Below are 126,917 nucleotides of genomic sequence, written 5' to 3'. Positions count from 1 at the left end.
TATTATGCGCTCTTTCAAGGGGAGTGGGTTGGTAATTTTTTTTTTTTTTTTAAAAAAAATTATTGGAAAAAATTTAAAATTTTGTTAAATTTTTTTTGGATGGGGTGTGGGGGTGGGGTGGTATTTTTTTTGGGATGGGGTGTGGAGGTTGGGGGGTGGTAGGGGTAGGGGGTGTGAGGGTGGCTGGTAGGAGGGTGGGGTGGTAATTTTTTTTTACATTTTTTTGGGATAGGGGGTAGGGGGGGCTGATAGGGGGTGGAGTGAATTGATAAAAAAAAAAACTTTAATTTTTTTTGTTTTTAAAGCTTTTAACAAGATTTCTATTATAATATGGGTAAATATGATTATCCATTGGATAACTCGTTTTTACCCATTTAAATGTGAATTGAGTCGAGTCGAGTAACTTATCCATTTTTATTTAACTCATTTTTTGATCGATTCATATTCGACTCGACTCGCTCATTTGTCAAAGTCCTACTTATTTCAAATTGTTGACTAATAGTCAGAGATGAGATAGAAACCAATAATTCATTAGATTCTGTATTGTGAGCTGTTACCTAGAAGAATTTTGCCTGGCCTGCTGATAACTTTNTTTTATTTTATTTTTACATTTTTTTTTTGGGATACGGGGGTAGGGGGTGGAGTGAAGTGATAAAAGAAACTTTAAATATTTTTTTTGTTTTAAAGCTTTTAACAAGATTTCTATTATAATATGAGTAAATATGAGTATCCATATTATTCATTGGGTAAATCGTTTTTACCCATTTAAAATGTGAGTCGAGTCGAATCGAGTAACTCATTTATATTTAACTCATTTTTTGATCGATACGACTCACTCGTTTTCCACTCCTAGTCACATCCGATAAAGCATTTCATTAGTGGGGGCATAGCAAGTAAGAAAGCTCAAAGCCAACTGTAAGATCTGAAACATTAATCAGGATATATAACCGTTTCATGATGAAAGTTAGCAAGTTGTCGAAAATTGATACCACCTACCAAAGCAACAGCTATGCTAATGAACCTGTCGTGAAATAAACATTTAAAACATTATACAATTCGTAAAGTATGTACTATCTTCGTCCACTTTTAATTGTCATGTTGCGCTTTTCGAAAGTCAATTTGACTAATTTTCAAAGTTGAATTAGATTACATTAATTCAATGTTATAAACAAAAAAAAATACATATTCAAAAATTATACGAATAGTACTATAAATTGCAACTTTTGAAAAAGTACATCGTGAAATTTTAGTCAAAATTCTTATACTTTAACTCTAAAGAAAGAAATTATAATAATTAAAAGTGAACAGAAAAAATAGTAGTTATGATATTATAAAGTTTCGAAAATTAAATTTGTAAGGTTTGGCCTGCAATGTGGGCAAGGGCCAAGGGGACAACACCTTTTCTACCGACATCTTATTCGTACATATGAAATGTTTCATTCATATCAATTACTTTATAATATCTGTATTTTTATAATATAAATGGTTATAGAATGTACATACACATATCTACGTATAGTATAATTATAGATTGTGATATTTAAGTACATATTTATTTTTATGTAATTTGTTGTCTTAGATAGATTACTTTTACATGTACAAATAGTTTTTATTCAGATTTTGAAATAATATTATAAAGAAATTTAGTTACTATCTCTATATTTTACATGATATTAGAGTCAGTTCATTTTTAATTGAGCTCTCGGATCATATTCCAATTAAGCATGAATATGAAGAGGTGTTAAAGTCCCACTATGACTACAAATTGATTGATTATATATTTATATAGTTTTGAATAACCCTCACGTCATGAGTTGGCTTTCAATATTTCATATTTGGTCGGAATGTGGGCAAGGGGACAGCTACCTTTTCCACTGACATCTTCGTGTAAATGAAATAGTATTTCATATCAATTATTACAATATGATATCTCTGTATTTATTATACATGTTTTATTCAAGCGCATTATTTTATTTTAGTACTACTAACTAAAACAGAGGAAAAAGAGTAATTTCCTTAATTATAATTATGTACCTTATGAAAGATTTTGAGAAAAAATATTTCCCAGTGTAAATAAAAAACTACAAATGTTCCTAAAAAAGAAACGGACCTACTTTAAAAATGATTTTTTTAACCCGTCTGGCAATGAGAGTTCTTCACTTTATTTAAAAATCAACATCTCGCTAGAATGTTTTCAAATACAACTTCAATACCCAAAACCTTATTTTAATTTTTTCACTTTTATAAACTTTTTCTTTTCACAAATTTATCATAATATTTTTATTTTTTATAAAATAACACCATTAACATTATATTTCATGTTTTTTTAATAGAAAAGTACATTTAAATTTTAAATATTTATTGCAAAAAGTATAACAAAATACAATTTTAGTAACTTTTAAAAATTCCAAATTTCTTTTTTTGTTTACATGGCCAAAAGTCCACTACTTGCTGATGGAGTGAAGTAGAACATTTTTATAAGAGTAAATTTTAGGTTAAGCAAACACAAAAATTATATTAGCGCTCTGTAGCTACAGTTTTGTTATTTGAGCTCCATGGTAAACATAGTATGTTATGGAGCATCAAATCTGTATAAAAATCGCAGGCAACTTTGATTTGTATAAAATCGTAGGCGTCTGATTTGTATAAATTGCAGAGATTAGTATAAATCGGGGGTCTGTGTCTATGAAAATTGTGTTTGTATATGTATATGTTCTTTGTGTTTGTATATCTGCATAAAATTTAAATTTGTACACAATTGAATCAAATTAAAACAGTTGTATTTGTATATCAAATCTCTCTCTCTCTCGCTTTATACAAACACAAATTATACATTGTATTTTGTATAATTTGTGTTTGTATAAAGCGAGAAAGAGAGAAAGGCAAAAGAGAACTGGACAGGGGAAGATTTGTATTGTATAATTTAAGTGTAAAGGACGAAGAGATATGTATTTGTATTTATATTTGTATATACAGTTTTCTCTCGCTTTATACAAACACAATTTATACATTTGTGTTTGTATAAAGTGAGAGAGGCGAGGGAGAGTGGCGAGCAAGATCAGAGAGAGTGGTGAGCATGACTTCTGGGGAGAGAGGCGAACGGCAAAGTATTTGCTATGGATTAGAATTAAATAAAACTGTAATTATAACATTTAATTTGAATTAATAGTTTACTATTTCATACAATTTTCCCATATTATAACACCATTCGATTGTTTTAGTGGATTTTGTAGACTAACGAAAGGGATTTATTTTATTTTATTAGCTGTTAAATTATAAGTATTATAAAGAGGGGTGTGTCATCCACGTTCAATTCCATTTATTTCTTTATTGAGCTAAAATTTTGATTCTTTAATATATAAATAATAGTGAAATAGACTTGACACAATGACATGTACTAATTAGAGAGCCAAAAGTATAGAGTAATAGAGTACTCTTGTTTCTCCAAGAAGGCTAGTCCACTCAATTTCTTTTTCATAGAAATAGTAGAACTATAGGATAAATCTTATAAATAAAATTGTCTATAGGAGACAGACAGCCAGAAAATTGTGGAAACCTCATGATCACTACAACTTTCTTTTTGGCACAGTAACAAAAGTCCAACAACAAACATCTAACATGAAGAGTTGCTACTATACCTTAAAATGATGTGATATAAGTTTGACATAATAAATAATGCAGAATTTATCCACTAGTTTAGGAGTTAATTATTTATATATATTTTAGTTTGTAATATTATGTGTCTTACCAGATTTTGGTGTCTTCAGATTTGTCTGAGTACATGTATCTCGGATACATGAGTCAAATTTAGATGTAATTTATTGTAAATACATTGTATCCAAGTAGATTCACATGTATCTGAAATACACAGCAAATCTCGCTCACCTCCCTCGCCTCTCTCCCATCTCGCTCACCACTCTCCCATGTATTTGGTATCCCAAATGTATGTGAATCACTCTAAATACATACAAATACATGTATCTAGTGTGATTCACATGTATCTGAGATACGAATCTTGCTCACCTTCCTCTCCCAATCTCACTCACGTCTTTCCCTATTTTTGTGTATCTTATAGCAAAAATATGTGTATCTAAGTGTAAGATACATATGAAACTCTTAATTATAGTGGTAAGATATGTAATATTTTTAAAGTATAGGTAATAATAGTATATATGATAGTGACGTATGTCTAACTATGTTGTTTTTCCATAAATAAATAAACGTGCTCCTATTGATATCTATATCTTTTAAGTTTGGCGTGTACAACTGCACAAGTAGACACTTAAACAAATATAAAATCAAACACGTAAACACACACCTCATATATTACATATAAAAATGATCAATCTGAATATATCTAAACTTGTGGTTGACATGTTGAAGAGGCCAAATCGACAATTCCAAAACTAATCATGGTATAGCGGACATCATGAGGGGCCACTAATATATAGTATGAATTGATGTATCAACCATTATAATAGTGAAGCTAATCAAGTTGTTGTTATGTTGGCAAACAAGCTACTAGATCTGATAAATCTCATATGTATTATGATGGGAAGGATTTGCCAAAACTAGATATTACTCCCTACTAATTAAATAAAGTGCAATTACCTATCATTAGGCTTAGGTATGAAAAAAATAATTCTTAATTAAGTTTAAGACCTTTGCAATCTTGGCCTGTGAGGTTTGTTACGGTGGACTTGCTTCATCTTTTGCCGATGGAATGCAATCGAACTTTGAGGGAAAAAAACTATTTATGACATTTATTAAATGTTTGACTTATTTATGTCATTTTTATTTGAGATAAAGATTCATTTATGTCATTGTTTGTTAACTGAAATGGCATAGATGAGCCAAACTTTTAACAGATGACATAGATGAAACTTTTCTCAAAGTTTGAGCCTTTTTTCCTTTAAAAAAGTGATTTAATTAGTGACGTGGCTGAATCATAATTAACCATATGAAAAAATCATTTGCAAAACTGAAACTATTTTTAGTTAACAAAATAATGCATAGATGAGTCTTTTCGCAATGTTCCTTCAATTTTATCCCTGTGTGCTCCTCTTATTACTCCTCTTGTTGAGTTGCCTTCACTACAGAACTGATATAGATGAGCCAAACTTTTAAACAATGACATAGATAAACATTTTCTCAAAGTTTCGATGACATATTTCAATTTTTTTCCAAAAATGAAAAATAGGACAACGAAGGAAGTAACTTTAAAAGGTCATTCAACTTTAGAAATTTTTTTGTTTAAGTCGTTTAAATTTATTTTTTAATCTAAAATGTTACATTATTTTCTCTAATTTATCCTTATATCAATAAAGTCACTTAACTTTCTCTAATATATCTATAAATTCACTATAGCCAAAAAAAAAAAAGTTGAATAGATAATTAGTAATTACAAAAATTTCACGTCAATTTTGGTTTAGTAACACTACTAATATTTTAAAACCAACACGATGCTTGATCCAATGGGTGATTGGTTGAGACGGGAAGCTTGGGCCCTTGGGAATCCATGTACCACCACGAGAGAACATTTTTTTTTTTGGATAAACTCCGTATCTTTTTTTCGAATCTTTAATTGAGAGGAGTCATATCAATTCCGAGTCATAGTCTCTCAATTAAAAGGAAAGGTACTCCTACTAAGGGATTGGGATGGACACTCTACCACGTCATAGTGGAGTGGATAGCTAGGACTACTATATTGGAGATGGTGTACAACAACAATCCTACATATATTTGATGTCGATTTTATTAATTATAAAAGAAATGATTCAACTAATTCGTTCTTTAGATATATACTTTTATTTAATTACTTTTATAAAAAAAAAATGTCATTTCCAATCAGCATTGTTTTAAACATGTGGAGTACTTTGGGTGACACATTAATGAGTCGAGATGTGACAATGTTAAAGTATGGACATATGAAATTTTAGTTAGACTAGTATACCGCGTTAGTACACTTACTTGGAAAATGATTTGCTACTTTATTTATTACCCTTTATGTGGAAATAATTAAATTTGGGAAATAGACGACCTTTCAACTACCATATAGTCCCCAATTGAAAACCCTTATTGCTAAGTATTCATATTGATTGTGCTTTTTATCTACCAAAAAATTGGCCCTAAATAATAATGCATTTCGATTTACCACGTTTTAAAGAGGTGTAAAAATGATTTTTGTTTTGTCTATTTATTTTTTTCTTTGCTATGAATGGACAGCTTAAATTTTGGAAGGACTAAACAATAAGTTAAAGCAGTAATGGAAGAAAACTTGACTTAAAATATTTATGATTTCAGCCTGAGTTCATATAGTTCCTCCGTTTTCATTTAGTTGTATTTTTGGATACTTGTTAATTTAAAAAATTAAGAGAAAAGTAATTTTTTTAAAAAAAAATTGGTCTTTGTATTAATTATGTTAAAGTTAAGATGCGCGTATAAATAGATAAAAATTAAAAATTAATTAATAGAAGATATATGTTAATCAAATTACTCTTTTAATTGATATTTTCTAAAAAATTGTATGAAATCGTGACAATGAAATGAGAATGGTGGGACTTGGGAGTATGTAATACAGAAATTGGGGGATAACTTCACACGTAATCTGTTTTTGATAACTTTCAAGACTTCACGTACAATTTTGTATTGTTTGAAAGAGATTTGTTGAATTAAGTTGTTATAAATATCTTCTAGTTCTCATTTACTTTTACTTATTCATAATGAATTTGTATTATTTTTTTAAAAAAAGAAAAATAAATAAATTTTATCATGATACTTATATTTATTGATTCATAATTTTTAATGGATTTGAAATAAGTAATTACAATTCTAATTATAATTTTTTTAAAAAAAAAATTGTATACAATCTTGTGCTGACAATGAAATGAGAACTTTGGGGGTAAGTGATACAAAAAAAAGTTTAGTGAATGTGAATGACTCATTTTGCATAGTTTTGAAAGAGATTTGATGAATTTAAGTCTTTATAAGTATTTTCTTCATTCACTTTTACTTGTTTATAATGGACTTTGAATATCTGTTTAGAAAATAAATGAAATGCATAGTTAATCATGGTACTAATATTAATTGATGTATGATTTTTAATAATTTTGAAATAATTAATTATTTCTTCAAATTATTTTTTTTCTTAAAGATTGTACAAAATCTTATCCTAACAATGAAATGAGAACGTGAAAATATGTGATACATAAAAGGATTTAGTGAGTGTGAATAAGTTTACCAATTTTAGCTGAAATCGAACCAATTGGTTGATACCTTCACATAGTGATCTATTTTGGATAACTTTCAAGACTTCACCTATAGTTTTGAAAGAGATTTTATGAATTTTGAAAGGAGTAATTAATGTTTTAAGTAAAATAGAAGAAATAATTATTATATTTATTGATAAAATAAAAATCTATTTTTAATATAGTAGATAAGTAAAAATAAACAAGAAAATAGCATGTGATTAGGTATTAATTGTTTACAAATTATGTGTTTTTATGGTCGATGAGCTGGTCAACAAGCTGAGGATTGATCAGTAAGGCTATATTTTAGCTTGACTCACTTGGTTTTGGTTAGAGTTTGGCTCGGCTCAACTCAACTTGGTTAAAACTCGAGTTTAGTTGAACCAACTCAGTTCAACTCAAGTTGAGCTACTCTAGTCATTTGATCAGTCATTGCATACGTAATATTGTTTCTTTTAAGATTAAATTCTCATATTATTTTGTTTTTTACTACCATCAAGCCTGATCGACTCGACTTTTTTTCTTATCCGTTGATCTCTCACTTCGTTTCATTCTTTTTATGTACTATCGTTTGAATGAAGACATTTGATCAATCTAACTTTCCAAAATAGGCCCCACTGGCTCTTCAACTTTACAAAACATGATTTTTCATATCGTTTCAGTTGTCATGATCGACGAAAAAGAAAGAAATGAATGAATGTTCATTTTGAAAAATGTTTAATAATTCAAAACTAAAATTCATCCATTGAACTTTTTTTTAAAAAAAGAAAAAAAAAATTAGCCATCGGCCATTTTATTAAATAAATTAAACTCTGTTTCTGAATAAATACAGTAATATTTTTTTAATAAATTTTATTTGTTTACTTATTTAATTAATTTAATGTAACTTTAATACACAGCATTAATTAATACTACTTTATGGGTGCAACGGAATAAAATTAACATTTTAATTTTAAGAATTCCAAAATTTTAAAAAGTTTAATACTTTACATTTTTTTTAATTCTTCTTATTTTTTTTTGGCTCGACTGTTCTATTATATGTTCATCATTAAGTTAATCTTGTTTGAACTTGGATTCTTAATTTAAATTTAAACTAACAATGTTTGTAATTCAATTCCATCTGAGTGCAATTAGAAAATTTAAAAATATAAATTAGTAAATTTAATTCGCTTTCAATTTCATCTGAATTCAACTCAACTTGATATTTTAATTCCCTTTTTTAGATCTTGGCTTAAGGTTCGATGCCCAAACCTATAGATCTATCATATTTGGCTAAAATCAATTATTGCAAATCACCGCAATTTTCAATTTTAATAATAATATTATTATAAATTATTAGTCTAATTAGTAGTTTAATTTTCTTTTCTTGCTATTTCAATTGGGAGAGGGCCCATCAAAGTAGATGAATGGAACTACAAAAAGGCATCAAATAGTGGCAAGTTCACGTCGGCCAAACATTATCATAATTAGCGGCGCAACGATTATGTAATTAATGACACCTCTCTCCAAATACCATATATTGCTTTTAAGCGAGCTGGATTCATAATTTAAAGTTTATAAATATAAAAAATACTATTTTTTCTCTATTTCATTTCATGTGATACATTTAATATGTTAATAGTCAAAAAAGTATTTCTTTTATTATATTTTATTCGTAGTTATGATTAACTAATTAAGGATTCATATTGAACATGCTAAATATAAAAATATTTGGAGTGTAAGTTGGGTAACATAATTCAGTATGTGACAGATATGAAAATAAGAATTTATAATAAACCCCCTTATATCACATAAAACAAGGGAATAATATTTTTTGATATCTTATATAGTTTTTATTGATTGACAATGTAAAATAATCTTCACATACAAACCAAACGAATATTTAACTAAAAACACGCCTTTTCCTATAATAATATAAAAAAAAGAGTCAAATAGTTTGATATAACAAACAAAATTTACATTAAATTTAAGTTTTAATTATATTGAAATTAGTGCACATATTATACTATTAAAGTTAATTTCAAACGTGTAAATCAACTCTTTGACACTTTGTCACCCATGCCCATTGTTTAAGTACCCTTCCAATTTTTCCTTGACTAATTACTCTATTATAAATGCAAAGGTTTAATTTATGGCATGATACAATGAATTATCAGCTACTAATGGGAAATTGGGAACTCCATTTTGTTTTTTTTGCAACAACTCTGCCGCTTATCTTTTGTATAGACTATAGTTATACACTTTTATTATTAGTGAAAATTTTAATGGGATTGTGGGCAATATGTTTAATCTTTGATCAAATTAATATAATAATTTATAGGTAGATATACATGCCTACTGCTCCACTAATTAATAACAAAAGAGAGAGCATCAAATTCCCTTTGGTACTTGTAAACCAATGGGATTGAGATCACATCTCATAAAGTGGGATCTCGGAAAGACAAAGTGTATGTAGTTTTTATCATTATCCTTCAGAGGTAGAGAAGATGATCTCAAGAACCCGCGACTCAAACAAATCAAAGATTATATATATACATAGGAAAAATCTTTTTGGCCAGAAAATTTGGCTAGAATGATATTTTATCTATGTTATTTTATCTTTTTAAACATTTTTACCCTTTTAACTTTAGTACCTTTTAACTAAAAAATGGAAAAAATATCAGTTTATTTTAAAATAAAAAAAAAAATTATAGTTTTTTTAATTTTCTAGCCAAATTGTGGCCAAATTTTCTGGCCATTTAGCACTTCCTATAGTAACATGTTTAAGACCACAATATTAAAATAATTTTTGGCATTTATATTACTAGATTCAAATATTGTTTTTTATTTTTTTAAATTTTGTGTCAACTTAAAATATGTCATACAAATTGAAACGATGCATAAACAACATCGGTTACCTCGTGATAAACGATTATGTTGACCGTCTGATTACGTGCTTTTAATTAGTCGTTGCACATTATTATATTTTAGGGGTTTAGAGATATCGCGACCTTACTCGGTGAAGTTAAAATTGAAAATAATATATAATTTCTTAAAAAAGATTCGGTTTGGATATAAAATAGACAGACAATAACAAGTTAATTAATTATGTTTTAGGGAGAATATTTCAGAAATTACAATTAGTTAATTATGTTTGGTCAACTTAAAATGCTTATAATCTATAAAATCATAATTTAAAAGAGTAATCATTTTTTTTTTTTAGCTTTTAGCTAATTTTGATTTATACAAACTTTTATGTTTATCAAATACTTTATCTAGTTCATATTAGGCGAATTGTCCAGACCTTTTTTTATGTTTACCTTTTATTTTAATGAAATTCTTAATTACTTTACATTTTTTAAGAGAATAATTTGAAGAAAAAAAAATAGCAGTGAAAACTAGCATTTGCTTTATATCTTTAAATAATTTTTTAAGGGGTATATGCATGTGACATTTCCCAATAATTTACTTAATATGAATCTGAGAGAGTGTGTACACATAAAAAGCCAAAAATACTTATAAACTAACTTGACCAATTTATAGATTTAGTCACGCACCTCTAATTTCAATTATAATGAAGATACTTATTATGTCAAGTTAAGATTTTTGCTTCAACTTATTATTATTTTTATTTTTACTTTTTTTCTTACAAATATTAATTATTTTATCCCAAAATGTATTTTCAAAATATCAACATGACTTGGTACTAGAGTCTAGAAGCACTTTCATATTTAACAGGTTCTTAAAGTATTCATTTGTTTTATAAACACAAGTTAAGTTACAATTAATATTACGTTATAGAAATCTGACCAAATCATATTAGTTATTCCCTTAGTTACAATGTTACTGTATAAAAGTTTTGACCAAATCACATTAGTTATTTCATATGTTAGACTTTTATTTATCTATTTTGAATTTTACATATTCTTTAATAAATAATATTTTTTTAATTCTAATTTATATGACACTTTTCATTTTTAGAGAGTCAAACAATTTAAGTTTGCCTGGGAAATTGCTCATGAAATCTTCATTCTTTTAAAATTGAAATTTATATATTTTTAAATTACATAAAAATATTATAAGTTACAATAATTGACAATTCAAAATTTACAATCAAACATAAAGTTGTTTGAATCTTGAAATCTGAAATTTGCTTGGGATGGAGAGAGTAATAAATATGAATATTTAATCACAATATTCATATTAATTGATGTATAATTTTACATCTTTATAATTAGTAAAGTGAAAAAAAAAAAACCGAACAAGTAAAACTGAACGGGATGAGGCTCCTCTCCATTACTCATTCTCTCCATTTCCCCAAGTTCCTACTTGAATGAAAGCCATATGTCATAATTAAAAATTAAAGGTTGAGATTTAATTACCTAAATCAAGGTCCTAACCATGATTAGAATAACAAATATTTTCTTTATAATATTTCCTAATTAATGTCAATCTCATAATTCTAGCTAAAAATGATCTCAATTCATAAATATATTTAAAATTTCTCTCTTTTTTAAAAATATTTTATTATTTTTTTTGTTACGAAAAAATCTTTTTCTATTTTGTTCTAAATTTTTTTTTTTTGCAGTTTTGAGTTATTGAAAGAAAAAAAAACTAACATCATCCATTCTTTTTTTTAAAAAAAAAAATTTGTAAATATTCTTTTTAAATTTTAACGTTATAACTTGATTAGTTTTCTAACGATTTTTTCGTAAGGCCTAAGCATTAGATGACTATTTCTCTAATGTTTGATGGAAATGTAAAGAAGAATAGGAAAAAGAATTAAAGAACTCCTACATGACCAAAAAAGAGGACAAGAAAAAAATATTTTTTTTAAAGAAAGAAGAAGAGCTCGCATCAAATGGAAAATAGTGATTTTTTAAAATGACTTCTGAGATAATGTTTAGCTAGAAATATGGATTTGATATTTTTAAAAAGAAAATAAAGAAATTATTTGTTATTTTAATCATGGTTAAGACTTTAATTTAGGTAATTAAATCTCAACCTTTAATTTTTTAATCATGACACATGGCTTTCATCCGAGTAGGAACTTGAGAAAATTGAGAGAATGAGTAATGGAGAGGAGCCTCATCCCCCTTATTCTCATCTCATTAAAAAAAAAAAACGGATAAAATACTGCTACCTCCCAATTTTAATTTATTTTAACAAAATTATGGTTGTTAAACTGACTTTAGATAATAAATAAAAGTACCTATTGTGTTCTTTATAAAATTATGTAAAGTTGACAAGTTTTAATCATGTATAACAATATAATTTTTCGTTGAAAGGGTTCTGATGAATACATATATCATTACTAGCTCATTCTTTAACTACGACTTATATTATTTAAACACTTGTAATAGGATTGACTGTTTCATTTAGACATTTGCCACTTATTCAACCAAACATGTACGGCACCGATGACATGTCAAAATGTCATTTGATAGTAAGTCTATATTTGTTGTATATATATACTTGTAGTGGCTCTAAAAGAAAAAAGGTGAGATTGGATTTGTTCCTTTTTCTATCTTTCTTCCATTAGGAAAAATGTGATTTTGTAAGTGGCATTTTGCTTTATGCTGACAATGCATTGACGCTTTCGTCCTTAGTTGAATCTATTATTTAATTTGTCCATCATATTTTATTAAGTAATTTAAATAAGATTAAGCATATGATTTTAAAGTTATATTGTGTAACATGACATTCTTAGTTGAATCATTAATGTTTGTATGTTGTATGTTATATTGTGTATGGAAAATATGTAGTTCATGTCTCTTGATCCAAAATTTAAACATCTAAGGGTTCAACTTTTCAACATATAAGGTTCTTTGCAATAAACTCGTTCTACTATGTTCAAGAATCTAATACATGTCGAAATTTTATATTTGTATTTATGTTGTGTGTTGAAAATATGGCAATTTTGGTGATCATAGACAATCAGTCCTTGGCACTGTAGGTGTAGACGGTGTCAAGCAACAATTTCACTAGCAACTGAAAATACAGATTTAGGCTCCGGGAACAAGTGACCAAGATAGAGTTTCAGTTCCAGTGAGAGCCTTTACACCCAACAACATAATTCCGCAATTGGGGTCCGAAAGGGAAAGGATGTATGCAGGTCTTACCCATAACTTTGTGGGGTGGAGATGTTGTTTCTGATAGACTCTTGGCTCAAAAAAGAAGTTTTTCAAGTACAAGTGCTCAAGCAATACAATGAATGGTCACAAATCAAACAAAATATGCAAGTCCCTTAATCCAAATACTGTAGAATATTCCTTTCCATTTCTATATATGTTCAACAAGGATTAGTAAGAAGCCAAATAGCCTATCCCCTATATGAAATTTGCATACCTATCAAATCGAAGAAGCGTAAAAGAGAGGAAACTAGGGGGAGGTTAAAACAAATACAACTGCCTAGATATTATTTTACATAGGAACACATAAGGAGCAAGTTTTACATGCCAAAAGTACATTGTTTATCTCCACAACTGCTAAGAAAAATTCTTCAAGAAATCAAATACAAGTTATTCTTGAAGAATAAGCAGTTCACTCGTCGCTCTGACAAATGCACAATCAAGTAAGAAAAAGAAAATACTAACTGCCCATATCCTAAACATGAACGAAACCAACTTGAACATCTATTAATTAATTCATCTACTAACAAAGAAAAAAATTGTTTCGAAAAAGAAACCCGAAAGATACCTCATGTTCTTTCAATTTTCTAGCTATCCACATTTTCTTTTGAAGTCACTGGAACTTGAACTTGAGCCTGAATTGTGTGGTTTTCTTTCTTGCCTATAACATCACCAGAAACTACGTACACATGTCTCTTGAGGCAACTCAACTGCATGATTTGGCTTTTAGGTGGTAGTTACCTTATCTTCTTGTTTTACAACTTTCTGATCTATTTTGCCTGCATCAGCTTCATTTCTTTCAGATACAACAATTTTTTGGAGACTTGATTCGGTTTTTAATTCTTGTTGAAGGCTCGTGTTTGGTTTATCTATATCATTTTTCATGACTTGTTTCATAGCTGAGTCTGTCCCCATATTCTGTGAATGTAGATAAGCTTCATTTCCTTTGGATTCTCTAACATGCACATCACCATCAATTGAATCATGAAGGATGTGTCTGTCATCATTCTCTTTAGGGGTCTTCTTATTAATCAAATCAATGTCTCTAGTTGGTCTTGGTTCAAGAGTTGGTAGTCCCATCTCATGGTCTTTCAAACTTGATACCTTATGAATTGGTATATTTTTCAAACTCTCTGATTCTTCAGTTGCCATCTTAGCATTAGATGGCTTAAGAACAGACTCAGGAGGAACTTCTTGATCTTTTGACATATTTAAGCTTTCCGTGGTCCTTTCTTTCTCCATTGAAACAGGTGCCTCCTGTATATCAAAATTAGATTCACTTAGACTCATTTAAGTTCCAAATAAATGCAAAGACATAGCACAAGTTGAACTATATTGATAACTCTCATTTTTCAACCCTAACTTTGAGAGCAAGGAAAGAATCATAATTTGAATAGTAGGGTTGGATGAATAGTAAGGTTGGGATTCAAAGAATGTGAGATGTATAATCTAGACAACAATATATTTGGTTAAATTGAAAAATGATTTGTTTCCAACAATTCTTTTGGCCTATATTGCATCACTTCAAATCCAACTTAGTGTTTGATTTTTTATCATCATATGCAATTAAACATAATTGGATTAAGTAATTGAGAATTAAAAAAAGATTTATAAATATCAATTTTCAATTATCTCAAATAAAGAAACAATTTTAAAGAGAAAAGCTAAATAAGCAGGTTTATTAAAACTTGATAAAAGCTAAGATCTTTGTATAATTTAGTCCAGATAGATTAAAGAATATGCATGATAACTTTGTTCATCTGTAAAAGGATATGCATGATAACTCTCTTCATCTATAAAAGGATTAAATAATATGCATGATAAAAGCTTTTGCAATTTATAGTATTGAATAGGGAATAATACTAATTACTTACTTTTGTGGGCGATTTTGAATCACTAGATACCTGACTATCTGCTACAAGAACTGGAGGAGCACTTGCACTGCCAAAGACTTCATCATGTTTTGATATCTCCAACTTTGCGACATGAAGCTCATTTTTGTCAGTTATAGCCTCCCTCAGCCTCAATTCTTGGGAATCTGCTGATGAAAATATTTGTGAAATGGACTTCTCAGTGTCTTGATTATTTTCCACAGGTTCCATCTCCGTTTCAGATTCTAGAAGCAGATCTGAAGCAATTGAGGAGGAAGAAGTATTTTTCTTAATGGAAGGAGGACTGGCATCATAAATAGGTTCCAAATGTGAAGTCTCCTCCACTGAACTCCTTGTGATGTTCAAATCTGTCACATTCGGTGAAGGATTCTCAGAGATGGTTTCAACATGACACATCGCTTCCTCTGAACTTAATCTCACTACTACTTTGTCAGGAAAGATCCTTTCACCTACTTCTGATGATGACGAAGAACTTGATTGACTACTACATTTTTGTTCAGAAGTTGCTGACTTTGAACAAATTTTAGATGGATTAAGTTTCATGGAAATGACTGTTTTTTCTTCATGGAACACAATTGGTACCACCACTTCATGATGATTTTCCATATTTACTAGTTTAACATCAGTGTCATCGAGTTCAATATCTCTTTTATCAGATGCACCTAAGACCAAACATTCTACTTCTTCGGAGGATTGGCTTCCATGCCCAATATCCTCGGTAGCATGCTCTATCTTGGATATCAGCTCTGGCTCCTTGAAGATATGTTCATCTGTGAGGTTTTTGTCTTCCAGTTCTTCATTTAGGTTCTTGTCTTCTACATCTTCTTCAGTGAGGTTCTTGTATTCAAGATCTTCAATTGAGCCCTGTGACTCTGTTTCAAGAACAGAACTTACTTTGGAATCACTGAGATCGTTGGGGTGCCTTTGAAATGGTGAATAACTTGTTCCTTCAGCAGCCATCACATCAGGAACAAAATAAGGTCTAAAACGTGTATCCTTCTTGTTCAACCCAAAGATTGAGGGCCCAACATTAAAACTTTCATGCCTCCTAAAAAATGTCTCTTTTGATTGAGATGTGATAATCTCTTGTTCGAAAGTGTCTCCTGTAAGATTGGATTTTTCTTCACTTGGGTCATAAGGAAGATCAAATGGGTTCCGCCTACACCTTGGTAACAAAATAGATGGAGCAGATCCAGGGATAGGAGGGAGTCCAGGGCTATAGTTATCATTAGGAAGATCAAAAGGGTTCTGTCTTGCTGTTGAAATGGGAGGCATGAAATCAGTAGTTACCAAGTCTATTAAACTCTTTTCATCTGTAAAACTCATGTTCTTTCGTGATCTTCTCCTTGCAATAAGACTCTCCAATCGTTGATTCCTTTCTAGCTCGGAGGTTCCCAAGTCCATCAGATTTCTCTGATCCTCCTCCGTCCATGTAATAGCAGACTTTAGACCTTCCGTATCTCGTGTTTCTTCTTCTTCTTCATCATCTGCAACTTCTACTTCTTCCTGGTCTTCAGAAACATCATCATCACTCTCGGAGGACTTGGTAGAACTTTCTGAATGGGCATGAGATACATCATGTGACAAACCGACAAGTTGAGGATTGTCTTCATCTAAAAGTGGATGGAGCTCATCAAGCATTGGCATAATATCAGCTATTGAAGCATCTGGAGAGGAGCTCTCTGCTCCATCAGACCCTGAATATAAGGCCTCCTCCCTATGTTTCCAAGGTGAACCAAGAGGAGAATCAAGATTAACCCTCCTAGAATCAAAGGAATCAACTGATTTGTCATTATCAAACTCAACGCTCTCATCATCAACCTTCGAAGTGGGAGAATACTGGTTCTCCATAAGTTCAGCATCACTAAATTTGTCTTCATTCTTATGCTCATAAAACTCCCTTGCCACTTGCCCAGAAACTCCACCAATTAGAGCAGAATGATCACCAAATCTTTTACCCCTATGAACCTCACTACGCGTTGATTGGTCTACTTTATCCCTTTCTTGATCAGTATATCTCTCGGTGAAGTAACTATTATCACTCTCAACAGGAATAACATCTCGTGTTTCCAAAGGCACTATATGATCAGTTGAGTTTTCTTCCCATTCAAATTCAGGTATATTAGGCTGAGCATAACATAGTAAAGTTCCAAGCAGTGCAGTAGTGAAGACAAGAGTAGGGGAAACAGACACCAAGATTGAAAACACAAAAGGAAATGATTTGTACAGAAATGCCAAGAAACACAACATACCCACAAGGAATGGATGATTCCAAACTGTCCTATAACACACTTTAATAGGAAAGATTACAGCTTTCCTCATTTTAATTCCAATCTTAACAACCCAATACCTAAAATGAAGCAACTTTCTCAGAAATGGGATCTGAATATCTAATTTTTCTTCACTATACCCACCTAGTTCTTTTCAAAAATATATAAACTTTGATCAATTCCCTTTAGATCAAGACAAAGAATAAAAATCCCACCTTGAAAAATCAATTGTAGAATTCCTGCAAACAATATTAAAAGATTTTCATATTGAAATAACAAGAATCGATTAAACAAAGAGAATTAAGAAACGAAAATGTATACCAGGGTGTAAATAGAGATCAATTTCGATAGTCCACAAAAACCCATCAACTTTTTGGAAGATTAATGGGTCTTTGTGTTGGTCATAGAGCTCGCTAATAGGGAAAAAATGGGATTTGATATAATAATCACTCGTTAGATTTGTTTGCCAATAGCAGGACATGAAATACAATATTGTAGTTTATTGGTTGAAATTAAAACTCGAATAAGAAGTGAAAGAGAAAACAATACATTAGCAATAGAGTTGAGAAGAAGAGAATTATTTTGGCAGAAATTGGATAATAGTATGTGAAGAAAAATAAAACCAAGCATATGTTTGCATCAAGAAATCTCCGATCTTTCAGCAACAAGTAAATGGATGCTATAGAAAAATATAAACAAACCAATGGTAGTTAGATTCTTAACTACTATACCATGTTTTTATTATTTTTAAGTTTTACATTACATTAACATAGTCAAATAGATTTCTGCTTGTTCATAAGTTTGTCGCTGACAAGAAAATTAGAAGAGGCGTCGTCATTTGCTGCTCATCTCAACCAAAGTAGCCAACAAGGAAAACATTTCAGCTAGATCACATCAACTATAGTATCAGAACACACGGTAGGCCTCAACAAGAAAAAGGCATGCCTTTGAAATTTGATAATTTCTGCCTAGTTGTCTCAATCTTTAATTTTTTAATAATAAAAACATGACCAAGACATGAAATACATAGGAATCTAAACAATGACCTAGCTGATCCAACAACTAGTTGAATATCTAATACTACATAGACTTCATCTAAAAAAGACTCTTCTTTGAGTGGCATCTCATAGGATTAACCAAATAGACTTACATGGCAATTTTCACACTACCGCCTTCTTGTCTTTAGGTACAACCATACTCCTAAAAAGGTAGTTTCTCTTTCTCAAGGAAAACACTAAAAACAAGTATTTAAAATGTATTTAGGTTTAATTACGTGAGACCAACAAAAACATTATCACATAATTAATTTAAAATGTATATATTCCACATCAGCTTCTAATAATTAGGTAGAAGGGAATTTTTGGACTTAATTTTAACATTTGAGGACATTTTTAATCCAAATAGATAGAATTTGGGAAAAATGAAGAATATTTTTGAACAAAGTTAAAAATATTTTTCGTAAAATAAAGATCGGAACGGTGAATAGTTGCATTAATAATGATCCTTTTTTTCTAATAATGATCCAATTAATATTTATATATATATATATTAGAACGAAGCTAAAAATATACACCTTTTGCTCTGTTTTTTTTTATTTTTTTTCTCTTTTTGTTTTTGGGTCAGTTCTAAACTCTATTCTTTGCAAAATTGTTTTACTTGTACATTAAAAATATTATTATTATTTTTGTTTTTATTTTTTCCTTACAAATATTAATTATTTCACCCCAAAATGCATTTTCAAAATATCAACATGACTTGGTACTAGAGTCTACAAGCACTTTCAGTATTTGGATCATATTTAACAGGTGCTTAAAATATTCATTTGTTTTCTAAGCAAAAGTTAAGTTACAATATTACGTTATAGAAGTCTGACCAAATCATATTAATCGTTCCCTTAATTACAATGTTACGTCATAGAAATTTTGACCAAATCACATGAGTTATTTCATAGGTTCACTTTTATTTATTATTTTGAATTTTACATATTCTTTAATAAATATTATTTTTTTATTCCNTCTCTTTTTGTTTTTGGGTCAGTTCTAAACTCTATTCTTGGCAAACTTGTTTTACTTGTACATTAAAAATATTATTATTATTATTGTTTTTGTTTTTATTTTTTCCTTACAAATATTAATAATTTCACCCCAAAATGCATTTTCAAAATATCAACATGACTTGGTACTAGAGTCTAGAAGCACTTTGAGTATTTGGATCATATTTAACAGGTGCTTAAAATATTCATTTGTTTTCTAAGCAAAAGTTAAGTTACAATATTACGTTATAGAAGTCTGACCAAATCATATTAATCGTTCCCTTAATTACAATGTTACGTCATAGAAATTTTGACCAAATCACATGAGTTATTTCATAGGTTCACTTTTATTTATTATTTTGAATTTTACATATTCTTTAATAAATAATATTTTTTTATTCCAATTTATGTAACACTTTTCATTTTTCGAGAGTCAAACAATTTAAGTTTGATCGAAAATTTGCATATGAAATCTTCAAATTTTTTGATTGGAAATTTGCGCCTAAAATCTTCAAAATTTACAATCAAAGATAGATTTGTTTGAATCTTGAAATCTGAAATCTACTTGGGATGGAGAGAGTAATTAATATAAATATTTTATCACAATATACATATTAATTAATTGATGTATAATTTTACATCTTTATAATTAGTAAAGTGAATGAACAAGTAAAACTGAATGTAGGAAAGAAGTGGGGGTTGTGGGGTGTGGGGTGGGGGAGGCAGTAAGTGAGGACAGAGTCACAAATAGAACAAATCAAGATCATCACGGCGCCATAAGCACTACTTAAACTCTTTGTTTGTGCATATAAATATGTCTCCACATCTTCACAAAATATAAATTAAACTACGTGTCTACACGATAATATAAAATCTCCTTTTTAGCTCCTCTCTCTATATATACATATGGCTTTGAATTCATGAAAATCACGTTCTCAAGGTCACGTCAACTTCGAAAACTCTTTTCATCATTATTATCATCCACAACCAAAGACTTTTAAGCCTCATACAATCACAACCACAACCTATCTCGTAAAGTGCTATAACTATATCTAGCGCTAGTTATAACAGTTAGGAGTACTGAACAAACGAAATAAACATGAGTAATTGCTTGCAAAGCTGGCCGGAGCCAATTGTCCGAGTTCAAGGACTCTCGGAAAGTGGCATTCGAGAAATCCCCGACCGGTACGTGAAACGACCAGCGGATCGTCCATGTTTCAAGGAGACAACAACGTTGTCGTCATCATCACATGTACTTGATAATATTCCGTTAATTAACCTTGAAAACTTGAAGTCATCGGATGAATCCATTCGTGATGAGACAATAGAACTCATTTCCAAGGCTTGTCGCGAATGGGGTTTCTTCCAGGTGGTGAACCACGGCATTAGCCATGAACTCATGGCTAACGCACGTGGTGTTTGGCGGGAGTTCTTTCATCTCCCGCCAGAGGAAAAGCAGAAGTTTGCAAATTCACCGGTTACTTATGAAGGATATGGAAGCAGACTTGGAGTGGAAAAAGGTGGAAAATTGGATTGGAGTGATTATTTCTTCCTTCATTATCTCCCCGAGCCTTTGAGGGATGACAAAAAATGGCCTTCCCTTCCCATTACATGCAGGTAAATCGTAATTCTTTAATTTCAACTTTTTTATATAACATATTTAAGTCTATTTGAGATATATATAGTAATTTTTTTTATTTTTTTTTGTACTCTGTATCATGTTAAAACAGATAAACAAATTACGTAAAAGGGAATGAATATTAATTAAAAACTACTTATATATACGACTTTACATAAAGAAGTAAATGCGTCTGCGCACGTACTTTCTTTAAATAAGATACATATACGACTTTACACATTCTCACATGTTGCGTCGGTGTGTTAATCATTTCCTTTTTCTATTCTCTCTTGGCAAATATTTTAGTTTTAAATTATATATTATAATTCTTCATTTTAAAAAGAATGATTTAATTTTATTTTGTATGGAGTTTAAGAAAATAAAGAAGATTTTTTAATTTTATAATTTTAAATTAAGTTTATGTCAATATATCAAAACATCATTTAACCGCATAATTTTAAACATATCACATGAAAATCTGAAACTAAATTATTGCCATAAAAGAAAATGAATCATTTCTTTTGGAACAAGCTAAAAGGGAAAATATATGTTTCTTTTTAAACGGATGGAGTTAATTTTAAAATATTTATTTATTCAATTCAATTTTAAATTTAATCTTAAGAAAATGAAATACGACAAAACTGAGATTGGATTACTTTTTCAAAGATTTGGCATGCACCACAGGACATGATACTGGATCAAGTTAAAAAAAAATGAGAATTTTACTATGAATCAAGTTAAAAAAAATGAGAATTTTACTATGAATCTCACATTAACTATAATATTTGTGTGAGACTCTTAATAATTGGACATTTTTATCTTCCTCCATTTGTCTACAGAAAGATATATTTACTTCTTTTAAACTCATATCAAGTTAAAATATAATAAATAAATTGAATAAGATGAAGTATTTTGAAATTAGATTGTGAATGAAAAGAAAATTGTACAATCAAAATTTATGGTATAGAAAGTCCTTTAATTAGATTAGCTTTTCGCTCTAAATTTTTTCACGATCCATAAATTTTATTTTCCGCTCAAAATCCATTGTCCTTTTTTATTGAAACAATAATAGTATAAACTTTAGAGAAATTGTTGGACTACTAAGAGTTGTTTTGATTGCCTTTCATAAGTTCGAAATTTTAGTTTATGATTTTTTACCGTATTTCTTTTTATCATTTTAGCTTAAAATTAAATGCTCATAAATATTTATTTTAATTTACTTAAACACTCTAAAAATATTTTAAAACTATTTTAACTTAAAAATACTTAAAATAAAACAATTCAAATAAACTCAAAGACTTAAAACTTTTTACACATGTCCATCAAAATCAGCCCCTCACATAAGCATAAAAACACATGTGAGAATCAAAACAAATTTTCTCACGAAGAATGATATTTCAAGTGTCAACAATGTCTTTTTTTACTACTACAAAATATCTAGCTATCCCTTTGCAAAATGAACAAAAGATCCTTTTTAAGAGGTCACAAATATTTAGAGATTTTTTAAACTTTGATATATAAATTATTACTAAATACACAAGTATGACATTTCTTTTTAAGCTGATTAACAAGAAAATGATATTATATAAATTGAAAAAAGGGGTACTTCACGAAATAAGTTGATTTTGATAGCTTCACCCCAAACAGTCCTTAATGTGGATGCACTAGCCATGTGAAAAAATATATTTACATAATCAAATCACGTAATACTGATGAGTCTGGTCCAATTTATGTTTGGGACCGTGGTCCTGGCCACCTTGGCTAGTTGGTAAATGCAAGTTGCTGTCTTATTAATAGTATCTTTTTAAAAAAGTACGATCCTTCTTAAAAACATGTCAAATGTGAGAATAATTTAATATCGTACATTTTGTTCATCTAACTGACTTTTTTTTTTTTTTTTTCTTTTTGTGGTTTGTGACCTCTTAGGAAAATAATTGCTGAATATGGACAAGAAGCAGTGAAATTATGTCGAAAAATAACAAATATCTTGTCGATTAACCTTGGATTAAATGAAAATTATCTACACACAAAATTTGGTGGAGACAATGAAAGAGGTGCATGTTTAAGGGTTAATTTTTACCCTAAATGTCCCCAGCCTGACCTAACACTTGGACTCTCTTCCCACTCTGATCCTGGTGGCATGACCCTTCTCCTCCCCGATACCGACGTCCCCGGCCTCCAAGTCCGTCGTGGTGATGACTGGATAACGGTTAAGCCGGTTCCTAATGCCTTCATCGTCAATATTGGAGATCAAATTCAGGTCTGTATTCATAACATCTAGTGATCTCATCAATAATAACAATTTTAACTTATGTATTGATAGTGTAATTTTTTTTGTAATGATTGCATGTATTAGGTACTAAGCAATGCAATATACAAGAGCATAGAGCATCGTGTGATCGTTAATTCAGGGAAAGAACGTGTCTCTTTAGCATTTTTCTACAATCCAGGAGGTGACATCCTAATTAAACCTGCAGATGAACTTGTGACGGAGGATCAGCCGGCGTTATATTTACCGACGACGTTCAACGAGTATCGAGCTTTCATTAGAACCAACGGACCTAGAGGAAAATCTCAAGTTGAATCACTAAAATCGCCAAGATAAATGTCCTTTAGCATGACTCTGACACGCACAAAACGAGAAATGATTCAATTATCAAGATAACTAAATTACTTTTTATATGTTACTGTGTATATATGCCAATTGGTATAACATAACACAGTAAATACCCTATGTCCCTATGTGATGTAATAATACAATATGTGCTGTCATATTCCTATGTGTTTTCAAATCTTTTGTCAAATTCACTTTGTTTTGTGAAATCTTGTATTCATCCCTTCAATAGATATATGGTTCATCTAATTAATAAAATATTATGGTATTAATTGTTCATTTTATGATCATCTGTTTGATAATTATTGGATTGGAGTTGGTTCATTTTTTGTTTACCTTTTGCCTAAGTATCACGAAGTTTCTATACTACATTGTTTCCTCAATCCTAGAAAAAAAGTCATTAATTAGGATGAATCAAAAGAAATTTTTTATATGATATGTAGGCAAAGTTGAATGATTGTCTTGGTTACCAAAAAATAAATTGTTTTAGTAATTTCCTGATACTTAAACAAAGTTTAGCGATTTTTTATTACAACAAATAAATTATTGACTTTATGTGATACTTGTGCAGAGTTACATAATTTTTCTGTTACAAAACAGAATAAAAAGTTAACGACTCTAATGTAATAAAATAAAAATTGAGCAATCCTCTCAAAAATTATCCATTAATTGTTCTCCCTTACAACTTCTTTCACCCTTTAAAAGAATCAATATATACGTCAATCAATTTAATTTTGATATCGATATTTTGTTAATTTCTCAATTTGTTAGTAGTAGACTTTAACGAACTCAAGTTATCTAGTTAAACACGTAATTATAATATGACGTTCACTTGAGTCAAATTCATCAGATAAGATTCCATTTTGACATAAACGATAGCATAATAGTTTTTATCCTTAATTTCTTCCAAAATATGTCTACATCGTATTTTAGTTGTTAATTTACGACTCCTAAAAAAGTTAATCAATAGTTGATAGGATAAATTTCTAATGTTGAAAGTGTAGGGACTCTCACTAGGAAATCCACAAGATAACATCTAGAAGTTTGAGTGGAGGTAATGCTTAAAAAAGAATTAAAAAAAAATGGCAAATTTATACCACTAGACAGAATATCTAGCGGCCTTTTATTAAAAGAAAAAAAAATGTTTAAAAAAATCTTTGTTTTCCCTTTTGGAAACTTTTCAAATTTAACTTTTCATATATAGATGTTTAAGTGTTCGTTTGGATTAATTTATTTTTAGGTGTTTTTGACTTTTAAGAATTTAATTTTTTAATTTTGAAGGTGTTTGGAAAGGTTATAAAGTGTTTTTAAGCACCCACTAAAGTCAAAAGTAGGATACCATCTACTTATGACTACTTTTTATAAGCCCATTGAAGCAGACCCTAAGACCACAAAAGTAAAGATATTTTGGTGCATTCTACGTAGAGCTGTCAAAAGGGCCGGCCCAGCCCCACCCCGGCCCAAGCCTCGAGGACCAAGGAATTTGAAGGGCTAGGGCGGGCTGGCCCTTCATTTGGAAGGGCCTAAAAATTCTCAACCCAGCCCAACCCTAGAAGGGCTGAGGGCAGGGGAGGGCAAGCCCTTCTTTTGTCAGTTTTTTCTTTTCAAACTAATAATTCCATAACATCAAGAAAATGAGAAGATTTTCAAATCAAATATGACAAACAATGGTGTTGTTTCAATAACACTCACAAAAAATCTAGTATAATTAGCATGTACTCACATACCAGATACGCGAGCGCGATAAGAGAATGACAAACAAAATGTGAGTGAAGTGAGGGCGCGAGATTGTCTATGTATCCTAGCTAGATACATTCAAATCTACTTGGATATAGTGTATCTAGAATAAATTAACTTAATTTTGAGTCCATATATTCTAAGATACATGTATCTGGACGTACCAAAATCTGGTAAGATTCATAATATTACAACATAGTGTGTATTTAAGTAATTTGATTATATATTAGTGAGATTATTGTAAGTTACCCTTAAATAAAAAGTTTGGCCCATGGGTTGACCCTGGCCCGGCCCCACTCAAGCCTCAAGGGCCAAGGGCTTATATGGGTCGGGATTATAAGCCCTAGTTTTAAATGGGCTTGAAAAATTCTATCCCAACCCTACCTCAATAACGGGTTGGGTTGGGTCAGCCCCATGGGCTAAGCCCGTCTTGATGGCTCTAATCTACGTATCTTTAGTTTAAGATCATAAGATATAGAAATCTTCTTTACTTTCTTAAACGTCGTATCAAGTTAAAGCCATAAAAATAAATTAAAACGGTCACTACTAGAAATAATGATATTTCCAGCATAAATAAGTAGAAAATTTGTGGTATAAACATATTTTTTTTACGATTTTCCATCGAACCAATTCATTAAACAAATACACAATAAAAAATAGATTCTTACTAAAATAGCGGAAAACTTGCTAATTTTTCATATGATGTTAAATTTAGCGAAAAAGTATTAAATTTTTTAGTGGTGAGTGGGAGTTTATAGTAGTAGTTGCAAGTCATATTTGTTAATCTATAGTAGCCAATTTAGGTACTACACCACATTTACTAGAGTTGTCAAGTACAACACATCATAGTACAATTAGATGCAAGTTTTAGTGATAACTAATTACATGTGGTATAGCGAAGGAGACTATTTTTTCCTTAATTAGAAATTTTGAATATAAAAAAATCTTTAGTAGAGAGTGTTTTTCCCTAATGGAGCTCTACACAATGTAAATCTAAAATAACCGAGCTCTGATTCAAATAGCAAACACCGAAGGAAAAGAGAACTAATTACCTAAGGGCATCTCCAACCCTACACTCTATTTTACTCTCCAAATATAGAGTTCTTTATTTTTTCAGACAACCAACTCCAATTCAATTCTCTATTTTACTCTCTAAAAAGAAATCTTTTTCTCTTTCCTCAATATTATATTATTATTTCTATTTCATTCTTATTTTCTTATTTCATAGTATAAATCCTTTATTTCTTTTTTCCAATAATTACTTTATATAATTTTCATGTGATATAAAATTATATTTTTTTATTTAATATAAAATTATATTTTATTCTAAATTTTAAATAACATAAATTGCAAGAAAATATTATATAATATAATATACAAATTAATGGAAAAATTCAAATAAAAGTGAAATACAATTACATAAACACTCAATTTTCAAAATTATTACGTTTCTCCCATAAATTCTCTATTAATGCATTACGGAGTTCAAAATGAGCATTTTTGTCCTTAATTTTTTTTATGTCTAGCTAGAAGTTGTTTAAATCGGAGATTTTCATCTACCACCATTTATGTCATTGGAGTTGGAGCCGCTACGACATCTTGAATTGATGCACTAAGATCACGTTGATCCTCAATTATCCAAAAACGTGACGGTCCTGCAAAAATTGCAAAACGTGATTGTAAAACTCCGAATGCACGTTCAACATCTTTTCGGCATGATTCTTGTTTCATCACGAATTAATTATTATATTATGTATTGTATTTTATCTTGCATTTAAATTATTATGTTATGTATTGTATTGTTATCTTGTATTTTAATTATCATATTATGTGTTGTATTTTTAAATTAAATTTTTCAACTTATCATTTTAATTTTGTGTATTCTTTATAGTGAAAATTAATAATATAATCAAATTATATTATCGACGAAAATTTTAAAAAAATACTATTAATTTGGGATGAAAGTAGTATATATTAAATAATATATTTTTAAAAATATCATATTATATTTAAAAGAAGTATGAATAGTAGATATTTAATTAATGGCATTATATGTAAAATAATATGTTAATTAGAAAGTAATAGAAATAATAATAAAATATTTAAAAAGTAAAATAGAGAGTGTGAATAGTAGTTTTCAAATTTAGAGAACTACTATTCACCTCTCTAAATATGAAGAATAGAGTGTGATCTAGAATTGAGTTGGAGTGCTCATTCTCTATTTTATTCTCTAAATATAGAGAATGGAGAGTAAAATGAAGGTGGGTCGGAGATGGTCTAAGCCAAACAAAGTGGCCTTTGAATTCCACCACACAATATCCTTTATCATGTGTTGCACATTTGGTTTGAATTGTATATATCCTACTCACTAGTGACCACTTACTAGTTACGAGTCAAGGCAAGACTCCGTGATACATTAAAAGGAGTTCTAATTGGATAGTGCATTCCTATGTGCCTTTTAAATTATAATATGACTTTTCTACACCTTTTAAAAATAATTTAATAAATGCATATATAGAAATATATTACATGTGCTTTTGGGATTTTGTTTGGTTAAAAGGTGATCCAATATAATTCAGAACTAAACAAAAAGTGCGGGCGCACAACAACAAATTAAAGTTATGGATATTTATAAGAGTAACTTACAAAAATAACTATATTTATAGAGTTATTGAAGTTCAATATTTATAAGTATGTTATTTATAAAAAATGACTATAATTTATAACTTTTTTTAGCTGTATTTTTTTATATATTTTTATTTTTCTATTTATACACTAGTACAACTTTAATTACAATGAACTAAATAAGGAACATGTATTAATTGTGTAGCATATGAATACTTTGAATTCAAATTGGCATCTCTATTTATAAGACTTAAAGTATTAATATATCAAGGATACAAGTATTTATAAAAACTTAATGTATTAATATATCAAACAAGGTAAAGTATGACAATTAACATATGAACATGACAATTTGAAAAATGAATACATTGTTGTTATTAAAAAAAAATGAATACAATATAGTGTATATATATATGAATACATTGTTGTTAAACAAAAGATGGATACAATGGACAACATAGAAACAAGAAAAATGGAAAATAATAAAATGTGTAGGTATCAAAGTGTGTAAGTATTCGCTTGTATAAAAAAATTGATAAATCCAACAAACGTCAATCTCTTTTTGGTCAAGTTTTTTCTGTAATACTTGAGGTTTGGTGTTAACTCATGTATTTGTTTATAAAAAATATAGGATTAATGTATTCAATTATACTTGTATTGCCTAATCAATCTTTTAAATTGGATAGATTACTTATGTATCCAGATATACTTGTATGCACAAATCACCATTTCAACTTGTGTTAATATTACAATACAAGTATCTATGTATATAAGTATTCTACTATATACAAATTTGACAATCACACAAACCCCAATCTCTTTTTGCTCGTGTTCTTCCTTTACTATTTTTTTTTTGTATAACTATAACCATTGTAATGGAGAAAGCAAAACAATTCTTCAATCGAACCCCTATATATAAAAATAGATGAAAATATAGATGGATACAAATATAATCTTCATAAAAAAAAAGAGAAAAAATCAATTAAAAGATACTTGATGAATTCAAATCACAATCACACAAACCTCAATCTCTTTTTGCTCATGTTCTTCCTTTACTACTTTTTTTTTTTATAACTATAACCATTGCAATGGAGAAAATAAAATAATTCTTCAATTGAACCCCTATAAAAATAGATGAAAATATAGATGGATACCAATATAATCTTCATAAAAAAGAGAAAAAAAATCAATTAAAAGATACTCGATGAATTCAAATCACAAAAATTGCTCCTAGAATCATCAAAAAGATCTTAAATTGGAAGGAATATGGGAGGGAAATATTGAGAATATGTGATATAGGAATATTGATGAAAGAGAAAGTATTAATGAGGATAAAATTGAAAAACTGATCACATAAAATGTGCCTAGACATAATCAATTATCCTTGTGATAATAATTTTTCTATTTAATGTTTAATAACTTTCCTGATTATTTGTATATAATAACTTTGCTATTTATTGTATAGTTATATCCATATAACATAAAAAAAAATAAACTATAGCTATTTATTTTAAATATATATTGATGTTTGCCATAATTCTGTAGATCATATTTTGTATAAATATCATTAAACGATTTAGCAACTATGGGTGTAATGTTATGATTACGTAAAACAAAACCTTTTTTTAATCAAATAATCAACTTATCCAATAGTGCCACACAAATTAGAATAGAGGAAGTACTTGAAAAGGTTGAGGAATCAGTATTAATTAAAATTTTAATTTCAATTGAGTCAACATGTGTATTTTGAAATTTAATATAAACTAAGCTAAAAAAATTTGATAAAGTTAATTGATATATATTGTCATTCGCATGAGATGAAATCTACTATTCTTATAGTAAGGTAGCAGTCAAATAATTAAAACATTTTCATAATTAGTTCAATAAAAGTACTATTAATTAAAATTGGTTAAATACACATGAAGACATCTTAAGTTGCTACATTTTTTATGTAAAAATTAGGCAAATGACATAGTATAGGAAAGAAATTACTTCCTTTCCCTATTCTTTCATTAATTACTAAAAATCCCTTATTTAGTGTTTTCCGGATACAAAATATAGGAGAGTAGATACTTTAATTTATAACGTGCTGATACTTAAATTAGTAAGTTGTTGTTATCAGTTTAATGCGTTAAATAAGGGATTAAAAACTGAAATTATAATTGACTCCCACAATCACGCTTACGTTTCTTCCTTCAACCAATCAATAGTTCATAATCGTCTAACTGATTTTTTTTTAAAATTTCAAATCACGCTTATTTTTTACTTTTTTTAATCCTCTAACGTTCTCCCTGTTCTTCAAAAAAACAATAAAAGTTTTATCTCTCTCAAATTTGGAACGCTATTTTGTGAAGATTCGACATGAATATTTCGATCTTGTTAAGGCATTCTGGATCATGGGAAAGCGATGTTAGATACGAACGATACATAAGTGATGGTATAGTGGTTTGTGAAAATATTTCGTTTGTGAATCTTATTTCAGCAATTACAGCTGAATTGGGTATTGATGAATTCAAAAAAAACATTGAGGTCAGATACGTTGTTGAAGGAAATTCGTCTCCATTGTGTATTCGGAATAGCCAACCTTTTAGAACTGAAATCTTTGTTGTTCGGATTTTCTGAAGAAAACATTAGAGATTATTTAGATGTTAGATACATAATGCAAGATAAAACGATTGATACAAAATAAAAGAAAAAAAATGGCGGAAATTACAATGAAGAAGATGAGAAACCCTAGTTAGAACTCTGAATCTGGTTTAACAGTGATAGGATTCTTTTCAAATTCAAAATTTTTTGAAATTGATAACTGAAATTGTAATGGGAGTGATTGGGGGCGAAATTTATGGAATGGGAAAGATTTGATTTTGCTTCAAACAAATAAAGTATCGATTTAGTTGAATTGGGGGGAAATAAGGGATTTTTGTATTTTAGTAAAATAGTAGGGAAATATTGATAATAGGTAAAGAAGTGTTGTGTATTTAAGTAATTTGTCCTTTTTTTATTTAAATATTTTAAATAGGCCTTTTTCGGAATGAACATATGTAGTAAGTCCAAAGTGTACCAATTAGATATTGTAATAGAAACCTATATATTTTAAATTTTAAATCTCTCTGAATTCAACGTGTTTCAAATGTCTAATAAGACACTTAAAAGAGATCAATGTCAATAGTGTACTACATAGCAACAACACAAATGTTAATACAGAAATTGTACAACATTTTTCATACAATAAAGTTAAGCATTTAAAACCAAACATGAACATGCTTCTTCCTGGCAATCCTAGAGTCCTTTTTAAGTAGAATTCAAAGTTAACCTTATAGAAAAATTGTTTTGTCTCACCAGAAAAGAAATAGGCAAATATATACTACAACCAATGAGGAGTGGTACTCCCTAATAGAAACAATTATTTTTCCATCGTAAAATAATGATAAATTTGTGCTATAAAACATGATTCTCCTTATCATTTCCAGCACTGAACCAACTCACTAGAAAAATGCATGGTGCGAAACAGTTTCTCATTGAAATAGTGGAAAATTTCCTAATTTTATCATACGAAACATTTATTATTATTTTTTAAAAAAAACTGATTAGATCAAAATATCAGTGGAAGTAGCCGGTGAACATTTTTGTGTGGCTGCATTATATATAGTGCAGTAGCAAGTTTTGACATTGTTTTTGGCAATCCTTTCAATTATTGAAAGAAAGGCAATAAGAATTAAGATCACTTTAGTCTTTTGTATGTGTTTTATTAAAAAATAGAAAATGACTGGTTTTAAGAGTCGCCACTTAATTTTTAAAGTAAAATTAAGAAAACTGATTTTTTCAAAAGATTAAAACAGTAAATCTAATGAAATATTTACAGGGGGTTCGGGATTCACATTAACATTTTGGGAAGGATTTGAAAGCACCCAAAATGCTCACTAACATGCGGTTATCCGATAATTAACTATTTGGCTAAATATAGACATGCTTGATTAAGTTGGGAAAATAAACAATTTTGAAACTCAAGAGTAATTTTAGAGAGAAAGGGAAATAGTATAAGGGATGTTATTTAAGTAAAATATTTCAAAGTAACTTAAGTAATAAAATAAGTAAAATCATTTAATCTTTAGAAAATCTCGAAATGACAATCTCTTGGGGAAATCGAATTTGGGAAACCTTAGAATTGACTACAATAAACAATTAAATAAATACGAAACCAATAAAATAAAGAGAGAGAGTGTTTTGGGCCCAAGTCTGATTTTTTATCCACCTGGACCAGTACTTGGGCCTGATTTCTACTTTTTGGGGCCAAGACCCAACACTTGATACCTGTCCTAAACTAACACAATAATAATCATGATAAATGGGCTTTTGGCCCTATAATTATAAAAATACAAAAGTTGAAAATTTAAGGCTCTCTTAGCCCATTTTTAATGCAATATACAGCGTATACGACTGATGTATATCGTGCATATCCAACCTCTTTTTTTCGGCTTCGAGACCTGCATTTTCTGTTTTCCAGCCCTGTACTTCGGTTTTGACTCAAAAAATAAAAGATTGAGCCTCCTTAGCTCAAGATGAAATGCACGGAAAAATTTGAAAGTGTCTAATGGACTCATTCGAGGGTTCACGCCAGAAAACAAAGAGAGAGTAATTAGTAAGTGACTAAAGAAAAATTGATTTAAATATAATTATTGATCAAATTAAACAACGGACATTTGAGCACAAATAGATAACTGTCCATACACATGCACTAAGACTTGAAGAAATCATGTCCTAAAAAGAAGAAATGGAACACACCGATTCAACAGAACAAGGCATGACATTAATGGATAATTTTCATATACTCTTTATAGAACGAAGAATGCTATTGCTTTACCAAACAAACCAATCGTGAATTAAAGGAAATATGGCTCCTAGACTATAACTTAACAGTAACAGTAAGGGATTAGAGGGATACACTTCCTAACAAATTACTTTAAAGAACAAAACATTTGTATCCATGACAATTAATGAAAAGTTGCAGCAAAATATAACAAGACATCGCAATGATTTTAGCACAATTTTACACTAAGACATGCATTATAAAAATTATAAACAAAAAAAATAAATAATTGGACAGCCACATTTTAACCCAAAATAAGCACACTTTTATGTAAAGAAAGTGCTGCTACAGGATAACTTTAATGAAAGAAAATGTACTCATGCTAACTCTATCTTGATGAGGTTGATCAGTTAAACAAGAATGAATTTAGAGTTCAAACAATCGATTCTAATCTTCCTAAAATGTGACTCGATTAACATAAGCTATTAGAGGAGAGGAAAGGCAAGAAAACATCCTAAATTAACAAGCTTACAACAGACATACTGAAACGGAAAATGATGCATCATAAGAAAACCCGCAAGTAGAATAGCAAAGAAATACCAACATTAGATGCAAACCTACAAAACTTTGACTTGGCCAAATCATGGAATTGAATAGGAACATATATATCACATCGAAACATCATTAACATCAACAATAACTAACAGCAAACAACCATGAAGTAAAAAATTTCGAACATCGACAATATCATCTTGAAATGGAAGAAGAGCCGAGAAAAAAATTACAAGGAAGAAAACAATACCTTTTTTCGGGCAGCGAGTTGGGACGAAAACGAGCTAGCAACAGTGAGCTTCCACCATTGAAGTGAGATTCCAACAAACTCCAGTGAAGAATCTTTGATGAAAACTTCGGAAAAAGAATTCTAAAACTTAGAATTTTCGAGACTCTACAGCTATAGATACCCCTTTGAATCTATTCTTATATGTAATATTAACCATCGTTTATTATATGAAGTCCAAAGAAAAACAAGACCCAAACAAAAATGAAATTTTAGCCTCTGTGAGTTATCTCACAGCCTTTCCATGCATTCCCTGTTTTCTTTCCCTCAAACTCTAACCCCAACAATGAAGAGGACGAGAACTTATATAGAGGGGATTTTGGTTCGAGAAAAAGGGGGAAAACCGGGTGAAATTTTGGATGGAATTCTAAATTTAAATTTTCCTCGGGAGATGAGGCTCGAACGGCTGAAAATAGTACCAATTTCTAACAAACTCGAGAGGAGAACCGTTCAATTTCAGAACACATACACTCTAGGAAGGAGATTGTCCACCTAGCACTACTCACGTACAGATGGATAAAGACATAGGAGAGAGACGCGCCGCCATATGTGCGATTGGGGCTGGTTCGCGTACTGCTGCTGCGATTTGCTACTGGCTCACGTGATTCTCGGCTAGAGTTTTTGGGTTTCTTCTGGGTTGTACGCGTGAAGAAGTACGCGTAGGGGTGGGGTCGTATGCACGTTGTACATATTGTTATTGATTTGTATGTTATTTGGTGGGCTGGGTCTTTCTTTGTATTGTTGTTGTATGGTAAAAATGGGTTTGCTGATATTGATTGGAAATTATTGTTGGAATGAGATAGTGGGCTAAAAGTTCTGGGCTGGGAAGGAGTTAGGCTGCTGGAAATTTCAAAGAAATGGCCCAAAAGTGGTCTTGCAAATGAGTTAAGGAGGGGATTGAATTGTAATATAAAAAATCGCCACAAGAATTACAATTATGGCCAATGAAAATTAAGAAGTTAGGCAAATTGAGTTTAGTTTAGAGAATTTGACTAAAATTTATATACGACGAATCAATATTGATTAATAAACGAGCTTTTTAATTTCTACGAAATAAAATAATTAACTTAATTATAAACTAATTGACTCAAAAATATAAGTATTAACTGACTAAACCAATTAACCAACTAATTAAGTAAAATCAAAATCCTTTTGAGACTATTTTCGAATATTTATTAAATATACTAATTATATATATAATTATGTAAAAGACGTATTATTATTTAAAAATTATAAAAGGTGAAAAAGCTATTCAAAATAACTTGAAAAATATTTTGAATTTTATAAAGTCAACTATTTCAAATCGCTGAGAATTGAAGAAACTCGATGATTAATTTTATATTATGGAGGTCCAAAATTGGGTGTCAACAAATGTCCCTCGTTTGACTTGGATTGATGGAAGAAATTCGAGGCAAATGAAATTGACAAATCCAATTTTGACCGACCATATCTTCATCTTTCAAAAAAGAGCTTTTGGCATGAACTTTAGGAATTATGGCTGAATCCCGGTATTGGGTTTCCTACATATCTCAAGATTTATGAGAATTCAGGCCACTTGTAGTTCGATGTACTTGATTTAACGCACGATTCTGAAATAATTACAAAGCTATCCCGATATCAAATTATGAAGAAATCAGAATGCTCGGGAATAAGATTTAAGAGAGAATGTCGGAATACAACCGAGTTTTAAACATTGATCCCACCTACATATCCTTAACCCTTAGGAATCAGGCTGTTTGTGGTTCGACACAATTGGTTGAAAAGGAAATCTCTTATGTTAAGATAACCTTTGGTTCTAGAGGAGTGACAAATCAGTCGAGTACGAAAAAGAGACTTGCAACCTCTTAACCATGAATGTGGAGTTCTTTACATCCATAAGTAAGAACTTACACAGACATAATTTCCAAAGATCTTGGTGCATTGTCACTCAGATTGGAATGATGCTTCTGGTGAAAACCAAAACTTTTCGGATGCAAAACTGAAATCGATGAACCTCAAAAAAACCCGCATGCCTTCTGATAGGGGTGTGACTTGATTGTGGTGGAAGTCGCTCCTCAGCTCGCGTACTAAGAGTTTGACATTCCTCTTTAGACTATATCGCAATTCCCTGCTAAGTAAAAGTTTCACATTGTGCTGCATCCTTTTTGATGTCGTCCTCACCTGTGGTTTGTTTTGAGAATTCATCCTCTTGGATGCTCTCGACAAAGATTGAGACAAAACTCATTAGTATAAAATGTAATTCAAATGGAGAGATGGTGTCTTTTACCATGTGGACACTTAGCTGCTCCCTTCAAATAATTGACATCAACTTTCTTTCAATTCGAAGTTGAGCAAATAAAGCTTATATCTCATATTTGTAATATAATTCTTCAATGTAATATTCTTTTGATATGAAGTAATAAGAAATAGATTGATGTAATATATTGATGGCCCTCTTGATGACCTTTTTTGTAAATGAAAATAATTATGATGATTTTTCATTAGTAAGATGACGATAATCCATTGGTGGGATGATGCTGATCCATTGGTAGGATAATGCTGCTACATTATAGGATGATAATGATGTTAGGATGATGCTGCTATATCGATAGGATGATGATGTTGATGATCCATTGGTAGGATAATGATGCTTCATTGATATGATGATGATGATGATAGAATGATGTTGCTCCATCGATAGGATGATGATGATGTTCCATCGATAGGACGATGATGTTGATGCTCCATTGGTATGATAATGATGTTTCATTGATAGGATGACGCTAATCCATCGGTAGAGTGATGTTGATCCATCGATAAGATGGTGCTACTTCATCGATAGGATGATAATGCTCCATCAATAAAATGATGATTGACAATGATCCATTGATAGGATAATACTGATGAAGATCCATTGATAGGATGATGATAATAAAGATCCGTCGATAGGATGATGATGATGATGATGAAGAAGAAGATCCGTCCGTAGGATAATGTTGATCCATTGGTAGGATAATGTTGATCATTGGTAGTGTTTTACTCTAAAAATATATATAAAAGAAAAATGACTAGTTTTCAAAAAATCGATTAAACTTATAATTTAAGAGAAATCGAATTTTCAAAAGAACAGAGTCGCCACTCAATTTTTTAGTAAAAATCAAGAAAAAACTTAAAGGGTTTTCAATAGACACAAACAGATAAAATCAACTGAAAATGAAAGAGTTCGAGTTCAATGTACATTCCGAGAAGGTGTTAGGCCCTCGAAATGACCGCTAACTTGCGGTTGACCAGCGATTTGACTAATATGACTTTGACTAATTTTTTAGAAGATATTAGCTACGTAAGAAAACTTATTTCTATTACTATTTTTGTTTATTATTTATTTTATCATTCATTTTAAGGGGAAATAACTAAAAGGGAATCATTCTAAAGGGAAGTAACTTATGTGACAAGACGAAACGTAAAAGTAAAGCTAAGTATATAAATATTTTAATTTGAATATAAAAAAAATAGCTATCTTCGGAAATTTAATTAAATTAAACCATAAAATAAACAATGTTAGTCAATCAATACAAAAATAATACTAGAGGGAAAATAAATAATTAGACTTAGGCTTTGGCCCAAACCCAATTAAATTGGCCTTTTGGCCCATTTGCTCTCTTTCAATTTTTCTGATTTGTTCAATTGGGTTTTGACCCATTTTTCACCTCTGCCAAATATGTATACACAAATGTATATGTATATGACTATTTATAAGTTATATATCAACTAAATTTCTTCTTCTGCATCCTGTATATCAATTTCTGCCCTTGGAACGATAAAGTTGACTCGATAAAGAAGAACACAAGTTGGGTTTTATCCCAACTTGAAATGCCAGTGATAGGAAGAGTTCATATGAACTCATTGGAAGTGACACATACAAAAGAAAAATAACATCATATTAGCATAGGACAAGATTATTCTAACACATCTTATTCTAGAAAAAATAAATTAAAAATGAATAGTATTTAGATTTCTAAACTCAATCAACAATCATTTATCAAAAGAAATATTATAGACTAATCAAATAATTCAAATGACTTTGAATTTGCATTTTTACTAGTTACAGTGAGAAGCAGGGACAAGTATATTGCTTTAATGCATACTCACAAATACTACTAACCTTCAAGAGAACAAGTTATACAAATATGTCACTCAAACAAAGAATCCAGAGCTAAAGTATAATCCATACATTTGAAAGTACATATGACATACAAACTATGAACAGATTTTAGCTTCGATCGATTCTCAAGTTTCATATATATATATATCCTTACATTAATATGCAATTAAACTAACTATGAAGAATGTGGACATAATACGAACCAACAAAGGATTTTAAACAATCAACTGCTACCATACTTCTAAACTATCACATATTCTATCAAAAACTCACGGTCAATTAGAAGACATAGACTAACCTACACACAATAAAAGAAACTTAGCGATCATATAAAGAAGTGACAACAACAGGAGAAAATGGTCTCGACATACTTCACAACTCATTAATTGAATACTAACAAGCCTAGGAACTAAAATAAAAATTGATATAGAGATTTTAATGAGATAATAATCAAACGAGAGAAGCAGAGAGACTCAAAAGAAACAAGAACTAGAAATAGGCTAAAGTTGGCGAGAAAACAAAACTCAACATTCCAAGACAAGCTTGACCGTCATCTAGTTAAAAGCTCAAAGCAAACAGTACTGAAACACAAGATCAACTTTAAATAACTTGACGAGAAGACATGTTGACAAAATTTGGGATTTATTCAATCCTACAAATGAGAGAAGAAGAGAACAACACTAAATCAAACGAAATGAAACTAAGGAAGCTACATTAAACCGAGTAAAATGTCAAGTTACAACCTTGAAATCGATTCAAAAATATACTCTAAGATTCATGCTCCTAAATTTAAATTATATTCGAACACTAGCAAACAAAAATCGAAATTTCAATCGAAGCACAGAGAACTCCCAACCTCCATACAACCATCGCCCTCAAACAATCAACTAACCAAAAGAGACTTAAAGAATAGTTGAAGTTATATACCTTTTCGGAGGCAGGAACTGGGACGACGACCTTGAAGCGATTCCACCACCATAAGCGGAGCTTCACCCAATTTCGAAAAGCTCCAAAGGATTCAAACCCTAGTAAAAGAAACTAGAAATTATTTTTTTTTGTTCTAGAGGATGAAATCCTCTTCTTTTGACGAAATTCCCTATGTTTTTAGAGTAGTAAATTAGTGTCCAAAATTGAATCCCCTAAAACAGTAAAAGAGAAGGGTATTTATAAGAGAAAAGAATGGAATCGAAAAACAAGGGGGAAACGAGTGGATTTTTTTTAACCAATTCCCATTCGAAATTCGAATCTTTTCTAGAGGATAAGGTTGAAAGCTGTAATAGTACTGATCCTCAACGGAACTTTGAAGGAAGCCATCCGATTTGGTGCAAAGACGAAATCAAAAGGAGATAGAGACATCTGGAAAGTTCTCAAGTGGCTCTGATGACGCGCGAGCTGGGCTCGCTGGACTCGGGTCACAATTTTGCTGGACTGAGCGATTTTGGACTGGTTGTTGCTCGATTCTTCTGGGCTGTTTTGAGTTTCTGGTTTTCGAAATTCTCTGGTGGCTGTGTTTCATTGAACTGCTGGAGAAGAAGAAGGAGACAACGCACAGGGGTCGTTTGTACGTGTTTTTTGTTGCTGTAATGAGCTGTTGTTGTATGTATTGTTGTATTGTATGGGCTTGGTATGTTGATGGGTCTTTTTGGATAAAAAGTGGGCTGGAAATTGCATTGTTGAAAGAATGGGCTGCTATAAATGCTGAAAATTGGAGAGGGTCGTTGGGAATAAGGAATTGAGCTAAAATTAGAAGAATTGGTTTCCAATTTGGAGTGAAATAAAGGGTTAGGTGAAGTTATCAAATAGCTAAATTGGTAATTGAGAAACAAGGTGTAATGACCCTCCAGGTCATTTTTTTAAATTAAAGAATTATTTCCCTCGTTTAGAGCATTCCTGTAGTGACCCCAAGTCATTTATAACTTGCTGGCACTGACTGTTCGGTCGCTTGGTCGTTCGTTTAGGTTTTAGGCCCGTTTCCCTGTTTTGAAGATTTTTATAACTTGAAAAGTTGACTTTGGTCAACCTTCTTGGAAGACGTGCTAAGATGAAAATTCTGACAGCTAGGTTAGCTTCGGAAGATCGATTTTGGTCTAGAACGACCCTTTGTTCACTTCCCGAGGCTTTAGATGGCAGTTGTGGAATCTGGCTCAAAACGATACTGGGTGTGGGACCCACTTTTCATCGAAGCGATCTCCAAATGGAAATTTCGCCTTCACCGTTGAGTCAAAAATATCATTTTCAATCAGATTCCATATATGGTTTGTATTTTTCCGACTCCGAACGAGTCCGAAACATCGAAATTTAAGTTTGAAGGGTTGTAGAATTTTAACGCACCGGTGACGTGGCAGAGCCACGCCACGCCACGTGGCGGCGGAGGGAAATCTGGAAATTTCCAGATTTTAGGACGAATTTCGTCCATTTTTTTCCCTCAACTTCAACATAAGATTTCTCCTTTATTTTGAGTCCAAATTAGGTGCTTCAAAAGGCTAACTTCAAGAGAATTTCGTGGGGAATCTAGCGGTGATCTCAGAAACGCGAGGGGAGGCTTCGTTTGAGGTAAGGAATCAATTTTAGCCACTGCTAAGGTGATTTTCGGATTGAATTGTTGTTGAATTTTGAAATGTGAGATCTTCATCATCTTAGGTCCATTTTGAGTCATTTTTTAGGCTAACTTGTAGAGTTTTTCGTAAGGATCGTCGTGGTATAATCTGTTTGGATTGAAAGGGTCTCGTTTTTCCAGAAATTGGTGATCAAGGGGCTGCCCATTTTAATTGTTGTGGCTGATTTGCTATGTTTGAGGCATCTGTTTGTGCTAAATTTTGGGGTATTAGTTTAGTAAGGTATTTGAGACGTTTTCACGAATTCGTTTTCGAGATTCCAATTGTGGGCCCCACAATCCCGTTTTAGACCCGATTTTGGGTCCGTCTCCGAAAAATATAATTTTAGTGTCAATATATTCGTAATGACGAGGTGATTAACTTTTTGTTAGTGGGGAAGCATTTGAGACCGTTCGGAGGGGAAAAGATCCGGTACCGTGAGTTGGAGCACGCGTGGTCGGCTTTCAGGTAGGCTATGGCTTTCTCTCGTGAGATTGTGCATGTTTAGGCATTTGTTTATTGATTTGCTTGAGTATGGAGGGGTTCGGGTGTCGAGCATGCTAAATTTCTATAATTCCTGCCTTAGACCTTATTTCGGGAAAGTGTTGGATTATGACAGCATGTCTCTTGATATTATTGAATATCCATATCTTGTGGTGTATATGATAATATTGATTTGAAGTATGTTTGGCCTTAGTCTAGGCTTAGACTAGTGTTGCCATAGACTTGCGAGATTTCGGATGTCGTTGGGCAGTAGAACTTTTTCCGACGTCGTTTCGGACGGTTAGCTCCTTGTAGACTGATATAGCAGACTTGAGTCTGATAGTCGGTAACTCAGCTTATGACCTTGTATCCATAATGCCCTGCTTTTATATCGGCTACAAATACCCGGTTAAAGTCCGTGGTCTAGCTTACTCATTATTGGATACTTCCTCGGCGATTTGGGGTATATGAGGGTCGGACTAAAAGGATTATTTATGGTAATCGGTTTGGTGATATTTCCCGCGACGGATGGTTGGATATTGATTCTTAGCTACAGTACCCGGTTAGAGTCCGTGGTCCAGCTTACTTTTTCCAGGCTTAGCTACAGTACCCGGTTCGAGTCCGTGGTCCAGCTTACCTGTGATCTGGTTTCAGCTACAGTACCCGGTTAGAGTCCGTGGTCCAGCTCATTTATGTCCAGGCTTAGCTACAGTACCCGGTTCGAGTCCGTGGTCCAGCTTACCTGTGATCTGGTTTCAGCTACAGTACCCGGTTAGAGTCCGTGGTCCAGCTCATTTATGTCCAGGCTTAGCTACAGTACCCGGTTCGAGTCCGTGGTCCAGCTTACCTGTGATCTGGTTTCAGCTACAGTACCCGGTTAGAGTCCGTGGTCCAGCTCATTTATGTCCAGGCTTAGCTACAGTACCCGGTTCGAGTCCGTGGTCCAGCTTACCTGTGATCTGGTTTCAGCTACAGTACCCGGTTAGAGTCCGTGGTCCAGCTCATTTATGTCCAGGCTTAGCTACAGTACCCGGTTCGAGTCCGTGGTCCAGCTTACCTGTGATCTGGTTTCAGCTACAGTACCCGGTTAGAGTCCGTGGTCCAGCTCATTTATGTCCAGGCTTAGCTACAGTACCCGGTTCGAGTCCGTGGTCCAGCTTACCTGTGATCTGATTTTGGCTACAGCACCCGGTTCGAGTCCGTGGTCCAGCCCACCCGTGCCCGACCTTTGGCTACAGCACCCGGTTCGAGTCCGTGGTCCAGCCCATATAGGTTGACTCATTAGCTATAGTACCCGGTTCGAGTCCGTGGTCCAGCTTGCACGTGGTGTATTCCCAATTCCTCACTAAAGCTTCAGTTTAGTCTTGATTACTCTCATCTGCAGGTTGAGGTTTTGGAGGTTGGAGAGATTCCGGTTAAAGTCCGGGACGTAATGAGATCTTGGAATATGATTGGGAATGGTTCAGTTACAAGTCCGGAAATTGGTAATATTGTGATAGACCTTCTAGCTCCATTATTTTACTTCAACTGTCAGTCCATCTGCCGGGCTTATGGGGGTCCGTGCAGGTGGTTTCTTTTATTGTGCACGAGCGTACCCGTCGGGTTTATGGGAGCCCGGCGGAGTTAGTTAGATTGCTTGTCTTTGTTGCCTGTACGCTCGTGTACATACCCCCCATTTACTACTCTTTGCACTTGATGTGACCCTTTATTTGCATTTCAGTTTACTTTTGCTTATCTTGCTCAGTCGGCCGATGATGCCTACTGGGTACCTGTTGTTTTGGTACTCATGCTACGCTCTGCATCTATTTTGTGATGCAGGTCCGAGCACTAGTAGCCAGCGTTGATCGAGCTTGGAGTAGACTTATCCGGAGACGGGGGTGAGCACACGGCGTTTTGTACTATTTCAGTCTCCATCTGTATATATAGACTTGTCTTCTTCCTTTCGAGACAGTCCAGTCTCTGTTGTCCAGTTTTGGGACTTGTACTCATTTTGTAGTAGCTCTGTACTAGTGACTTCCAGGTTCTGGGAGGGATCTTTATTTGTATATATGTTTTTGGTTTGCGTCCGCCTGTTTATATTGTTATTTGCCTACTTTTGTTTAATTTCTACCCTCAGACCCATTACTTGTTGTTCCGGGTTACGGGTTGGCTTACCTGCTGGCGGGTTATAGTAGGTGTCATCATGACTTGATAAATCGGGTCGTGACACAAAGGGGGCAAATCATTGTAATTATAGCCAACTTAAATTAATAGTTTAGCCAAATTGAGTTAAGTTGGTGACTCGGCTAAAAGCTAAATAAGACGAATTAATATAAATTAATTAATGAGTTTCTTAATCTTAATGAAATAAATAATCGACTTAAATATAAACTAATTGATTCAAAAATGTAAACTATTATATAACTAAACTAATTAGTAAGATATTTAAACAAAACAAAATCTTTTGAGATGATTTTCAAATATTCATAAAATATAATAAATGTATACAAAATATTATAGACTATATCGATTACACGAAAAATATATATAAAATAAAAATGACTAGTTTTCGAAAAATCGATCAAACTTATGATTTAAAAGAAATCAAATTTCCAAAAGAATAGAGTCACCACTCAATTTTTTATTAAAAATCAAGAAAAAACTTAAAGGGTTTTCAATAGACTCAAACAGATAAAATCAATTGAAAATGAAAGGGTTCGAGTTCAATGTACATTTCGAGAAGGTGTTAGGCCCTCGGAATGACCGCTAACTTGCGATTGACCGTCGATTTGACTAAAATGACTTCGACTAATTTTTTAGAAGATATTAGCTACGTAAGAAAACTTATTTCTATTACTATTTTTATTTATTATTTATTTTATCATTCATTTTAAAGGGAAATAACTAAAAGGGAATCATTCTAAAGGGAAGTAACTTATGTGACAAGACGAAACGTAAAAGTAAAGCTAAGTATATAAATATTTTAATTTGAAAATAAAAAAGAAAAAATAGCTATCTTCGTAAATTTAATTAAATTAAACCATAAAATAAATAATGTTAGTCAATCAATAAAAAAATAATAACAGAGGGAAGACAAATAATTAGACTTAGGCTTTGGCCCAAACCCAATTAAATTGGCCTTTTGGCCATTTGCTCTCCTTCAATTTTTCTGATTTATTCAAGTGAGTTTTGACCCATTTTTCACCTCTACCAAATATGTATACACAAATGTATATGTATATGTATATGGCTATTTATAAGTTGTATATCAACTTAATTTCTTCTTCTGCATCCCGTATATCAACTTCTGCCGTTGGAACGACAAACTTGACTCGATCAAGAAGAACACAAGTTGGGTTTTATCCCGACTCAAAATGCCAGTGATAGGAAGAGTTCACATGAACTCATTCCAAGTGACACACACAAAAGAAAAATAAAATCATATTAACATAGGACAAGATTATTCTAACACATCTTATTCTAAAACAAATAAATTAAAAATGAATAGTATTTAAATTTCTAAACTCAATCGACAATCATTTATCAATAGAAATATTATGGACTAATCAAATAATTCAAATGACTTTGAATTTGCATTTTTACTAGTTACAGTGAGAAGCAGGAACAAGTATGTTGCCTTAATGCATACTCACAAATACTACCTTCAAGAGAACAAGCTATACATATATGTCACTCAAACAAAGAATCCAGAGCTAAAGTATAATCCATACATTATGACATACAAACTATGAACAGATTTTAGCTTCGATCGATTCTCAAGTTTCATAAATATATATTCTTACATTAATATGCAATTAAACTAACTATGAAGAATGTGGACATAATACGAACCAACAAAGGATTTTAAACAATCAACTGCTACCACACCTCTAAACTACCATATATTCTATCAAAAACTCACAGTCAATTAGAAGACATAGACTAACCTACACACAATAAAAGAAACTTAGCGATTATATAAAGAAGCGACAACAATCGGAGAAAATGGTCTCAACATACTTAACAATTCATTAGTTGAATACTAACAAGCCTAGGAACTAAAATAAAAATTGATATAGAGATTTTAATAAGATAATAATCAAACGAGAGAAGCAGAGAGACTCAAAAGAAGCAAGAACTAGAAATAGGCTAAAGTTGGCGAGAAAACAAAACTCAACATTCCAAGACAAGCTTGACCGTCATCTAGTTAAAAGCTCAAAGCAAACAGTACTGAAACACAAGATCAACTTTAAATAACTTGACGAGAAGACATGTTGACAAAATTTGGGATTTATTCAATCCTACAAATGAGAGAAGAAGAGAACAACACTAAATCAAACGAAATGAAACTAAGGAAGCTACATTAAACCGAGTAAAATGTCAAGTTACAACCTTAAAATCGATTCGAAATTATACTCTAAGATTCAAGCTCCTAAATTTAAATTATATTCGAACACTAGCAAACAGAAAACTGAAATTTCAATCGAAACACAGAGAACTCCCAACCTCCATAAAACCATCGCCCTCAAACAATCAACTAACCAAAAGAAACTTAAAGAATAGTTGAAGTTATATACCTTTACCGAGGCAGGAACTGAGACGATGACCTTGAAGCGATTCCACCACCACAAGCGGAGCTTCACCCAATTTCGAAAAGCTCCAAAGGATTCAAACCCGAGTAAAAGAAACTAGAATTTTTTTTTATTCTAGAGGATGAATCCTCGTTCTTTTGATGAAATTCCATTTGTTTTTTAGAGTAGTAAATTAGTGTCCAAAATCAAATCCCCTAAAATAGTAAAAGAGAAGGGTATTTATAAGAGAAAAGATTGGAATAAAAAAAGAAGGGGGAAACGAGTAGATTTTTTTTTACCAATTCTAATTCGAAATTTGAATCTTTTCTAGAGGATAAGGTTGAAAGTTGTAATAGTACTGATCATCAACGTAATTTTGAGGGGAGCCGTCCGATTTTGTGCAAGGACGAAATCAAAAGGAGATGGAGACATCTGGAAATTCTCAAACGGCTCTGATGACGCATGAGCTGGGCTCGGGTCACGATTTTGTTGGACTAAGCGATTTTGGACTGGTTGCTGCTCGATTCTTCTGGGCTGTTTCCAGTTTCTGGGTTTCGAAATTTTCTGGTCGCTGGGTTTCATTGAACTGCTGGAGAAGAAGATGGAAACAACGTATAGGAGTCATTTGTACGCGTTTGTTGTTGTTGTAATGGGTTGTTGGTGTATGTATTGTTGTATTGTATGGGCTTGGTATGTTGATGGGTCTTTTTGGATAAAAAGTGGGCTGGAAATTGCATTGCTGAAAGAATGGGCTGCTATAAATGCTGAAAATTGAAGAGGGTCGTTGGACTAAGGAATTAAGCTAAAATTGGAAGAATTGGTTTCCAATTTGGAGTTAACTAAAGGGTTAGGTGAGGTTATCAAATGGCTAAATTGGTAATTGAGAAACAAGGGGGGCAAATCATTGTAATTATAGCCAACTTAAATTAATAGTTTAGCCAAATTGAGTTAAGTTGGTGACTCGGCTAAAAGCTAAATAAGACGAATTAATATAAATTAATTAATGAGCTTCTTAATCTTAATGAAATAAAATAATCGACTTAAGTATAAACTAATTGATTCAAAAATGTAAACTATGATATAACTAAATTAATTAGTAAGATATTTAAACAAAACAAAATCTTTTGAGATGATTTTCGAATATTTATAAAATATAATAAATGTATACAAAATATTATAGACTATATCGATTAATTTAAAAACTAGAAAAATGACAAAATGACTTGGAAAATATTTTAAATTTTATAAAGTCAATTATTTCAAATAGTTTGGAATTTAAGAAACTCGATAATTAATATATATTGTAGAGGTCCAAAATTGGGTGTCAACAGGTAGGATAATGTCGATGATCCATTGGTAGGATAATGATGATCCATTGGTAGGATAATGTCGATGATCCATTGGTAGGATAATGATAATGAAGATCTGTCGGCAGGATAACTATAAACCATTGGTAGGATAATGATAATGAAGATCCTTCGATAGGATGATGTTGATGAAAATGAAGATCTGTCAGTAGGATGAGGATATTCCATTGATAAAATGACAATGATGTCCCAATCGGTGATGGTATTATCTCATTTGATAATACTCTAGGAATGTCCATCCGGGTGGTAAAGACGATGTCCCTCTGGGTAGTTTACATTACCACGTCTGATATCGACGACATTCATGAATATTCTTCAAACGTTCTTGATGTTGGAAAATGTAATCTGATGTCATTAAAGATGTTTGTACATGTTGAGAATGATGTTTTCGCTTGTTCCTATTTTGAACACTTTATTTCCGTTGTGACTCAGGTTTTGCTGGGAATTTGAACAAGGTGTTATTGTTCGTATTCTGAACTCTTTCTTTTTTTTTTGAAAAACTCTAATTACTTTCCTTCATCCATAGATTTTTTTTAAACAAACTGATTTGTGTTGACTTCTTCAATTGCTTTCTCCTTGTCTTGCTATCTTTAGTTGATCGCTCTAATCTCTTGCTTCTTGATAGACAAGACAAACTATTTTATGCAAAAATCTTTGAAACATATAGATAAAATCTTTAAGAAAAAGGTTTTCAAAAAGCTATAATTGAAAAAGGTCACTGCCAAGTGTCATATCACGTCAAACTTAAATGAACATCCTTGGTTCGAACTTTGGTGTGTCTGATAGCTTGTTCTGGAGAATTTAAAAATCCTTAAAGCTTGGGAAATTTTTGACATGGTTCTCCCGTAATCTACTATAATCGGGAAGTTTTGTAGTTGACTCTGAAATTCAAAGGTGTCGGAGATTGTTGCAATTGACTATGAATTTTAACGATGTCAGAGATCATTTGAAATTAGCTTTAAACTTCTAATATTATCGAAATATTTGAAATTTACTACAAACTTCTAGTGATGCTTGAAGGTATTTTTGAGGCCATCCTAAAAAAATTTTGTCCCTGAGAGATGTCTTGGGGTATCTCGAACTGTTGATATATGACTTGTAGAATTTTGAGACCCTCTAAAAAATTCAGTCCCAGTTGCAACTCGCAATGTTTCTTCAATCTTGACTTGTTGGAGAAAATATCTTCCTCTTTAGAACTTTTGAATCCCTCTCAAAAATTCTATCCCAGTTTCTATTGTAAAAGAAAAATAGAAATCTTATGTGAGATATGACCGAGCCGTCGTGGTGCCTACGTATCCCATTGAGGCAGAAATTAGGTCAAACGTAGTTTTCCTCTCGAGGATTAACAAAAATAGGAAATTAACGAGGAAACGACTGAGGTTGACATAGGCCGCCTACGTATCTCATTCTTGAGAATTCAGGTCGAACGTAGTTCAAGTACAAAAGAAAACATTAAAAAAGGGATAAAGGGGTGATTGAGGCCGACATAGGTCGTCTACGTATCTCATTCTTGAGAATTCAGATCAGACGTAGTTCATTATAAAGGATAAATTCTAAGCATAAACGATTACAAGTAAATAAAGGCTATTACAAAGAAAAGATACAAATTGAGTCTTCAAACATGATATATTTCGACAACATTTAACTAGATTGATGACTTGTGAGACCCAATGTCCATGCTCAAACATCTGATGTCATCAAACAAATATATCGATGTGTTCCCCAAGCAAACTAATGAGTTCTCTTTCTTGCGTTTTTTGTCATATAGGCACCAATTTTGATTTCTCTGATGCGTTTATCATTTTCCTATTTCACTATTCAAATCTTTTCAGAATTCAGCTTATCATGACTTTCGAACTGTCTCAACTCCTCAACTAGGTGTTTGGGTACCATGATCTTCTCATTGTAGTCCTCAAATTCCTCTGCATCTACCCCATTTTGTTCATTCAACTTGTGACATGACATGATATTGACAGATTTTAAAATATTTTCAATGAAATCATAGACATATGTTGTTAGATAAATATAAAGCAGGTAAAGCAAATTTTCGTAATAAGGGAGGTTTTCGTTTGAAATAAGAAAATAAGAACTTCTATCATGACGATAAATTATTTTGCCTTTTCAAAATATCAGGAGGGAGATTAAAACATAGTGAGGCAAAAATTGAGTAAAGGATAGGTCTCGAGCTTCATTCGAAACAACACCAATTTTTTAGAAATAACATATAAAATTATCTATGTCTACCAAGACGAGTGAGGAATCAAGAGCGAAGTAGATGTCCAATTAGGCATTTTCTCTTTTGTCTCGCTGTCTAGTATGACAGGTGTCTCAATCATCTCTTCAAGCACAATATCACATTCTTTGATCAAATTTTTTATTCATTCCCCTACACAAATTTGCATTTAAAAAGATTGATATAAGTGAGGCAATTTTGAAAAAACTTGATCGATCTTCTGCTTGTTCTGACCCTCCTTCGACACTAAAGAAAAAGCTGGATAAGGTGTCATGATCACAGATTTGGATTTCTCTCTTTTGGTTGGAGAGACTACAACTTTCCTAAGCTTTTCAAGGTTGGCTGAGATTATAACTTTCTCCACATTCAAATCCTCTTCGACTTCAACCATATTAATAGTCACCCCTCCATGGTTTGGCATGGGGTTACTATTGACATTAGGAGTGACAGTTTGAATAGTGACAACCTTTTGATCTATCAAGTTTTGAATTTTATGCTTCAAGTTGATACAATCCTTAGTAATATGCCCAGCACCTCTTGAATGGTAAGCACAGTGAAGATCGGGTCCATAAAGCTTGGAGTTGACATTGATATTTTTTGGATCAATTGTCTGTATCAAGCCAAATGATTTCAGTCTCTCAAAAAGTTGTGTTCGGCTCTCAACCAAAGGAGTAAAACTCTAGAAGGTTTCTTCTCAAGATTTGGGCGAGGAGGATAGTAATTATTTCCTGGATCTGAAGGTATTTGACGGTAGTTTGGAGGATTTTGGTGAGTTAATGCTTGTGTTTGGAAATTTGGGTATTATGGAGCTCGGTAGCTAGGAGGGGTGTTTTGGTAGTGCGGGAGTGGAATTTGGTAACTTGATTGAATATTTGAACAATTAACTTATGGAGCTTGGTAATATGGATGGGTATTTTGGTAATTTGAATGTGGAGTTTGGTAAACAAGAGGTTGAATTTGGTAACTCGGTGGTGGAGTTTGGTAATTAGGAGGTAGAACTTGGTAGCTCGGTGGTAGAGTTTGATAACCTGATTGGATATAACAAGCTGGATATGAACTTTGTGGAGCTTGAGGATAACCTTTGTAAGGTGAGGATTTTCTGAAGTGTCTTTTTCCATCGGATGTGCAGAAAATAGAAGACACATCCTCTCTTTTCTTTTTCAACAATCCTGAAGATTCAATTGGGCCGACAACCCGAGAATTATTTTTGGTTTTAAGACCATCTTCGATAGCCTCACCTACCTTGACTATCTCCGCAAATTTTGCTCCAATGAGCAACATTATCCTGTCATAATACTCTGGCTATTGAATGCATATGAACACTTCAACAATCTCTTTCTCAGACATGAGAGGTCAAACTCGGGCAGCCTCTTTCCTCCATCTATACGCATATTCACGATATCTTTCAGTGGATTTTCTCTTAATTCTCTCCAAAGAATAGCGAACAGGAATGATCCCCACATTGTAGGTGAACCCTTCGACAAAATCCTTAGCTAGTGCATTCCAGCTAGACCATTGCTTTATCTCATGAGAGGTAAACCATTCCAACGCTTCTCCACTTAAACTTCGGCTAAAGAGCCGCATTAACAATGCTTCATTCTTGTCAACTCCTACGAGTTGGTCACAGTAGGCTCTCAGGTGCGCCAATGGATTCCCTGTTCCTCCGAAAGTGTCAAATTTTGGCACTAGAAAACCCTTTCGAGAGGTCCAAATTCGGATGGATGCACATATCTTCATAACTCAACCCATCGATTTCAGGAATATAGTGCAACTCCTTTATGGCTTTTATGATCTCTTCTTTCATATTTAGCTTGACTGCCTCTTCCTTTGACCTTCAATCTCTCTCTCTTGTTTCTTATAGTGATCAAGCTCGGAACAGTTGGCATAGGGTTCATTTGGAATTGGAATTTGAAAAGTAGCCTTTTGAGGCAATGGCGGAGCAATGGAAGGATTCTGGGTATTTTGAGTGGCTTGGTAATTTTGGCGGAAAGTTTGGGGGTTGGTATGCTGATTTTGGTGATGGGGGAAGGTTTACGGATTGTTAACATTTTGATTTCGATGAGTGTAATGCCCCTCAAAATGAAATAGGATAATTAGAGCTTCACATGTGTGTTAGTAGTTGATAAACTTGTATAAATGTTTGAAAAAGAGTTTATAGGTCAGTTTAGTTGAGTTTGAAGTCAAACGTCAAAGGGATGACCAAGACGTTCGGAAACTAGTCTTTTATTTGTTGGTGTGTTCCAGTATATTCTTCATGTTTTTATGTGTTGTTTGGAGTATAAAATCAGTGGAGGTGACCCTAGTATCTTAATAAATGTTTTTAGGGTCAAAACGTTCGGGTACGACTCCTCGGGACCACCCTAAGAATTTCCGAGGAGGACCCCAACCCTTGGACAAACAAGCTACCAAGGCAACTTGAAAATGCTCATAGAGGGAGCATGTCCGCGTCGCGGACTAGCTCCACCATAGGCCAAACTTTTTGTCTGCGTCGTGAACTCTTCTGTCTTGAAATTTAATTTCTAGAAACTTGTGGAACATTCCCGCGTCGCGGACTTGTTCCCCGACGAAATCTGCAAAAATAAAACTCAAGTTTGACTTGTTTAAAAGGTCCAACTAAGTAAGGGGTGGTTTGGGTACTTGGGGAATTATTATAAACGGTTATTCTACCTATTTTAGGGTATTTTAAGTTGGTCAAAACCCCAAAACCTAGAATTAGACCTTATTATCCAAATTGAACCTTCCCTCTCAAATAAATGCTCTCTCTAAAACTCCATGGAAGACATTGATGAAGCTTCAAGCTAGGGGATGGGTTCCTACTAATTTCTCCTTCAAATTCCTAAGGAAATTAATCACAAAGGTATGGAAATTTTATCTTTGATTCTCCTTTCAATCAAAGAGTCAAATTAAAGTGATTTCAATGTTTTTCAAACCACTAAAAACCCCAATTTCAATTCTAAGCTTGGGTTCTTGCATGAAAGTATTTCAAATGATGATTTATATTAATATTGATGGTTTTAAGATCAAAAACTCCATGAACCCTTGCATATCTTGAAATCCTAATTTTGGGTCTAAAGTGGGTCTATTGATTATAAGCTAATAATGTGATATTAATGTGTAGATTGTTATGGGCTATTGATTTATGTATTGTTCTATATTGAATTATGAGGAATTGATGGTCAATTGTGTTATATTGAATGTTGGCCTTGAATGGGCAATTGTGATCTAAGGTTTATGATGATGATGAAGTTGTGAATAGATTATTGATTCTAGTATTATATATATATATATATATACATATGTTGTAGATGTTAGAATTGTGAGGTTTGATCCCTTTGAAAGTGGGGAGGTAAACTTTATAAGCATGTTGTGATCATGGCCTTGTAGGCAAAATTGGATGATTGTTGTTTTGAGTAATGTTGATTATGTGAAGGTAATGTGATATGATGTTAATTTGTGTATGGTCTAAGAGTATGAAAGGTGACCTTGTGTAGAGACTTTATGTGTTATGCTTAGTTGTTGTCTTCTTTGAATGGCTAATAATGAAGGTGGGGTTAGGATAGACTATGTTTACCTACTCTCACACCTAGTGAAGAATGAATGAAAAGAATGGAAGAATGTGAGAATGAATGAAAAGAATGGGAGTTAATGCTAATGAATGAAAATTGGGTCTATTGTAAGGATAGTCTCATAAAGCACTCCTTTAAATGAATGGGGTTCCTAGATGAAAGGTTTTCTCATCTTTGAATCCAAGAGCTTCCTTAAATGAATGAATATTGGGCTAGGATAGGTACTCCTTCGTGAGTTGAGATGAGAGTGCTTAGTAGCAATCATTATCCCTAAATGAATGAATAAAATTAATGTCCAACTTTGTGGGGGAGTAATGTCTAGCACCGAGAGGATATGAAGATGGGTGGATACTCCTTCATTAGTTGAGATGTGAGTATTTAGTAGCAACCCTTAAGATGGGTTCTCCTTCGTGAGTAGAGATGAGAGTACTTAGAAGCAATCTTTCTATCCCTTAACTATGTGCCCGCATAGGACTGGCTAGTGGTCTCTACCACGTAAAGGCTAAAAAAATGACCCTACCTTAGGCAAGTGGGGATCCCTCATCCGGTAAGGGTTACTACCGGGATTCCATGTCAAGCTCCATGGTCTATGTCGGTTAAGGCTCTTCCCCTACATTAATGAATGAATGAACTAGGATTTCTTAAGGATGTACTACTTAGGATAAGTGGTAGAATGAGACATCATCTAGACATTGCACAAGTAGAAATTTAAGGGAGATCTTGGTACGTCTTAGTAATGATAATGAATGAATGAGTCTTATTGGGGTAATTAATGAAAGCGTTGGTATTTGAGTATGCTAATGTGAAAGTGAGTCATAATGAATTGAATGTAAGTGCTTATGTTGAATTGAATGTATGTGATGATCTTATGTCATTAGTGAATGAAGTTGTCTAAATGAATTAAGTTGAATCAATGATTTATATTGAGATGTGAATGGAGTTTGTCTTGTGTATCCTTAAGGATCACTTGGGTGTGGTATGGAGCGGTAGTATGGGCTCCCTCACCATGTCTTTACTTAGGTGAGTCTTGGGATGACATTTGATGAGTGTTCTAGTTTTATGAAGTGACTTGTTGACTTATGTGTTTATATGTCTTATGTGATTAATTGGTGAAGGATGACATATGCATGGTAAGTTCACTTTGTGTGACCTTAAGGTGGTGCCTTAGTGTGGGTGATGGTATGGGACGTTGCCCATACATTGCACAAAGGTATTGCTTAAGGGTTACTTAAAGTGGAGGTCCAAGGCAAGAAGGTAAAGGTAAATGGGTTATGTATGTTTATGAGGTATTGTGAAGCATATGACTTTGTATTGTTGGTTGTGACTTGTAAGGTGCATATTACGTTGATGTTCATGAGATTTTATCAAAATGGCATGAAAGCATAACTTCCAAGCAAGTGTCTTTTTTAGCATGTTTTGCATATCCTCATACTTAGTATGTGTGTTGTACTAACCCCTTTCTTCTATTTTACTACAAGTGTAAGTTGTGGTAACTAGGAGGAGATTGTGCTTTGGAGTTGCTTGGATTGCTTCACTTTTCCAAGTCTTTGGTATGTCCTCAAAATTCAAGGACTATGTTTAGAAGTTTCTTAGTCATTGTAATAGACACTTAAGTTTCATTTCATTTGTAAAGGGTTGTGTCCCTTAGTACGTTTTAAGTTCTTGTCTAAGATTGGCTAAAGAGACTTAGTAGTTCCGCTTGCGTATTGATGTTTTCAAATGTTGATAACTCTTGAAGTCTTATGGTTTTATTGAATAAATTTTTTTAATTCTTAGTGATTTTATGATCTATGCAATGAATGAATGCTAAGGCTTGTATAAGACCTCCGAGAGGTTGAATACGCATGTAACGGCTAGGGGGTGCTCTCGGATCGTTACAAAAAGACGGACAAGTTTGGGGGTTGGCATTTTGAGGAGGAAGTGGCGTTTGGTAAGCGATGGAGACCTGATGAGGATTTGGGGCGATTAGGTCGATAATTGGGAGATTTTGAGCAGAGTTATATGGCGGGTTATGAACCTGTTCCACTCTTGATGGAGGAAAGTGGAGTGGAGGTGTTCCATCTCATGGAGGGTTGAAAGCGAAAATTGGATTAAGCAAATATTACATTCTTTGCATTTCGACCCTTATTTCGGCAATCTGTTGCATCAACTGCATAATTAATTTATTTTGGTCAGCGGCGGCGGACTGAGCCACGACAACATCAGTTAGGCTAATCTCGTCATTGTTATCACCCATTACTGCCTTTCCTTTTTGCAAACTTTGATCGGAGAAGGAATCTTTGAGGGCCTTAGATCTTGTGAAATAAGGATGACCAACCAGCTTATCAACACAGATCAGTTATGAGTATCTGACAAAGAAAAATAACTCAAAAGATAAACATGTTAGTCTATGTAGATGATAAATAATACAAAATATCACACATATGACCACAAACACATAAGAGTTGCTCCACTTGAAGATAAACTAGCCCACGTATTTAGAGAAGATGGCTAATAGACAGAAAGTTGTCTATTTAACTTTGGGATTAGTGGCAGAAAGATTGATTTTCGTCAAGCCAAGATTTTTTTTCTTTTTTTTTCCATCTTTCATTAACATACTTTTGATTTTCGATTGAAATGAAATTTGAATCTCATTGCAAGAGTTGAGAAAGATAGAATTTCTCCAAATAGGGACCGAGCCTTGAAAGACTACCTACTATCTCACGAGGGAGAACTCAGGTCTTATGTAATTCGACCAACTCGAATTTCTTTCAATTTGAGACGATGAATCTTTTTCTGATATGAGAGTAAGATTTGAAAAATGAAGTTCGTTTTTTTATTTTCTGGGAAAGTAAAGACTCGAAGAGTATTTAGACGCACTTTTGATAGTGACTTGATATTTATGCTTAGGAGTTCTAAAATCAATTCGAAGAAGAGTGAGTTAGATATCTTCAAACAAAGCAACATATTCACACAAACAGTTATAACACATAAACAAATATTGCGCGTTCTAAACAAATATGTGACTCTTTTGAACCAAGAGTAGGCCTAGTGATTCGAAGGATGTATAACGTCGTTTGAAACATTGCATTGCCTCGAAACTCAAGTTTATACAAATTTTACGAATAAAACTGAAATGGGATACATAATAGGGAAAAGGGATAAAAATGATCAATCACACGCAGGGATACAATCTTAAACTATGCTTCCATGGACGGTCCTTCTTTTTTATTTCTTGTCATCTCCGAATGTCCACGCTTTTGGATAAAATGGTAACTTGATCCTTCTTCGACTCGAACAAATTATTAAACTCCCAACCCCAAGAGACAATGTTTTGTCAAATGACGTATACATCCTTCAAATTTAAACACATAAGCATGATTGTCTTTTATTGACCAATGGGTCAAATCGACACAAGTTGGGCTTTTAATGGGCTCAACACGCCTTGAGTACTGGGTCAACTTAGTTCAAAATACGCTAAATTAGGAATTTAGTTTCGTTCTATGCTAATTGACTAAAAGTGGCTTTTGAAAGTTCAGGTACCCAAGTGGACAACTTAGACTGAAAATCACGACAATATTGGACGCATGATATACCAATAAATTTCCGATCATTCCAAAAAAGGGTTGAGTATAAAAAGTTCAGATGCGATAATGCAGAAACTATCCTTAATATACTATACATACAACAGGAGATGTCATTAATGCAATGACAGTTATATCAATTTAAACACATTTAAACACAGATAAACAATTCAGCAATTAATAACAATTAGTCAAATAAGTCAAATGTTATGATTAGAACTTAATTAAGTCCCCAACAGAATCGTCATTTCTGTTTTATTAGAAAATGAGAAAATGATTGATTTTAAGAGTCGTCACTTAATTTTTAAAGTAAAATTAAGAAAACTAATTTTTTCAAAAAATTAAAACAGTAAATCTAATGAAATATTTACAAGGGGTTCGAGATTCACATTACCATTTTGGGAAGGATTTGAAAGCACCCAAAATACCCGCTAACATACGGTTATCTAATAATTAACTATTTGGCCAAATATAGACATGCTTGATTAAGTTGAGATAATAAACAATTTTGAAACTCGAGTAAATTTAGAGATAAAGGGAAATAGTATAGAGATGTTATTTAAGTAAAATATTTCAAAGTAACTTAAGTAATAAAATAAGTAAAATCATTTAATCTTTAGAAAATCTCTAAAGGACTATCTCTTGGGGAAATCGAATTTGGGAAACCTTAGAATTGACTACAATAAACAATTAAACAAATACGAAATCGATAAAATAAAGAGAGAGAGTTTTGGGCCCAAGACTAACTTTCTGTTCGCCTGGACCAATACTTGGGCCTGATTTTTGCTTTTTAGAGCCATGACCAACACCTGGTACATGTCCTAAACTAACACAATAATAATCATGATAAATGGGATTTTGGCGCAATAATTATAAAAATACAAAAGCTGAAAATTTAAGGCACTTTTAGCCCATTTTTAATGCAATATACAGCGTATACGACTGATGTATATCGTGACCTGCATTTTCTGTTTTCCAGCCTTGTACTTCGATTTTGACTCAAAAAGTAAGAGATTGAGCCTCCTTAGCTCAAGATGAAATGCACGGAAAAATTTGAAAGAGTTTAATGGACTCATTCAAGGGTTCATGCCAGAAAACAAAAAGAGAGTAATTAGTAAGTGACTAAAGGAAAATTGATTTAAATATAATTATTAATCAAATTAAATAGCGGGCATTTGAACACAAATAGATAACTGTCCATACACATGCACTAAGACTTGAAGAAATCATGCCCTAAAAAAAAGAAATGAAACACACCGATTCAATAGAACAAGGCATGACATTAATGGATAATTTTCATATACTCTTTATAGAACAAAGAATGTTATCGCTTTACCACACAAACCAACTGTGAATTAAAGGAAATATGGCTCCTAGACTATAACTTAACAGTAACAGTAAGGGATTAGAGGGATACACTTCCTAACAAATTACTTTAAAGAACAAAACATTTGTATCCATGACAATTAATGAAGAGTTGCAACAAAATATAACAAGACATCGCAATGATTTTAGCACAATTTTACACTAAGACATGCATTATAAAAATTATAAACAAAAAAAAAATGGACAGCCACATTTAAACCCAAAATATGCACACTTTTATGTAAAGAAAATGCTGCTACAAGATAAATTTAATGAAAGAAAATGTACTCATGCTAACTCTATCTTGATGAGGTTCATTAGTTAAACAAGAATGAATTTAGAGTTCAAACAGTCGATTATAATCTTCCTAAAATTAGACTCGATTAACAGAAGCTATTAGAGGAGAGGAGACAAGAAAACATCATAAATTAACAAGCTTACAACAGACATGCTGAAACAGAAAATGATGCATCATGAGAAAACCCGCAAATAGAATAGCAAAGAAACACCAACATTAGATGCAAACCTATAAAACTTTGACTTGGCCAAATCATGGAATCGAATAGGAACATATATATCACATCGAAATATCATTAACATCAACAGTAACTAACAGCAAATAACCATGAAGTAAAAAATTTCAAACATTGACAATATCATCTTGAAATGAAAGAAGAGCAGAGAAAAAAATTACAAGGAAGGAAACAATACCTTTTTTCGAGCAGCGAGTTGGGAAGAAAACAAGCTAGCAACAGTGAGCTTCCACCATTGAAGTGAGATTCCAACAAACTCCGGTGAAGAATCTTTGATGAAAACTTCGGAAAAAGAATTCTAAAACTCAGAATTTTCGAGACTCTACAGCTATAGATACCTCTTTGAATCTATTCTTATATGTAATCTTAACCACCATTTCTTAGATGAAGTCCAAAGGAAAACAATACCCAAACAAAAATAAACTTTTAGCCTCTGTGAGTTATGTCACAGCCTTTCTATGTATTCCCTGTTTTCTTTCCCTCAAACTCTAACCCCAACAATGAAGAAGACAAGAACTTATATAGAGGGGATTTTGGTTCGAGAAAAAAGGGAAAAATCGGGTGAAATTTTGGATGGAATTAGAAATTCAAATTCTCCTCGGGAGATGAGGCCCGAACGACTGGCAATAGTACCAATTTCTAACGGACTCGAGGGTAGAACCGTTCGATTTTGGAATAAGTACGCTCGAGGAAGGAGATTGCTCCACCTAGCACTACTCACGTACGGACGGATAAAGACATAGGAGAGAAACGCGACGCCACACGCTCGATTGGTGCTAGTTCGTGTACTGCTGTTGCGATTTTGCTGCTGGTTCGTTTGATTCTCGGCTGGAGTTTCTGGGTTTCTTCTAAGTGTACGCGTGAAGAAGAACGCGTTGGGGTGGGGTCGTATGTACGTTGTACGTATTGTTATTGATTTGTATGTTATTTGGTGGGCTAGTTCTTTCTTTTGGTATTGTTGTTGTATGGTAAAAATGGGTTTGTTGATATTGATTGGAAATTGTTGTTGGAATGAGATAGTGGGCTGAAAGTTCTGGGCTTGGAAGGAGATGGGCTATTGGAAATTTCAAAGAAATGGCCCAAAAGTGATCTTGCAAATGAGTTAAGGTGGGGCTTAAATTGTAATACAAAAAATGGCCACAAGAATTACAATTCTAGCCAATGGGAATTAAGAAGTTAGCCAAATTGAGTTTAGTTTAGAGAATTTGACTAAAATTTATATAAGACGAATTAATATTGATTAATTAACGAGCTTTTTAATTTCTACGAAATAAAATAATTAACTTAATTATAAACTAATTAACTCAAAAATATAAGTATTAACTGACTAAACCAATTAACCAACTAATTAAGTAAAATTAAAATCTTTTTGAGACTGTTTTCGAATATTTATTAAATATACTAATTATATATATAATTATGTAAAAGTCATATTATTATTTAAAAATTATAAAAGGTGAAAAAACTATTCAAAATAACTTGAAAAATATTTTGAATTTTATAAAGTCAATCATTTCAAATCGCTGGGAATTGAAGAAACTTGATGATTAATTTTATATTGTGGAGGTCCAAAATTAGGTGTCAAAAATATGTAGGAAATTAATCAAAGTGAACTTTATTACTTGTGGATTGTTTGCTTGGCTAAAACAAGTATAAGAACATACCACTAAAACATGAGTAATTTTTATGGCTTAGAGAAAATATGAAGCTACTCAATTTTATCACATTTTTATTTAATACTTCAAGCAATTATGTGTGGCAATATGCCCATATTTGCTACCTAAAATGGTCCTGCTTATAGGAAAGAAATTGTATAGGTTAATTCTTTTTTTCTCACTTTTGTACTTCTTGATTAGCTGCTTTTTGTTGGAGGTTTAGAAATTTGGTCCATGTCCCCATCCATCGGTGAAATCAGAAATTTCGTTAAGGGTGTCCAAGATTTAATATATATATTGACGAAGATGTCCGACTGACCACTCTAAGCTATGTATGGCTACACCACTATCCCCTCCAACATTTTTTTTTACCTTTTTATTTTTTTGAATAAGTAGACATGATCGGGGTCAAGCTTAAAAAATAATATTTGCACTAGTTGTTTTTCACCCTCTTTTATCCTATGGATTTTTATGAGATGTCCATCATATGTGCTTCATGACTCTATGTGTTTGTCTGCTCATGCTATATGAAATCATGATTTGAAATTATGATAGGCAATCAAATTGATATAAAGTTGAAGTTTTGTTTAGATGAGTCCGGAGCCAAAAGGCCAAAAAAAATTGTCAAAAATTCCAAAAGGGCACATCAAATTTTGTTAAAACCAAAAGGGCAAAATCGCTCCTGACGAAGCGATTTCTCTCTGACACAATGACAAACCGATTTTGTAATTTTATTTTTTTTAATTAAAAAAAATATTTTTTTTTAATTAAAAATCGCTGCCACAACAGCAATTTTAAATCAGAAATTTTTTTTTCCTTACACATCGCTGCAGTGCTATTATTTTCATGCCTATTGTTATTAATAATATAAAAATGATAAACAAGACGGACAGTATACTCAATAAAATTGTTGAAGCATGAGGAAAATTGAATTATATATCATAAAAAATAATAAAAGAATATTAATGATATATACACCTAATCTTTGAATTCAAAATTTAATATTCTTTTATTATTATTTATGATATATAATTCAATTTTCCTCATGTTTCAACAATTTTATTGAGTATACTGTTCGTCTTGTTTATCATTTTTATATTATTAATAATTAACAATATGCATGAAAATAATAGCAGTGCAGCGATGTGTAAGGGAAAAAAAAATTTGATTTAAAATCACGATTTTTAATAAAAATGGAATTTTTTTTTTTTTTACAAAATCGCTGCCCTAGCAACGATTTTTAATATAAATTTTTTTTCTTTTTTACAAAATCGTTGCTTTGTGTCAGAGGGAAATCACTTTGTCAGGAGCGATTTTGCCCTTTTGGTTTTAAAAAAAATTGATGTTCCCTTTTAGAATTTTTGACAATTTTTTTTGCCCTTTTGGCTCCGGACTCTTGTTTAGACATACAATTTGAATTTGTTAAATTGTATATTTTTTTGTAATTACCATGAAAACTATCAAAATTTTCTCAATTCTTATAAAATCTTATCAAATGAGCAAATCATAATTGATAAACAAGATATAGAAATATTTATAAACAAGATATAGAATTACTCCCGGTTCATTTTTACACAAATATCCAATTAGATTTAATATTCACTTTTTTCTAGCCAATAAATATATATATATATATATATATATATATATATATAAAAGTTATATACCGATTATACACATGTTATACATATATTATACATCTATCATCTATATTTTGGTTTCAGTATACATATCTATTCAATTTATCATATGTAACCTTCAATTTGTCTATGTATGAATTGATTCTTAAAGCAAAAGGAAGTTAAATTTTAAACAAAATCATTATTTAGAAACAAAAAATGTAAATAGAAGCTTACCTTGCCCCTAATGGTCATTTCTACCCCAACACCTGCCACTAGCTATGCTTTTCCTTCCTTTTGTTTGATATTCATATTAGGAACCAACTAATTCAGATTTGCATAGCATAAGGTCCATTTAAGGGGGACGTGCTCCTTTATATGATTTTTTTTTTTAATCAGAACTCGAACATTAATTCGATACCTTTGATTAAAGATGAAAAAATCTGATCCATCCTACTTTAAGAATGATTTCATTAAAATTTTAGAAACTTTCAGTTTTTAGGAGTCAAAACCAAGTGGGTTGAATTAATTAAGGAAATTTTAGTATATAGTCGTCCAATAAAATAATAGCCAACAAATATATATATATATATATATATATANTCAAGCTATAAGATATTTGACTAACATTTTACGATGTATTTTTTATCATATTATATATGCAAAAAATTGCAATTTATAGCACTTTTCGTATAGTTCTTGAATATCTAATTTTTTGTTTAAAATATCATATTAATGTAATCTAATTTAACTTAAAAAATTAGTCAGATTGACTTTCGAAAAACATAACATAACAATTAAAAGTAGACGGAGGAAGTCCGTAATTAGTGAATATTATTTATATATTTAACTAGCAATTATATTAAGTTGGACTAGCGGCAAAATGTGTTAAAAATACATTATTAAAGGTCAAATATGTTTAATCAAATATTTAAGGGCAAATTACAGAAATCACATACTTTTAAGGCAAAATTACAACTTATCCCTTAAAAGTTTATAATTACAGAAATCCCTCAAACAGATACAATAATATAAGCGTTGATACATTAATCTAATGCGCGAGATACATTAATCGTTAAGTAAGATACATTACATTTTATACGTGATACACTAATCTGATGCGTGAGATACAATAATATAAGTGTTGATACATTAATCGGATGCGCGAGATACACTAATCTGATGCGTGAAAATAAGGGATTTTGGAGATTTGTAAAACTTATAGGGGATAATGGTAATAAGTAAATTAAAAGGTGATATTTCTATAATTTTTCCAATATTTAAAGCTGATAATAATTGTGAACAAAATTTTCGAAGCTCATTATGTAAAGAAGATAAACCCGGTTCATCAATTTATTGGATGTAACCTCAAATTGATTAGGGTTTTTGTTTCAAATTTCAACTAATTTAGAACATATTTGAGGGAGTTGATTTGGAATTATTTTCAGATTTCAAATAAGTAAGAAATGAGTTTTGTAGCAGAATTGGTGTATATATGTGTATACCACGCATGTATATTTGTGTATCTTCCGTGTATCAACATATATAATTCATGTATAATATGTGTGATATACATGGACATAATACAGGAGTCCGATACACTGTGTAAGATCCTCAAATCAAAATCAATCCCAAGTACCATTCACAGTCCATTTTCGTTGTGGGAACGGAATCAAAGAAAGGTAGTGTGCTTCTCTTCTGGACCACATTGACGTTTTTTCAATTCGATTTCAACTACGAATTTTTACTCTAAACTTTTCAAATCACCTTCAATCCTCCTCAAATAAACTTCAGTTCTTCAATATCATTAGTAATTTTTTATTGGCAAGAAAAAAAGATAAATATTTATCTATGACCAAGTGTCTGGAGGTTTTTTTATTTTTCTGATTTGTTCATGTAAATGTCTCATTTTTCAACCATAATTTGAGAAATTCCACAATCAATCCAATCTGATAAAGACGGGCCTAGAACCGGCCCATTCTTTGTACTACAATTATATCTTTTTGGGAAAATTGTATGACATAGCAAATTATTAATTCAAATTAAATGTTATAGCCATAGTTTCTTTTATTTGTAATTCGCAGCAAACATTTCATGTTTTTTGTCATCCCATTTGTATACCGAAATATACAAATGCATGACCCATTTATATACCGAACTATACAAATGCAGGACCCATTTGTATATCGAAATATACAAATAGACCCAAATATATATTTTTTATGTATATGTATACCGAAATATACAAATTAATAGCCATAGCAAACATAAAGTTTGCTATAGAGCGCAATTATACAAACTATAGCTATAACATACAAATATGACTTTTATATTTGATAAACCTAAAGTTTACTCTATCTTTTTTCTTTATATATATATATAATTGAATAGATATTTCCTTCGTTAATAGTTTAACTCACATATGTCCAGTGTTCTTATTGTTCAACACTTGATCTAAATATGTCTTTAATTTAATTATTGGAACCTCAATTTAACCTAATTAGCTCATTAATAAGTAAAAACAAAGGGATCAAATATACCCTTAACTTATGCAAATTTGAGTAGATCCGTCCTTAATTGATATTTAACATTTCTCTAACATCGACAAATTTTACATTTCTTTTCTACTGGTGTTTATGAAACAACTAAAAACAAACACCAATTTTTAAGTCTAAATATAAATAGTATAGCTTAATTTATTATTATTATTTTCTTATATATGAAAATAATTTATTAATGTAACAAACGTTCATATCTTTAACAATGAAAATTATCATTTGTAAATATATATTTTATTTTCTTTAGTTTTTGAATCTTTTTTTACCATCGATTCACATCATACTCACTAATCAGTACTCACTATACTACACTTATATCTTATATAACGACTTTTAATCATGTTAATTATAATAGTAAAAAGCAACAGAACTTGCCTAAAATTTTCCATTATAAAATTCAAATCAATATTTTTTCTGAATAGCAACAATATCTTCTAGAGTCGCTTTTTTGAGCGAAGAAAATAATACTGGCATTAAAAAAATAAGTGGCCGTTCCACTAACATAGAACAATTGTAGTTATGAGGTAATAAAAAGGTACAAGGTATAATCATCTTGGAGTTGTTCAAAACTTTAGAATTCTTTTGGATTAACTAGACACACATACAATTTAGGAGAAGCTCCCTAAATTCGACATATTTTACTGTTATATATTATTATTATTATTATTTTAAAATGTTATATATATTTATTTTTAAATTAAGATTTTCTTATCATATATTGAAGAAGATACACTTAAATACATGTATTTTTTGCTATCAGATATATTAAATAGGGAGAGAGGCAAGCGAGATGAGGAGGGCGGCGAGCGAGATTTGTTATATATCTCAGAAACATGTTAATTATACTAGATACACACTAGATACATGTATCTGTATTTATTTGGTGTGATTCACATTATCTGAGATACCAGATACATAAGAGAGTGACGAGCGAGATGGGAGAGAGGCGAGAGAGATTTATTATGTATTTCATATACATGTGAATTTACTTGGATGCAATGTATCTAGAATAAATTACACATTATTTTGAACACATATATCCCGAAATACATGTACTTGGACGTATCTGAACATATTTGGACACACCAAAATATGATAGGATACATAATATTGCAAATTATAGTGTGTCTAAATATTCAACTCCTAAACTAGATTTACGTAACTTTCCCCAAAATTTATCTAATTCTCTAGAAGGCTTGACAAGATAACTACACAAATCACATTCTTTAGTTGCCCTAATCTTTATCCTCGTCTTTCTTCTTCCTACATTTTCTTCCTCCTTTTTTTTTCTTTTCTTCTTTTTCAAACTTCCATGACTTTATCACCATATATCTATTTTATTTTCCAACGTCTTATTCTTTTGTAAGGTTCATTTCCCACCTTGTAAAAGTGGGAATTAAGCATAAGGAAATGTCTCTATCCTTTTTCTAAATCTAATACATAATAATATAATAATAGTAAAGATGCATGGATACCTCAACTTGATTTTTTCGGCTCAAGAATATGTGAACTTATGTTGTCATGCTACATGCACCATTCAAGTTTATCATATTTATATATACGAGTAGGTACATAGTTATGAACATCAAATAGCATATCATATTAGTCGTTAAATATATATTTTTAGCAATAATTAATAGTGATAATTATATTTTAGCACTATGTTGTTAAAGTCTAGTGACATAAATTTAATGATAATTAACTAATTAATAACAATAAAGACTTTAATATTTTATTTATTAATGTGGATATTTATTATCGCTAAAATAATAAGTGTAATCGATTCATCAAACCGCAAAAAGAAATGAAATAACTCATAGATCACGTGCTAATAAATAAAAATAAAAATATCAAAAAAGTTAAGTAATTACATAAATATTAAAAATATTGCAGGGAGAAATATTGTTATGTATGTCGGTCAAACATTGTCTAAAGGACAAGACGACATCGACGATGATTTCTGCTTTCAAACTGAAATTTGTTTCTGACACTAAAGTTTCTGTCATAATACGTTGTATCATCATGCTGCATGTGAACTCTATTTTGGGCCACTTTTTCTCTTTCTTTTTAGATTGTATTACGTTATGAATTTAAATATAATATTTATTTTGATTATTATTTAAATTTTATTATATTAGAGTATTGTTAAATTTATTATCGGATGATGATGAAAAGTTTTATTTTAGGTATAACTATTATCATGTTATTATTTTTTTAATTTCATCTTTACTTATTATTTAATTATTTTATTTTATTGTTTACTCTGTCGTTTTATATAGGAAAAATTATCTAAATACATAACTATTTTATTATATTTTTTAAAATTCTTTACCATTTGAAAAAAAATAGAAAAATCGCTGCTCTGTCGTATTCTCAGATACATCACTCTTATGTGATGTAAGGGACACAATGTATGTGTCTTGTCAACAAATTAGGTAATGTATTGAGACGTTGAGCGATGTATCAGGACATATGTGTCTTATATCAACAAAGATAATGTATAGGGACGTAATGTATCGGACGTTGATTGATATATTTGAAATCCTTAAATTTTAAAGGATTTTGTAATTTGAAAAAGAGTAGGGATCGATAAGATGTAATTACCTCTTAACACTATGATATTTATGAAAACTATATATATATATATATATATAATGATACATTATGAAATAATATGTAATAACTATAATGAAACATATAAGACAACATAGTAGCTCCTAAATTTAAATTGACTAGCTCATATGTGGACGCCCTAGCAAATATTGGAAGAGGTAACCCATTTATCCACGATTTAACATATTTAATCGATCTAAATATTACTCTAGTGAGAAATCAAATAAAGAAAAGACACTTGAAATGACTTTATAGAAGTGAGAATCTATTTTATATATGATCAAAATTTCTAAACAAAATGCATATACGTAAAATGATAAAATCGTGGTGCCGACATGGAAAAAATACAATAGTTACTCCTCGTTCTTGATAATAATGGGAACGAGGCTTACACTTGCAATCTTAATTTTGAAAATTGGATGGAAACAAAATTTATTCTTTTTTTGCGGAAATTATGCAACCCTCTTTTGTCTTTTATTTTTTATATCAATAGAAGTAGGCTATAATAATTCACATTGGGTGTGTTTGGTACGGAAGAAAATGATTTCCACGAAAAACGTTTTCCGCAAAAAATGGAAAATAAGTGAGTCTTTTTTTAATACACATTTTTTAGTGTTTGGTTAGTAAGAAAAAAAATATTGTCCTAAGAACATTTAAGTATGGTCAGGATACCAAACCCGAACTCCCACTCTTTAACACATAATCGGACCTCTATCCTAACCACGACATCGATCTGAGACACGACCCTGAACCCTACCTCGACTCGGGATGCGACCTCCAACATGATCTTGACCTTGACCTCGACCTTGCTTCAGAATTTGATCCTCAACCCAACCCTGACCTAACTCAACCTGAGACCCAATAACTAACCTCATCCACGATCCAGGACCTAACACAACTCGAGACCTAACCTTGAACCTGATACCAGACTGAGTTTAAGATACCTAACCCCAATACAAAACCTGACATTAACCAGCCGAGTTGGGTCGAGTTGGTTGGGGTAGTACCAGGTCGAGGTTGGTCAGGAGCTGTCAGGTATCTAGTGGGGTTTTGGAATCGATCTTGAGTCAAGATCAAGACTTGGGTTTGGGTCGAGAGTTTGGTTTAGGTCCACTCAAAAGTCGAGTTAAGGGTTAGTTCCTAAATTGGGGTCAGGGATCAGGTCTCAGAATGGGATCGAGGGGTTGATCAAGGTTGGGTCCCAAATCATGGTTGAGAGTTGAGTCCCGTGTTAGGTTTAGATGTTCAATGGAAACATGATTTTCTTACTTTTTGTTGAAAAATTATTTAAGAAAAATAAGTCTATTTAAAAATATTTTTTAAATGTTTAAACCGATCAAATAAGAAAATAAAAAACTTCATACCAAACCACCATAATTTACACTACCCACTCATGCGTCTTGGCTCTCATTCCAATAAGCACGTGTGTGAGTGACAAAATAGGAAAGAAGAAGAAGAAGTAAAGACCATCACGGAGCCGTAATTTAACTCTTTTTTTTTTGTTTTCATATACTTATTACTTTCTTTTTTAGGCGGTTTCAAGAAAAAATATTTTTATATTAATTAATAATTTAATTTTAAAATATTTATTTTATTTTTAATGAAATATTTTATAGTTACGCTATTTCATTATTTTAGATTACAAATTTCTAAGGTCATTCTTTCTTTTTTAAAAATTATATAACGAGTCAAATTAATTTATATAAAATGAGAATGAGGAAATAATATATTTAAGATAATCAAACTACTTTTAAGTCACAAATATTTAATATATTTTTTCTTGTATTTGTTCTTTAGCGTGGCAGTCTACTCTCCACACAATGCAATATAAAATATAGTCTTAAAATCGATAATTTGACACAAGTGGTGGTGTATAGTATATCATATATCATATATCATATATCATATCATTATCATGTACTCTTATAATAAAAATAACTTTTCAGTCCTAGTTCTTCTACCGTACATTGCCAAACAACTTGTTCATTATAACCTATAGTTTTTTTTTTTTTTTTTAACTTATTATAAATATTCGTCTAGTCTAGTCTCTGGACCCATACATCTCATCTTTCTTTCCAATCGACCAATAAAACGACAACCTAAACTACAATCAAGATTCCTCATGTAGTAGTAGTACACAACAAATAAACTACAACTGAATATAGCACAAACCCCAACATCCCATGAAATTCACGTTTCTCAACTAATAGCTAACGCTAATTTTGCTTCTTTTAATCATTATCTTGTCCACAACCAACAAAATTTTTGTACTACAAATAGTTAGCAGTACTGAACAAACGATTCGATCACTGCAACTTAATAATCATGAGCCGGTTACAAAGTTGGCCCGAGCCGATTATTCGAGTTCATGAACTGTCCGAAAGTGGCATTAAGAAAATTCCCGAAAACTTCGTGAAGCTCCTATCGGACAGGCCAAGTGAGATGACAACGTTGTCATCATCACATGTTCATAATATTCCGTTGATTGACCTTGAAAACTTGAAGTCATCGGATGAATCCATTCGCGACGAGACAATGGAAATCATTTCCAAGGCTTGTCGCGAATGGGGTTTCTTCCAGGTGGTGAACCACGGCGTTAGCCATGAACTTATGGCTATCGCACGTGGTGTCTGGCGGGAGTTCTTTCATCTCCCGCTGGATGAGAAGCAGAAGTTTGCGAATTCGCCAATTACTTATGAGGGTTATGGAAGCAGACTTGGAGTGGTGAAAGGTGCTAAATTGGATTGGTGTGATTATTTCTTCCTTCATTATCTTCCTGAGAAGTTGAAGGATGAGAATAAATGGCCTAGTCTTCCTATTTCATGCAGGTGAACTTTCATTTTTTTTTTCAATTCTAACGTGTTTTAGTGTGTGACTATTTTGGTTATAGCGTGATTTTATTTATTTTTACATAAATTGGTGGTGGGGAGACTCGGACACGGGACCTATATGTTAGCTTCGATATCATGTTGAAGTGTGTGATCTCATAGATCCAAGAAAAATCAGTGGATATAAATAACACATTTTTATTTATTTAATTACTGATATAGTACCCCCTCCATCCATTTAATGTACTCCCTCTGTCCCAATTTATATGCACTTTTCGTTTTTCGAGAGTCACAATTTAAGTTTGACCGGGAATTTGTGCACGAAATCTTTAATTTTTTTGAAATGAAATTTATATATTTGTAAACTACGTAAAAAATACTATAAGTCACAATAATTGATAGTTCAAAATGTTTAAAAGATCAATAAAAAATTTACGGTCAAAGATAGACTTGTTTGAATCTCGAAATTCGAAAAGTGTCACATAAAATGAGAGAGAGAGGGAGACCCTTCGGGGTGGCCCAGTGGTTTGGGCTTGGGACTTCCATGTTGGAGGTCTCAAGTTCGAAACCCCTTGCCAGCGAAAGCGGGTTTGCCTTCTGGGTCGAGCTCGTCACACCGGGCTTGCCTAGTGCGGGTTACCTCTCCTATGTGGTTTGCGAGCTATTGCATAGGAACGGGAGTTTTACCCTGTGCGCACCCAAAGAATAGCGACTGCGGATTTCCCTTGTCATTAAAAAAAAAATGAGAGAGAGGGAGTACTATTTTCTTATAATCAGTACTTCGGAAAAACAATGACACGTTCTTTTTTATATATTTAAAAACAATTAAATTTTAAATTTTTTATTTATCCCTAATAAAATAATTTTATATCTTTATAAATCTCATGACATTTAATACCACAGGTTTTAACAATTTAATGGACACAACATGATTAGCAATAAATTTTAGTCGACATATCTGGTCGACATTCTATCTTTCCTCACGTTTTCCAATAGTACAATTCTTCCGTGACAAACGTGCTATTGTGCATCGGATTTAATTTACTCTAGTATAAATGTAACGTTTTCATACGGAAAAAATTATGAAATTTTTTATTATTTTACAAGTGATAATTTATTTCTCATCATGTATTTTTTAGTGAAATGATTCAATGAAAAATGAGTTTAGCACAAATTTTTCACTAATTCATGATTAAAAAAACCTTTATTATAATTGTTTCAAGATTACATGTCACATTATAAAAAATTTCAGTGATCCAATGATGATGTAAAATTTTTATAGTATACTATATTAAAACATATCAAAATTTAAACTCATACATTTTGTGGACTATAATACATGTTATAAGTTCTAACTTCTATCTTCTTTTTGATCACTTTTTGTTATTTATATGACATCTCAGGCAAATAATTGGTGAATATGGACAAGAAGTAATAAAATTATGTGAAAGATTAACGAAAATCTTATCGATAAACCTTGGATTAAATGAAGATTATCTACACACAAAATTTGGTGGAGACAATGAAAGAGGTGCATGTTTAAGGGTTAATTTTTACCCAAAATGTCCCCAGCCTGACCTAACACTTGGACTCTCTCCCCACTCTGATCCTGGTGGCATGACCCTTCTCCTCCCTGACACCGACGTCGCCGGCCTCCAAGTCCGTCGTGGTGATGACTGGATAACAGTTAAACCGGTTCCAAATGCCTTCATCGTCAATATGGGAGATCAAATTCAGGTAATTATATATATAGCTAGGTAGAAAAAACGATTAGTCATTTTCTAGTGTATGTTGAATGTGGAAATATTGGTTCGCGAAACGAGTATGAAGAGAGTAGAGTGATGATGTAGGGCCCGGTTTATACTCAAGTTACTTTTTTTTTTTGTTCACATTTTATGTTGTACATTTTACAGGTATTAAGCAACGCAATATACAAGAGTATAGAACATCGTGTGATCGTTAATTCTGCGAAAGAACGTATTTCTTTAGCGTTCTTCTACAATCCAGGAGGTGACATTCTCATTAAACCTGCAAATGAACTTGTGACGGAGGATCGATCGGTGTTATATTTACCGATGACGTTCAACGAATATCGAGCTTTCATTAGAACAAAGGGTCCTTGTGGAAAATCTCAAGTTGAATCACTAAAATCGCCAAGATAAATAATGACACTACTTTTTTTTTGTTTCTTTTTTAAGTATTGCATAATTTTAATTTGATATTTCCATCATGTTTGTGTTTTTGCTAAATTCAGCTTCTTTATAAAGTATATTTTCCCTTTGAAATAGTGAAATATTGATTTTTGTATTCTCCATTTCAATTTATGTGATAATCTCTTTTTTTTAAAGTCGGTCTAAAAGAATCGCATTTTTTTTTTATATTTAGTTTACAAATATAAGACTTGTCATGCTTTAATACTATGTAAAGATATCATTACATCTAGGCGCTGAATTCAACATCAAAAGTTAGCTTAAAAGAGGGGACTACCAGAAAATGAGGACTTAGCAATGGACAAAATCTTGTATATAGCTAAACAATAAAAATCTCACTCTAATCCTCTTTAACTATGGATTAACAATAAATTTATAGGAAAATTCAATTAGCTAGGTGTCTTTTAGCAACGGAGTAGCAAGGAATTGCCTATAAATTCCACGGCTAATTTTGTTATATTTTCTTGTAATGTAACTAAGGTTATAGAAGGCAAATACTCAATACCTTTTTTAATCCCATGCACGATTATTTCAACAAAATTTAAGTATTCAAAAAGTATACCATAATAAATATAATAAATTACAGTTTCTTTCGCTTTAACATAAGAAAAAATTATAATTTAAAATATTAATCAAAATTTACCTAATTTAAATCTTAGAAAGTGAAATTTTTTTGGTCAATCTCTCTCATCGCATAATACATTATAACTATGCGTTTATTATACTCAACTCAACATATATAATAAAATAAATTCTAGTTTAAACCACGTGATCATTATCACTTAGGATAAGATCTAATTATTTTCCAAGTAAGAAAATATATTATAATGTTGAAGATATGTAGGGACAGTACTCACTAGTAGGATATCAACATGTAGGAGTTTGAGTTGAAGCAATATTGTAGTTTGTATCTTAGATACTTCTTCCTTCGATAATAATTATAATACTAAAAATAATTATACGATAATATTTGTTCAATTTAAAAAATTAAGAAATGATTTATTTTTGTGTCTATTTTATCTTTGCTTAACACATTTCTTAAATCATTAAACTTAATAAAGTTAAAAAATAAAATTGAAATATTATTCTTATTATTTATAATTTTTTAAAAGGTATATCAATTTAATAATGAATAATTATTGTTGATAGAGGAATAGTAAGTTGCAAAGTCAAACTAAAGAAAAACATCAAACTATTATAATTATTATTATATTTGTGGTTGAAAATTAGGTATACTACAGATATACATATGAGTAGTGCTAAATGGCAAGACACTTTTTTGGCATGAATTGGCAAGACACGACGAAATGACCAAATAGCCCTTAGGTGACAAAATTACTTGTGGTTTTCCCTCCAAAATAGAAAACCACTCTTTGACTTTTTCTTTCTTATTTTCTCTCTCTCTTACTTTACTCATTTTTTTTTCTTTACTTCACTCATTAGTTTTATTTTATTTTGTTGTTAGATTTATATTATTTTATTTTGTTNTTGTTGCTCGTGTCATTTCGTGTCAAAAATCTGTCTTGCCAATTATATTTTCCGCATATATATTTAGAGTTGTCAGGTTGAAATGATAACAATGTCTCATTCACTTTTGGCCAACTTCATTTAAAAAAAATTAATTTTTGCCTCTTTTGTCTAAACCAAGCACATGGGCAATTGAACATCCAACCATTTACCATGTGCTTAATTCAGTTTGAGAAGAAGAAATATATTTTTTAAACTTATTCCTAAATTTCATTTTGACATTTTATGTGTTTGGCCTTATGTGTTTGGCCTAAAAGCGTGGTTCACTTTTTTGATCATCCTCCAACACATCGTATTCCACCCCATCCCCCCATAGTAGTATAGTTCATATATTCATCATTATCATCACACACTCTTAATTATCTTTAATATTTATCTGATTAGATATAAATGTGTTTGTAATAATATTTTTGACTTATTTGTTAAACACTAAAAATATGTAAAAATATTATTGAATGGCACATTCGCGCTTTTCCCCAAAGTTTTATTAATTTGTAAAAAATATTCAAACTGATTAAAATGTATTGACTTTTTTACAATTTAAACTATTTTCTTTTTTGGATACGGAAAAGGGTCATATTTGCCCTTGTACTCTTAGAATAGAGTTATATCTATCCTTCGTCATATTTTTTTAATATATTTGTCCTTACCATCCAATTTTGAGTACATATTTTCCCTTATATAGTCAACTTATCATGTCACCATTTTTATTAGTCCACGTGGCGCTTACATGACTCCATGTGTATATACTTTTATTATAATTAAATTTAAAAATATATTTTTTATTTAGTATTATATCCGACCCATTTAGTAAAATCCGACCCAACTAATGTGAAAATCCATCAGCCCTAATTTCATTACCCATTAGCGTAATTGGCTTAAGTCATCGGCGGCCCCTTAAAGTTGTCCGCATAATTCATTTAGACACCTCAACTAGGGCTAGTACCTATTGAACACCTAAATTGTTCAAGACATGTACCTATTAAACACAAAACGTTGATGTGGCAAAATAAGTATATCTCACTGCTGTTGAGTGCGTGAATGCAATTTTTTTTATTTTTTAAAAATAAATTTGTACCTACTTTCTTGACCCTTGGTATGCATTGACTAAATAAATAAAAAATTAATTTAATTAAGCATTAATCTTTTAAATCATTAAAAAAAAAACCCACCCCCACACCCATGTGAAAGTCATCTTCTTCTTCAACCCACCATTTTAATAACTTCAAATTTCTCTCCCTTTTGTTTTGATTCATTTTTTTTTCATTTTCTGTAAGCAAATTGCCTGTTGAATTTGCAAGAAGAAGAAAAAAAAAAATTGACTATTGGAGTTAAAAAGTTGACCAATATTTGTGCATTTTTATTTTCAATATTTAACTCTGATCGAGCAACTATCACCATTCATTGAACTTATTAAAAATGTTATAATTTAATTTGATATGTCAATTTTGAAATAATTTATCGAGGTCGATTATTTTTACAAAAATCGCAATAATCGCCGGAGGAATAGAATATAACGAAGAAAAAGAAAGAGGAAAGGATTTGGTGGGTGAATTCGGGATGAGGTGGGGCTAAATATTTTCTTTTTTGTTATAGCCGGAGGAATCAATGGTGCATGGCGATGGCGGAATGACAGAGAAGAAGATGAAGAAGAAAGGGCAATAGGTTAGATGGGGTGGGGGGAGAGATTTTTTTTTTTTATCAATTTAACTTTTTCTATATTATTAAAGGCTGGAAATTATTTTAAAATTTAAATTATGGGCCCATGTGCCACATGTCGTAATTTTATTCATGATTTTTATCAAGATAATGTGTGTGAATTACACGCACAATATTTTTAAAGCTAATTGTCATTTTATGTTCAATAAATAAAAATTTGTTAATATTAAAGTGTCTAATAGGCAAGAGTCTTAGTTGAGATGTCTAAATGAATTATGCGGACAACTTTAAGGAGACTTAAGCCGCCCTAATTTTATACCCATCATTTTTTTTGTGAAATATCGATCATACACAAATCGGTGTTTCTCTTGTATATATTTTCATGCACAAAATTATATTGTATTTACATAGACAATACCAATCTAACTTACATAAACATAATAAGAAACAAATGGAAGAAGCAAAATATAATGCATAGTAGATAAAACTCAATACCTCACCAAAAAAAGAACATGATATGATACTAGCTAGGTCTCTATCTTAAGAAGAGAGTTGAGTGAGGTGTTGTTAAACCTCTGTGCAAGACCTCAGATGACAGTATCACGGATCGGAGGTGCACCAGCAAATCCACTTCACTCTTACTGTCCACCACAATCCTCAGTCGGTATTAATCATTTTGGAACAGCTTTTAAATCTTAAACACCTATCATCTAATGTGACGCAAGATGATGGGTATAAAATTTGGGCTAATGGATTTTCACATTACTTGGATTGGATTTTACTAAATGAGTCAAATATAATATTAAATAGAAAGTAATTTAATTATAATAAAATAATATACACATGGAGCCATGTAGGCGCTACGTGGACTAATAAACAAATATGTACCCAAAATTGGATGGTAAATGCAAATATTCAAAAAAATATGATGAAGGGTAAATATGACCCTTTTCTAAGAGTACAAGGACAAATGTGACCCTTTTCCGTTTTGGATATATATATGTACATCAGTACATGCATATTAAAATATGTGTTTTTGACTTTAACAATGCCATTTGCCATAGTGTTGTACTTCGATTTGTATTCCATGGAACTCGCATGAGATGAAATGCTGAGTTTCAAATCCCAATTATTTTAAATCTAATTTGTTGGGTCGATTCAATAAAATTGAGGGCCTAAACTTTAAAAGTCAAACTTCAAAAAAGAGGTCTAAATTATTATTTTTTTTAAAAAAAAAAATTGTAAGTTTTTTTTTATATATAATTTACTTTTTAAATTTTTTTTAGATGTGAAACCATTAATTATCATTATAATAACCGTTTTGTTTTAACAATTTCTTTTCGAGGAAAGATTGTGATATTTTTAGCTTATGATTTATGAAGTAAGAATATTTACAATGCAAATTTTCTATTAAAAATAATATATATATTGTAACATAAAGTTAGAATGATAAAATTTAGCTCAAGAATTTGATAAGTTGATATAATGCTATTGAAATAGTGTTGTTTTATTTCAATACAATGATTGGTTAATGCAATGTTTGAAATCTAGAAAAAGACACTAATTTTGTTTTTTAGAACTTTTTAATCATAAGTAAACAACAATAAGGTTTGCCCATTTGGGAGACACATTATCTTGGGAGGCTTCAGAATACTTGCCCATTTGGGAGACACATTATCTTGGGAGGCTTCAGAACACTTGCCCGTTTGGTAGACACATTATCTTGAGAGGCTTCAGAACATTTACCCGTTTGAGAGACACATTATCTTGAAAGGCTTCAGAACGTTTGCCCGTCTGGGAGACTCATTATCTTGGGACAGGGATCCTGCAATTCTATCCTCCTTGCACAAAACAGCAGTGTAATGTCCCATCCCAATCAAGGGCCCTTGAACCATGCTTGCATAGCCTCTGAGCTCTTCCCATACACCAGGCTGGCTACAAGTTAGATCCCAAAACCATTTAGCTGACACACCATTTCAAAAATCCCAAAGCATCAATTAGTTTATTCAAATACAAAACCATACAGTATAGGAACCTTTACAATAACTTAAAAAAGTTTTCTATAGATGGGGCTAATAACATCCAAACATGGATTAACAGAAGAAAGTAAAATTGCATTTCCTTCCCAAGAGTCATGTAAGGAAACATCACAGTAGAATGTCAATCACAAATGTAAGATTGCTATACTATTCTGTTAATGGGTCAGAGCAACAGCACTTATGGCCCTCATGAAATAGCTATTGTACTCTGCTACGCTTCAAGCTGCACGACGGGCATTTATATTGCTTTATACTCTCAGCTTTAGCAGGTGTTATCTTAACACACTTCCCATGGAACCACCTCTCACAGATGTCGCAGCCGATCCAAAATTCATCAGCACTATAATTCCCACCACAGCTGCCACATAGTGTCTCACCATGTTCTTCTTCCTCCGGGTAACTTTCATCTGCAAGCTTTGGTGTGCTTTTGGCCTGACTATCACTAGATTTCTACAGAATGTAGGAGCAGAGTTTTAGTGGTAGGGGAGGAAAAAAACACATACGGTAAATCAGGACATACTGAAAGAGAAACTATAAGGAACTATATTTAGAGTTTAATGGTCTTAGTCTCGAGCATTAATAATCTGAAGATTTTACAGTAAGCATATTAATACAAAGGCAACACTAATTCAGGAACAACAGAGAGAGAAATACCTTCGTACTACCACGAGATTTGCTTCCACTATCAGCAGTGGGCTTCTCTTTTACATGCTTTCTTTCTGCCACAATTTCAAAAGCCGTTGGAAGTTCATTGATCATGCTGAAGAGACGCTTCCTACAAAAGAAGCGAAAGTTGCAAACCAGAATAATTCCTTTTTAGTTCTCAAGGATTGATAAAGCACATTCCTCTTGTCGAATAGCAGAAACTAGGTGATAAACTTTGTAATAGATACTAATCCAAACACTCATTGAGTAAACATAAAAACTAAGACAACTGAATTTTTTGCCTGACAGTAGCCAACCTACAAAAATAAAGCAGAAGAGACAAGTTGTCTGAATTGGCTGCAGGAAAAGTTGCATAAGAAAGGCAAACATGTAAAAAAGTTGCTCCCTCTATTCCAGATTTAGTCTATTCCTAAAACAACAACCTCTTTCTAAATTTGGAAACAATTCAACTCAAACTTCCCATTGTTATCCTTAATGATAATCTATTATAGACTCACAAATGTAATGGCATGTGTAAGACCGTCAGACTCTGTACATCGTGTTACCACTTAGCAGAGCCGGTAATCCCTTATATGTGCTTTCAAATGATCACTTATGGCCACACAAATGATATGACATGTTTAAGACCACAAGTTTAGGCAAAATATGCTTATACTATTAAGCTAAACACATAGAATGTATCCAGAATATTCTAACATATAACTAAAACAATTTTCTTGACTTTTACATGCCCTTTAAACTTGAAGTAGCTAAGCAACTTGAGTTTTGCAAAACGAAACTGAGATTATACCAAGTTGAATACGCCAGAAAAAAATATATTCTTAAATCATATCATATTCAAAATAACATCACTGCAATAATATCAAAAAATTTGGTAGTCAGACAATAACATAGTATTGCCAGAATAGTGAACAATTACTGTAAATAGAAGTGGTGCTGGAATTCTTCACATGGATTTATTGCTGGTAATTTGCATATACAGAACAAAGACCAGAAATTCAAGGTTTAGAAGAGGATCTCGTTACCCAAATTTTAAGTCCATTGAGTAAAAGAAAGGAATAGTGGAATACGACCTTAATGTTCAGAGAAAAGACATAAAACCCATTAAACCAGACTATAATATCGCTAAGAAGAAAGAAACGAAGAAGTAATTCCAGAAATGTTTTGCTTGAGAAAGATGGAACAAAACAGGAAAAGTAGTTGGAAGAGCCAGTCATGCGGGGATCAGGAGATGATAACCAGAAAAAGAAAAGAAATGTAAAATAGAGTTGAGGAAATTTTTTGGCTGGGTAGGTCTCTACTTTTTTTCAAATATATAACAATGCTGCACCCAGTTCATTGACCACTAGACCACACCGTTTTCTTCGCTTAGAAAAGTGTTCATTCTCACAGGGGATTTCCAAAACTCAACTAACTCTTGGAGATGGTGCATTTCCAATTGGGCTTGAACCCTTGGATGCAGCTACTTGGGTCTCTAGTAAGAGCGTAGATCCTCTTAATATATGATGTGAAAAATAGGGGATAAAAAGAGAGAACTTGTCTTGAATTGGTGATAGACAATATACAGGAGGGCTCCATTTTAGGCTACTAGAACTAAGGTACTACATGAAATAAGGAAAGTCACCTAATTATTGAGATTCCTAATTATGACAGAATTAAGATGAATATTTTATGCTATTTATCGAAGCTCATAGATCGAATGTAGAAAATTCTAACATCACTATATTTATCTAAATCCAAATTTTTTTTTTTTTTTTATTTGCACCGGGTGTCCGAGTCTCTTTGAGCCCCGACTAATCCCGGGGGTGCACAGGCCCTCGGCAAGGAAATCTAAATCCAAAATTAATGTAATGCGGCAGCTAATAGAAGCCTATGGAGCTATAGACTAGAAGTGGAGAAGAACTAGACAAGACAAAGAAGGACAAATTTGCCCATTTAAAGCTGCATTATGAGAAACATCTCCCATTTCATGGTTTCCCCATCTACAGGAACAATATACAATTTCAAATAACATGGCCAACATTTCAGAAATCATCCCTTTTCATGGTCTCCACAGAAGCCCATAGTCGAGTAGGCAGCAGGGGCGGACCCACGTGTCATCCAGGAGGTTCACCCGAACCCCCTCAATAAAAAATTACACTGTGAATTTTCTGGATTTATGTATATATATATATTTTGAACCCCCTCAATGACAAGGTGAAAGAGATAGCCCAGTGGCAACTTCCTCTAAAATTAAGCCTGACGTCGAGGCTTCCTCTAAAATTAAGTCTGACGTCGAGGGTTCAAATCCTTGGGTTAGCGTTTTATTTTTTACTTTTTAGTTTCAGTTTTTTTTTTTTTTTTTAGTTCCAGTTCAGGTTTTCACGTTTTTTTTTTAGTTTTTTTTCTTATATAAAACATGCTAAAATGTGGTGTTAAACCCAAAAGAATGCAAGGGTCCGCCACTAAAACTATATATTACTACTTCCTTGAAATTTTGTTTTGTTGGCTTATTTACACGTTAATACTTTTATTTTCTGAACCCCCTGAACGAAAATCCTGGGTCCGCCACTGGTAGGCAGTAGCCATAGAGAAATCAAATACAATAAGAAGCAGTAGCACACATAACATGTCCACAAAAGAAAATAATCTCCGCAAAGAGTCAATGTATGAGCAAAAGAACTTGCAACAATCTCCAGTGACTCTAAAGCACAGCTAAAATTACTGAACAATCAGATGGTAATCACGAAAGATAAAACATACAGCAAAATGTTAAGGGGTAAAGGTTTGTTCTTAACAGACAGTGGGAGTTATGGATAATTGGATATATTTCTTCTTCTTTTTTTAAAGTAAGGAAATGTAAATTTTGCTACAGGAGTACAAAAGGAGGTAGTGAAAGCATACAAACTACAGTAAGCTGTATCTATTACAATCTTAAAACTTCTATAAAATCTGTGTACTGAACTAAGCCTCAATATTTCCCCTACACCAAAAGTATAGATTTTGAAGACATCTATATTTTACAATAGCTAAATGATTCTTCTGACTCTCAAAACGTCTCGTACTCAGTTTCAACCAAATGGTCCAAAAGTTGCAAAAAAAATTGGCTTTCAACTTTGCTTCAGATTATTCCTGAGTTTTTATTCTACCAACAAAACAATAGGTCTTTCATCACTCATATTCAGGAATAGATCCCATAACTGTTTTGTGTGACTGCAATGCAGAAACAGATTTTCTGCAGATTACTGAGAAATTTCACGGAAGAAGCATCTATTGCACAGAGGAATTCTCCTATCTGGCATCTGCAACATATCTTGAGTTAAACATGCATTTCTAGCTGCAATCCAACAAAAACAAGCTACTTCAGAGGGTGCTTGTGATTTCCATTACATCTTTTATGGTCAAATTAAATCCTAGTAACATATTTGCTTTAGCAACAGACTATAACAACTATCTGTCCAAATTTGAGAATTCAACCTACTAGCACCAACGATCAAAGGCTCCACCTAACGTAGAAGCTGATCAATTTTGAGAACTTTCAATCATTAAAGTTTTTCCTAAAACTGAATCTCAATTATGTGCTCTGATAATCCAGTTATGTGCCATAATCAACTTATGTGCTCTGATAATCCAGTTTTTGAAGGCATGGACACTGCTCAGGGTGTCCAAGATACTTCTCTACCATATACCATCGATAAGCTGCTTCCTTATTTCCTCCCCATTTCCACAAGCATTTGAATAACAAACTCTTGTTATGAAGTTTTAGATTTCTAACTCCCAAGCCATCACTTTTCTCGTCCTTGAAAACTTTCTGCCAATTTACAAAATGGAACTTTTTCCATTCAAAATTTCCTTCCCAACGAAACTGACTTCTCATGGTCTTTTCAACACAGCTAGGAATGGGAAAACAGTGACATCAAATCAAATATGTAGGAATTCTATCCAATACACTATTAATTAAAGTGAGCCTCCCAAGAAAGGATAGGCACTGTTTTTCCGGGGGCTAGCTTCTAAAACTCGTTGCCAAATCCTTTGATCATCAACTTCATACCTAGTAGAAGCCCTAAATAAACAATGGGGAATTTCTAACTTTAACTCGGGCAATTCATTTTATGTTGCTGTCCACATCAACACTGAAAATGTTGCTATCCAGTCCTGCACACTCATGTTACTTATTGGTGCATAAAGCAAATGCCACAGATTCCTTGCATCAAGTCTTGCTTAGAGTTCTCTGATTTAGGATATCTGAAGAAAGCTACATATATCTAAGGAGAGCCTATATAACTTTTACTAGGGCTGGGCAGTGAACAATTTGAGGTAAGTGTGAGATTTAGAGAACCCAAAGGCTTAAGATACATACTACTCACCACTGTTGGAACAAAATAAGCTCAAATAGAACGAAATATATAAAGGATTCAAATTGTTGGACCAACTCATTTGGGATTAAGGCATAGTTGATTATGATGAATTCTCCAAAAACACGCAAAACCAAAAACAAATCTTAGAGCAGGATTTTGGGACACACACCCTGCTTAAGTCAGTTCCTTAACCACTAAAACATTCATTTTTAGCCAGTTAGCAACTTTACTTACATATTGATAAAACAACTATCAAATTTCTTAGCATGAGACAACAAAAGAATAGCAGGAAACATTGGGGAGTCACAGAGAGATAACCCATACAGAAAAAGTAGCCTATTTCCTCTTTTAAGAATCAAGAAAAATATTACTGTAGTTGGTATTACAGTAAAGAGAGAGATCAGGTAGATTGCAGCTAGACAAAGAGAAACAGTGGAGAGTGAGCCTGCATTTCCTAAAATCATTTTGCACTTCTGTGTATACCAATTTATCCTAATTCCAACGAACAACAAGAGTACCTTTCATTTTGGTTAAGACGAGTTCCAAAAAAGAATGCCACAGAAAGCAACCAACAATCACTGTGCACAGCAACCAATGAAAGCCAATCTCTCCGATTCATCCCATCCCTCGCAAAATTTATCCCTAGTGCTGGCTCTGGTAGCTCAGGTGGGACTTCTTCAGCAGGAAGGTTGACTTCCCAGGTCTCATTTGGATGTCCATATAGGCACAAATTTTCTTTCTCTACACCCACGTAATAAAACATGAATCACACAACCATCAATCAGAAAAGTCAGGACCATACAAATTCAGGACACAAAAGTTTTTTTTCCTAAAATTACAAAAACTAAATAAGCCACAGGCCCTTTTAAAAATCCAATTTTTGTTACATTTTGTGTAGTTGGCACTAGGCACAAAGCATGAATTCAAGTCCTAGTTATAAACCAAGTCCGGTATTTAATGATAAAGATCAACAAAGTAAGCCCATTATTTTCTGAGTTTTGAAGTTGGAGACACTAAATTTCTCAACTATCAAAATACTAATGTTAGCATTTCTAATATTTTCCAAGCAAACCAATTTCTTGTCATTTTCATTTCAACAGCAGTTCATCCACAGTCAGTTTAACTTTAAACCAAATCTCAATAACAAATCCAATCTGAAAATTTAGTTCAAACGAAATGAAACACAGAGACATAAACTGAAAAATGCTGCCAATTAAAGCTATCTGAGGAAAAAATCAATCAAATATCCCTCAATTCCAAATTAATTGGAGCTGATTATACGAATCTCCTGTTTCATTCCACTTTATCCAACTCCATTTCATTCCAATACTAACTAAAACAAATCCAAATCCACTCCACAAACTAAAAAAAAAAACTCATGCAATTCAAAACTCAACAAGCAAATCAACCAATCTAAAACATAAACTAACTTCAAATTACCTGGATCGCATAGATTATAGAATTCATCCACATCTGAAACAAATCAAAATCAATTTTTAGACAAATTCCAAAAAATTAAAAAAAAAAAAAAAAAGTAAACGAAGTACCATGTGTTAAAGCTCGAACTATTCCAGAACGACGAGAGCTATAATCTTTGAAGATCTCTTCTACAGTTTTCGGATTTGAAGAAACAGCTGACATTCTTTTCAAAAAATACAAAAAAAAAAAAATTATGCTGAGATCTTCAGCAAAGGTAAAAAGAAGATCAGAGAAAAACCGATCTTTAAATACAGATTTATATTAATGAGAGAGAAAAGATTAAATTGAATTTGGACAGAGTTGAGTTATTTTTGGTAAATGTTTTATGTGAAAAATAGTTTTTTGACCACCTAATTATATTTTGTTGGACTTGTAAAATAATAATAATAATAAAAAAATCTATTTAAACTTGAGTAGTTTTTTGAAATTGATCTATAATATATTCAGCCGAATATTTTGTTAGATTTGTAAGAAGATTGACCAAAAATCTTTTTTTTTTAGCAGAAAAGATATAATTAAATATTTTATTAAAAGAAACTTGCATAATTTTGGAATTTATTTTTTCCACCAGATTATAATAGGGTTTGCATAACTATAGTTCCTTTTATTTTAAATAAAATATGTTATGTCTCATTCTAAATTTTATCATTTGTTGGAAGTTGGAATTTTAACGTTTTGCTAGATTCAAAATTCTGAAGTCTGAACTAAAAGAGAAGCAAATATAAATGAGAGAAAAAAAAAACAGAAACAATAGTCTCATAGAAATTAGAATGCCTCTTTTTTTATTATATGCCTATTTAGTTTTAAAAAAATTATAACTTTTAAAATATCTTTGTTTAATATTATATTCATATTAGATCACCCTTATTTGACAAAAAAAAATCCACAGAAGTGTACAATTTTATTTAAAAATTCACTTATAATATTAAAGGTAGTTTTGAAATATTGTAAAATCTTTTCATATTACTTAATAGTGATGTGGCGGTATCAGTCAAACTACATCACATAAATTAAAGATCCACTTCAAATATATAGATTTCACTTCAAAAAATTGATGATTCAATGAACAAATTTCCAGGCAAACTTAAACTATATATTTGACTCTCATAAAACGAAGATTGTCACATAAATTGGAACAGAAGGAGTAACTTTTATTTAGACCATCTCCAACTCACTTCTATTTTATTCTCCATTCTCTATATTTGGAGAGTAAAATAGAGAATGGGCACTCCAACCCACCTCCAAATCAGTCTCTATTCTTCAAATTTAGAGAGTTGAATAATAGTTCTCCAAATTTGGAGAACTACTATTCACACTCTCTATTTCACTTTTTTAATATTTTATTATTATTTCCATTACTTTCCAATTAACATATTATTTTACATATAGTTTCATTAATTAAATAGCTAATATTCATAATTCTTTTTAAATGTAATATAATATTTTAAAAAATATATTATTTAATATATACTACTTTAATTTCAAATTAATCTATTTTTTATAATTTTCATCAATAATAAAATTTTCATTATAAAGAATACACAAAATTAAAATGGTAAGATGAAAATTTTTATTTAAATACAAGAGAACAATACAATACATAACATAATAATTTAAATACAAGATAAAATACAACACATGACATAATAATTAATTCACGATGAAACAAGAATCATGTCGAAAAGATGTTGAACGTGCACTAGGAGTTTTGCAATTATTGCAAGACCGTCACGTTTTTGGAGAAAGGAAGTGCTACATGATATAATGACTATTATACTGCACAACGTGATAATTGAGGATGAACGTGGTCTTAATGCACCAATTCAAGTTGTCGTAGAGGCTCCAACTCCAACGACAGAAATGGTGGTAGATGAAAATCTCCGGTTTGAACAATTTTTAGCTAGACATAATAAAATTAAGGACAAAAATGCTCATTTTAAACTCCATAATGCATTAATAGAGCATTTATGGGAGCAACGTAATAATTTCAAAAATTGAGTGTTTATGTAATCGTATTTCACTTTTATTTGAATGTGTTCATTAATTTATATATTATATAATATTTTCGTGCAATTTCTGGTATTTAAAATTTTAGAATAAAATTTAATTTTATATTAAATAAAAAATTTGAAAAAATAAAATTTTTGTATCACATGAGAATTATATAGAGTAATTATTGGGAAAAAGAAATAAATGATTTATATTATGAAATAAGAAAATAAGAATGAAATAGAAATAATAATATAATATTGAGGAGAGAGAAAAAGATTTTTTTTAGAGAGTAAAATAGATAATCGGGTTGGAGTTGGTTGTCTGAAAAAATAGAAAACTCTATATTTTGAGAGTAATATAGAGTGTAGCGTTGGAGATGCCCTAAGCGTCCTACATGACAAATTTAAGACTATAAAATTCAAAATACTATTTTTTTTTCATAAATTATGTGTCTAGTCACATTAAAACAAACAAAATTGAAATCGATGGAATAATAAATGCTTAAAATTCACTGAACTAACAAGAAATTAACCTTGAAAAGTTAGGCTTAGTTTGTGTTAATTTCTTTGACTTAGATATGCTTCAAAATTCTGATGGTATTTTATTGTTACTTTTATTGCAATATAAGTTATTGTTTTTTTTACTTTCTAACCCAATTTAAGTTGATTATATTCTAAAGTTATCCTCAATAGCGAGAATTTTCCATGAGGTGGTCTTCCATCTCAAGGTTTATATGAAGAAGAAAGGCACCAATGTGGATTTCACTAAGAAATGGAACCAATTATGTATGAAATTTAAAGATTATAGACCTTGTATTATGATTTATGTGCAACCGTATTATTATTAAGAAAAAATGAGAATGTATCTCAAAATAAAAGAGCCATCGTTGACTAAAAACATGTCCAGATTCATTATCTAAATATTAGTGTGAAAGAAATGTTTATATATAATAATAACCATATTGAAGAACCATTATTTTAGAAATATATACAATAATCTAGCTTATTTCTAGCAATTGGTTTAAGATTAAGTGGGTTTATTGTCTCATTAAAAATATGAAGGGTGTATTATTTTCCAAATCCAAAATGTTAAGGGGGTAAAGCGATTTTTTATGATGAATTTGATTGAATAATTTATAAGAGAAAAAACTTCAATTTAAGTGACATTATTGATATAAAATAAAGTTTAATAATTTTACAATGTAATTTCTGAAAATTGAGTGATATTTTGAGATATGTACTCTCCGATTGTCAACATGATGTAAGGGTTTAAGATGAACATTGATCTCATTCCTAATTTAAGTTTGTACATATTAGAATGGGGAGAGTACCTTCCCAAGTTTTGGATATCTTACTAAAAATAGAATCTTTAATGGAAAGGAAGAACACTCTTTTCTAAGATTCTATCCTATCTTGGATTATCTTCTCAAGTTAGTTACTCCATGAATTATGATAGGATGCTTAATTTGTAGGCTTGACATGTATACACTAATCAAGCCAAACAACCAACACCATAGGTACACGTAATTTTTTATCGAATCTAAGTTTTACACTTTTTTTTTTATTCCTTAAATGTGTTTTTATGTCTAAGTTAGATATTAATTTTGTCTTATTTTAGTAAGTTTATTTTAGAAGATTTGAAAATAACAAAAATAATATGTGTTAATTTAATTTTAATTTAATAAATAAGCTAGTATTTCTTAATTATAATTTATAGTAGCTATACATTTATTCTTGTATTTTTATTAGCTAATATTTTTATAATATTTATTATATTTAATTTTCTAAAAATGAAATAACTTACCACTACCCTCACCCCATTACCCGTATTCTCCTCTACCTCCACTACCCACTCACATATACTACCCCACTTCCCACACACACTAACTCAACTCCACTCACCCTCACGCCCACAACAGCCCTATACATACTACACTAATACATACGCGCGAAAAAAAAAACGGAGACACAACACATCACACACAAAAACGTACCGGAAAACAGAAGAAGAAAAATTCAGCAAACATACTTATCCTCCCACACATACAGCATATGTATTCCTCTTCGTATTACATATATATATATTTTCCTTTTCACTCAAAAACAAAGGTTGAATTCGAGATTTATTTTCGCGGTTTCAAGTCGTGGCTCTTGATTGTTAGTCTTTTCTTCTCGTGAACTAATTTTCACATAAGGTAACACTTATTTATATTCTATTTTTGTATGATGTTATGCCATGATTGTGCAAGAATTGATTTCAATATATTAAAGTTGTTTAGATTTCGTATGTGTTTAATCTGTTAATATTCTTTAATGTTATAATATTTAAATATGTGTGAACCTGTTATATTCTTAAGTTTAGAATAAAATTTGTATAATATGATAATTATTCATTGTATGCTAAAAAAGGGGTATGATATTTACTTATTTTTATTGGGTGTGTGGATGCTATATTCTACTTTTATAAAATAGTTGAGATTTTAATAAGATACATTTCAAATTTTTGTGTTAGTTGTTCTCCCGTATGCTTATTAGTTTTTTTTTTATGTGGATTATTATGGATCATTTTCTGGTATAATAATGATTATTAGTAGGTGGTATAATTGACATCAACTCGTATTAATTGTAGTTTGACTTATGTTATTTTGCTGGGCACAATGGTATACTATATTGATTTAATTTGGTTTTGTTTTAATAGTGAATTTGTTCATAAAAACTAATAATCTAAATAGGGTACTAGTGTTTATTGACTTAGTGTTTATTGTATATGTCCAACTCCTTAAGAATAAGGATGTTTCCTACGCAATAAATGTTCATAGTATAGTTTTATTTCATGATTATATAAGATTTGATTCCAATATTATGAAATTGCTCGAAATTTATGTGTGTTTAATTTTGATATTATAATGTTGAAATATAATTGTTTAAATCTTACATATCACTAAACAATGAAGATCTTTAGAATGTTGAAACTATTTATTCTAATATTTAAGGAAATATTTTTAATGTAGTATATTGACAACTATTATAAGAATAACTCATTATGTATTAGAAAATATATATATTTTAATTTTTGTTAGTTCATGTAACAATAATAATTAAATTTCATCTCAATTAAGAATGCGGTTTTACATCTTCTTGAGATACTTAAGAAACTCAAGGATGCGGTTACGCACCTTGGCCAAGTTCAAGGATGCAGTTACGCACCTTAGCCAAATTATTTTAATAATTAAACTTTCATTAATTCAAATCAAGAGGTGTAAATATGAATTATCAGGTGTGAGGTACTCGAGAGGAAAAGACAGTTATGCCTCTAAATGTCAAGACCAAGAATGCGGTTACGCATCTAGGTTCAGACTAATAAAAATTCAACAATAAAAATAAGTAAATCATGGCCTACAAAAATAAATCTAAAAAATAGTTAAAATAAGTATATGTCAATAAAAGCGACCGTGCTAGAACCACGGAGGGATGCCTAATACCTTCCCCTCGATCAACAGAATTTCGTATCCGAATTTCTGGTTTGCAGAACAAATAAAGAGTCATTTCCTTCTGATTAGGGATTAAACAAAAAAGTGACTTGGAACACCACAACTCAATTCCAAGTGGCGACTTTGAAACAAATAAAACAATCTCTAAATCAATATTGTCACTTAAATTGGAAAAACTCTTACCGCCGTGCGTAAAAAGAGGTGTGACACATGTAAACTATGGTAATGACTTAAATAAAAGATAAATAATCTAAAAGTTGTCCAAATTAGATTTTTGATAGATTATCTGTCCAAATTAAATGATACCTAGTTCGAACCAAAGTTACATAAGTTTTATTGACCGTTGTTTTGGATTTGCACTGAAAATTTGCACTTAGGGATAAAATGTCTTTTTTAATCAAAAGATTATCTTATTTTCAACAATTGAACTTGAAACTTTAAATTATTAACAACTAGGAAATTTATCCGCACTTCACGCGGTTAAAAAAATGATAAGATGTTAATAATTTTATTAAAATATGATATTGATAAAAGAAATATTTATAATATATATATATATATTATATCTCAATGTTTGGTCAGTAATTATATGACTTCCAACAAAATCCTAAGTTGTTGTTTTGGACCAAAAAAATTATAAACTTACAATAAAATCATAAGCGGTTAAAAAGATGATAAGATGTCAATAATTTTATTAAAATATGATATTGATTGAAGAAATATTTATAATATGTGCATATATATTCATATATTTTTTTCTTCTTTTTCTCTTTTCCTTCTTCTATCCTACTTAATAGTAATTTCTTTTAATAACAAAAACACATCTTTCTTAGGATGATAATCATAAGAAACATAAATGGTTCTTTATACTGTAAAAAATATATCATAAAAAAAGGTCGTATTTCAACATTTGATATATATATAAATTTTCTAATCTATCAATAATAATGTTTGAACCTTGATAGTAATTAGCATAAGACAAAGTTTCAATAATGATGAAAGAACACAATGCACATACCTTTATTAGGACCTTAATCATAAGAAAATAGTTTTTTTTAAAAAAAATATTAATGAATCAATGCACAATTTTTGAGCTCTTGTCAATATTCCCTCTGACTAAACATGACTTCAAATATGAAATAAAAAGGATAATCTTGAGTACGAGTTTCATGAAATAAAAAATTATGATTTTATATGGAAAAAATAGAGGAATCTTTAAGAAAACATAAATAATTTTTTGTACTATTGTTGAACATTGGTTAGTAGTTAGTATTATTACACACAAAATTACAATAACTAATTTACATCTAAACAAAAATACAAACTTCTTGCAATAATGAAAAATTATACAAATTCAAACTAAAGAAGTTACATGGAAAAAACACAAACATACACACACATACATCTTCCTTAGAATCTTATCATAAGAAAATAGATAAAAATAAGTGCCCACTTTTTTGAGCTCTTGACCGACACCTTTTTTGTCAAATTAATCAACATTCAAGAGTCTTCTTCATCGTGTCAAGTTAACACATGGATTTAATAATAGAATAATACTACAAAAAACAATGAAATATAAAAAAATAATCTTGAATTGGAATTTCATGAAACAAAAAACTTGTGAATTTATATTGACAAAAATGGAGAAATATCATAAAGTATCTTAAATTTTATAATTTTATAATTTTATAATTTAATAGTTGGGGGTTATGAATATGAAAACTTAAAAGTCATGAAATTAATTATATTATTAAGAATAGAAGTTTAATAGATATAAGTTATGGAGGTGAAACTTTAAAAGTAAATAAAGAAGGAAAAACATAAATAAAAAAAGATAAAAGAAAGACTTTTATACTAAATAGAGATATAAATTTCTTGAATTGAATAAATAAATAAAAAAGAATAAATATAAAGGAAGAGAAGTGACTTAGGGAAATGTTATAAATGATGATATTTCGGTTACAAAATAGTAATTTTTTTTTAAAAAAAACTTTATATTATATAGAAATAAAATATAAAAAGAACCAAAAAGGGGAAAAAGTGATTTAATGAAATGATATAAATATCATTAGGAAAGAAATTAAAATAGTAAAAGAAGAAAATGAGAAATATTAAAGAATAAAAATAATAGCATTAATGATAAAAATAAATTAAATATGATTATTGATAAAGAAAGAATTAAATGTGACTATTTTTAATATTTAGGTGAATTATTTGTATTTTAAAATTTAAAAAATGTCTAAAAAACACAAAATAAATAAATAAATAATTTTCTAGCTCTTAGAAGCATGCCACATAAGCATGTCTAAGATTCTCCTTTATATAGATACTAGATAATGTTGTCCGTGCTATGCACGGGCCCAATAATATAAATGATATGTTTTGGGGCTAATAACCGAGTTTTTGAAGCGATTGTTTGCGTGGATAAAAGAATAAGTTTTTTTTATCACAAACTTGTACTTTCTTTGACGCTATTTAAGGCACAATAAGACTACCACATACAACATTTTTGAAATATTTTATGTTGTCAATTATCAGGATTTATAGTATTTTTACGATAGATTGACTTCAAGAATCAGTGGAATTTTTTGTATTTTTTTCAAAACATATTTTATGTTGTCAATTATCATGATTTATAGTATTTTCACGCAATTTTTAAATTTAAAAAAACAAAAAAAAATAAGACAAATAAATTAAAATGGACCCAATATATGTTATTTTTGTTGTCTCAATTTATGTGACACAAATGAAATTTGGAGAGTCATCCAAATTTTCATTCTTTAAAAAAAATATTTTAAGTTATTAATTATTGTGATTTATAATATTTTTATGTAACTTTCAAATAACGTACATTACTGGTTACTTTGTCGTAATTTATGTGATATGGATAAAATTACAAAATTAACCCTTTTAAAATGTCTTTCAGATATTTTAAGTTGTTAATTATTATTATTTATAATACTTTTTTGGTAATTTTAAAATGATATGTGTTATTTTTTCTGTCCCAATATATGTGAGCCTGATAGAATTCTGAGAGTCAACCTATTTTATTATATAGCTTTAAATATTTTAAATTGGTAATTATTGTAATTTTTAATGTTTTTTAAGTCGTTTGTAAATGATATATGTTGTTTCCTTGATTGAGACTTTTTCATTTGTGACATATATATATATATATATTATTTTAAAAGGGAGTTTATGTTCATGATTGGGACTTTTAAAATGGAGTTTATGCCCAAATATAATATATAATATTCAAGATTGGGAAAAGTCCCAATCTTGAATATTATATATTATACTTGGGCATAAACTCCCTTTTATTATATAGTAGAATATAGATTATTAACGGTATAATATATAAATATGTCATTTAACTTTGAATGTGTTCAAATAGACATTTAAATTTATATAAAATTAAACAAGTTAACATATGTGCCCTACGTTAGGACGCCACCTAAAATACTTTCGCAAATAACGCTAACAGAATGCATGTTTCAACTTATTCAGCTCTATATAAGTTTAAATGCTTACTTTTACACATTCAAAAATTAGATAACATAAATATATTGTTGAGACCAAGTTAAACGTCACATTCCTCCCCTTCATAGTCATTATTGTCTTATAGATTATCTCTCAGTTTTATTTTTTTATTTAGAGGGACAGAATATATAAAAGAAAAAAAAATCAAACATGATAAGGTAAAGTCCAAACTAAACAAATTCTTCCAGATAAGGCGTAGATTCAGGACTGCAAAAGCAAACAAGCAAGAAATAAGAAAAATGGCATTAATTCAACTACAATCCTCCATTTTAAAGTACAACAAACACCTCCAATTCCCATCATTTTCCAGTATCCCTCATCAACGCTCAACAATTCTCAAAATCAGTGCAGTTTCCCCTAATGCACAGCAGCTAATACAGTCCGGTAAAGTCCGCCCAATATTACCCAAAGAAGCAGGTACACTACTACACAACGTCCAATTCAGTTACTTTTCCTCGAACTGTATATTTATATTTAAAAAATTATCAAATAAATATATGCACTTTAAATTTAGAATACAGAAAGTTTGAGATCCTGGCTTCGCCTCTCGCAGGTACAGCGATGGAAGGGGAAGGATATATTTTGCTCGACATTAGGCCAGAATGGGAGAGAGAGAAGGCGTGTGTTTTGGGTTCATTACATGTGCCCCTCTTTTTGAAGGATATGGATAATAGCCCCATTACTCTGTTGAAAAAGTGGGTGCATTTTGGTTATATTGGGCTGTGGACTGGACAGAATTTCACTATGATCAATGATGAATTTGTTAAGCAAGTTGAACAGAAAATTCCTGATAAGGATAATGCTAAGGTCCTTGTGGCTTGTGGTGAAGGACTAAGGTTAGTAATGTAATTCATCAAGTTGTTGTTTTTCGTAGAAATAACGCTCACTGATCACTTTTTTATCTTATTTTCCGAGTTTTTCATCAGTGAAACTTGGAACTCCGTGCTTATTATGTTAGTATATCTCCATTGTTTCAACTATAGAACGTTACATGTTCTGCCAATGTGTATTTGTAGATCTTTGATGGCTATTTCAAAGTTACATGAAGGAGAATACAGGAATTTGGCATGGTTAGCGGGTGGATTTAACCGCGCTTCTGATAGCGATTTTCCAGCAGTAGAAGGGACTGAAAAGTTACAATATGCCACTATAGGAGGTGTGTCATATTACTTCCTTCAATTGCTTATACTACTACAGGCTGTGGGGAAGGAAAGTTGATAGAGTTGTCCATGATGGTGTTGTTATCTTTAGATCATATTGTAAATTGATTCACCAGTTGAAGGTTTAGGCTAAGTGAATTGAAGTGTTTCCTCCTTTTGTTTAATAACACAAGATTGTTTGGTGCTCCCAGTCCATTTATACATTTCCTGTTTGTCTGGTTTTGACTTGCACATAATTTAAGAAAGTAAAGAAGATTTTCGTATTATGTGGTTTTAAATTAAAGATATGTAGAATGTATCAACACGACCTTAATTTTGTGGTCTTAAACATATCATGTGAAAAGTTGGAATTAAAGAGTTGTCAAAAAGGAAACAAACATTCTTTTTTAAACGGACTAAAACGGAAAGCAAGACACATGAAGTGAAACAGAGGGAGCATTAAGTAATGCTTGCTCAAGAAAAGCAAAAAGTTGTGTAATTTCAAGTTCATACCTAGAGTGGTTTTTTATCCTATGATGCTCGAACTCTCCAAAAGTACCGCCTGGTGAGTATCAGATCCTCCAAAAGAAGTGCATTTCTAGAGAACCTGACACGTATGTGACAACATATTATAAGAGTCCGAGCATCATAGCTTTTATCTTCTATCCCGGGGAGATCATCAGTGATTCTCCACATATCTCGTGGGACTCAAAGCCCCAACCAATCTTTGGAATGGAGGCGTCTAACGCCAACTAAACAAACCTCACTGGTTCATAACAAGAATAGTTCTGATTTCGGACAAAGCAGTTGAAACTGTGCCACTTTAAGAACAACTTTAGGATATAGTCTGTCTTGATAAGTAATTTAAATTCCAGTACATATTCCAAGTTTACGATGGAAGGTGCAGTTTTCTAATCTATACATGTAACATTATATTACAAATTCAAAGCGCATGAGTAGCTTAACAGAAGGATATTTCTCTCCTTTTTCATTGTAAATAGGCACAGCTCGAATTCCTGTTCTGAGTTCTGAAACAGGAATGCAAGTTTGTCCACCAAAATCATCGATCTCTGACATATCATATTCATGAACTTCTACGCGAAGCAATGCTAGCTCTGGAACTGTCAATGGGAACTCAAATTCATCATTCCATATCGGTATCCAGTTGTCCTCTATTGCCTTGGTTTTCTTAACTCTTGAATCTGCAGCGACTCCAGCAATACCAATCTGCATTACACGGAAACAGAATTTTGAAAAATGAAACAAATCCATCTTAAACTTAAAATCATATGTATATATATTAGGACAACCTTGACGTAGAAGTCTGGTGGAGAATATGCGTCAAAATGTGTACGTTTGAAGTCCAAATGCCAGCCTTTTCCCATGTATACTTTCACCTGAAAATAAAACATTGCAAAATTTTATTACATATTTTATAAGTGTGGAGAATTCACGTATCTCATATAATTTGATCTATTCACCTTCAGTGTAGTTTTCACTGATAAAAGCCTTTTAGGATCATGGACCTCATTATTTGCATCAGTCTTCAAGAGAAGCTCTGGTTTCTTGACATAGCCACAGCCACCATTTGCTTTGAACATCCCTTGCATTAACCACAAAGGCCTTCCATGTCCCTGGTGCAAGACGACAATTGCATTATACATTAGAAATGATAGCGTCACTCAACTGGCAACTAAATACTCCAACTCATCTCCATTGTGTCTCGCGGATACCTGACGCTAATGTGACACATAAATTTTGAAGGTGTGTAGATGATCATTTTGTAAGTTTGAGTGTTCAACTGACACAATAGAGATGAGTTGAGGTGTTTAGATGTGCATACACAAAGTTGGAGTGTTTACTTGCCAGCTAAGGCCAAATTTGAATGTTTGTTTAGGTATTATGCCTTTTTTAAACAGAATGTACAGGCACAAAAATACAAACTAGCAGCACTAAAATATGAATTCTCTATTGAGAACAAAAGAGCAAAGAAATTTGTTGGAACCTGCATGTTGAATGCAACCATCTGAGCTCCATGCATCCATCCTATTAGTGGATTGTAATTGGAAGAGTCGACACGCATACCTTTTGGATATACTCTCAGCAAATTTCTCTGAGTAAACCTTTACGGAGAAATTCAACAGTACAAGATGTTGAAAGACAAATAAGTCAGCTCCGAGAAAGGAAAACAATGTATCATTTCTTGAAACAAACAACAACAATGCACAGTTAGGCTTCAGCCATTTCTGGTCCAATCAAACTTTCAAAAGTAAAACAGAATCAGGACACCAAAATCCTGAAATATTGATTATACTTAACCTTTAGTTTGATTTTGCCTTTTTATACAAAAGCATAGCATATTATAACGTTGACAAAAGAACAGATCGCATTGTGATTTTGAGTTTACCTGATTAAATCTTTCCCATGATTGAGGGCAACATTGATGAGCTTTTCTTCATTTAAACTTATACGTTTCACCTTAATAGGATCCACGGTTAGCCATTCACTTATTGGACCTTTTGATTTTCCTGCTTGGATAGCAATCAAGTGTTTATACTCAGGAGCTATATTCTGCTGTATATTGGGGTTCTCATGATGAGAATCAGCTTCATCGTCTTGACATTCTCCATTGTCTTTATTCTGCAAAGTCGTCTAATTTTAGTCTAAAACGGGCAAGTCTACCAAGGGCTCAATTTTCTTTAATTACGATTTTTATACAAAAATATCTCTTATGATGATCACCTCAGAATAAGCTTTCATTTTTTGTGAAAGATCAGAAATTTCTGCTCCCCATGCTTTCTCCTCTGATGATTTCTTCCCCTTCTGAGAACCATTATCTTTCTCACTTGGTTTCTTACTTTCAAGATATTCTTTTGGCGGTTTAGTTGAGATGATAATCCGCCCCTTCAAAGATTCTGGAGACGGGAATTCTGACAAGCATTCTGCCCCACAGGTGAACAGTATATCTCCAAATACTTGAGTGACCATCTAGAGATGAACTTAATCACGGTTAGTCACACAACAAAACATTGAATCATGAGACATGTTTCCAATGCTCGATAGTAGGAATATGCTTACCTCAGCTGCTTTAGCCTGAAGATCAGGGGTGAGGTGGTCTTCTAGAGTTATAATTACAGGATATTCAGATGCCACAAATGCATGTTCCTTGATTGATTTTAAACATTGGATAAGTTCCACCGGAGGTGTTAGTGTCCTGCATTTTCAAAATGTGACGATAAAAGATGGAGTCGGAAAGAGAAAAAATGCGTTAAGGCTATTCCTTAGGTACTGTTCAACTGCAACCTGCTGAATTATGTGATCATCTCATCTAAACGTTTAAGCAATCAGAAAGAGCACACTTGTATATACTTAATTATATCTTCAACATGCCTCTTCACGTGCAGATCTAAGCACGTGGAGATTATTTCCGACAATGGAATTTGTGCGACCATCTCCCCTAACAACCCTTCTTCTTTTAACATATTATTAAACAATGAACACTCTTTAAGCATATGAGAAAACAATGTACACTGTAGATCTAAGTATGCAATATGAGAGAGGAAAGTATAGCATTATATACCCTCCATGAAGGATATCCACATTGTCTTTCGATGAATTTGGCCACATGTCTAATTCAATCACTCGTACGCCTTGTTGGAGTGCCTTGATTATAGGCACGTCGCTGCAATCACTATTGAGTTGATTCCCAGTGAGATAGGTATTGTGACTCGTGTAAATGAAATAGTGAGACAATGGAGCAGTCATGTCATGGTGAACCTGAAATGCAACAAAAAAAACTAGAATTATTGATGAACACATAGTAAGACAAAATTGCAAGAATAATAGAAAGATCACAATCTCTTCCCAATAACCAATTGCTAGATTTGCTACTCTTTTTTGTACTGCTCTGAAACAGTTTCTACTAGGTAGGAAACAGCAAGTCCAACTTTCATATCTATATGAAAGTCGGTGAGCTAAAGTCAAATTTTAATAAGAGGCCTAGTACTATTAGTACTCAACAAATCGAAAGTCTGTTTTTTTGGCTTTGATGCCAAAGAGAACAACAGCTAATATAAAATGACTTTGAAATTTCTGCAACGCAAATATATCCTGAGAAACAATAAGTTAAAAGATTACTATTATAATGTTATAAAGTAGTACCTTTTTGTTTGTGGAGATAGAAACATTGAGATCACTGAAGAGATATCGAAAAAATCCATCAAGATTGAGACCTTTTCTATGAAAAACAATATTAAGATGTTCATGAACAAGTTTGAGTGCAGATTCCATCACAGTTTCAGCTTCTTCTTTTGTAACATTTTCTTCACCTTGCACATCTATCAAGAATTTGCATAAATGTTCTGCTGTCATGATGCCATTTTCTGAAAATCTTTCAAACAAGTCTTTGATCTCATCAGGTGCTTCAGCTTCTTTCAACTTGAATTTCCTTTGGAAACAACAGATTCTGTATGTTTGTTTAGACATATCTGTTGAATTTTGGTTACAAAGTGAAAGGCAGAGAGAAGTGGAAGACAAATGGAGAGGCCCCTCCTTTATCAAGTAATATTGCTAGCTTTTTGACTCTTTCAAGTAAAGATTTTTTTTTGTGTGTGGGGAATTCTCAAGAAGAGTGTGTAATTAGGTGGTGTTTATTTGAGTTAGTGAAGCTTATAATAAGTGTGTACATGATCAACACAATTTTAAGCTCACCACAAAAGTGGGGTACTTTTTTTTTCATGATTTGATTGCCCTTTTGTGATTTTATCAAGGTAATTTGCATAGGCTATCCGCATTGGAATACGGATCGCGCATTCATTGCAGGGCTTAATTTTGAAGGTAATATTTCGAATAGAATTTTTTTCATTTCTAGTTGCTTGAACTCGAAATCTCTAATTAAAGATAGAGCGATCCTAACTAGCTTACCACAACCCATTAGGATGACACTATAACAAAAATAATTAACGTCAATAAATATGCACATTAACAAAGACTGTTAAAGTCTTTAACGACATTAGTTAATTTTATTAGATTCAATGTCGTTATAGGCTTTAGGGACATTTACAAGGAGTGTTAATTACTGTTAAAAAATATATTTTAACGATAATTAAGCTATTGATGTTAATAAGTATCGCTAAAGATTTTTGAAGTGTGATTTCATCCAAGTTAATCCTTCTATCCTTACTAATCTAAAAGGAAAAGAGGAGGAATTGTTCAAATTCACTGGCTTCTCCTGCATATGATCAATTTTTTAATAAAAAAATAAATCTATTTGAATAGTAACAAAAAGTATTTTCGGAATTTGTTAAACAAAGAGTAGTTTATCCAAGAAGAAGTGTTTTTCTTAAAACAAGATTACCTATATATAAAAAAATCATCTTCACCGCATCCGCATTAATTTGTATTTGCTTCTTCTCTCGTACTATGACATTTAAAACACTTCGCAAACTACTAACATAAATATTTCTTAAATATTAAACTAAAACATAAATTGTTATTCTTTCAGAACAATTTTTTTTTTTAAAAAAAATATATAGAATAAGAATCACTTTTCAAAATAAACTGATTTTAACCTATTGGCCAAACAAAATCTAACGTTCATATAGAATGATCAAACGATATACGACTTATTCCATCTATTTAGGAATATTATGTCTTTTCCTAAATTAAAATTTTGAAAAATATTATAAATTTCACTATATTTAGAGGGCAAAAGAGTGATGCCCCTAAAAGAAGAAGAAATAATAAGACTCTTACTTAGTATATACAATATATCTATTCAATATACTCGTACGAGATTACAAGTCGATGATAACTACACAAAAGAACTTTGGTTCAAGTGGAAATGTGTGACAAAATACATGTGAAATGGTCCTATACTAGCACCATTCGATGTTTTTATTTGCACAATAGTCCAAACCCTTTTCCATTTAGTAACAAGTTTAATTTCTTGCCTTGATTGGGAATTGACAAGACTATTAAAATCTATGGAGCAACCACTCATATAAGTTCATTCACTTTATATACATGTGGTATTTAATTACATTTATTTTGTGCCCATTTAAGATTGATTGACCTTGCATGTTATGGCTCATGATGAATAAATTGAAACCACATATATAAGTTATTATAAGTTAATAAGTCCTTCGATGGTTAGTTAGAGTTATGTGGGATTTGATTATTTTATTTTTATTTAGTATAAAATAATATATAAATGATTTTCATAATTTAAACATATTTTAGTTATGTGAGATTGTAAAATAATAATCAAACATCGTAATTAATATGCTAAATTTTATTTTTAAAAACAACTAAAAAGGTATCAAACATAAATACATTACTCCCTCGATTTTTATTATGCATGTCGTAACAAGTAAAAAGAGATATCTAGTGGTAATAAAAAAATATATATTGTCATAAACATATTTAGTAGTAATTGAGTTAATGTCATTTTATCCAGAGTGTTGATTATAAATAATCATATTATATTATTATCGTTAAATATAATATAACAATAATTATATTATAATTGCCGCAGAAATCTTTTATTTGTTGTAGTGCAAAGTTTGAATAAGTACATAGCTTAAGAAATGAAAAAATGAAAGAGTTTTGAAAATTATAATTTTACGAAAATCATAGTAATATTTATTTGTAATTTTATTGAAACTTGTAATTTAAAATAAAAATAAAAAAAAGCTAAATGTTTGTATGATTATAAAAAATTATCTTAGAGGTATTATCTCAATTTAATAAAAATCAATGGATAGAAAATGACGTGTCGATCAGACATGTGGGCTTTCATAATGCTAAGCACAGTCATAATCTTTTTCCATCTTCCTATCTATTCACCAAATAAGATATAAAAAAAAAAAAAAGTTGCATTTTTATAAAATTTAGAAAGCTGTCAATTTTTTTGAAATAGGTGAAAAATATAATATTTTTTCTACTTCATATTATGTGAATTATTTATTATTAAGATATGACACACTTAACATTAAAAAATTGTTACTGGCCCAAATTAATCCCATAAAATGCCTGACAATTTCAGTACCTTTAATTGGCCCTTAATTCTTTATTCTTTGTTTCAATTTATATGATACTTTTCAAATTTTTTTGTTCAGAAATCTTTTATATATCTTTAAATTGTTAGTTATTGTGATTTATAATATTTTTTATATAATTTACAAATATATAAATTTCGTTAAAAAAATGAAAGATTCCACGCACAACTTTCCGGTCAAACTTGAACCGTTTGATTCTTAAAAAATGAAAAATGTCACATAAATTGAGCTAAAAAGAGTATTGAGTTTTTATATAATTCGAAATTCAAAAAGAATAATTGGATTGTTTTTTTTTTTTATATCTATCCTTCATTTAATAAGATTTTCAATTACTTAACATTTTTTAAAGAGAATTGTTTGAGAACAATCAAAAGAAAAATAGTAAAAAATAATATTTTTAATTTATATCCTTAAATATTTTTAATATGTCATAATCCAATGACTCACTTAATATGAATTAAAAAGAGTATATTGTTTCGCTTTCCGTTTATAAAAATAAAAACTCTTGCTTGGTAGAATATTTTTAATACGTCATACTCCAATGACTCACATAATATGAATTAGAAAGAGTATATTATTTCGCTTTCCGTTTATAAAAATAAAAAGTCTTGCTTGGTAGGGATCAGGGGACATAAATATATATTTTGATAGTTGATACTTGACAAGGCAAGAGACCAATGCCATTAATTTTTTCGTAATCAATCATTCATTACAATTTACACCTCTTTGATTTATTAGATTTTACGCAAATAATCGATGAAATTCATTATTTATTTATTTTCTAATCAGTATTATATAAATCATATATTATTACTATTTATGTTGAATTAAAATGTGATGAACGTGTAAACATATACAACCAAAGAATGAAGGAATATGTTTTCTATATTTCCTTACTCTTTAAACGTATGACATGACTTCATCATTTCGGACCCACCTCCTCCTTTTATCATCCATATAATAAAATAAACGGAAAAGGGTCAAAATTGCCCCCGAACTATATGAAATAGACCATTTATACCCTTCGTTACATTTTGGAATCAAAAATGCCCCTGCTGTTATCCTAAGAGACCACAAATACCCTCAAGAGTTAACACCCCAAATTTTTGTTGACGTGGCAAGCCACGTGGGACTAATCCTTCCACCTAAGCGTTGCCAACTAAGATTCACTACAAAAGAACTAGACCTTTAGCGGCAACAACAGTCGCCACAAAAGCCCAAAAAATCGTCACTAAAAGTTTTTAACATTAAATTCTAATTTTGTGTTTTTTTCTTCATTGTTTTTAAAAAACCAAATATGATATCGATTAAGTAGGAGTTTGAAGACACTATATGTTTTATTTTTATTCGATATGTAAATGTATAAAATGTACAATGATGCATTATATATATAGTAAGAGATTTGAATCGAGAAGTAATTTTGATTATTTTTGGTAATAATATTGGATGTTTTTAATATGGATATTGCAAGTTATTTATTTTAGAAAATTAGGTCGCAATCAAAGATTAATTATCATATTTTTTGGTTGAAAAAATAGGTTTTACTAGCGAATGGTTGTTGGAGCCTTAGTCGCTACTAAAAATCACTCATAACCTTTAGTGGCAATATTTTGGGATTTTGTGGCGACTTTGTCGCCACTAAAAGTCAAGTTCTTTTGTAGTGAATCTTAGTTGGCAATGCTTAGGTGGAGGGATTAGTCCCATGTGGCTTGCCACGTCACTAAAAAATTGGGGTGTTAACTCTTGAGGGTATTTATGGTCTCCTGGGATAACTGCAGGGGTATTTTTGATCCCAAAATGTAATGGAGGGTATAAGTGATCTATTTCGCATAGTTCAGGGGCAATTTTGACCCTTTTCCGTAAAATAAATATACTTTTTGTCTAATGTGATCATTTATTGGGTGTGTTTGGTACGAATTTTCTTTATATCTAATTAATTAAAATATTTTTAAAAATACTTTTCCTTTCGAATCAAACACACACATAATCTTAGTCCAATTTTATATTATATACATCCATGTTAACATTTATGTAAGAAGTAAGTTTTATACTGAAAATTTGGCCGAACCAAAACGACATAAGTGTTTGGTAGAATTTAAGAATAATATTTTTTTTATGTAAAATGATATTTTTCTTGTAAAGCAGATGGGTTTCTTACTTGTTTTCTAGTGTTTGAGGTATATACATATATGTCATCTAGCAAAATATTACAAAGACGGTATGAAATAGAAAGTGGTAGTTCCAGGGTTGCGTGGAGTGGGATGGTCAATGGGAGGGTTGGGGGGATTGGGTGGGTGGGTGGGAGGGATAATAAATTTGTAATGTCACTTATATATACAACGTGTTTTCCCTACTTCCATTAGAAAAGTCATTTTCCTCATGAACTTATTCCTAACATTTTCCTCCATACCAAACACAATAGTAACTTTTAATTAGTGTTATCTTAATTAATTATTAGTAGGGTTGATGACGATATAAATGCATATATTAGTGGCAAGCTAACTATGTCTTTGAAATCAATTAGTTTGTTTTATTGTCTCCAAAGAATTAAAAATTAAACAAGTTTTGAGTCTTCAAAAAGATGACAAAATGTTGTCATTATGAGTAAAACTTAGTGATTATGTTTGCTCATTTACTCTATTGGCTTGTAGACCTCTTAAGTAGGGAGGTTAATTAGATTAATTTGTTTAATTATTCTTTTCATTGTGATTCAGCATGCATGCATCCTCGTAATTATTATTGTTGGATATATTTATGATTATTAAATTAAGGAAGAAGATTATATTATAGGGCACCTATATGTTTCATCAATCACCTTGATTTAATTTCTACAGTGGTAAGTGGTGCACGCTAGGTTGGGACAAACTTAATTGTTAATGTTTAAGTCAATTGCTTTACAATTAATCAGAGGTTTTGGATTTGAGCTCTGGGTGTGGAGAAAATTTTGATGGCAACGTTACCCCCAAATGGGTGATCCAATGCACGATCCTAGTTTAGTCGGAGCTCCTATGTAGGCTCCAAACACTAGGCGGGAAACAGGAAAAAAAAAAGTCAATTGTTAATTAGTTTAATGAGATTAATTAAGTATTTTTAATTAATTAGCTGGTTGACTTCAAAAGGCAGGGAATGAATATGTACGGGTTCAAATGAACTTAATATTTTACACAAATATACTTTTTATCTTTATTTGTCCAATAAATTAAACAACTTTATTTATTCTGTTTTTAAAAAAATTAAGAGATAAATATAAGAATAATATGTTAAGTGATATATATTTTGAAGGCTAAAGAATAAGGATTTAAAATAAATATAAATATGTGCTCTCAAAAGAAAATGACTTTGGCTAATTATAAATGAGGAAAACCAATATTCTTCTTTTCAATGATTAATTGATTTTTTTTTCAGCAAAATATTTTACAAAAATTAAATCGAGAAAAATTGACGGGGACAGCTGTCGCTTTCAAAGTTTCAGTTGAGGCGTCACTTTCCAAAATGAAGGTTTTGTCTCGTACTGATATTAAGGCTTTCAATTACTAATAATATTAGTTTATAAATTATTTATTTTAAGTTTTATTATTAAATAACTGTAAAATTATAATTTAAAATAAATTATACATATTTGTGTTATAACAAATTATCTCTATAAAATAAATACGTGATAAATATTGGTACTATTACTCTGATAAATTTTTTAAGTAGAAGAAAGTTTGTGTGGGGCCACGTTTGTAGCATTTTCAACAATTGCTGCTTAGAAAAGAATTGTGGGAAAAAAGTTAAGCCTCTTTTAAGTCATTAGATAAATAGTTGTATCTTTTAGGCATAATAGATAAATAAAGATGTTATTTAGGTTAGCTTCGACTTGTATTTATATTTTTTAATTTTGACATAAATAAATATTTAAATTTGAATAAGTAAATATATGCATTTTATGTGATATTCTACGTGGTTAATTTGCATTTTATGTAGCGTTTATGTGTATTATATCGTGTAGTATATGTATATTTATTTATTCAATTTATACAAACTTAAGTTTGTATTTATTTGTGAAAGTTGAAGGACATAGATGCCAACTAACATTAAATGAAATGACATGTTTATGTATTAAGCCTATCTTTTCTTCATAATGAACAAGAGGTTGCAATACATAAGAAAAATATTAAATATCTAAAATATCCTTGTAGCTAACCGCTAGCTCCAAGGATAAAATGGTAATATCCTTGTAGCTGCCAGCTAGCTCCAAGGATAAAATGGTAACTGTTATAAGGATTTTAGTTGTTTTGTGATTATCAAAAGATCGAGAAGTATAATTACCAACAACTTAGATGTACATGTGAATACCACAAACACAAAATAAAAGACCAAATTGCCCTTTGTTGGATTGGGGCATATATTCTACCATATTAGAAGTATAGGTTTAGGTAAAGGTACCAAAATGTTAGTTTTTTGTCAATAAAATTAAGGTTGAGGGTTGTTTTGTCATTTTATGTATAAACTACACTATATTAATGGTTAGCTAAATGTAAGTGGCTTATATTTAAGAGCCATCGCATTGGCTGTGGAAATGTGTTATTAATTACTACTTTGCCATCATATGGTTGTTGAAATGAATTATTACTACTACTTTGTCACCTCGTGGCTTTGGGAAAATTCTCTACTTTGCATATGAATATTAATAAATATCTTCTTTCATTTTTAATGAAATAATAAACAATCACATAAATATTTAATAATATTATTTAAATCATAAATTAAAAAAAAAAAAAAAATTTCCTGAAACATCATGACAAATCCAACACCACCTAAAATGAGACGAAGGAAGTTCTATATAGAAGCCGACTATTGTCGGTTGACATGTATGTTTCTAATCTAGGGTATTTTTAAAATTTTTGTATTCTCTCTGTTTTAATTTATTTGTCTTATTTTTCTTTTTAATATGTTATACATTTAAAAATTACGTAAAAGGTACTATGAATCACAATAATAATTTCAAATATTTAAAAATTGGTTGACTCGCCAAATTTAATCTATGTCACATAAATTGAAATAAAAAATAATAATAAATATTGGACATGTGCTAGCACGGGCTCCTATATATATATATATATATACACATTGTTCACGCTTCAAATATAGTGCTTCTAGGCCTGAGCATGGGGTAATTTGAGTTTGTTACACATTTAATTATGGACGAAAAATTAGTTTTCTTATATAATCTTGAACAATCTTCGGCTCATAAGTTAATTCTTAAAGTCTTGGAAAAGAAGAGAAAACAATATATTTTGCTGAAGTGATTTTCTTTATTCACAATCTGATATATATATATATATATATAGCTTGATACAAATCAATCTAGCCTAGCTTTAGGTAAGAAATCGTGATCCCCAATTAAAGGGATTTGATCTACTAATATGGAAACTAAATATACAAGAATATATGTACAAGATATGTATTTCTCAACACTCCCCCTCAAGTTGGAGAGTGAATATCATGAAATCTCAACTTGTTGCGCAATGTTACAAATTGATCTTTTCCCAAAGCCTTTGTAAAGATGACTGCTAATTGAAAGTGTGTAGGAACATATGAAGGACTTATCAGTTTTGCTTGCAACTTTTCTCGAACTATGTGAGTTTATTTCAATATGTTTTGTTCGCTCTAGATTCGCTGCAATATGTAAGGCAGCTTGATTGTCACAAAATAGTTTTGCAGGAGTCACATTTGAGACCCTTAAGTCTTGAAGTATATAGCTTAACCATGTAAGTTCTAAACAAGTGTTCGCCATAGCTCACTACTTCGCCTCTGCTGATGATCTAGAAACAACTAATTGTTTCTTTGATTTCCATGAGATAAGTGAATTTTCAAGAAAAATATAGTATCCTGTGACAGACCTTCTTGTGGCTCAACAACTATCCCAGTCTGAATCACAAAAAACCTTTAAAATAAGATTGTTTGTGGAAGGAAATAACAAACCTTGACCAGGAGTACCCTTGATATATCTGAGAATTCGCACAACAGCATCCCAATGAGGTTTTCTAGGCTCATACATAAATTGGCTAAGTGCCCGAACAGAATAGACAATGTCAGGCCTTATGATAGTGAGATAAATCAATCTACCAACTAGTCTTCTGTATTTTGTTGGATCATTCAATATAATTCCATTTGTAGAAGTTAGCTTCAAATTTTGTTCTATTGAAAACTTTTCAGGCCTTGCTCCTAAGATTCCTGAATCTTGCAAAATGTCTATTGCATATTTTCTCTGAGACATAAAGATGCCCTTCTTTGAACGAGAAAACTCAATACCTAAAAATACTTCAACTCTCCAAGATCTTTAATGAGAAAGCGTTTGAGAAGAAACCTTTTGATGCGTTCAATTTCTTGAAGATCATTTTCTGTGAGAAGTATGTCGTCAACATAGATTAGTATTGTTGTGAATGATGAACCTTTTGCCTTGGTGAAAAGGGAATAATCAACCTTTGATTGTTGAAAACCAGCTTTACGGATAGTTTCTGAAAATGTGAGAAACCAATTTCTCGATGCTTGCTTAAAGCCATACAAAGATTTGTGAAGCCGGCATACAGTGTTCTCCCCCTGTCGGCCCTGGTGGAGGTTCCATGTACACCTTTTCATGTAGGGCTCCGTGAAGAAAAGCATTTTGGACATCCAATTGATAAGTGAACCAATTTCTAGCAGAAAGAACTGTAAGTAGACAACGAAGTGTCGTGAGTTTTGCTGTTGGAGAAAAAGTTTCTTGATAGTCAATTCCCTCAATCTGAGTATATCCCTTTGCGACAAAACGAGCCTTATAACGCTCAATCGTTCCATCTAATTTGTATTTTATTTTATAAACCCATTTGCATCCAATGGGTTTCTGACCAACAAGGAGTGGAACTAAGCTCCAAGTCTTGTTATCTTTTAATGCTTCTAATTCAGCATTCATGGCTTGTCGCCAATGTGGATCAAGAACAGCCTGAGCATATGATGAAGGTTTTGTGTGACCTGTAATGTTAGCTAGAATAATGCAATGTGCTGAAGATATGCGAGTGTCACGACTCGAGAGCACCCCCAAGTCGCGACACGGCGTACTCAACCTCTCGGAGGTCTAATACAAGTCTCTTAGCATTCATCCATCGCATAAACCCTAAAAACCATAAGGAATTTAAAACTTTCTTCACACACGAAGAATACTTTCATTAATAAGCAAGCGGAAGACTTTTAAAACATCTAACTTTACAATATATGTGTCTCATAAACCATCTAATACTTTGGAGTACAACATAGGGACTAAGCCCATACAAGACTTAAACAAAAATACTAGAAATACATCAAAAGGAACATGTAGGATATTGTCCTCGAATCTATGAGAACTCACCAAGTCTTCATCTTCAACACTTAGAAACCTATCAAGTAGCCATGACATGTCACCATCTCTCAATCCCTACACTTTAGTCAAAAAAAGGGAAAGAAAGGGGTTAGCACAATTAAGTACTAAGTATGGAGACCATGCAAAAACATGCACAACAGACATTTACAAGGAATGTATGCTTTCATATCATTTTGCTAAAACCTCCACTTCACAAGTATAAGAGACATAATACAAGTCAACATTCACATATAAGACCATAGCTAACCATACACATACTCATATATCCATATACAACCCATGCTAAACTTTAAAAGAACACATGTCATTTCATTACCATAGGACCTCTACCTAATATAACCGTAAGACACACTTGAGTAGGACAAGAAGTGACCATCCATACAATCTCTTCAAGCACACTTAAGTGTTTCTCAAGATTACTTTAGATAAGGACATTTCCTTTACAACATAACATCAATAGACCAATATTTTTTAAGAAACCAATTAGGAGACATTCAAGCACATAAAGGGACTTTCATATAATAGTCGTTAGACTTAGGGAACTCACTTTAGTATTTTCTAGGCCTACTCGTGCCATGTATAGGTAGCATCCCATACTACTACCTACACTTTGTAGAACCTATCCAATACTAGAGTGCAAATCCCATATGATGGGAATAGGCATAACCGACATAGACCATACTAGCTAGGTATGGAATCCGGAGTCTATCTGTCACGACCCAAGCCTAGGGCCTAGACGTGACCGGTGAATGGGGAACCCGAAGGAACCCCAAACAAGCCTCATAGCGTATCATTACACATCCTTGGTCGCGGAAGCAATTAAAATGACCATAAGCGATAAGCATAATCAAGAGGGAAACGGGACTAAGGGAGCAAGAGAAAAAAAAAAGGAATGATACATAAATACAATAGATGAGTCAAGCTCAAACACAATACACAACTTGTCCAACACCACCTCTAAACATGGGTACTTAGCGGGGGCCAAGACAAACTACCGGGCTCACCCTCATAGTCAAAACATAACAAAAAAGGAAAAGTCTTATACATAGTAAAGGATCATAAGCAACGTCCCCGGAATTAAAGACTCACCAATAACATCGATAGAAAATCGTATTAGCCATGCGGAGGAGGATGGTCAAGCGGTGCTCCGATCCTTACATGGTGACATCATGTAGGCATAGAGTATGCATTAGTACGTTTGAATGTACTAAGTATATGAGATGCAATGCAATGCTACAATAGATGAACGTCATAGGAAAAATGCATAATCATACCCGATAGATAGCATATTAATGAAATGATATGTATAATGATGCTTACATAAAAAATCATATTTAGTGGGACGTAGTACATGTGTGGCGAGTGACCATCAATATAGTATTTTCCAAGGCCTACCACCCCCTTGGAGAGGCGAAAGAGGTACAAACCCCTTAATGTGGTTACTCGGGCCTACCACCCCCCGAGCTAGGGACCAAGGTACAAACCCCTCGATATGGTTATACGGGCCTACTACCCCCCGTACTAGGCAACCAAGGTACCAACCCCTTGATACGGTTACCCGGGCCTACAACCCCCCGAGCTAGGCTTGGTCGACTCACAACACCTATATAGAGAAAATCATATACATGTATCCATTTCATCATCATTTCAATGATTATATTACCATCCGACTCATAGGACGTACATTGGACCTTCCATTTCTTAAGAATTCTATAAGTGAGCATTTTATCAAACACATGGTGGGCTATTGTTCATATAAATAAAATCATGTATTTCAAGAGTACTAAGTCTAACCAATTCCAAAATCCATATAAATCAGCCTACCAACAACATACATAGATATAAATCAACCTTCATAATTTGATCATGGAAGCTTGAAAACCATAAACATCACATAATAATTTCATTTCATGATAATATGCAAAATTGACCATAATAGGGTGTGTAGTAGTAATTACATACTTCAAGAGTTCATAAATAACCATAAGGACCCATAAACTTGAAGTAAAAAAAATAGAGGATAAATAACCATAAGGAGTTATGACTATTTTCGTAAAACCTGTCCGGGCAGAATTGCAATTTTCAGAGAGCTAAGTTACTGTAGCGGGCTGGGACGTTTTTCTTTTATAAAAAAGAGGATTGTCCCATACTTAGTTATATTTCTTTCTAGCTTCAAAACACTCAAAAACACTCACTAATCCCTCTCCAAAATTCCACCAAGATCTTCAACTAAATTCAAACATCTCAAGTTTTAATTCCGGATTCAAGACTCAATCTCAAGCATCAATTCTCCATTCCAATCTTCATCAAGGATTCTCCAAAGTTGAGGTATGTGGGTTGATTGTGGAAACCTTCCTTTCCACAAGTCCAACCATTTATCCTCTATTTTACTTCAAGTTTATGGGTCCTTATGATCATTTATGAACTCTTGAATTATGGAATTATTACTACACATCCTATTATGGTCTATTTTTGTATATTATCATGAAATGGAATGATTATATGATGTTTATGGTTTTCATGCCTCCATGATCAAATTATGAAGGTTGTTATATATGTATATATATATGTATGTTGTTGGTGGGCTGTTTTATATGGATTTTGAAATTGGTTGGACTTAGTACTCTTGAAACACATGATTTTATTTACATGAACAAGTAGCCCACCATATGTTTGATAAAATGCCATTTATAGAATTCTTATGAAATGGAAGGTCCAATGTACGTCCTATGAGTCGGATGATTATATAAGTATTGAAATGATGATGAAATGGATACATGTATATGATTTTCTCTATATAGTGTGTGAGTCGACCAAGCCTAGCTCGGGGGGTTGTAGGCCCGGGTAACCGTATCAAGGGGTTGGTACCTTGGTTGCCTAGTACGGGGGGTAGTAGGCCCGTATAACCGTATCGAGGGGTTTGTACCTTGGTTGCCTAGTACGGGGGGTAGTAGGCCCGTATAACCACATCGAGGGGTTTGTACCTTGGTCCCTAGCTCGGGGGGTGGTAGGCCCGGGTAACCACATTGAGGGGTTTGTACCTCTTTCGCCTCTCCAAGGGGGTGGTAGGCCTTGGAAATACTATATTGATGGTCACTCACCACACATGTACTACGTCCCACTAAATATGATTTTTATGTAAGCATCATTATACATATCATTTCTCTAATGTGCTATCTATCGGGTATGATTATGCATTTTTCCTATGATGTCCATCTATTGTAGCATTGCATTGCATCCCACATACTTAGTACATTCAAACGTACTAACGCATACTCTATGCCTACATGATGTCACCATGTAGGGACCGGAGCACCGCTTGACCATCCTCCTCCGCGTGGCTAATACGATTTCCTATCAAGGTTATTGGTGAGTCCTCCATTCCGGGGACGTTGCTCATGATCTTTTGCTATGTATAAGACTTTTCTTTTTAGTTATGTTTTGACTATGAGGGTGAGCCCGGTAGTTTGTCTTGGCCCCCGCTAAGTACTCATGTTTAGAGGTGGTGTTGGACAAGTTGTGTATTATGCTTGAGCTTGACTCATCTATGGTATTTATGTACCATTTCTTCTTTTTTTCTCTTGCTCCCTTAGTCCCGATTTCCCCCTTTGATTATGCTTATTGCTTATGGTCATTTTAATTGCTTCCGCGACCAAGGATGTGTAATGATACGCTATGAGGCTTGTTTGGGGTTCCTTCGGGTTCCCCATTCGCCGGTCACGTCTAGGCCCTAGGCTTGGGTCGTGACAAACTTGGTATCAGAGCACTAGGTTGATAGATCCTCGGAGTCCAACCCACCGCGTTGATTAGAGTCCGATTCATGGTTGTGTTGTGCACCACAACTATGAGTAGGAGGCTATGAGACGTTTTAGGAAATGTTTCCCTTCTCCTTGTTCTAAGTCGTGCTATAGAGTTGAATTAAGTTCTTCCCTAACGGTTGCTCTTTGCTATGCTAGATCATGCCTAATACAAGAGGAAGACGAGCCCGCGCACCCGAGGAACAACCGACCAATGGGGATCTTCGGGATGCCCTTACTTTATTTGCTCAAGCTATGGCTAATCAAGCCAACCACGGGGCCCAAGCTCCTCAGGCTCCTACCCCGGCATCTCGGGTGAGAGACTTCGTGCGGATGAATCCCCCGGAATTCTATGGGTCTAAGTTAGATGAAGACCCTCAAGAGTTCATTGATGAAGTCCACAAGATATTAGCTATCATGGGCATGAGGTCAGAAGATAAGGCGGAGTTGGCGGCCTACCAACTAAAAGGGGTGGCCCAAATATGGTACAACCAATGGAAGGAAGAGAAGGGGGCAAACTATGTGGTGCCTTGGGAAGAGTTCAAAACGGCTTTCCTTAATCGATTCTTTCCTCTTGAGCTTAGGGAAGCCAAATTGGTGGAGTTCATGAATTTAAAACAAGGGTCTATGAGTGTGAGGGAGTATGCCCTCAAGTTTAACCAACTTTCAAGATATGCTCCACACTTGGTTGCCGACTCACGATCTAGAATGAACAAATTCGTGATGGGTGTGTCCGACCTAGTGAGTGAAGAATGCCGGTCCGCAATGTTGATTAGTGACATGGACTTGTCCCGCTTGATGGTCTATGCCGAACAAATGGAGGAGGAGAAGTTGAGGAAGAGGAGGGGTCATGAGGCCAAGAGGGCCCGTTTTGAGGGCAAGTTCCAAAGTCGAAGGGGAGGCCGGTTTCATCAAGGCCAAGGGTCTTCTCATGCGCCCCATAAGGGGTTTGCCAATGATGTTCCAAGGGCCCAAGGTGTTGGTGGTATGGGTCCTATTGATGTATGTCCGAAGTGTGGTAAGGGCCATGGTGGCCCGTGCTTGAGAAATACCGGTGCTTGCTATAGTTGTGGGGAAATGGGGCACAAGGCAATGGATTGTCCTCGAAATCGCAACAAGGGTAAGGAGGTCCGTCCACAAGGTGCCAATGCGGTTCCTTTGGGGAGAGGGGGCCGACAAGATGGTGCTCCAAGGCACAATCGATTTTATGCTTTGCATGGGAGGCAAGGGGTTGATGAAGTCCCCGACGTCGTTACCGGTATGTTGAAAATCTTTGACTTTGATGTATATGCATTAATTGATCCGGGTGCCTCTCTTTCTTTTGTCACCCCCTTTATTGCCAAAAAGTTTCATGTTGAGCCCGAATTGTTGCGTGAGTCATATAAGGTGTCTACTCCTATTGGTGCATATATTGTTGCTAGGAAGGTCTATAGAAATTGTCCTATTTGCATCTTGCATAAAATATTGCCTTGTGATCTTGTTGAGTTGAACATGGCCGATTTTGATGTTGTTCTTGGGATGGATTGGTTGCATGCATACTATGCTTCCATTGATTGTAGAACCCGTAGAGTCAAGTTCCAATTCCCAAGTGAACCCATTCTTGAGTGGGAAAGCCAAAATGTGGTAGTCAAGGGTAGGTTCATCTCTTGCATTAAAGCCCGTAAGTTGATCTCTAAGGGGTGTCTCTATCACCTTGTGAGGGTTAAGGATGTGGAGTCCAAAACCCTTCCTATAGAGTCGGTTCCGATCGTAAATGAATTCCTTGATGTCTTTCCTAATGACCTTCCCGGTGTTCCTCCCGAAAGGGAAATAGATTTTGGCATAGACCTCCTCCCCGATACTCAACCCATTTCTATTCCCCCTTACCGTATGGCCCCGGCGGAGTTAAAGGAGTTGAAGGAACAATTGAAGGACTTGTTGGAGAAGGGTTTTATTAGGCCTAGCCAATCACCATGGGGTGCTCCGGTGTTGTTTGTGAAGAAGAAAGATGGGTCCCTTAGGATGTGTATTGATTACCGGCAACTCAATAGGGTCACCGTCAAGAATAAATATCCTCTTCCTAGGATTGATGACTTGTTCGACCAATTGCAAGGGGCTAGCCACTTCTCTAAGATTGATCTTCGGTCCGGGTATCATCAAGTGAAGGTGAGGGAGTGTGACATTCCCAAGACAGCCTTCCGGACTAGGTATGGGCATTATGAATTTGTGGTCATGTCCTTTGGGTTGACCAATGCACCGGCTATCTTCATGGACCTAATGAATAGGGTCTTTAAACCCTACCTTGATTCCTTTGTTGTGGTCTTCATTGATGATATTTTAATCTATTCGCATAGCGAGGAAGAACATATGGGTCACTTGAGGGTTGTGTTGCAAAGATTGAGAGAGGAGAAGTTGTATGCCAAGTATGAAAAGTGTGAATTTTGGTTGAGGGAGGTTGCCTTCCTAGGTCATGTGGTGTCGGGGGATGGTATTAAGGTAGACCCTAAGAAGACCGATGTGATTAGAAATTGGCCTAGGCCATTGACCCCGTCGGATATTAGGAGCTTCTTGGGCTTAGCGGGTTACTACCGGAGATTTGTGAATGGGTTTTCTTCTATTGCTTCTCCCATGACTAAGTTGACACAAAAGAAGGCTAAGTTTGAGTGGACCGACGAGTGCGAAAGGAGTTTTCAAACCTTGAAAGATAAACTTGTGTCCGCTCCTATATTGTCACTACCGGATGGGCTTGAGGGATTTGTTGTGTATTGTGATGCTTCTAGAGTTGGCTTGGGTTGTGTCCTAATGCAAAATGGTAAGGTGATAGCCTATGCTTCTAGACAACTCAAAGTGCATGAAAAGAACTATCCTACGCATGATCTTGAATTAGCCGCGGTGGTGTTTGCTTTAAAGATTTGGCGTCATTACTTGTATGGGGTACATGTTGATGTGTTCACCGATCATAAGAGCCTCCAATATGTCTTCACCCAAAAAGATCTCAACTTGAGACAAAGAAGGTGGCTAGAATTTCTTAAAGATTATGATATGAGTGTGCATTATCATCCCGGTAAAGCTAATGTGGTGGCGGATGCTTTGAGTAGGGTGTCTATGGGTAGCCTAGCTCATGTTGATATTGGTGATAGGGAAATGGCTAGGGAGGTGCATCGGTTGGCTAGGTTGGGGGTTAGGTTGGAAGAGGTTGGTAATGGTGGTGTGGTCGTTGTTGATGGTGCTAGGTCTTCCTTGGTTGATGAGGTGATAGCAAAACAAGATCTTGACTCTTCCTTGTTAGAATTGAAGGCCTTGGTGAAAGAGGGCAAGGTGGAAGTTTTCTCCCAAGGGGGAGATGGTGCCCTTAGGTACCAAGGTAGGTTGTGTGTGCCTTGTGTTGATGGTTTGAGGGAGAAAATTCTTGAGGAGGCTCATAATTCTTCCTACTCCATTCACCCCGGTTCCACCAAAATGTATAGAGATTTGAGGGATGTGTATTGGTGGGGAGGCATGAAGAAGGACATTGCCAAATTCGTCTCCGGTTGTCATAGTTGTCAACAAGTCAAGGCCGAACATCAAAGGCCGGGTGGTCTAACCCAAGACATAGAGATTCCTACTTGGAAGTGGGAAGAAATTAATATGGATTTTGTAGTTGGTTTACCCAAGACTAGAAAAGGTTTTGATTCTATTTGGGTGGTGGTTGATAGGATGACAAAATCGGCTCATTTTCTACCGGTAAAGACAACATATGGGGCGGAAGATTATGCAAGGTTATATATTCATGACTTGGTAAGGTTGCATGGGATTCCTCTATCCATCATATCGGACCGTGGTACTCAATTTACTTCACACTTTTGGAAGTCCTTTCAAAGGGGTCTAGGTACGAGAGTTAAGCTTACTACGGCCTTTCACCCGCAAACGGATGGACAAGCCGAAAGGACTATCCAAACACTTGAGGATATGCTTAGGGCTTGTGTATTGGAGCTTAAGGGTAGTTGGGATGATCATCTTCCATTGATTGAGTTTGCCTATAACAATAACTATCATTCTAGCATCGGTATGGCTCCTTTTGAGGCTCTCTATGGGAGGCGTTGTAGATCACCGGTTGGGTGGTTTGAGGTTAGTGAGGTGGCCTTGTTAGGACCAGAACTAGTTATGGAGGCTCTTGAGAAGGTTAGAATGATTAGAGAAAGGTTGAAGACGGCCCAAAGTCGCCAAAAGTCCTATGCCGATGTGAGGAGAAGGGCTCTTGAATTTCGAGTTGGTGATTGGGTCTATTTGAAGGTGTCACCCATGAAGGGTGTGGTTCGTTTTGGTAAGAAGGGCAAGTTGAGCCCAAGATACGTGGGTCCTTATAAGGTGATGAGGAGAATTGCCAAGGTAGCTTATGAGTTGGAATTGCCTAGCGAAATGGATTTGGTTCATCCGGTATTTCATGTGTCTATGTTGAGGAAGTGTGTGGGTGATCCCAATGCCATTGTGTCTCTTGATGTTGTAGGTGTTGTTGAAGATAATTTGACCTATGAAGAGGTTTCGGTCCAGATTTTAGATAGACAAGTAAAGAGGTTGAGAAACAAAGATGTGGCTTCCGTTAAAGTCCTTTGGAGAAATCAACAAGTTGAAAGTGCTACTTGGGAGGCCGAAGCGGACATGCAAATGCGATATCCTTATCTTTTCCAATCCACTCAAGCCTAATGTATTAATTTAATCCCTTTATAAAATCTCAGATCTTAAGTTCAGCCCCTATGTCATTGCATACATTCATGTTTAAATTGACAAGTTCATTGTGGTTTTAGAATTATGTTGAGGTTTTTGAAATAAGATGTAAGTGCATTGTTGCATCCTTATGTGGGCTGATATTGCCATGTTTGTGTCCCTCATGTACGTTTCTTTAACATTCGGGGACGAATGTTCCCAAGGGGGAGATATTGAAACGAACCCAAAAATGCCCGAAAATGTGCTTCGGAAATACCTATAATTGTAATTTCCATATATCTCAAAATCCGTGCATGATTTCGGAAATCCGACTTCATATTCTTATTCAAGGGGTAAAATTGAGTGGGAAATGGGTCTAACCCGAATTTTAGAGCAACCGTATCAAAATTCGAAAATCGCAAAAAATGCGATTTTCAGGGTCAACTTTAAAGGAGCATATCTCCTAGCACACAAGGAACTGGAAGGGTCACTACCTACTAAATTAAATCCCTTCGAGTTATCTTTCCAATGCAATTAGTTTCACCTCATTTCAAGAGAGCTAAGTTACTGTAGCGGGCTGGGACGTTTTTCTTTTATAAAAAAGAGGATTGTCCCATACTTAATTATATTTCTTTCTAGCTTCAAAACACTCAAAAACACACACTAATCCCTCTCCAAAATTCCACCAAGATCTTCAACTAAATTCAAACATCTCAAGTTCTAATTCCGGATTCAAGACTCAATCTCAAGCATCAATTCTCCATTCCAATCTTCATCAAGGATTCTCCAAAGTTGAGGTATGTGGGTTGATTGTGGAAACCTCCTTTCCACAAGTCCAACCATTTATCCTCTATTTTACTTCAAGTTTATGGGTCCTTATGATCATTTATGAACTCTTGAATTATGGAATTACTACTACACATTCTATTATGGTCTATTTTTGCATATTATCATGAAATGGAATTATTATGTGATGTTTATGGTTTTCATGCTTCCATGATCAAATTATGAAGGTTGATATATATATGTATGTTGTTGGTGGGCTGATTTATATGTATTTCGGAATTGGTTGGACTTAGTACTCTTGAAAGACATGATTTTATCTACATGAACAATAGCCCACCATGTGTTTGATAAAATGTCATTTATAGAATTCATAGGAAATGGAAGGTCCAATGTACATCCTATGAGTCGGATGATTATATAATTATTGAAATGATGATGAAAGGGATACATGTATATGATTTTCTCAATATAGTGTTGTGAGTCGACCAAGCCTAGTACGGGGGGTAGTAGGCCCGTATAACCGTATCGAGGGGTTGGTACCTTGGTTGCCTAGTACGGGGGGTAGTAGGCCCGTATAACCATATCGAGGGGTTTGTACCTTGGTCCCTAGCTCGGGGGGTGGTAGGCCCGGGTAACCACATTGAGGGGTTTGTACCTCTTTCGCCTCTCCAAGGGGGTGGTAGGCCTTGGAAATACTATATTGATGGTCACTCACCACACATGTACTACGTCCCACTAAATATGTTTTTTATGTAAGCATCATTATACACATCATTTCATTAATATGCTATCTATCGGGTATGATTATGCATTTTTCCTATGATGTCCATCTATTGTAGCATTGCATTGCATCCCATATACTTAGTACATTCAAACGTACTAATGCATACTCTATGCCTACATGATGTCACCATGTAGGGACCGGAGCACCGCTTGACCATTCTCCTCCGTGTGGCTAATACGATTTCCTATCAAGGTTATTGGTGAGTCCTCCATTCCGGGGACGTTGCTCATGATATTTTGCTATGTATAAGACTTTTTCTTTTTAGTTATGTTTTGACTATAAGGGTGAGCCCGGTAGTTTGTCTTGGCCCCCGCTAAGTACTCATGTTTAGAGGTGGTGTTGGACAAGTTGTGTATTATGCTTGAGCTTGACTCATCTATGGTATTTATGTATTATTTCTTTTTTTTTTCTCTTGTTCCCTTAGTCCCGGTTTCCCCCTTTGATTATGCTTATTGCTTATGGTCATTTTAATTGCTTCCGCGACCAAGGATGTGTAATGATACGCTATGAGGCTTGTTTGGGGTTCCTTCGGGTTCCCCATTCGCCGGTCACGTCTAGGCCCTAGGCTTGGGTCGTGACAGACTTGTGGAAAGGAAGGTTTCCACAATCAAACCCACATACCTCAACTTTGGAGAATCCTTGATGAAGATTGGAATGGAGAATTGAAGCTTGAAATTGAATCTTGAATCCGAAATTAGAGCTTGAGATGTTTGAATTTGGTTGAAGATCTTGGTGGAATTTTGGAGAGGGCTTAGAGAGTGTTTTTGAGTGTTTTGAAGTTAGAAAAAAAATATGACTAAGTATGGGACATATCCCCTTTTTAATAAAAAAAACGTCCCAACACTTAGCCTAAAAAATGAGGCTTTAAAAAAAAAACAGCTTACTGGAAATTGCAAATCTGCACATACAGGTTTTACGAAAATGGTCATAACTCCCTCATCCTAACTCGGAATGAGGCGAAACCAAGTGCGTTGGAAAGCTAACTCAAAGGGCTTTAATTTAATAGGTAGTGGCCCTTCCAGTTCCTTGTGTGCTAAGAGATATGCCTCTTTAAAGTTGACCCTCCAAATTGCATTTTTTGCAATTTTCGAATTTTGATACGGTTGCTCTAAAATTCGGGTTAGACCCATTTCCCACTCAATTTGACCCCCTGAATAAGAATATGAAGTCGAATTTCCGAAATCATCCACAGATTTTGAGATATATGGAAATTACAATTATAGGTGTTTCCGAAGCATATTTTCGAGCATTTTTGGGGTCATTTCAATGTCTCCCCCTTGGTTCGTCCCCGAATGTTAAAGAAACGTACATGAGGGACACAAGCATGGCAATTTCAGCCCACATAAGGATGCAACAATGCACTTACACCTTATTTCAAAAAAAAAAACCTTCAACATAGTTGTAAAACCACAATGAACTTATCAACTTAAACATAAATGTATGCAATGACATGGAGGCTGAACTTAAGACCTGAGATTTTATAAAGAGCTTAGATCAATACCTTAGGCTTGAGTGGAGTGGAAAATATAAGGATATCACCTTTGCATGTCCGCTTCGGCCTCCCAAGTAGCACTTTCAACTTGTTGATTTCTCCAAAGGACTTTAACGGAAGCCACATCTTTGTTTCTCAACCTCTTTACTTGTCTATCTAAAATCTGGACCGAAACCTCTTCATAGGTCAAATTATCTTCAACAACACCTACAACATCAAGAGACACAATGGCATTGGGATCACCCACACACTTCCTCAACATAGACACATGAAATACCGGATGAACCAAATCCATTTCGCTAGGCAATTCCAACTCATAAGCTACCCTGGCAATTCTCCTCATCACCTTATAAGGACCCACGTATCTTGGGCTCAACTTGCCCTTCTTACCAAAACGAACCACACCCTTCATGGGTGACACCTTCAAATAGACCCAATCACCAACTTGGAATTCAAGAGCCCTTCTCCTCACATCGGCATAGGACTTTTGGCGACTTTGGGCCGTCTTCAACCTTTCTCTAATCATCCTAACCTTCTCAAGAGCCTCCATAACTAGATCTGGTCCTAACAAGGCCACCTCACCAACCTCAAACCACCCAACCGGTGATCTACAACGCCTCCCATAGAGAGCCTCAAAAGGAGCCATACCGATGCTAGAATGATAGCTATTGTTATAGGCAAACTCAATCAATGGAAGATGATCATCCCAACTACCCTTAAGCTCCAATACACAAGCCCTAAGCATATCCTCAAGTGTTTGGATAGTCCTTTCGGCTTGTCCATCCGTTTGCGGGTGAAAGGCCGTAGTAAGCTTAACTCTCGTACCTAGACCCCTTTGAAAGGACTTCCAAAAGTGTGAAGTAAATTGAGTACCACGGTCCGATATGATGGATAGAGGAATCCCATGCAACCTTACCAAGTCATGAATATATAACCTTGCATAATCTTCCGCCCCATATGTTGTCTTTACCGGTAGAAAATGAGCCGATTTTGTCATCCTATCAACCACCACCCAAATAGAATCAAAACCTTTTCTAGTCTTGGGTAAACCAACTACAAAATCCATATTAATTTCTTCCCACTTCCAAGTAGGAATCTCTATGTCTTGGGTTAGACCACCCGGCCTTTGATGTTCGGCCTTGACTTGTTGACAACTATGACAACCGGAGACGAATTTGGCAATGTCCTTCTTCATGCCTCCCCACCAATACACATCCCTCAAATCTCTATACATTTTGGTGGAACCGGGGTGAATGGAGTAGGAAGAATTATGAGCCTCCTCAAGAATTTTCTCCCTCAAACCATCAACACAAGGCACACACAACCTACCTTGGTACCTAAGGGCACCATCTCCCCCTTGGGAGAAAACTTCCACCTTGCCCTCTTTCACCAAGGCCTTCAATTCTAACAAGGAAGAGTCAAGATCTTGTTTTGCTATCACCTCATCAACCAAGGAAGACCTAGCACCATCAACAACGACCACACCACCATTACCAACCTCTTCCAACCTAACCCCCAACCTAGCCAACCGATGCACCTCCCTAGCCATTTCCCTATCACCAATATCAACATGAGCTAGGCTACCCATAGACACCCTACTCAAAGCATCCGCCACCACATTAGCTTTACCGGGATGATAATGCACACTCATATCATAATCTTTAAGAAATTCTAGCCACCTTCTTTGTCTCAAGTTGAGATCTTTTTGGGTGAAGACATATTGGAGGCTCTTATGATCGGTGAACACATCAACATGTACCCCATACAAGTAATGACGCCAAATCTTTAAAGCAAACACCACCGCGGCTAATTCAAGATCATGCGTAGGATAGTTCTTTTCATGCACTTTGAGTTGTCTAGAAGCATAGGCTATCACCTTACCATTTTGCATTAGGACACAACCCAAGCCAACTCTAGAAGCATCACAATACACAACAAATCCCTCAAGCCCATCCGGTAGTGACAATATAGGAGCGGACACAAGTTTATCTTTCAAGGTTTGAAAACTCCTTTCGCACTCGTCGGTCCACTCAAACTTAGCCTTCTTTTGTGTCAACTTAGTCATGGGAGAAGCAATAGAAGAAAACCCATTCACAAATCTCCGGTAGTAACCCGCTAAGCCCAAGAAGCTCCTAATATCCGACGGGGTCAATGGCCTAGGCCAATTTCTAATCACATCGGTCTTCTTAGGGTCTACCTTAATACCATCCCCCGACACCACATGACCTAGGAAGGCAACCTCCCTCAACCAAAATTCACACTTTTCATACTTGGCATACAACTTCTCCTCTCTCAATCTTTGCAACACAACCCTCAAGTGACCCATATGTTCTTCCTCGCTATGCGAATAGATTAAAATATCATCAATGAAGACCACAACAAAGGAATCAAGGTAGGGTTTAAAGATCCTATTCATTAGGTCCATGAAGATAGTCGGTGCATTGGTCAACCCAAAGGACATGACCATAAATTCATAATGCCCATACCTAGTCCGGAAGACTGTCTTGGGAATGTCACACTCCCTCACCTTCACTTGATGATACCTGGACCGAAGATCAATCTTAGAAAAGTGGCTAGCCCCTTGCAATTGGTCGAACAAGTCATCAATCCTAGGAAGAGGATATTTATTCTTGACGGTGACCCTATTGAGTTGCCGGTAATCAATACACATCCTAAGGGACCCATCTTTCTTCTTCACAAACAACACCGGTGCACCCCATGGTGATTGGCTAGGCCTAATAAAACCCTTCTCCAACAAGTCCCTCAATTGCTCCTTCAACTCCTTTAACTCCGCCGGGGCCATACGGTAAGGGGGGATAGAAATGGGTTGAGTATCGAGGAGGAGGTCTATGCCAAAATCTATTTCCCTTTCGGGACGAACACCGGGAAGGTCATTAGGAAAGACATCAAGGAATTCATTTACGATCGAAACCGACTCTATAAGAAGGGTTTTGGACTCCACATCTCTAACCCTCACAAGGTGATAGAGACACTCCTTAGATATCAACTTACGGGCTTTAATGCAAGAGATGAACCTACCCTAGACTACCACATTTTGGCTTTCCCACTCAAGAATGGGTTCACTTGGGAATTGGAATTTGACCCTACGGGTTCTACAATCAATGGAAGCATAGTATGCATATAACCAATCCATCCCAAGAACAACATCAAAATCGACCATGTTCAACTCAACAAGATCACAAGGCAATATTTTATGCAAGATGCAAATAGGACAATTCCTATAGACCTTCCTATAGACCTTCCTATCAACAATATATGCACCAATAGGAGTAGACACCTTATATGACTCACGCAACAATTCGGGCTCAACATGAAACTTGTTGGCAACAAAGGGGGTGACAAAAGAAAGAGAGGCACCCGGATCAATTAATGCATATACATCAAAGTCAGAGATTTTCAACATACCGGAAACGATGTTGCGACTTCATCGACCCCTTGCCTCCCATGAAAAGTATAAAATCAATTGTGCCTTGGAGCACCATCTTGTCGGCCCCCTCTTCCCAAAGGAACCGCATTGGCACCTTGTGGACGGACCTCCTTACCCTTGTTGCGATTTCGAGGACAATCCATTGCCTTGTGCCCCATTTCCCCACAACTGTAGCAAGCACCGGTATTTCTCAAGCACGGGCCACCATGGCCCTTACCACACTTCGGACATACATCAATAGGACCCATACCACCAACACCTTGGGCCCTTGGAACATCATTGGCAAACCCCTTATGGGGCGCATGAGAAGACCCTTGGCCTTGATGAAACCGGCCTCCCCTTCGACTTTGGAACATGCCCTCAAAACGGGCCCTATTAGCCTAATGACCCCTCCTCTTCCTCAACTTCTCCTCCTCCATTTGTTCGGCATAGACCATCAAGCGGGACAAGTCCATGTCACTAATCAACATTGCGGACCGGCATTCTTCACTCACTAGGTCGGACACACCCATCACGAATTTATTCATTCTAGACCGTGAGTCGGTAACCAAGTGTGGAGCATATCTTGAAAGTTGGTTAAACTTGAGGGCATACTCCCTCACACTCATAGACCCTTGTTTTAAATTCATGAACTCCACCAATTTGGCTTCCCTAAGCTCAAGAGAAAAGAATCGATTAAGGAAAGCCGTTTTGAATTCTTCCCAAGGCACCACATAGTTTGCCCCCTTCTCTTCCTTCCATTGGTTGTACCATATTTGGGCCACCCCTTTTAGTTGGTAGGCCGCCAGCTCCGCCTTATCTTCTGACCTCATGCCCATGATAGCTAATATCTTGTGGACTTCATCAATAAACTCTTGAGGGTCTTCATCTAACTTAGACCCATAGAATTTTGGGGGATTCATCCGCACGAAGTCTCTCACCCGAGATGCCGAGGTAAGAGCCTGAGGGGCTTGGGCCCCATGGTTGGCTTGATTAGCCATAACTTGTGCAAATAAAGTAAGGACATCCCGAAGATTCCCATTGGTCGGTTGTTCCTCAGGTGTGCGGGCTCGTCTTCCTCTTGTATTAGACATGATCTAGCATAGCAAAGAACAACTGTTAGGGAAGAACTTAATTCAACTCTACAGCACGACTTAGAACATTGAGAAGGGAAATATTTCCTAAAACGTCTCATAGCCTCCTACTCATAATTGTGGTGCACAACACAACCATGAATTGGACTTTAATCAACGCGGTGTGTTGGACTCCGAGGATCTGTCAACCTAGTACTCTGATACCAAGTTTGTCACGACCCAAGCCTAGGGCCTAGACTTGACCGGCGAATGGAAAACCTGAAGGAACCCCAAACAAGCCTCATAGCGTATCATTACACATCCTTGGTCGCGGAAGCAATTAAAATGACCATAAGCGATAAGCATAATCAAGGGGGAAACGGGACTAAGGGAGCAAGAGAAAAAAAAAAGAATGATACATAAATACAATAGATGAGTCAAGCTCAAGCACAATACACAACTTGTCCAACACCACCTCTAAACATGGGTACTTAGCGGGGGCCAAGACAAACTACCGAGCTCACCCTCATAGTCAAAACATAACAAAAAAGGAAAAGTCTTATACATAGTAAAAGATCATAAGCAATGTCCCCGGAATGGAGGACTCACCAATAACCTCGATAGAAAATCGTATTAGCCACGCGGAGGAGGATGGTCAAGCGGTGCTCCGATCCCTACATGGTGACATCATGTAGGCATAGAGTATGCATTAGTACGTTTGAATGTACTAAGTATATGGGATGCAATGCAATGCTACAATAGATGGACATCATAGGAAAAATGCATAATCATACTCGATAGATAGCATATTAATGAAATGATATGTATAATGAAGCTTACATAAAAAATCATATTTAGTGGGACGTAGTACATGTGTGGCGAGTGACCATCAATATAGTATTTCCAAGGCCTACCACCCCCTTGGAGAGGCGAAAGAGGTACAAACCCCTCAATGTGGTTACCCGGGCCTACCATCCCCCGAGCTAGGGACCAAGGTACAAACCCCTCGATGTGGTTATACGAGCCTACTACCCCCCGTACTAGGCAACCAAGGTACCAACCCCTCGATACGATTACCCGGGCCTACAACCCCCCGAGCTAGGCTTGGTCGACTCACAACACTTATATAGAGAAAATCATATACATGTATCCATTTCATCATCATTTCAAGGATTATATGACCATCCGACTCATAAGACGTACATTGGACCTTCCATTTCCTATGAATTCTATAAGTGGGCATTTTATCAAACACATGGTGGGCTATTGTTCATGTAAATAAAATCATGTATTTCAAGAGTACTAAGTCTAACCAATTTCAAAATCCATATAAATCAGCCCACCAACAACATACATATATATAAATCAACCTTCATAATTTGATCATGGAAGCATGAAAACCATAAACATCACATAATAATTCCATTTCATGATAATATGCAAAATTGACCATAATAGGGTGTGTAGTAGTAATTACATACTTCAAGAGTTCTTAAATAACCATAAGGACCCATAAACTTGAAGTAAAAAAAATAGAGGATAAATGATTGGACTTGTGGAAAGGAAGGTTTCCACAATCAAACCCACATACCTCAACTTTGGAGAATCCTTGATGAAGATTGGAATAAAGAATTGAAGCTTGAGAATGAGTCTTGAATCCGGAATTAGAGCTTGAGATGTTTGAATTTGGTTGAAGATCTTGGTGGAATTTTGGAGAGGGCTTAGAGAGTGTTTTTTAGTGTTTTAAAGTTAGAAAAAAAAATATGACTAAGTATGGGACATATCCCCTTTTTTATAAAAAAAAATGTCCCAACACTTAGCCTAAAAAATGAGGCTTTAAAAAAAAAAACAGCTTACTGGAAATTGCAAATCTGCACAGACAGGTTTTATGAAAATGGTCATAACTCCCTCATCCTAACTCGGAATGAGGTGAAACCAAGTGCGTTGGAAAGCTAACTCAAAGGGCTTTAGTTTAATAGGTAGTGGCCCTTCCAGTTCCTTGTGTGCTAAGATATATGCCTCTTTAAAGTTGACCCTCCAAATCGCATTTTTTGCGATTTTTGAATTTTGATACGGTTGCTCTAAAATTCGGGTTAGACCCATCTCCCACTCAATTTTACCCCCTGAATAAGAATATGAAGTTGAATTTCTGAAATCATGCACGGATTTTGAGATATATGGAAATTACAATTATAGGTGTTTCCAAAGCACATTCTCGGGCATTTTTGGGGTCGTTTCACTATCCTACTCCATGGAGGTTGTTCTACTTGCCAAGGGTAGAACTAGTAAGCAACCCATGCAAGCACATGGTTTAGGGGATGTCTAAGGAAGTTCATTGTGCCTAATCTCATACTCAACTAAGCCACCTTCCTAACCACATCCACTCGATGCTAGCCTTATTTCCCATAGAGTATTCAATTACATATGTACTTAGAGAGGGTTCCTTTTCAAGTTCAACCAACTCATAGTACCTCTTCCCATGAAAGACCCAATTTCTTAGTCATAGCCAATCAAGGTTCATAAGGATAACTTATTTAACTTTCTTAGATAAGGATCCTCATGTCGTTCCAGTTCCATCCATCTCTAAGTTTATCACTTCACTCAAGAAGGGAACAACGCCCTAAGGCCCATCCTTCAAGGTTATCCATTTACTTAGGAAAGCTAGACTTATGAAAGGGCACCATTTTTTTGTTCTGCCGATTCAAGTCTTGGCCTAGAATTCCTATTTTAGCATTTATAGAAAGGGCACCATTTCTTAGTTCTATCCCACTTCACACATTCATGCATTCAAGACTTTAAGTAACAAGAAGAGACATTTTAGTCTACTAATCAAGTCACAACATTATCATCTGAGGACACTTCATAATCCAACATCATCACATACATACATCATGAGATATCATACTTTAGATCACAATGCTATC

The 126,917-nt window shown here is 32.9% G+C and overlaps 6 protein-coding genes and 1 long non-coding RNA gene across 8 annotated transcripts; 3 read left to right on the top strand and 4 right to left on the bottom strand.

Moving 5' to 3' along the window:
• Positions 1-14,041: 14,041 nt before the first annotated feature.
• Positions 14,042-17,743, bottom strand: LOC125866158 (uncharacterized). Its single transcript, XM_049546465.1, has 2 exons — positions 15,232-17,743; positions 14,042-14,614 (listed from the first exon to the last, which is right to left on the bottom strand). The coding sequence occupies exons 1-2, from the start codon at positions 17,569-17,571 to the stop codon at positions 14,084-14,086; spliced, it is 2,871 nt and encodes a 956-aa protein (XP_049402422.1). The 5' UTR covers positions 17,572-17,743; the 3' UTR covers positions 14,042-14,083.
• A 2,695-nt stretch (positions 17,744-20,438) lies between these two features.
• Positions 20,439-24,059, top strand: LOC125866160 (jasmonate-induced oxygenase 4-like). The gene is made up of 3 exons (XM_049546467.1): positions 20,439-21,168; positions 23,096-23,429; positions 23,526-24,059. Exons 1-3 carry the CDS (start codon positions 20,651-20,653, stop codon positions 23,772-23,774), a joined length of 1,101 nt encoding a protein of 366 aa, XP_049402424.1. The 5' UTR covers positions 20,439-20,650; the 3' UTR covers positions 23,775-24,059.
• LOC125866167 (uncharacterized) lies at positions 23,151-71,164 on the bottom strand. The gene is made up of 2 exons (XR_007446465.1): positions 71,037-71,164; positions 23,151-23,270 (listed from the first exon to the last, which is right to left on the bottom strand). It is a non-coding gene; the product is annotated as an uncharacterized LOC125866167 (long non-coding RNA).
• On the top strand, positions 68,901-71,620 carry LOC125866161 (jasmonate-induced oxygenase 2-like). The gene is made up of 3 exons (XM_049546468.1): positions 68,901-69,458; positions 70,862-71,195; positions 71,372-71,620. Exons 1-3 carry the CDS (start codon positions 68,956-68,958, stop codon positions 71,618-71,620), a joined length of 1,086 nt encoding a protein of 361 aa, XP_049402425.1. The 5' UTR covers positions 68,901-68,955.
• Positions 71,621-76,897: 5,277 nt separating this feature from the next.
• LOC125866164 (PHD finger protein ALFIN-LIKE 2-like) lies at positions 76,898-83,605 on the bottom strand. Of its 2 annotated transcripts, XM_049546471.1 has the most exons (5): positions 83,444-83,605; positions 83,337-83,369; positions 82,415-82,637; positions 77,548-77,668; positions 76,898-77,343 (listed from the first exon to the last, which is right to left on the bottom strand). In XM_049546471.1, exons 1-5 carry the CDS (start codon positions 83,535-83,537, stop codon positions 77,092-77,094), a joined length of 723 nt encoding a protein of 240 aa, XP_049402428.1. In that variant the 5' UTR covers positions 83,538-83,605; the 3' UTR covers positions 76,898-77,091. The 2 variants fall into 2 exon arrangements, with proteins under 2 accessions (XP_049402428.1, XP_049402429.1); XM_049546472.1 differs by lacking the exon at positions 83,337-83,369 and having other exon boundaries at positions 83,444-83,587.
• An 8,940-nt stretch (positions 83,606-92,545) lies between these two features.
• LOC125866165 (rhodanese-like domain-containing protein 10) lies at positions 92,546-93,760 on the top strand. Its single transcript, XM_049546473.1, has 3 exons — positions 92,546-92,814; positions 92,951-93,233; positions 93,414-93,760. Exons 1-3 carry the CDS (start codon positions 92,637-92,639, stop codon positions 93,613-93,615), a joined length of 663 nt encoding a protein of 220 aa, XP_049402430.1. The 5' UTR covers positions 92,546-92,636; the 3' UTR covers positions 93,616-93,760.
• A 598-nt stretch (positions 93,761-94,358) lies between these two features.
• LOC125866159 (phosphoinositide phospholipase C 2-like) lies at positions 94,359-98,183 on the bottom strand. Its single transcript, XM_049546466.1, has 9 exons — positions 97,698-98,183; positions 97,117-97,313; positions 96,615-96,750; positions 96,279-96,524; positions 95,944-96,176; positions 95,542-95,659; positions 95,018-95,170; positions 94,847-94,933; positions 94,359-94,763 (listed from the first exon to the last, which is right to left on the bottom strand). The coding sequence occupies exons 1-9, from the start codon at positions 98,019-98,021 to the stop codon at positions 94,467-94,469; spliced, it is 1,791 nt and encodes a 596-aa protein (XP_049402423.1). The 5' UTR covers positions 98,022-98,183; the 3' UTR covers positions 94,359-94,466.
• Between the last annotated feature and the right edge of the window lie 28,734 nt (positions 98,184-126,917).

The sequence above is a fragment of the Solanum stenotomum genome, chromosome 5 (assembly GCF_019186545.1).
Source record: "Solanum stenotomum isolate F172 chromosome 5, ASM1918654v1, whole genome shotgun sequence".
Classification (NCBI taxonomy): domain Eukaryota; kingdom Viridiplantae; phylum Streptophyta; class Magnoliopsida; order Solanales; family Solanaceae; genus Solanum; species Solanum stenotomum.
Note: the sequence above shows the minus strand (reverse complement) of the source record. Positions and strands in the feature narration are given on the sequence as shown.

Coding starts and splice junctions, on each gene's coding strand:
- LOC125866158 (XM_049546465.1), bottom strand. CDS start 17,571: ATGAGGAAAGCTGTAATCTTTCCTATTAAAGTGTGTTATAGGACAGTT. Junction 14,615..15,231: donor ATTCAAAATCGCCCACAAAA/GTAAGTAATTAG, acceptor TTTGATATACAG/GAGGCACCTGTTTCAATGGA.
- LOC125866160 (XM_049546467.1), top strand. CDS start 20,651: ATGAGTAATTGCTTGCAAAGCTGGCCGGAGCCAATTGTCCGAGTTCAA. Junction 21,169..23,095: donor TCCCTTCCCATTACATGCAG/GTAAATCGTAAT, acceptor GTGACCTCTTAG/GAAAATAATTGCTGAATATG. Junction 23,430..23,525: donor ATATTGGAGATCAAATTCAG/GTCTGTATTCAT, acceptor TGCATGTATTAG/GTACTAAGCAATGCAATATA.
- LOC125866161 (XM_049546468.1), top strand. CDS start 68,956: ATGAGCCGGTTACAAAGTTGGCCCGAGCCGATTATTCGAGTTCATGAA. Junction 69,459..70,861: donor AGTCTTCCTATTTCATGCAG/GTGAACTTTCAT, acceptor ATGACATCTCAG/GCAAATAATTGGTGAATATG. Junction 71,196..71,371: donor ATATGGGAGATCAAATTCAG/GTAATTATATAT, acceptor TACATTTTACAG/GTATTAAGCAACGCAATATA.
- LOC125866164 (XM_049546471.1), bottom strand. CDS start 83,537: ATGTCAGCTGTTTCTTCAAATCCGAAAACTGTAGAAGAGATCTTCAAA. Junction 83,370..83,443: donor AGTTCGAGCTTTAACACATG/GTACTTCGTTTA, acceptor GATTTGTTTCAG/ATGTGGATGAATTCTATAAT. Junction 77,669..82,414: donor CGTCTTAACCAAAATGAAAG/GTACTCTTGTTG, acceptor CTTCTTTTGTAG/GAAGCGTCTCTTCAGCATGA.
- LOC125866165 (XM_049546473.1), top strand. CDS start 92,637: ATGGCATTAATTCAACTACAATCCTCCATTTTAAAGTACAACAAACAC. Junction 92,815..92,950: donor AATATTACCCAAAGAAGCAG/GTACACTACTAC, acceptor CGCCTCTCGCAG/GTACAGCGATGGAAGGGGAA. Junction 93,234..93,413: donor GCTTGTGGTGAAGGACTAAG/GTTAGTAATGTA, acceptor GTGTATTTGTAG/ATCTTTGATGGCTATTTCAA.
- LOC125866159 (XM_049546466.1), bottom strand. CDS start 98,021: ATGTCTAAACAAACATACAGAATCTGTTGTTTCCAAAGGAAATTCAAG. Junction 97,314..97,697: donor CTATCTCCACAAACAAAAAG/GTACTACTTTAT, acceptor GTTGCATTTCAG/GTTCACCATGACATGACTGC. Junction 94,934..95,017: donor CAGTGAAAACTACACTGAAG/GTGAATAGATCA, acceptor TTTTATTTTCAG/GTGAAAGTATACATGGGAAA.